This window comes from Schistocerca cancellata, chromosome 2, assembly GCF_023864275.1.
Source record: "Schistocerca cancellata isolate TAMUIC-IGC-003103 chromosome 2, iqSchCanc2.1, whole genome shotgun sequence".
NCBI classification, from domain to species: domain Eukaryota; kingdom Metazoa; phylum Arthropoda; class Insecta; order Orthoptera; family Acrididae; genus Schistocerca; species Schistocerca cancellata.
Window position 1 is genome coordinate 726,504,898 of NC_064627.1, and position 134,451 is coordinate 726,639,348.

The window sequence follows — 134,451 nt, forward strand, 5'->3', positions numbered from 1 at the left end:
ATTTTGCTCATAACTGTAATGTCGAGGATATTTGTGCTTTTGTTATTTTCGTGTTCTATTGTGGAACTGATAGGTTCATGGAGCTGGTTTGCAACGTTTTCTGTTTCATCACTTGCACCATTGCATAAAATGACTATCATTAACACATCACTTGTAATAGATAATTTTGTCACTAAGCTGATGATTTGTTGAGATAAACTGTTAATGTATATACTGGTTAATAGATCACTTGATTTAAGACACCAGAATTCTTTTGCTCAACAATCTGTTCAGTTTCTTCTTCTACAGGCTTGATTTTTCCTTCTGATTCTTGGTTTTGGATTTTATATTTCAGTGCTCAGCTGAGCTTTAACTCCTGCGATGGCCATCTCTACTCTGGCCAGCACAAATTTCTTCTTTGAGTTTGCTTTGATATGTTTCTATTTTATCTTCTAGCTTGCTTTGATTTGCTTCTGTTTTAGTTTGTCTTACTTTAGTTTCAGTTTTTGCTAACTCCAACCAGTTTTCTGTAGCATTTACTGTTCTTTTATCATACTGAATAACTGACTCAGCACAACATTTATTTCAATTTCTCCGGTCAGATCTGTTTCTGCTGCTGTCTCCACTTCTCTTCCATAACATTACCCTTAATTACACCCTGTATTGTTTCCTTTGTTGATGTCTTCTAGTCTATTAATTCAGTTCTTGTTCTTTAGTAGTCGTTCACTATGCTGAAATCCTGCTTCATACCATAACATTGCGCAAGTGAACTAAGACATCTGCTTTTGTTGTGGTAATAACTGCGTGCTGCTCCACGATCGCCAGATAAACACATAGCTAATTTTAAATTTCTCTGGTACAAGTGCTCAACTTCGTGCAGTACTCTGTTATTTCTGTCTAAATTCTGAATATTTGATAATTCATCAAACTACGCTAAAATCACCGCGTTCTTCTCTTTACTGAGTTGTGGTAAGGTCTTATGGGACCAAACTGCTGAGGTCATCAGTCCCTAAGATTACTCACCACTTGATCTAATTTAAACTTACTTATGCTACGGACAACACACACACACACCCATGCACGAGAGAGGACTCGAACCTCCGACGGGGGAATCCGAGTGGACCGTGACAAGGCGCCCTAGACCGCGCGGCTACCCCGCGCGGTGCAGAGACTTTACGAAACTCTCTTTCAACTATTAGACTGTATACATTCATTCTTTCAAACACACTATGAGTACATGCGATAAAACTGTAGTAAAATATAAGCGTATGGTGACTTAGGCAACGGCCGGCCTGTGTGGCCGAGCGCTTCTAGGCGCTTCAGTCTGGAACCGCGCGACCGCTGCAGTCGCAGGTTCGAATCCTGCCTCGGGCATGGATGTGTGTGATGTCCTTAGGTTTGTTAGGTTTAAGTAGGTCTAAGTTCTAGTGGACTGATGGTCTCAGATGTTAAGTCCCATAGTGCTCAGAGCCATTTGAACCATTTTTGAACTTAGGCAACAAATTTACGCATAAATTGAATATTAAAATTGTGTCCATAGTTTATGTTCCTTGAAGGAGTCTAATAATGACTGAAATCGTTTACTGATCCACTTCAAGAAGACACATTTAGTAAACCAACAAAACATTTAATATTTACTGTTACACATCATTACTCAAACCAGAATTTTACAAAATTCTGACGAATAAAATTCGTGTATTGTTTGTAAATCTAACTTCAAAAATTCTTCTCTAGTGTAAGAGTGAATTTCGTAACACTGGACCAGCAAAGTTTCGCCTGTGATGAAACTTCACACTATCGTGCTAAATGTGTTAGCATCTTAAAGTTGCAATATCTTACTTTGTTAAAACTCTTTACAATTATCCTATTGCGTTAAAGCATTTCTTTCAGCATGGATTTAACTCTAAGTTTTTTTATCATTTAAATAGGAACTCTCACTGTGATAAGTAACAGAAATGTGTGTTCGTACCACGAGTTTTTCAGTTCATCTGCAAACTTTCCGTTATTTTGATTCAGTGACCACCAATGTATCTTCTTACCTTACTGACGTCACCAGATGCTGTGGTGAGATGCTGCGTGATCTCTGATCAGGTCTCATCCGAGCACCTGATAGTGTTGTTACTGCAAATGGCGCCCAAAGGGCCCATAAAATCACAAGTTGTTGTAACGAATTTATTTTCATGGGGATATGCACACGTGTTTTGGAAGACAGTTCACTTAAATACTCTTATTACGCTCTCACAATTTATCTCATCGTTTGATTCAATTTTTAATTTTAATGTTTATGTAGTATAGTAAATAACAATATATAAATTGATCTGGTTGCCAAAGTTCGTTCACACTCTACTTCCTTTTCCCACAAGATTACTAACATCATGTCAAGTGTCTTTAATCAGTTCTTCGACCTGTATGTCTTGCTTCATCAGCTATGGACTTCTTCTAATTTCCCGTAGTTGCCATCCGCTATTGCTTTTTCTTCTGAAAATTTTCTGTTATATTTCATTCACTCACCACTTTCTTTGGGACGTGACCATTCAGCTCTGCTCTCAATCTCAACCTTCCTGTGTTGCTCCGCCATCTTCCATTTGCTGATAATCATCCTGTCATCTCCAGCAAGCTCGTCCATGGGGCTATGACCCTTCGATCTTCTTGTCATATATCTGACGGACTATTCTACTAGAATCCTTTCTAAGAACGTGATCTGTCAATTGCGATCTGGCTTTGGCGATGTTCACTATTGAGGGTTGGTCGGTTAGCTGAACTAATTCTTCATAGGCTCTCCAAAACCACTTACGTGTTGCTTGGTCAAATGTTGGCCTGAAGATGTTTCAGTACAGTTGACATTCGAAGAATGAGAGGTGGTGCTTGTTTCTTTTGGTCATCCTCCATGTTTCCGTTCCGTAAGGCAGTACAGCCTGTCGATTGTGCTGTAGAGTTTCAGCTTAGTTTTCATGCTCTAAAGTATGGAACACAAGTTTTCTTCTTTTTTGATCGTGAATCTTCACCACGATATTTCTGTACACTTCTCAGATCTCGTCTCTCTAGTCTGCCTTTCTTTAATATAATCGCTGTCCTTGTGCACAACAAAATAACCGAATTGCCCACGTAGTAGTCATCAAACAGTTCTGCATCGCCGTTATTACAGTTTCTCTTAGAGGCTACTTTCGTTTGTACATGTACATTCACTCTGTATAATACTCGTTTGTTCCGACATATTCTAAATTACTGCTCCTCCACGGTTTAAGTTTACTGGCATTCCCAAAAACTGCGAACTCTATCACCCTTCAATTTAAATGTCCAACTCGCCGCTCACCTCTCATTTGTTTCGCTATTTCTCTTAAACGCAGATTAGATTTAATCTTAACTGGCCATTGCTTCTAAAAATTAATTTACAATTGTTATAGAGTTTTAGAAATTTCCATGACAGGAAAATTTTTATAAACAACACTTTTGCACAATGAAAAGCATTCATAAGTTACCTCTGTATGAACAGATATAGGACAGTAAGTATGAAAAAGGATTTACACTAAAAACAATGACTACACTAATATAATCAAGCATGAACGAGATGCACTGTAGTTATGTTTTCACAGTGTGATAGTACCTCTGCGATTCTTAAAGAAACGCAATTCGGTAAAATACGTGGGTGGTGTTGTGCATTTAACTCGTGGATAGATTCCAGGAAAGCAGGTCGTTGTGTATTGGTGAGATCTCTCCATGTCTGTGTATAAGATATTACAATAATTTTGAGTTTTAGGCTTTTCGCATCGACAGAGTTGGAAAATGGTTTTCATGTTTAATTATGGAGGGCTCTTTCTTGCGTTTATTCAGATTTTACGTATGATGATGCTGTTTCAGTTTCGTTGTTTGCCTCTAGTAGGTCGTGCATATGGCTGATCTTATCCGACCAATACGTTCCGGATGGGATAGTAGCTTTCTTAAGCATCCGTCCTGAACTAGTTCTGAGGTAATAAAAAACTTCGAAAGCCACATTTTTCAGGGCGCAATGTAATTTTTCACACCGTCACTTTCGCCAATTTTTTCTGTGTTTTCCGTAAATATTGGCCAAATGTATCCTATTTAAACAGCCATTTGGTAACTTCTTTACTTAAATAATTGTCTTACCTTGGCGTGGACTTGATATCTACACACATTATGTTGTACACTCCTACATGTGGAATTTTATCGCGTCTTTCTTGAATGGCCATATGATTGGGGTGTTATACGATTGATTACATACGTATTTGCAACATCACTGGCTCAGTTGTATGTGTGAAATGCTACCTATCTGTCCATAATAATCACCAAATGAGTGGTTCAGTTCTTCTGTCTATAGTTAATAACTGAGAGAACGTGCAAGAAACTAAGAGAGGTATCAACTTCACTATGATTATGTCAATCCCGTTCCTGATTGGCAGCATGTACTGGCAGTATTCCACCTCTTAGTTATGAAATGTAAGTGTGTTGGTGCAGTGCAACCAGTCTACAGCCACCTGAAGCTTCTGCACATTCAGTTAATGTACTTTAGCCGTGTCATGCTGCACATAGAGTTACTGCATACATTATCAATATGCACGTTATCTTACAGGATTTTAGTTGAATTGTACGGGCAAAGTATATTCAAGCAGATAGGCATGCAGGAAGATTCACTTTGAGGTTGTTAGTGTTCTTAGAGATACAAACTGTGACGTGACTGTATCTTACATAGTCAAAGTGTTACATTTCCTTGTGTACTCAAATGTATCTGCATTGAGAAAGGAAATACAAACATATGGTTCAAATGGCTCTGATCACTATGGGACTCAACTTCTGAGGTCATTAGTCCCCTAGAACTTGGAACTAATTAAACCTAACTAACCTAAGGACATCACACACATCCATGCCCGACGCAGGATTCGAACCTGCGACCGTAGCGGTCTCGCGGTTCCGGACTGCAGCGCCTAGAACCGCACGGCCACTTCGGCCGGCACAAACATATGTGTTACTGCTATAAATAATAACTTCATTACATTACATTTTCTATTCAGATCTCCAGTTATTTACTACACTAAAAGTTTTGTACATTTATTTTGTTACACTCAGGTGTTTAATCGTTTCATTTCACAGACATGTTATTATTCACAATGTGTGACTAACACCGATGTAGCTATGAGATTAGACAGACGGACTTAGCAGCCACATTTCAAAATTGTCATTCGTCAGCAGTGTCATACAGTTCCTAGCGGATGAGTGCGTTTTCTGTGAGCTGATACGCAGGTAATGGAACAACTTTGGTCATCGTGGCGCTACCAGCGACAGGTAAGGACATTAAAGTGTAAACATTTTGTTTTGATAATTTTTGAGAACATCTCTGTTGGAGAACAGCCATTTTTCATTGCTCAGAAATGAGCATGAACAGTCACAACCGCAAGATACTTCTTTTTTTATGAGGCTACCGGTTTCGGGCTGTTTTAGACCATCTTCAGACCTCACACCACGATGGTAGATGGAGGCTCTGAACTGAGCAGGCGCTACGACTTCACAAACACTGTTTTTATAGATTTCCCTCTGGCACGGGCCATTTTGCACCACTGAATCTCACGCCACACGACCAGTTTCGTCTACGGATTATTGAGGCACCTGTGTATACTCGTTAAATGGGTATTACGTTGTTTGTCTACAACGACACAGCCAATGTTGGAAGACTGCCGATCCACTGTTTTGCTCTAACTCTTTCAGCTGCATTATCATGAAGAGCTTCATCCGTAGGACGTGGAAAACCAAGAGCTCTTTGAACAGGCTTCTGTGGCTACAGTTGAGTACATCCCACATTTTTACTAAACATTCTAAAATTATCACATTTAATTCCAAAATAATTATTCAGCTTCGTTTCAGCACAGAAATTAAATAACATGGAAGTGAAAATTTCGATTGTCATTTAACTGTAACACGCAATTTCTATAGATACTATAAAAGAAAAGAATACCATGTAGCATGTTCAGGTTTGCAGTCATGTTATTGAAAATTTGTATTAGTACTCTGAAATTACGAATGGAATTATCAGTGACAATGAAGTTGTGAGTCCGATCTAAAAGCGTCCTCAAATAACCCAATGCTTAAGATGTTTGCACTTAGAGGGTCGATTTCCGGTCTGGTCCAAATCTTCATTAGGCTGCACATATTCGTTCATTAATTGAAATTAAGGAAGATGCTACAATACTGCAGAGTGTGTGTTCCCGGTCTGGTAGAAATTCATCCACCCAAAGTTGACAAGGCACTTAAGAAACTCGTTGGTTTGTTAACAGATGTCTCAAACCAATGCCACTTCACAGGCGTGGCGCCACCACATATTCGTCGTGAAGCAGCTGCCAGTGAAGAAAGAGCATACCAAGCTTATCAGGAAAGCCATCCATTATATGGGCACATTCTAGCAGCCCAGAGTTTGAGGTCCAGAAGTAATGTCATTAATATTCAGCATTTGCATTAAGGTCACTTCAGTGTCGCAAACATCAGCTACAGCAAGCAAACAACTGTGGCTTTCACGGCTTTGACAATTATTCGACCTGGCCACACCTTCACAATTGTTGAATGAACGAAAATGGGTCACGTGGAGGTCACTCATACACATTCTATGTGGAGTTGGAAGTTCCAGGACTTACCTCCAGAAATGCCACTTCCTTGTGGATAGCACAAACTGTGAGTGCAGAGAAGAACACATCATGGAACCCCTATTGATTTGTCATCTATGCCCTGCGTCTAGCATAGGAGAAACTTCCTCAGACGATTCTGAGCGCAACTGATGCCGCAAATTTTTTTGCTGCAGCAGTGAAATTAATAAATCTTTCTTTTGTTCCTCACATATTTGCTTTTGATTCGAATAAATAGCTGACAAAATTGAGGTAAGGCATGTATTCTGACAGTACGTTTACAGGCTCTGTAACGTAGGTTGAAGCTGGTAACGCCTGTTTGTCTTTATTTAGGTCATCTGTACACCTTATTACCGTAGACGAATATAAGGTTTGCACAGCGAATGGAAGAGGAAGAGTGATAATCGAAGTGGACAGCAATGTTTTATAAAAATATTTATCTCTGGTCTATTACAAATATTGAACTATTATAGGTCAATAATTTGTCAACATGTCGGGCGCTCACATCAAACATTACATTCTGTAAATGGCCATAAAATTGGAGCATTCTCACCGTGTTGATTCATAGACTAACCATGTTGCCTCCTTCTAGATTTTTGGTAAAAACGTGATAATTGCAAGTAATATTTATTTTCATCTGCTCATAACTTTTCTATAATCATTGTTAAGAAACAATGATTATATCACTAACAAAAATATTTATTATGTAAATTTTCGTATTAATGAAATGCGCATAGGTGTGTATCAGCTGCTCGAAAATATATTTAACGCAATAGACCGTCTGAGTGGAATCCCCGTACTTATGGGCTTTTGGAAAGTCGAAGAAATTTTTTATGAGAATGATTCTTTTTTTCGCTAGGAATCTACTTCAAGTGGAAACCTGTCATTTCCATACTAAGCGTGAGTGTGTGACCTGACCTATATGTATTTTATAGTCATCAGAGATTCTCTGTTCTTCACGACATACATTCTGCAGTAAAATATGTAATGTATAATTGCTTACTGAGACATCTTCCTCCTTAATAAGTTACAATGTTTGATGTATCTGTCGCACTATGTAACTGAGGATACCGCGTATGTATGTACAATAATATATACGAGACACAGGCTTAAAGAAGTAAGGAACATGAGACTATATCCCGCTCAAAAGCGTGGTAAAGGAACTAGAGCTTTACGTCGATTATAACTAAACATGGTAACATCGCATTAAGAGAGTAAATGAACGGTACGAAGATCTCACCAATATCCTTCGGTTTGTGACGGGTTTCTGTTACGGAACAGACCCGAGAATTAGCAATAGCAAATAACGCCCTGTAATAAGACCTTATATGAACTACGAATGCATCTTCTACGGTCGAACTACACATATTGTGTAGAGAAATAAGACAAGATCCAGTACAGAGCCATCAGACTTTGTATTTTGGCTTTCAAATTGACTTGCTCTGCTGGTAGGAGCAAAGACAAGCCATTAGAAATCTCAGGAAATAGATCATAGCCAATTTTCTGGTCAAACGTTTCCACTTCTTACACGATATTTTATTGACAAAAATAGAGAATCCATTACAGATTTTTATCTCGATGGTTAATCTGTGCGTGAATATGCCGCCACTCTCCCAAACTTGAGCTGCTTCATCAGACCCTACGCTAACACTTTAGTCAAGATGAACATTAAGACGCATTTTATATCAAGGATACTTTGAATGAGAAAATTTTAGCTAATAATTTAGGAGCATGGCCACCTTCAAGATTTACACTGATAGGCCTAAACAGAAAGATTGTGTAGTAAGTGCATTCGTAGACGTAAGAGTGATAGACGGATCAGAATGAAACTCCATGAAGTAGTGTCCATACTACCTACAGAACCTAATTGCGATTTTAGAGGGCCTCGATCCGCAAAAGAAGGTCAAGAAGAATCGGTCATTATTTTAGCAGACTGACGCTCAGATTGATGCTTTTAAAATGATACAATGTTACCTACATCGAAAGTTATCTGGTATACCGCATTATGGAAGAAGTTCAGGAGCTTTGTCAGCTACATAAAACAGACATCAAGTTGTCAGTGAAGGCACTTAGCAGAATGAAGACAAATCAAGAAGTGACAGGGCAGGAAGCTGTGCACGCTGGTTCAGTGAAATTCAATGATATATCACCTAACCATCTCCTGAATACCATAAGTACTAGAATCAAGGACCGATCAAACGAAAACGCGCATCGTTTTTGCGAAGTTACAGAAGACGCTACGCCGCAGTAGTGCCCAATCTCCCATCACGTCCTTGGTGGCAAAATTGCAGATACAGCAGAACTCCTATAGTGGCAATGGTAGATATTCAACTTAATCTCTACCACCTCAGCACAATCACACCTTCTTTATGCGAATGCGGCGTTGAGGAAGATGTTAACTACAGCTTCTTCGACCACTACAGACGGTATCAAGAAATTACGGAACTAATGCAGCGTCCGATGTCCTCTGACAATGGTGTATATTTTGAAACTATTTAGGCAGCAGAAGATATAAAGGAATATAAACTCCTGTACGATCTTATAACAGAGGAGCAATTAAAAATAAGGAAAGCGATTTTTTATTTTCTAAATTTTTTTACATTGTAATATAGTAAACATGTTAATTTTCTTAGATCGCTGACAATTTCAGTTGAAACGGATGTAACGGAAAGTCGTTGCTTTGTACATTTCTGAGGCTAATTGCAGTGGAGGTCCCCAAAAGCCATTAATCAAATCAGGAAAAAACGGTAGTGTCATGAAGTAATAGTGCCTTCGTTCAAGTGAGGAGAAGCACCGGAATGCTGCCCTGTCACATTTCGTGCAGACGTACAGGCGACGGCTGCAGAGGGTGTCCACTAGCTGCTGGGCAGCGGTATCTCGCAGAAGAAGGGGTACCTGAGGCGGCAGTCGACGTCGTTGTAGGTGCCGGCCACGTACAGCGTGACGCAGTCCTCGCCGGCGGGCCCGGCGTTGTTCGGCTCTCCCGGATACCAGTTGGCGAACGACAGCCACGTCAACAGCTTGCCTGCAACACAAGGAGACAATGACTTCAGAATTGGTTTTTGACGCAATTTTGAGGAATAATAATTTTCTGGGGGAGCTTTTGGGGAAAGGGAAACCTTGAGGAAATTTTGGTGCTGGGGAACCTGAGGAAGTATTCCGTCTGCCTAATCTTGCTACTGCTGCCATCTGTGTTATTTTAGTTCAGACAGCACGTACTTAGTTTCGTAGATATTCACCAGATGTCACTCTCTATTGAATCGAAACATTTGGCTTTTGTGGGAGATGTTAGACTCACTGTGGTGATATCTTTCTACGATATCAAGTAAAAGTGCACATGACCAGCTTCCACCTTTCAGGATGTCCATCGACTTTCGTAGTCGTATCGAGTTCTGAGAGACGCCATATATGATTTCGTGGTTACAGTTGAACCTTGAATTCGATCTGTTTAATATTAAAACGTATGTCCTATGTACATTCGAGGCTTGGATTCCCTTACTTCCTTATCGAGGACTCGCACTACCTGGGCTATCCTCAGGGTGTATCTTCGACGTGGAAGAGCCCCAACCTTTCCTGCAGTGTTGTCTGCACGCTGTCTCTACTGCTAGCCGTCCGGTTCTCGCCGCCGCCGCCGCCTCCTGGTCGCCGCCTGCCGCTGCTCACCGTCGCCGCCGCCGCCGCCTCCTCCTCCCGGTGTTCGCCGCCTGGACGCCTCCGTCTTCACCCCCTCTCGCGCGCCGCCGCCATGTCCCACCCCACCACCACTATCATTTTCCCCTCTCCCTCCGCTGCTCCAACCACCATAACATGGAACTCATTCTCCACCACCCTTCCCGTCCTTCCTTCTCTCCCTGTCCACGCCATTCCTGCGCCATTTTCGGCTGTAACTACCCCCAACTCGCCCTCCCCTGTCACTGTCGCCCCATCGATATCTACAGACTTTCCACTGCTCCCTGCACCACCTCCGACAGGCTCAAAGCCAGCATGGATTTCGGCTCGCCGTTCCACAGTCTCTGTGATACCCACGCCCCCTCCCTCTGCGTCATCCGCTCCTCAGGGTCGTACTGCCCCCCGCCATCTCCCCCTGCAACACATCCCCCAGCCGCCTCTCCACCCTGTCGTGACCACGAAACCTTTCAACTGCCCAAATGTTGACAATTCCCCAGAAATCTCCTCCAAGAAAACCCCCGATCCCTGTGACCCAGCGAGGTGGCGCAGTGGTTAGACACTGGACTCACATTCGGGAGGACGACAGTTCAATCCCGCGTCTGGCCATCCTGATTTAGGTTTTCTGTGATTTCCCTAAATTGTTCCAGGCAATTGCCGGGATGGTTCCTTTGAAAGGGCATAGCCAACTTCCTTCTCCATCCTTCCCTAAACCGATGAGACCGATGATCTCACTGTCTGGTCTCCTTCCCCAAACAACCCAACCCTGTGACCCACCTACCCCCATGGACACGACCCCGACCCCCACCCCTGCCACGCCTGCCACCCACACCATTGTCCTGTCCAATGCTGACACTCAATTCCTTGATGCCCACTCCCTCACCCTAGCCATCTGGAAATACTATCCCAATGCCCCCATATACCTTCTGATTCCTCTCAAGGACTTGGTCCTCATTAAATCCCCCAATGCTTCCTTCCACACCGATCTCCTCTCCCGCATCCCACGTATCCAATTTGGCCAACATGCAACCCTCACCCACTACCACACCCCGTCCTCTCGCCATCAGCCTCAACCTCCCCGACGTCCGCCAACCTTCACTGCTGTGACCACGAAGCTAAGCCCCGTGGTCACGGAGGCTGAAGTGTTGGCAGAACTCAACTCCTGGCCCGACATCGAAATCCGCTCAGCCCGTTGCATCTTCTATGATGCCGGGCTGACTTATCTAATGCGGATATTCATCAAATCCTCCTCCTCTATTGACCGCCTCCTCACCGAGGGAGCCCTCATCTACAATCGCCATCATAAGGTGGACCACTCCCATTTCCCAGTCCAATCCTACCACTGCCAACGCTGCCACACATACAACGACCATGTTACCTCTGCCTGCAAGAACCCCCTACTTGTCCCCACTGCAAAGCTTCCCACTTCCTCAAGAACTGCCCCAATCTCACCTCTCCCCCCTCCTGCAACACCTGTAACGAACCACATCCTACTACTCCTCAAAGTGCAAAGTGAAACCTCCTCCAGTCACCCCTGAGCTCACCGTCCCTGTCCGTCCTGTTGATGACCGTATCCACCCCAACAACTCGCTCCGCCCTCTGCCTACTGCAGATGACATCATCCATTTCATCACCATTGTGCTCCAAAACATCCACCCCTTCCAGTGCTCCCACACCCTTTCCCATATCGCCCTCGCTGCCTGTTCCATCTTCCATCTTCCCATCTATGCCACATACTCCCACAACCAGGCCCACTTCACCCCCCTCACCACACTTGTCTAACTCTCCCCTCCCATGGTACAACAACCCTACCGTTTCCTCTGCCACAATATTCACTCCCTGCCCACCCACAAACTACTCTTCCGCCACACCCTCCGTCAGCACTGTGTGGATGCCTTCATCCTAAATGAAACCTTCCTTCAACCCCGTATCTCCATCTCCACAGTTCCTTACACCCTTTGCCGCACTGATAACCCGTACCCTCTGGTTCATGGCGGAGTTGCTATAGGCTAGCTCAAGCACCTCCCTGTCCAGCCCCAACCTCTCCTTAACAATCCTGCCGAGCATCTCACCTTCAGCCTCCTCTTCCCCACCCTTTACAGTCACCTGTGCCACCATTTATGTCTACCCTTGCACCCCCATCCCGTACGATTTCCTGGCCCACACTGACCGCACCTTCTCCACTGACCTCAACATCCACAGCCGTGATCCTGCCACCCTCAGTGGTGGCATCAGTTTATCACCACCCTCCAGGGAGACTTGGTTCCCCTCCCTCAGCACACCCGACCCGAATCCAACACCACTCCCGATGTGGGCCTTGCCTCCACCAACCTCCTTGGGCGCTTCACCGCAGATGTTCTTGATCTCATTAGCAGTCTCCATGCTCCTGTTCCCCTCACTATCTCTAGTGGTCGCCAACCCCACAACGCACATCGCCCCGACATCCCTCCTAAACTTGTCCATGATTACTCCCATGCCAACTGGGATGCCTACCACGACGCCATTCACACCCAGGTTGACGGCCATGACCTTAACCTCCAATCTCCTGATGACACCTCTTGCAGTGCTGCCTTCCTGCACCAGACCTTGTCTGACGCCGTCGCCACCCATATCCCCACCAAAGCCATCCACCCTCACTGCACTGCCCTGCCTCAACAGGCCGTCCTTCTCCTTCGAGAGTCCCGCCACCTCTACCGCTCTTTTCTCCACACTTGTGACCAGGATACACTCATGCGCCACCGACAGTTACAACAACACATCCACAACCTGCTTACTGCGAAGAAACGCCTTGCCTGGCGCCGGACATGTACACAACTCAACACCACGCTCCCCATAAACTCTTCCAAGTATTGGTCTGCTTTCCACCGCCTTACTGGGAACCACCCCACCCCCAGTACCCTCTCCTCCTTGATAACCGTCCCTTTCCTGACAACCTCAGTAAGGCCAACCACTTTGCCTCTCACCTCTCTGATGTTTTTTCCATCCTAGATGATCCCCACTTCGATTATTCCCTCTTCCCTGATGTCATGGACTGTACGACTACCTCTGATCCTCCCCTTGCTCCTAGCTTCCAGTACTTGGGCCACACACCACCATCTGAACGTAACATTCCAATCACTCCACAGGACATCAGCCTCACACTTCGCACTAAATGCAACACTGCTCCTGGCCACAACTGCATTACCTACTGCCACCTCAAACACTGCCCTCCCTCCTTCCTTTCAGTCCTTGCCGCCCTCTACAATGTCATCCTTGCCACTGGCTTCTATCCCGACCTGTGGAAAACCTCCCATATCCTGATGTTCTACAAACCCAACAAGCCTCCATCTGATGCCCCTTCCTATCGTCCTATCTGTCTCACATCGGTGTTCAGCAAGCTCTTGGAATCCTTCCTTATCCGGCACATCTATCACCACCTCCACCAAAACCACCTGCTCCCCGACACCCATTGTGGCTATTGACCTTCCTTCTCTGCCGATGCCCAACTCCTCCACCTCACTCATCTCCTCTCCCTCCAGCTGAACTACCATCGCTCCGCCATTTTTGTCTCCCTCAACCTCGAAAAGGCCTATGACTATGTCTGGCATCCCGGTCTCCTGTTTAAACTTCTCCTGCTTAAACTCCAAACCTACTCCCTTCCTGTGAACTACATGCGTCTGACAGCCTCCTTCCTCTCCCGCCGCCCCTCCTATGTTACCATCCATAATGCCACTTCCCACACCTTCCACCCCTCTGCAGGTGTGCCCCAGGGCTCTGTCCTCTCCCCTCTGCTCTACCTCCTGTACATGGCAGATATGTCCCAACCACCCCCTCCAGTACCTCTTGCAATATGCCGATGACACTGCATTCCTTGCCTTCGCTCCCGATTTCTCCCTTACCGTCTGCGCTCGTCCTGTCCGCCTCACCCCGACCCTCACCTACCTTGGCCTCCTTGGCCCCCTGGTTGCTCCTCTCATCTCCGCTCCATCCAATCCGAAGCCCACAACCGCCTCCGACTCCTCAAACTCCTCTCTGGCCGGACATGGGGGTTGCACCTCTCTACCATCCTCCACACCTACTAATCCTTAATCTGTCCCATCCTCTGTTATGCCTGTCCCACCTGGATATCTGCTCCCCCCCCCCCCCAAACTCTGTAAGTCCTTCCAGATCCCTGAACGTCATGCACTCTGCCTCACCTACCATATATGCCTCCTGTCCCCCACGCGGATCCTCTATGACCTCATTCCTTTCCCCCATCTGCTCCTATTCCCCAAACATATCTCACTATGATACTGCACGGGCGCTGAAGACCTTGCTGTCGTGCGCCCACAAAACCCTTCTAGTACTACTACTACTACTACCACCTATGCATACTCTACACCTCTCGCTGCCTTGATCCCCCTCACCCCCTAGTTGCTCCTCTCCTCTCCCATTACTGACACGTCTTCACTGTTTTGTCACGCCTACCCTCCATCTCTACTCCCTACATCTCCTTTCCCAAGGTGGCTTCCATCAACTCCCCCTCCTGGATGATGCCCTCTCTCCCTCCATTTAACCCTCCTATCAACTCTGATCCTCACTCCCCCCCTTTCCTCTGTCCTTTTCCCAGGCTTCCCCCTTCCATCCTCTTTTTATCTTACCTATCCTCTCTCTGTCCCCTTCTCTCCCCCGAATCCTTTTGCATTTCCCTCCTCTGCCTTTTCTCATTCCCTCTGGCATCTGCCCTGCAGCTCCCCCCTTATGAGTCCTCTCCCTCCTTTGGTCCCCCCTCTCCTCCCTCTTTGTATTCCCCCTCATCTGTCCAGGTCCCCCTGCCCCCCCCCCCCTCCATCTGCCCTTGGCTAGGGAGTGTCATCTTTGTGCCGACATTTTCGTGCAGTGTTTACAGTGAGTGTTCAGTGTGGTGTGTCTTTTCGCAAGTGTTGCGAATGGACATCATACTGTCGCTGGGTGTGATTTTTTATCTCTTGCGAACAGAAACCAGACTGTCGCCATCGTTTTTAATTGTATGTATACTATGTTACTTGTCTGATTCCTGTGTATTTTATTAGCATTGCCAACCCTTTGCTTTATGTTTTAACTTTCCACAATTTTCCGCCGTTTTACAATTTAAGTCACCGTTTTATCGCCTGCTTTTATTGTTTCTTCTCTTCTTCTTACGTTTTAAAAAGTCTGTAGACTGTAGAGCAGCGTACTAAACTGCTGCCAGCCCGCCCCCTTCGGGGGGAATCTAAATTCAATAAAGGAAAAAAAATATTAAGGATATCTCGAAACGAGTCGGTTTTGGTATGATTTGCTCTAAATAAATGTAATGATAGATTGATGGCTAAGAGTCTTCAGGAGGTGTAAGTAAAATACAAAGGCACACACTTTATGTGTTTACGGTAGCGTAGTGGATGGAGCTTTCGAGTTGCGAATTGAATTGTTGTGTCGTGCGCTAATGTTAAATCAAAAGAACAATGAAAACAGGATGAAGAAAGGAAGTGTAGTGGCCCTGGAGCATGTGTTTTTATTTTTCTATTCAGATTATGTGTTTTTATTTACAAATAAAATAAATTTGTTTACGTAATATTTTATATGTACGATTAATTTACGTCCCTGGACACATAATTCCACTTCTTCAAGTTGCGAACACTAACAGTAATACACTGATAACAGTTTAAAGGAATAGGTAGTAGTAAGAAAAATTTGGCGGAATGTTATAATTTTAGGGAGGTTTTTGTTTCGTATGGAGGAATTTCGAAACCTCAACGTGGAAACGCTGTAAGTGGAAGTGGGGGCGAATTCATGTTTCACGACCTCGTTTGTGAGAGTCGTGAGGTGGAGAAATTCTAGTTCCGTCATACTTACAGGCATACTTCGCGAACTTTAGAATTTTTAAATAAACCATAACCACATTTAGATACATGATTAAAATGCTGTAACAGACTGAACAATGTATGTGTGTAAAAACTTTAAATAATACTGAAAAATGGTTTAAATGGCTCTGAGCACTATCGGACTTAACTTTTGAGGTCATCAGTCCCCTATAACTTAGAACTACTTAAACTAACTAACCTAAGGACATCACACACATCCATGCTATGTTATACACGGCCGTAATCACAGACGTCAGTGCTCTAGATCAGACTTTTTGATACCTCCCTTGTATATTCTTGCTATTCGATGCTTTCAATTTCCGTACATTTTCTGATGCCTTCCAACATTAAGATACCGTATTACAAAAACTGTGCCAATGACCCTGCCTCAGTGGCAAGAGCCATCACCGAAATTAAGCGCTGTTGGGCTTGACTAACACTCAGATGGTTGACCTCTGCCGAGCGCTGTTTGCAGCTGGATTTTTTTTGTGGTTTTAGGGCGCAAAACTTCTATGGTCATTAGCGCCCAGCCCGTGACTTAAGACAGTAAAAAACCGAAATTGAAAACCAGCAGCAATAGGAACAAAGTCATAAAATTGGAGAAACTAAAAGTAGAAGGAATGCTTAAAAATCCACTACAGAAAGGGGGTGGTTGTCCCCAAAAAAAGCTTCAAATGAGTGACGTCATTTCACTGTCACTAATAAACTGGAGAACGCGGTCGGCTGAGCGCGTGTCATCTGCTAAAATCGACGATAGATCAGGCGATAGCTGTAGACGGGAGCGTAACGGATTAAAATAGGGGCATTCAATTAAAAGGTGTCTTACCGTCCACAGCTGAGAGCAGTGGGGACAGAGTGGGGGAGGTTCACCGCTTAAAAGATGTCGATGGCTAAAAAGACAGTGCCCTATCCGGAGTCTAGCTGAAATTACCTCCTCCCGACGACGCGTTCGGGAGGAAGAGGTCCAAGTGCAAGGAAGGGCTTTCACTTCCCGTAATTTATTACGGGGAAGTGTTGACCAATGCGCATGCCATAATTGAGCAACTTAGCGACATAAACCGCTCCGTAGATCGGTGAAGGGAAGCGACTGAATAGCTGGCCGAGGAAGAGAGACTGCAGCCTTGGCCGCTATATCGGCCGCCTCATTCCCACAGATACCAGCGTGTCCCGGGAGCCAGAGGAACGCCACCGAGACGCCACCCAGGTGGAGCAAGCGCAGACAGTCCTGAATCCGGTGGACCAGAGGGTGCACAGGATAAAGAGCTTGGAGACTGAGGAGAGAGCTGAGAGAATCTGAGCAGATAACGTACTGTATCCGCTGATGGCGGCGGATGTAGTGGACAGCCTGGAGAACAGCGTAAAGCTCCGCAGTATAAAGCGAACACTGGTCGGGAAGCCGAAAGCGATTTGGGGTGTCGCCAACAATATAGGCACTCCCTACACCTAACGATGTTTTCGAGCTGTCGGTGTAAATAAATGTGGCGTCCGTGATTTCTGCACATAGAGCAGCAAATGCCCGACGATAAACAAGTGTAGGGGTACCATCCTTGGGAAATTGACAAAGGTCACGGAGCAGGCAGATCCGGGGACGGAGCCAAGGCGGTGCTGTACCCCAAGTTGTCAAGAAGGTTTTAGGAAAGCGGCGGGAAAGAGAATGGAGGAGTTGACGGAAGCGGACTCCCGGGGGTAGTAGGGAGGAGGAGCGGCCTGCATACCCTACATCAAAGGAGGCGTCGAAAAAAAGGTCATGGGCTGGATTAGCAGGCATGGAAGACAGATGGCTAGCATAACGACTCAGGAGGACTGCTCGCCGATTGGACAGCGGAGGTTCAGCAGTCTCAGCATAAAGGCTTTCCACAGGGCTAGTGTAAAAAGCTCCAGACACTAAACGTAATCCACGGTGGTGGATAGAGTCGAGACGCCGAAGAATAGACGGCCGAGCAGAGGAGTAGACTATGCTTCCATAATCCAAATTCGAGCGCACTAAGGCGCGATAGAGGCGGAGAAGGACCACTCGGTCCGCTCCCCAGGAGGTACCATTCAGGACACGGAGGGTGTTAAGCGATCGCAGACAGCGAGCCGAAAGATAGGAAACGTGGGAGGACCAGCACAGTTTTCTGTCAAACATAGGACCCAAGAATTTAGCGACGTCTGAAAACGGAAGGTTGACAGGACCTAGATGTAAGGAGGGCGGAAGAAACTCCTTACGTCGCCAAAAATTGACACAAACGGTCTTACTGGGTGAGAAACGGAAGCCGGTTTCGATGCTCCACGAGTGGAGGCGATCGAGACATCCTTGAAGACGTCGTTCAAGAAGGCTGGTCCGTTGAGAGCTGTAGTAGATCGCAAAATCGTCCACAAAGAGGGAGCCCGAGACATCAGGAAGGAGACAATCCATAATTGGATTTATGGCGATGGCAAAGAGTACAACACTCAGCACGGATCCCTGGGGTACCCCGTTTTTTTGGGAGAAAGTACGGGAGAGAGTAGTGTTCACCCGCACCCTAAAAGTGCGCTCTGCCATAAATTCGCGAAGAAAAAGGGGCAGCCGGCCTCGAAAGCCCCAAGAGAACAGTGTGCGGAGGATGCCTGTCCTCCAACAGGTATCGTATGCTCTCTCCAGATCAAAAAATATTGCTACCGTTTGGCGTTTCCGGAGAAAATTGTTCATGATATAAGTGGAGAGAGCAACAAGATGGTCAACTGCAGAACGATACTTCCGAAATCCGCATTGGGCTGGTGTTAAAAGACTGCGGGATTCCAGCCACCAAGCTAAACGGTAATTCACCATACGCTCCAAAACTTTACAGACACTACTCGTGAGAGAAATGGGGCGATAGCTAGAGGGGAGATGTTTGTCCTTTCCAGGTTTCGGAACGGGAACGACAATAGCTTCCCGCCACCGTCTGGGAAAGGGACTGTCGGTCCAAATTCGATTATAAAGGCGAAGGAGGTAACGCAGACTATGGGTTGATAAATGCAGCAACATTTGGATGTTGATACCATCCGGTCCTGGGGCGGAGGAGCGAGAAGAAGAGAGGGCATGTTGGAGTTCCCGCATGGAGAAAACAGTATTGTAGCTTTCGTGATTTTGAGAGGAGAAAGCAAGATGTCGCACTTCTGCTGCACGTTTCTTCGGAAGAAACGCCGGCGGGTAATTTGAAGAGCTCGAAATCTCAGCAAAGCGCTGACCCATTGAGTTAGAAATGGCGACGGGGTCCACTAAGGTATCATGCGCGACAGTGAGCCCAGAGACCGGGGAGAAACTAGGCGCGCCTGAGAACCGTCGAAGCCGACTCCAAACTTCCGAGGAGGGAGTGAAGGTGTTAAATGAGATAATAAAGAATATCCAGCTTGCCTTCTTGCTATCGCGGATGACGCGACGGCATCGCGCACGGAGCTGCTTATAGCGGATACAGTTGGCCAAAGTAGGATAGTGACGGAAATGCGAAGAGCACGTCGCCGCTCACGTATTGCGTCACGGCATGCCTCGTTCCACCAAGGAACTGGGGGGGGGGGCGCCGGGGCAATTCGGAGGTGCGTGGTATTGAACGTTCCGCAGCTGTAAGAATAACGTCGGTAATATGTGTGACCTCATCGTCGACGCTGGGAAAGCGACGGTCATCGAATGTCGCTAGAGACGAAAAAAGTGTCCAATCGGCTTGGGCAAATTTCCAGCGTCGCGAGCGCATCATATATGTCAGTGGAGGCTGCAGTCTAAGGACACATGGAAAGTGGTCACTCGAGTGTGTATCATCAAGGGCGAACCATTCGAAGCGCCGAGCTAGCGGAACAGTACCGACCGCAAGGTCCAAATGAGATAAATTTGTCGTGGAGGCAGACAAAAATGTGGAGACCCCAGTGTTGAGGCAAACTAGGTCCGCTTGGTGGAAGACGTCTAGCAATAGAGAGCCACGTGGACAAGGATGTGGAGATCCCCAAAGCTGGTGGTGGGCATTGAAGTCCCCAACCAGCAAATAGGGGGGTGGAAGCTGACCAAGAAGATGAAGGAAATCAGCTCGTGCCATTGGTGTGGATGATGGAATGTATGCAGTACAAAGAGAGAACGTGTATCCAGAAAGGGAAAGACGGACGGCGACAGCTTGGAAGGAACTGTTTAAGGGGATTGGGTGATAATGGAGAGTATCATGGAGAAGAATCATGAGTCCTCCATGGGCTGGAGTGCCTTCAACAGAGGGGAGGTCATATCGGACGGACTGAAAATGAGGGAGAACAAAGCGGTCATGGGGACGCAGCTTTGTTTCCTGAAGACAGAAGATGACCGGCGAGTAGGATCGTAAGAGGATCGACAATTCATCCCTATTGGCTCGAATGCCGCGGGTATTCCAGTGGATAATGGACATGGGGTGAACAGAAAATGGAGGAATGTGACCAAGGTTGCTGTCAACTCAAAGACTGCTCGGAGCTAGCGACCGACAGCATGGAATGGCATTCAGCCGAAGGCAGAAGATCCTGATCCATAGGTTGGTCAGGAGCAGCTCCTGCCACCAGCGATCGGCCGGTTGACCGGCCACCAGCAGTGCGCCTCGGCGACACAGAAGACGGCCGAGGGCGATTTCCGCCAGGTGGTGCTGTAGATGGGACACGCCTTGGCGGAGAAGGAGAGGAACTGGGTTTCTTTGTAGCCTTCTTAGAAGTATGGTGTTGAGATGAAGGAGGAACCGATGGTTGGGAAGTTGCGGTACGTAAAAACTCTTCACGAGTATGCTCTTTTTTGGAAGGCTTGGCGTCTGACTTTTGGGCTCGAGATTTAGCAGAACCCGACGAAGGGTGAGCCATAGAGTGGGCAGGCGAAAGTGGTGAGGTTGAACGAGCGATCTTTGCGCTGGCCGATCTGACGACCGTGGCACTAAAGGTGAGGTCGCAAGTCTGCGTGGCCGCCTCCTTTGTTGGCCGAGGAGAAGCAAGGACAGTGCTGTATTTTCCTGTCTGAGGCACGGTGGGCTTGCGACTGGCGAGTAATTTTCGAGCAGCAAAGGTCGACACCTTTTCCTTCACTCTTATTTCCTGGATGAGCTTTTCGTCCTTAAAAACAGGGCAATCTCGAGAGGAAGCAGCGTGGTCACCCATACAGTTGATGCAGCGAGGGGATGGAGGTGGACAAGCACCCTCATGGGCATCCTTGCCACACGTAACACATTTGGCCGGATTGGAACAGGACTGGCTGGTGTGATTGAACCACTGACACCGATAGCAACGCGTAGGGTTTGGGACATAAGGGCGAACGGAAATTATCTCATAGCCTGCTTTGATTTTCGATGGGAGTTGAACTTTGTCAAATGTCAAGAAGACAGTGCGGGTTGGAATGATGTTCGTGTCAACCCTTTTCATAACTCTATGAACAGCCGTTACGCCCTGGTCAGACAGGTAGTGCTGAATTTCTTCGTCAGACAAACCATCGAGGGAGCGTGTATAAACGACTCCACGCGAGGAATTTAAGGTACGGTGCGGTTCCACCCGGACAGGGAAGGTGTGGAGCAGAGAAGTACGCAGCAATTTTTGTGCCTGGAGGGCACTGACTGTTTCTAACAGCACGGTGCCATTCTGTAATCTGGAACAAGACTTTACAGGACCTGCAATTGCGTCGACACCTTTCTGAATAATGAAAGGATTGACCGTGGAGAAGTCGTGACCTTCGTCAGACCGAGAAACAACAAGGAACTGTGGCAACGATGGAAGAATCGTCTGTGGCTGAGACTCAGTATACTTACGTTTGTGAGCAGACATAGTGGAAGGTGAGGAAACCATTGCGGAAGAATCCCCCATGATTACCAGCGTCTCCGATGGCGCGCTCCTCCCTTGTGGGGGCCCTCACTGAGGGCACTCTCGCCTTAGGTGATTGTTCACACCTCAGGTCACACCTCCCGACAAACGGACGGAGGGACCAATCGGCACTTTCGGAAGGTATCAGCTCAGGTAATCACCCCTCCCTGGGCCTGGCCGTTACCAGGGGGTACGTACGTGTCCTACCTGTCTACCCGGGGCGGGGAATTACGCGTTACCCCGTCACCGGCTACGCATGGAAGTGCGTGGGTCGGCCTTCAGACACGCACAGGGAGGAAAAAAGAGAAAGGGAAAGGAAAGAAGAGGGGTCTCAAACGCCGCAGCGGAGAAAAGTGCAGAGAGAAGCGGGAAGGAAAAGAGAAGGACAGAGGAAGGACGAAGACTTGCAAGTATAGAAAGCAAGGATTTTGTAATAGTTTAGAGCGTCCGTCTCCGGACGTAGGCACAAACCATACTCCCAGAGGGGGAGAAAGGGAAGGAAAGAGCCAGAGGTGAGGTGGGGGGGCGAAGATGGGGGAGGGGGAAGGATGAGGAAGGGGAAGGTATGCAGCCCAGAAAGGAAGGAGGGCCACATTAGCTCGGGGTCCCGTGCTCGCTACGCACGTATCCACAAAAGAGTTGTGGACCCCCTGGGGGGTTGCAGCTGGATGTTTTCAGTCTTGTGAAGAGAGTTGAGGAGCTACCTCATTGAGAAGCAGCGGTTCTGGTAACAGGAACTGCCGGGAGAAAAGGTGCACTGACCACATGACCCACCATAACCTCATCCAGTGACGCCTAACGGCCGAAGATGATACAGCAGTCCGTCGATAGCGTTGGGTCTTCCAAGGCCTGTTTGGACGGAATATTTCAAAATATGTAACTCTTAATGGATTTCACCACTACTGCTGACATATTTTTCGACAGAGAATTCAGCAGCTGTCTTGACATAAAAAGTGGTTTATTTTGCCCATTATTTTACGGTATGACATACCTCTGCTATGTAGCTCTTGTATAGAAACCACAAGTTGCTTACGCAACTACAAAAATCTGAAGATGATCACCTTTGACCGAAAGTAGTCATATCGTAAAAACGTTTCCTACTGAGATGTCAAAATAAACAATATAAAAAGGTTCTAGTGACGGATTTACTTAAATGGAACAAACCACGAATATCACACTTTAAAGTAATCAACGCAGCACTAGCACTACACTATGTACTTACTGATTTGTCCTGGCACAGCACGTCAGTCACTTTCTAACGGCTACAGTACACACAGGCACTCTATTGTTAGATCGATAGTGTTGGCAGGAGCCTGACTCGAATTCGGTCGAAGTAGGAAGCCATCGTTCAGGACGTTGTGAACACTTAGGTTATTTTGCGTTTTGTATAGGATGGGGCAACGTACGACAAAAGCGCAGTAGCCATTTTCATCTTAGAACGAAAACTAAAAAAATCAGACCACGGCAGCTTTCTTCCTTGTCGAAAGCACCATGTGGCCATTACAATCCTCTTCAAAGGGGTACCAACAACAATGTCGTTCTGCTCCTACTTCTACCACACTACAGTCACACGTTTTAGCTCCATACAGGCCCTTATTCAATGGTGGTAAAAATCACTTAGACTGTAAGCATCGACCGGGAGGTTCAAATTTGTATATTAACGCTTACGTCTTTTAGCCTGAATGGCATCTCCTTTTTTGTCGTTGGAAGTTCATTTCTTAATTTGTGCACCTCTAAGCTTTTCACAGTGCAAATTCTTCCAATCCATATGTGGCACACAGAAAACTAGTGCTTAACACTATTGGTTAAAAACAGTCATGGTTGCAATTTCGGTTTTTTATTTTTCAGCTATGCGTTTCGCCTTATTTAGGCATCTTCAGGTTATCTTAATTTGATATTTCGTAGAAGGATCCTTTAGTCCGTGTAGCCAAAGGGCATCGTCGAATATATCAGGCCAACATCGCCTTCTTTAACTCAGTAAAAACTTTTCTAGATGGACGCGAGTGACACCAAGACCTGCATAACGCTTTCCCGTTCACATGCATTTTGCTCACAACCTGAGCCCCATCTTATACTGTTACTCGCTCCTGTGAATGGGAACGTGTTATGCAAGTCTTGGTGTCACTCACGTCCATCTAGAAAAGTTTTTACTGAGTTTAACGGAGGCGATGTTGGCCTCATATATTGGACGATGCCATTTGGCTACACTGACTAAAGCATCCTTCTAAGAAATACCAAATTAAGATAACCTGAAGATGCCTAAATAAGGCGAAACGCTTAGTTGAAAAATAAAAAACTAAAATTGCAACCAAGACTGTTTTCAACCAATACTTCGCACAATGCTCATCGTGTTACATAGTCCAATAGAGGCCTCTCGGCACCCTAGGCCCGGTTCTACCTGGACTCTCAGTAAATACTGGAGTGATGTGTGGTTTACACACATCCCAGTGATAAGCGTTAAGAACAATCTGTTTTCCGTGTAATATACACTTTAGGACGGAAATTTATCTCGGTTTACGGGCTTAGATATCATGAAATAGAGCAGGAGGTCCTGATTTGAGTCGTGGCAACGAAAAGTAACGGAACCTACTGTTATGTATAAACACGAAATGAGTGTATCAACAGACGTCGGAAAGATTTTAAAAGTTATGTCGCGATTATAGGACAAAACAAAAAACAAAAAATAAAAAATAAAGAAGTGGTACTGTCCTCTTCTTGAGCGTGGTGAGTCATAGAAATACCTGGTAACAGACAGTGCGCGGTCAGTGCCCCAAGGATCGATAGCAGTATTATTTAATCGCCCCTTTTTAACAGATTACGTACACGTTACACTACCGATTATCCCGGCGGATGCTAGACCGCACGGATGAAAGAAGAGCACGAAAATTGGCATGCGCTTCAGCCAAGAGTTTTTTAACATCGCGTGGGCATGCACTTCCATTCCAGTTTAATTAGCATTCTAAATCTCTCCCGCTACAAAATTATTCTTTACGCAAGATGTAAATGAACAATTCATCGGAAAGAGCTTGAGATGCGCCTTTGTAAGAGCTACCTTTCTTGCCTTGAACAACGACATCTCAAAACCCGTACCAGTGTCTAAATAGTCAGCCATTAAATGAAGTGTTACATTTTCCTTCAGTCTTCCAAATTCCACCGAACGCTACGGTTCTATTAACAAATGCGTCAATACGGGAACTCCTCCGGCTCTCTTGTACTAGTACATATGCATTGCCTCACTTTTGAGAGTGTTGTTTAGACTTGGGTGTCAACTTTCGTTGTACAATTTAATTTTTCTTTATTTTGCTCAAGACTCTCTCATTGTTTACACCTATCCTGTAATCATGAGATAGTCCCTCTTCTGACATTCCTACAATGAGGAATGTGACGTAGGTTAAAGGTACAGTGTTGTTGAGATCTGACGGAACTTCTCCTGGCGATGTTGAACAGTGTGCTTTCATTTCCTATCAACATACAGTTGCGAGCTATAAAGGATATCATCCAAGAAGAAAACCGAAATAATTTTCTGATGATATTGGTTTAACTGAGAAGTGAGTTTGAAAGTATCGAAGTTTAACTCTTAAGGAAAAAAAAAAAGAATACAAAGAAGTAATCGGCCGCGGGCATACTACAAGTTTAGGGGCGCTGCGTTTACCTGAAGATGAAATTAGAAACAGCGGAATCACATTACAGCGGTGTCTGATGGTGGAATTGACACCCATATCATTTTCAGACTGTAGAACATGATTCACATGCATATTAGCACATTGTAAAACGTGTTTCTCGTTCTAATTAAAACCGAATAAATTTTTGGATGGTACTGAGCCACACTCATTCAGCTTTTGGGAGGTATACATCGACAGTTGACTCTATATTTTTATTTATTCCTGTGTACAATCTTGAATTCGGCTTTCACTCCATTATTGAGCACATAATCCTCAAATAGAATAATGTGCACGCGAATAATCGAAATTTTTTTGTATCTGATTTGAAAGAGGAATGTATGTAATTATAAAGGAATGTCTGTAAATGTAACTTACAATTGCTTCTTTCCAAAAATGCCCTAAATATACAACTAGCAGACAGTAACGCTGTAAAGCTGCAAGTATGCCTCACCTGTTTCGCTAACGAAGACACTTTCCTCTTCGATATCATTCAAGCCAACATACGATTCCGTGACGTCTTTGTTGATGTCGTAGTATTTTATCACCTCTTCCGCCTCTTCTTGTGTGTCCAGTACAGCCAGATGACCCCCATCGTCCAGACAGCGCTTCTTTGCTCGCTCATATGTTTCTGCAGCGGTGTAGTGTTTGTAGAAGCCCAGCTGTGGTACGTACCTGTGCAGAAAAATCAGTGGTATTACCCGGTGTTCTTACCTACCTATGCTGCAATGAACTGCGTTTCTTCCTCATCAGTACGGAAAATTTAATGAAGTTGATCATACAACGCATCCACCTGTGTTCTACGAACGTTGACCTTGTATTACTCTGCAGACTTGCATTCCTCAAGAAATCTCCCTGTCTTTGAATTAAATTCCTAACTGGAACTAAGGCGACAAAATTCTGTAAATAATCGTCTACTGGGCCATTAGAATACGTTTTTGAAAAAAAAATGTTACTGTAATTGGTGAAATAAAGGCAGAAAAGGTAACTGAAAATGCGTTCGCTTCTGAACATCCCATATTTCCTGCATTAAGAAATATTCGAAGTCCTTTTGAACTATGAGCGGTACATATGAATTACAGAATAATAGCAATAAGCTTGTCTAAGGAAAGAAACAAAGTATCCTGCTCCATTCACTCTGTGTGCTCCTCTGGGGGAGAAATTGTCACTGATAGTCGTAGAAGGAGCTGCACGCAAAAGGACGAGTTGGATAGCGATCGTTGCTGGCACTCAAGTAGATGATGCGCCACTAGGGTTGACAAATAAAATTGACAAAGTTACCGAACATCGCCTGACGAAAAGATTTGTTGAGCTGAGGGCTGAGGGCGAACACAATAAAACAGTTACTAAATAGTAGAAATTATGTTTGTTACAGCTTTTAACGAGTATTTTTACCTTCATTCTTGGTAGAACTTGTTGTCTACTGTGAACGTCAAATTACAACGAATCTATAATACTGTTTTTACCATATCGACAGTTTGTTTCAAGCGTCACACAATAAGTGATTAATGTGAATGGAGACTCTTCCATGTTGGCATTGCTGTATGCAGCCGCAATTACCTTTCTGATATTTTTATTGTGTGAAGCGTTTCTTCCCCTTATAAATACGTTTTCCATGGAAACGAGTTTGAGGACGTAGAAGCCTGACTTTGTAATTGTTCCAAAGCTTTTGAGTACACGCGTCTCTTCATATGAACTTCTTTAACAAGTTCTTCTTCAATACCCACGACCTTTTTTGTTTGTACATAAGTTTAAGTTACATATGGAAATAAACACTGCACATAATAGAATCAAAAAGCAACTTTTCAGCTTTGTGTTTCAACTGAATAACATGTGCGCGACGTAAGCTGGCGCTCGCGGGTGGTGGCACCCGTATTCAACTAAAGAAGGAGACTCTTCCGACTTGTTTTTGCAAATCAGTAAGTAAATTACTAAAATGAATAGAACTCTAAAAATACCGAACCAATCATATTTCGACATATCGACAGCAGTGGTAAGTGGCCTGTAGAGGTTTAGGATATGTTACGGACAGGAAGATTGGTCAGAGAGTGAGTTACATTGAATCAGTGATAGAATTGTTTTCTTCAGAATGGAAGGCAAACCTACGCTCACAACTATAGCTCAGCCACATGCACCGACGTCACAAGCAGAAAAAAAAAGAGATCGAAGACGTATATAAGGATACTGAACGGCTAATGTACCGCATGAAGAGAGATAATCTAATAATCGTAAGGGTTTTGAACGCTGTGGCAGGGGGAGTGTGTGTGTGTGCAAATAGAGTTACTAGAAAACATGGTCTCGGTTTTAGGAATGAAAGAGGAGAAAGAGTAACAGTTCTCCACTAAATTTTAGTCAGTAATAGCGAATACACTGTTCAGATACCACAAGAGGAGAAAGTTCACTTGGAAACGGTAGGCGACACAAGAAGATTCTAGTTGTATTACATCATGGTGGGACAGGTATTACCAAATTATATTGTGCACTGTAAAGCGTATGTAAGAACAGATATGAAATCAGATCGCAATTTTGTGATGATCTAGAATAGACTGAAGTATAAGAGATTGTCTGGAAGAATATGTGTGGGCAGAAGTTGGATACTGATATACTGAAGAATGATTAAGTGCGTTTGAAGTTCTCTGTAGATACTACTGTAATGAATTCTACAGCAAGAGCCTCGAGATGACTGGGTGTTTGTGTTGTCCTCATCATTTCATCATCATCCCGGAAAGTGGCGAAATTGGACTGAGCAAAGATTGGGTAATTGTACGGGCGCTGATAACCCCGCAGTTGAGCGCCCCACAAACCAAACATCATCATCATCATCATCTACAGCAAGATGTCCAATTTAATAGAATCGGACATTTCTCAAAAGGGCAATCACAGATGTCGTACGGACAAATACAGGAGCAAGGAAAGTAACTGTGGAGATACTTATTGTAACAGAAGAAATACTTCAGTTGATCGATGGGAGCTCCGGGAAAGGCAGGGATATACAAATATATGTGTATTGGGAATAATCTTAATTGAAACTGCAGTGAGTCTTAAGATAAATGTTTTCAGGACAAGTAAGAAGAACCGGAAATAGAACTGGTCGTTGGAAAGACATTCAGAGAGGGAAGCATTAAAGCAATATTCTATGAAATTTAAAGCAAACATTTCAACAACAAGAGATAAATATTGAGGATAGGTTGGCTAGGATGGTTCAAATGGCTCTGAGCACTATGGGACTTAACATCTATGGTCATCTGTCCCCTAGAACTTAGAACTACTTAAACCTAACTAACCTAAGGACATCACCCACATCCATGCTCGAGGCAGGATTCGAACCTGCGACCGTAGCTGTCACGCGGTTCCAGACTGAAGCGCCTAGAACCGCACGGCCACGCTGGCTAGGATGATATAGTACACTGAAGGCTTATCTGTTAACACGACAGAAGGGGAAATGCGAGCTAAATAAGGCAGAAAGTACAGATAACATTCTTTCGGAATTTTTAAAATCATTAGCGGAAGTGACAACCAAACGGCCATTCAATTTCGTTTGTAGACTGTGACAGTGGAGATACACTACCAGTTTGAGAAAATTATCATTCATATAATGATGGAGACAGTAAGACAGATGAAGGGTAACATATAATGAAATGTCCATAACAGCTCATACGTCAAAGATGCGGACAAGAGAGAAAGAAAATTGAGGCTGTGTTAGAGGAGGATAAGATGGTTTTAGCAAGGTAGGGCCACAAAAGAGGTGGCTCTGACGTTGAGCTCGACAATGGAAGGAAGACCTTAGGAAAATCAGAGCACTTTTATAGGTTTTGTCGTTCTAGAAAAAGTAGTCGACAATGTAATATGGTGCAAAATGTTCAAAATTCTTACGAAAATAAATAACTAACAATAAGATCGGAAGGGCAAGAACGATGTGTTCATTTAATCTATACAGTGAAGAAGAAATGACGCAAAAAAAAGAAAAGATTCAAGAATGTCGTTAGAGGTAGCTGAAGAGCGTAGAAACTGTAGGGGAAAACATATTTGAGTATATCCTACGTTAGCAGCACGTGCTAGTCTGAGAAGAGGAGGTTGGCGTAGTAGATGAAGTTGAGTCGGGTCGCCTCAAATCAGTCCTAAGATTCTTTTCGCACTGTCACTCTTAACAATAGCCCACGTGAGCTTCAAGTAGAAGACATTGTTTTGTGGACTGTATAAGAATAAAATTAACGATTAATATTAATCTTCTGCCAGCCGGTGTGGCCGAGCGGATCTAGGCGCTTCAGCCTGGAACCGCGCGACCAATACGGTCGCTGGTTAGAATCCTGCCTCGGGCATGGATGTGTGTGATGTCCTTAGGTTAGTTAGGTTTAAGTAGTTGTAAGTTTGATGACCTCAGAAGTTAAGTCCCACAGTGCCCATAGCCATTTGAACTATTAATATTCTGAATGGAAAGGCAGGGGCAAAATTTTGAAGGTATTAACATATTGTAAGTAGGCTGTTTATGTTTTTATGTTGGCAATGCCACGTAGCGCCCTGTATGAAAATCACTGACTGTGCTGTGTGCGGTCTGTGGCTGGTTTTCTTTGTTCGAATTTGCTATTTTAGTGTTGGGCAGTTGGCTGTTAACAGCGCGTGTAGCGTTGCGCAGTTGGAGGTGAGCCGCCAGCAGTGGTGGATGTGGGGACAGAGATGGTGGAGTTTTGAGAGCGGATGATCTGGACGTGCGTCCATCAGAGACAGTAAATTTGTAAGACTGGATATCATGAACTGATATATATACACTCCTGGAAATGGAAAAAAGAACACATTGACACCGGTGTGTCAAACCCACCATACTTGCTCCGGACACTGCGAGAGGGCTGTACAAGCAATGATCACACGCACGGCACAGCGGACACACCAGGAACCGCGGTGTTGGCCGTCGAATGGCGCTAGCTGCGCAGCATTTGTGCACCGCCGCCGTCAGTGTCAGCCAGTTTGCCGTGGTATACGGAGCTCCATCGCAGTCTTTAACACTGGTAGCATGCCGCGACAGCGTGGACGTGAACCGTATGTGCAGTTGACGGACTTTGAGCGAGGGCGTATAGTGGGCATGCGGGAGGCCGGGTGGACGTACCGCCGAATTGCTCAACACGTGGGGCGTGAGGTCTCCACAGTACATCGATGTTGTCGCCAGTGGTCGGCGGAAGGTACACGTGCCCGTCGACCTGGGACCGGACCGCAGCGACGCACGGATGCACGCCAAGACCGTAGGATCCTACGCAGTGCCGTAGGGGACCGCACCGCCACTTCCCAGCAAATTAGGGACACTGTTGCTCCTGGGGTATCGGCGAGGACCATTCGCAACCGTCTCCATGAAGCTGGGCTACGGCCCCGCACACCGTTAGGCCGTCTTCCGCTCACGCCCCAACATCGTGCAGCCCGCCTCCAGTGGTGTCGCAACAGGCGTGAATGGAGGGACGAATGGAGACGAGTCGTCTTCAGCGATGAGAGTCGCTTCTGCCTTGGTGCCAATGATGGTCGTATGCGTGTTTGGCGCCGTGCAGGTGAGCGCCACAATCAGGACTGCATACGACCGAGGCACACAGGGCCAACACCCGGCATCATGGTGTGGGGAGCGATCTCGTACACTGGCCGTACACCACTGGTGATCGTCGAGGGGACACTGAATAGTGCACGGTACATCCAAACCGTCATCGAACCCATCGTTCTACCATTTCTAGACCGGCAAGGGAACTTGCTGTTCCAACAGGACAATGCACGTCCGCATGTACCCCGTGCCACCCAACGTGCTCTAGAAGGTGTAAGTCAACTACCCTGGCCAGCAAGATCTCCGGATCTGTCCCCCATTGAGCATGTTTGGGACTGGATGAAGCGTCGTCTCACGCGGTCTGCACGTCCAGCAAGAACGCTGGTCCAACTGAGGCGCCAAGTGGAAATGGCATGGCAAGCCGTTCCACAGGACTACATCCAGCATCTCTACGATCGTCTCCATGGGAGAATAGCAGCCTGCATTGCTGCGAAAGGTGGATATTCACCGTACTAGTGCCGACATTGTGCATGCTCTGTTGCCTGTGTCTATGTGCCTGTGGTTCTGTCAGTGTGATCATGTGATGTATCTGACCCCAGGAATGTGTCAATAAAGTTTCCCCTTCCTGGGACAATGAATTCACGGTGTTCTTATTTCAATTTCCAGGAGTGTATATTATGACTTTTGAACACTATTAAGGTAAATACATTGTTTGTTCTCTATCAAAATCTTTCATTTGCTAACTATGCCTATCAGTTGTTAGTGACTTCAGTAGTTAGAATCTTTTATTTAGCTGGCAGTATTAGCGCTCGCTGTATTGCAGTAGTTCGAGTAATGAAGATTTTTGTGAGGTAAGTGATTCATGAAAGGTATAGGTTATTTTTAGTCAGGGCCATTGTTTTGTAGGGATTTTTGAAAGTCAGATTGCGTTGCACTAAAACTATTGTGTGTCAGTTTAGTGTTGATCAGAATAGGTAAAGAGCGAAATGTCTGAGTACGTTCAGTTCTGCTCAGCTGTTTGAAAATCAAATAACGTAAGGGGTTTATCAGCACAGTAATTCATTGATTTTTCTAAGAGGACGTTTCAAGATGAATTGTCTTGATACTGTAGCAAGGCTCACTAACACCCATTCACATCTAGTAGCTACACAATCGTATGATAACGCTCATGTTTTGCGAACAAGGAGATTTTTAGTGAAAAACGAACCTCAAGTTTTAGGACAATACCTAGAGGAGACCAGTGACCAACATAGGTATAGAGGTGCTCAGCGGTCATTTCTGGTATATAAACAAGAATAAACGACGAAGACTATAAATCTATTAGTACAGTTGTATATTCCACCGTAGAGACATGCCTGACTTTGTACTTCCCATTCAGCCGCTGCTACCATCACGAATATAAAATCTGTATATCGCAAGGTTTGCGTCATATTCGTATCCACACCTAGTTCTTTTCATATTTTTCGACCGTTGTTTTATGAAGATATTTTGCCTTTGGCGAAAAGATAAATCGTTTGCGCGCAAGGCGTTGAGGTATTTAGCACCTGTGCTGCCACATGATGAAACGAGTGTAATTAAAAAGGTTTAAAGTTTCAAAATTAAACTGATATAAAAATAAAATACGTTCTTCACAGGTATTTCGTGCAGATTTAACACACACACACACACACACACACACACACACACACACACACACACACACACTTGTAGCTGATGAGTGCGGCTGGCTAATTACTAGACAAAGTACGAGGGGCTTTCAATAAGTAATGCAAACATCTTTTTCTGAGCCAAATTGGGTTGAAAAAGTGCGGAACTTTGGTGTGGGACATCGCCTATAGTTTCGTGAAATTCCGATAGGTAGCGGCGCTATACGTATTCTCGCGTAACTTCGGCCGTCGTAATTTAATATATATATTATTATTGTGATTATTATTATTTGATTGTTGCCGACTTACGTGGTGGGCCTTAATAAAAATGATATTTCATTTAAATTTTGATTTTACGATTAAATGCGTTCCTGAAGTTCTCCTTTTTAACAATATTAATTTCAAATTATTCGTTACGTTAATGAATATTAGACTCGCTGCATTTTACAAACATGAGCATACAAGCTGAACAACGTAATAAACTTTGCATATTAATATCCTCGGCTAGTCAGTTCGCCTTAAAGCATAAGATCTTTAGTTATTAGTTACAATTGCGGCCCACACACGCGCGAGAGTTTTCTTACCTCCGTTAACCATTGTATTGTAGTCAGAGTCCTGGCTCTGGGTCTCGGCTATGGTACTGAAAATAAGAATCTTAAAGCTAAGTATTTTCTGCAACGTCGGGCGGCTGTGGAGAAAAATTAATATTATGCTAATAGCGGGCGAGTTTTCAGCTTCCGCTAATTCTTTTTATAAGTTAATATCGCGACGTAATGGCGTCGTTGGCTGCATCGGCCGCTGCAATTGTTGAGCTGTAAATTACTTGAATGCAGGTTAATTCAAGGAAGGCGGACATGAAATCGGGATCACCTCTTACAAATTAAAAGTGCACAATAATATTAAATCAGTATATTATATGCTTAACTCATACAAATATGCTTACATTTGTCAGCACACGCAAGATGTCCGTCGACACACCAGAAAAAAAAGAGAAGAAGTAATGAAGACGACTAAAAAATTAACAAAAGAGTGTATCTTGTCATAAATTATTTCTTTGCATTTGAAACTTGGACAGAGAAATTCTTATGTTACGGCTACATGAAAAAAAAATCTCTTACAAATTATGAATGTCTTCTTTATAAATATTGTCTTTTCGTAATATGGCACTGGGGACGCTATATTGCCCCCCGAAATGTTTATGTCATAAAAAATGTTCGTGTTTTTTGACATAAATATTTCCTCTTTCATGTCCACAGTGTCCACACGCAGATTTTTCTTTCACAGTTTACATATGTCACATCGTATATTTACACAGTAGTAATTACTGAGGTGTGTTGCACACAAGGTGTAATACAGATGAAATTCAAGGTGTAAAACCACGAGTTAGTCCGGAATATTTGAAGTCCCAGGGGTGTCAACTGTTCGCTCCCCATTTGGCGCGGCCGTAGGGAAACCTGGGGAAAACCTCGGCGGAGCGACAGACTAACTGCTTTGGTCACCTTCACTTAATTGTTTCTGGAATGTCATTGGGGTACAAGATGTGCATACAAATATTTTTGTTGCACTATGCAAAAAATGAGGTCATTATAACATTTGACTGCGGTGTCGTTGATGATCTACGCCGCGACGTTTGGCTCGCGACGGCGTCGGTTGGTGTGTTCGGTGCTCGGCGTTCGCGGCGGCTGCGGAGAGGTCAACGCCCGCCCGACGCCAGAGTGTGTCTCGCCGTCGCGGAACGTCAGAATCAGCTGATCGGCTGCACGGTTGGCGATGCGCTTCTGTCTCGGCCGGGCGTGGCGGAGTGGGATGATATTCGCCCCCCGCTCTTGTTGGCAGGAGTCAGCTCTGCTACGCATCTCCGACGTAGTACATGAAACATACACACAACCAACGTAATATTTGTTTCCCGCTGCAGATGGTTACGCTAGTGGGAAAGAAGAATTTATTAGTGCGGCAGTTGTTGTTTAGTTTTCGCCAGTTTCCGAGTGTCAAGCTAGCACTGTCTTGCAGAATACATGACATGGATCTTCTCCTGTGAATGAAGTTTTGATGCGCCACTGTTTCCATTACACGTCAGTTTTTGTCTTGATACAATTATTTATGTTTTCGCCGCACTCGCAGGCACTGGTGAGTGTCCCAGTACGAGCTTAGCACAAACATTCGCCGTTTCTGCGGTCGCTGTCTTGCAACAGTCCACGCATCGCATTCCAGTCTCGCATTGTTGTACTCACTGAAATTACAGCCTGTCCCAAAAATATTTACTGTGGGTTCACTACACGTTAACAGTTCACATTTATAAGCAAATTCACAGTTTTTCGTGCGTAATATTGGCGTTTGGCGTCTTTACCGCTGTTGAACGTTCAATACTAGCACTTCACTGTCCGTATCACAGTTTCACCTTCACAGTTTTTCACACTGCTTAAAGTAACTGTTTCGATTAGTTCACAAACGCTAATGTATTTCATTCAGTCTGAACTGGATTTTGGCTCGTGCTGGATTTTACCAGTCTCTCGCCCTAATTAACTCTTTTCATTTTCCACTTAGAGTCGTACTTGCCTTCAGATTTTTTGACTATACAATTGTATTTCCGTCTCATCTGAGGTAAGTCCCCATGTCATGTCTGCCCACTCATTGCGTACTTGCCCTCCAGAGCCAGGCTCGACTTTACAAAACTTTGCCTCTCGCATTATTGTACACATTTTATAATCTAGGCCTAGCGTGCAAGTTCCTAGATTAACGTTAGATTTGTGACTTTTGTTTACACTACAAATTCGTGCAAATCTCTGCCTTAGCAGATGGCAATATATTTTAACAGTGCTTAGCGGTAGTCGCGTTTACTGATTTGCTTTGTACCTTGTCCACAACACATGAGGTACCTTGGGTGATGTACACCCTGCACTGATGAGCATATTTCAAGATCGGTATAGACATAAATACATGGAACAACATATACACTATAATATTGAATTTCATAAGTTGCGTTACTACTACAGTTCAAAAATATTCATGACACACTAATGAAAAATTCTTTCATCATTACATGCTGTTGAATTTTTTTTTTGTTTTTTTTTTTCAAAGTTTTTTTAAAGTTTTTTTTCAACATGAAATTTTTAAAATATTCTTAAATCTACGTTCATTTTTTTTTCAAAATGCAATTGTTTAAAAATACTATTATTCCTTAACATCTACAAAATTGAATCGCACTAATCTTGTGTGCCCCATTGTCTTTAAATGTTACACTAAAATCTGAACATTTACACACAGAAAAAAAAATGCACTCTAAACTTAACCTACTACACACAAATGTAAACGTTGCTCTACTGAGCGAACTTCTTTAAGCCTTTGTATGGATAGAGTCCTTGTTTCCTTCGTAATTGCCTCCTTATTTGACCACAGGATGGTGTAGTTTGCGTGACAGAAAGTATCGTGAGGTACCACTTCGATGTCATAGGTGTAGCCCTCGATAACACCGGGTTTTTCCGAAAACACATTCTCATAATCTGTAAGTAGCTGAGTCAATTCGTTTTGTTGTGCTTCAGTCAAATGTTCTGACTCCCTAACTTTCATGGCTATCAGTTTCCTTTTTTCCTCTTTATCTTCACTAATAAATTCTTTATAATATGCTTGTCTTGTACTTAAGTCAGAATATAAATTCATTACCTGTATTCCTTCGAATCTCGACTGAAAGTTCCGGCAATATTTACCGTGCACTTCCCGTGTCCTCAACAATGGCAAAATTACACGTCTGTCCTCATTCATAAGGCTTACTTCACCGCACAAGAGGTCGATTTTTGCGTCCCTCTGGCGTAAAAATTCCATCCCCAGGATGCAAGCAACACCTAATCCCTTAACTACTAGGAACGAGCTTTTCATTGCTTCATTTCCTACCGTAAACTCGACTTGCACCTGGTGCTTTATGATATGAGATTGTGCACCTATTGCACCTGTAACACGACAATTCTTCACTGGCAATACTGGTATTCTATTATTTTGACTCAAGTACTTGTAAAAATTTGCACTCATGATATTGGTTGACGCACCGGTATCGACTATTATGTGTATTGGTGCTCCATACATATCTGCTTGCAATATAGCCTGCACAACACTTTTGTCGGTTCGGTTGCATTTCTGCGGTATGTCTACAAGTTCCTTTTCTATTTTTGTTCCTTCATTGTATCTCAGCATACAAAGTTTATGGCTGTCATCCGTGAATTTGCCCTCACTACACCATCCTGCAGCCAACAACGGAGAGCGTATTGTGGCTGTCTTTAGTTTAACGGATGAGCATTAGTGGGTTGTCAGTTGTCTGTCACTTCCACTAACCTCACATTGTGGTTCTGGTTGTTGTTGTTGCTACTGTTGGGTTGGCCGCCCTGCCTCCCCGATGGTGTATTTTGATATTGTGTATGGCTCTGGTTTTGCGGTGGTCGGTTGTAACTTCCTGACATGCTCTGTGATGGACCTGGGTTGGCGTTCCATTGTGGCGCTGTGTTCTGTTGCCACTGTGGTGTCGGTTCGTTACGACCACGCCACTGGTTTCGGTTATTCCGCCATTGCGGATCGCCGTTACCATTATATCCATTACTCATGCGTCCATCATGATGTCTCTTTCGATTTTGACGATTATAACCGTTGCCGTTATAACCATTGCCTCTGTTTGTGCCTCGATTCTGTTGCCGGTGCTCTTGCTTACTCCCGTTGTTACTACCATTACTGTGGCTGCTATTGTAATCGGCTTCTTGTTGATTACAGCCTGCATAGTTCCACTTGTTTTCGGTTTTCGTATCTTCGATCAATAAGTCAGCAGAATCCACTATTTCCATGAATTGTTCTATATCGTATTCCGGCACATTGATGAAATATCTTTTAATTTCACTGGGCAACTTCATTTTTATCAATCTGATTATGTCACGATCGGACATTGGCTCGTCCCAGTACCTGGTTTTGTTTATATACTTTTCGAAATATTTTCGTAACGTTCCCATCTTAGGATTGTACATTTCTGGACTGTACAACTCCTTTCGTAGTCTTTCTTGGACGCTATCGGACCAGAATTTTTGCAAGAATGCACCTTCAAACTGTTGCATCGTTAGACATTTTTCAGACACGTCGGTGGCCCACAGTGCCGCGTCACCTTGAATAAAGGAGACCACGAACTGTATTCTTTGTCTTTCCGTCCATGTCCTGGGAAACACATTCCTGAAGCTCTTAATAAATACAACAGGGTGGACATTTCGTTTTTCGCTATTGAAGGGTTGGAATGTCCTGTGTTTTATTACATTGTCCTCTTTTTTGCACGTCTGATTGCTACATTCTGGGACATTCATCACTTCGTGATGTGCGCTGCACGGTATCGCATGTTGTTCGTGCTCATAATTCGCATTAGGTTGCGGTTGCGCGCTCGTACCCTGCCTACCGTCAGCGTTATTATAGTAATCAGTGCGCGGAGTCGGATTCATGACCTGTCCGCCACTGTTTACATTGCTTTCCAACGCAGACAGTCTTCGCGCGACCTCCTGTTGCCAATTTGGTAACTCCACTGTCACACGCGACTTGATCTGTGCTAATTCGGCATGTAGTGCGGCAGCGCTAGCATCAATATTTACACTCGCGGCCGCAGTCGCTTGTTCTACAGCTGTTTTTACGTCGCTTTCAATCTTTGCAGATATCTCGCGATCCTTTACTTCTAGCCATTCATTTAATTCTTTTTCTACTTTTTGAGCTTGGACTTCCAAATATGCGTCAATACTTTTCCGTGCATCTATCTCCACATTATCCACGCGGTTGGTTAAAGTCTGGACATTATCTTCAAGCCTAGCCTGCGATATCTGTAATTTTTGCATCTCGCCGGCCAAGCTTTGCACAAGATCGGGTATTTCTTTGCACGCGTCCCGCATCGCGGCAAGTTCGCTTTGGATACTGTCTAGTTTTGCTTCACTGCGCTGCTCTTGCTCAATGAGCTTTTGCATTAATTTTTTCTCCTGCTCATGCATCATCTGAGCCAGTTTTTCGTCTCTTTGTTTTTCCCTCTGTTCTAACATTCTTTCTTTTTCCCTATCTCTTTCTTCTAACCTGCGCAGAAATTCTGCAAATGGGTCTGCAATCGGTGAGCATACTGGTGTCCCGCTTAATCTAGCACTCGATTGGCCCCCGTGCCCAGGCAGTGGAGTTGTTACTCTATTCCCATTCTCCTCGCCCCCCGCTCCGGAAATTATGTTATCCGAGGCGGTGGCTTGGGATTCGTTTACGTATTGCAAATGATCCTCACTTTCCATATTAACAGAATTTTGTTCTTCTGGTACGGATGCTTTAGGTTGCCCTATCTTACCCATACTAAATTCACTTTAAGCCACTGACAAATCTTTAACACTGATACACACAAAATTAATTATCCCCTCCAAAAATAAACATATAAATAAACAAAACACCGAAGGTATCTCATGTGCACATGGGTTCGATATTCCGCACAGAGCTACACAGGATGCTTGCACAATAGGCCTTACCTTACTTATTTTTCTTTCTCGCAATCCTTTTTCTTTTCTACTCTTTTTCCTCTCCAGATCTCCTCAGGGTGTGGTTTTGTTGTTGTACATGTAAAAGAATTCATACAAGCATTAATATTTTACAATAATTAGACACATACATAATTACATTCAGTACAATAGAATCATATTAATCGGGCCCCAAAGTTGCGGCGCCAATCTCGCGTAACTTCGGCCGTCGTAATTTAATATATATATTATTATTGTGATTATTATTATTTGATTGTTGCCGACTTACGTGGTGGGCCTTAATAAAAATGATATTTCATTTAAATTTTGATTTTACGATTAAATGCGTTCCTGAAGTTCTCCTTTTTAACAATATTAATTTCAAATTATTCGTTACGTTAATGAATATTAGACTCGCTGCATTTTACAAACATGAGCATACAAGCTGAACAACGTAATAAACTTTGCATATTAATATCCTCGGCTAGTCAGTTCGCCTTAAAGCATAAGATCTTTAGTTATTAGTTACAATTGCGGCCCACACACGCGCGAGAGTTTTCTTACCTCCGTTAACCATTGTATTGTAGTCAGAGTCCTGGCTCTGGGTCTCGGCTATGGTACTGAAAATAAGAATCTTAAAGCTAAGTATTTTCTGCAACGTCGGGCGGCTGTGGAGAAAAATTAATATTATGCTAATAGCGGGCGAGTTTTCAGCTTCCGCTAATTCTTTTTATAAGTTAATATCGCGACGTAATGGCGTCGTTGGCTGCATCGGCCGCTGCAATTGTTGAGCTGTAAATTACTTGAATGCAGGTTAATTCAAGGAAGGCGGACATGAAATCGGGATCACCTCTTACAAATTAAAAGTGCACAATAATATTAAATCAGTATATTATATGCTTAACTCATACAAATATGCTTACATTTGTCAGCACACGCAAGATGTCCGTCGACACACCAGAAAAAAAAGAGAAGAAGTAATGAAGACGACTAAAAAATTAACAAAAGAGTGTATCTTGTCATAAATTATTTCTTTGCATTTGAAACTTGGACAGAGAAATTCTTATGTTACGGCTACATGAAAAAAAAATCTCTTACAAATTATGAATGTCTTCTTTATAAATATTGTCTTTTCGTAATATGGCACTGGGGACGCTATAGTATCCTTCAAAATGGCATCTCTTGCGGTGGTGAGTCCCAAGCAGAGAGATGTCATTGACTTTCTTTTGGCGGAAAACCAGAGCATCGAAGATATTCGAAGCCTCTTGCAGAATACTCTCGGAGATCTGACAGTGAACAAAACCACTGTGAGTCGCTAGGCGGGGCGTCTGTAATCATCGCAACAGGTTCGCCCAAACCTGTGCGATCTCACGCGTGCCGACCTGTCGCACACCTGTGACTCCTGCAATGTTGAGTTGGGGTACTCGAAGGTGTCGCCCCCTGGGTTCCTCGTCCACCCCACAGCCCTGATCTCGTACCATCCATCTGTTTGGCCCAATTAAGGATGCACTCTACAGTAAGCAGTACGTGAATGATGGGGATGTAGCAAGACCAGTAGAGTTGTACATAAAACCTTTCGCTCCAACAAAGTTAAAGCAACACTAATTAAAACACAAATAACTAACAAAAGAAAGTTTAAAATAAACATAAGTAAATCATAAACAATCAATACTATATGTAGAAAAAATCTACATAAATGAATTCTAAATTGAAGAATAGATAAACTTTTCATTATTATATCATTGATTTATGTTTGTTGTTTTGATCTATAATTTAAGACTTTAAGATTAAGTTACCTTAGGGATAACAGCGTAATTTTTTTTGAGAGAAGTGTCAATATCATGTTGCTACTTCAAATCCAAAATGGTGTCTTGGTGAAAATTGATTTATTGAGGACATACAGGCCCTCTCAGTAAGGTGGCGAAAGGTCGTCGCATTCAACGGAGATTACGTCAGAACATGGGGTTTTCTAACCAAAAGAGTATGATATGATCTATTGGAATAAAACGAATCTACTTTCGGAATAACATGTGTCGCATTACTTACTGAACGATCCCCGTATGAGCCACACACTGCAGGATACAGTAAAACTTTCAGCATAAGGCCTGATCGACAAGAATATGTGCATAACGCATTAGGAGGACCGAGCTGACTTATATCTACTGCGATTGGACAAAAATATACAAACGCCGAGAGCGGTGTACGCTCGAACATAATGCTGCTGCTAGCCAATACAGGAGGTTGCACTGTTACATTTGGCCACGAATGAGACCTATGCAATGTAGTCAGTACATTGCAAATATCAGTCGTGTTGTGTGTAGTTTTGAGTACGCTATGGCGGAGATAAGTGAATTCCGACGTGGGGATCTTGTTGGTGCTCATACAATAGAAGCTTCTATAACCAAGATAGCCGAGTAAGCACCGTATCGAAGACTCAGACCGCATATAGAGAAAGCGGTGAAACGTTATCCACCACATCACAACGCGGACGAAAATGTATGCTGAGTGATGGTGGCGGTCGGTCGTTGAAGAGGACTCTGAAGAATAAATAGGAGGACAACAACCACGAAAATCGCTGCAGAACTGAATTTCGCAATTCGTGAATTCTGTCAACACGAAAACAACTCGAAGGGACGCCCACAAGCTGAGAATTAGGGAGCGAACTGGAATTCCAAAACAACGATTGGTGATGCAAATGCCAGTAACATGAGAACGTGGTGCCGAAGCCATAAGACAAGGACTATCGAACAGTGAGTCTCATTTCAGGTTATTTCTGATTTCTGGTCCGGTTCAGGTCCCAAGAGTGAAACATGGCGGGGGTCCGATGATGATTTTGGGAGCCATATCGAAATATTCCATGGGCCCCATGACTACTCTTCACGGTCGCATTACTGTCGAGGATTTTGTGAGCATGGTGATTTGATCAGTTCCATCCCGAGGTGCAATGTTTGTTCCCCAGTGTTTCATGACGATATGGCCCTTGTTCACAAAGCTCGCATCGTGGTGGACTAGTTTTGTGAACACGAAGATGCAATGTCGCATCTCCCACGGCCCACAGAGTCAGCTTTTGTTGTGTACTTTGGATAGAAGCGTTTGTGATCGCCATCCATCTCCATCATCGTTACCTGGACGTGCAACTGTTTTGCAGGAAATGTGCTGTAACATTACTTTGACAATTTTACAGCTCCTGTATTTACCCATGCCGACACCACTGGAAGTTGTTTGAAGGCCAAATGATTTCCTTTACCGCACTGCTCTTGGTAATATGTTTTGTTTTTGGTGTTTCCACATCCACCCACCGTACATTATTTCTGTAGGTAGCAGATGATGGGATATAACGCAATTAAGATGATTTTAACAATCTTCCTTGTAGCGAAACGCTGCACAATACAGGCTATGTGACGAGATGCAGATGATCTACTTACTTGTACCCAGCAGGCAGCACAAAGGGGAGCGTCCTCTGGCAGACGAAGGCGAACACCCAGTCACAGCGGTTGTCGTTGTAGAGGCCCTCGGCGTTGATAGTGACACACTGCTCGCCGAAGGGTCCGTTGTTGTCTGGCTGGCCGGGAGACCACTGGTGGTAGCCCAGCGAGTTTATAGGAGTTCCTGCAGTTTTACAAGTGCACGGGAGCCAGCGTTACTGAACAGGCTATTCAAATGGTTCAAATGGCTCTGAGCACTATGGGACTTAACTTCTGAGGTCATCAGTCCTCTATAACTTTGAACTGCTTAAACCTAACTAACCTAAGGACATCACACACACCCATGCCCAAGGCAGGATTCGAACCTACGACCGTAGCGGCCGTAGGAAGGGGGAAGCTGGGAGGGTGGTGCGGAGGAAAGGGGAGAGGGTGTCATGCACACACGCAAAGATTTAACGAGAGCAAGACCGTACTGAGAAAGAGTGAAAACTTTGTCATTGTGAAATCTGTTTCTGTCGAAGATTGTAAAATTATCTACGTTTGCACAAGTTTGTCTTCTGTTACATTTACGCTAGTAATAAATGGACTATATGTATATATAATCGCCATTTATAAGCAGCCACTGGGATAATGTACTGCCTTCAAACATCTATAACGTTGAATTTAGAAGACTGCCTACGTAAATAGAAGAGAGAAGAAAAAATGGTTCAAATGGCTCTGAGCACTATGGGACTTAACATCTGTGGTCATCAGTCCCCTAGAACTTGGAAATACTTAAACCTAACTAACTTAAGGACATCACACACAGCTACGGTCGCAGGTTCGAATCCTGCCTCGGGCATGGATGTGTGTGATGTCCTTAGGTTGGTTACGTTTAAGTGGTTCTAAGTTCTAGGGGACTGATGACCACAGATGATGAGTCCCATAGTGCTCAGAGCCATTTGATCCACATCACACACATCCATGCCCCAGGTAGGATTCGAACCTGCGACCATAGCGGTCACGCGGTTCCAAACTGAAGCGCCTAGAACCGCACGGCCACACCGGCCGGCCTTAGAGAAGAGAGATGCCAGACAGACATAGAAAGATTCCTACGACGTAACTCGCTTACGAGGAAGATAGCTTACAAGTCTCCCGTCCAACAGTTTCGTGTGTGTTGTTTGTCGGTTTGTGACCAATAGAAAGTCGTATTAACGGCAGAAACTGAAATGATTAAAAGTAGAGTTACGCGCTTCATCAAGGATTTATTTAGTTACTGTGAGAGCTTCTCTAAACTCAACGAACTGCAAAGCTGTCACCCTACAACGAAAAGGGCTCTGTGCAGCATAGCGGGCTTAGTCTCAGATTCCAAGAACCACCTTCTAATTGGAGCCGAGAAACGTTTTACGTCCTGTAAGTTACATCCTGAGTAATGGCCACGAACGCATAACTATAGAAATTCGAACACATACAGCGTCGTATAGTCAGTATGCATCATTTACGAGTGAAACGGAAAGTCGGAATATAATTTCGTACATGCCATACTGTAGAGGCTGGCTAGTAACGGAGTTATCCACTTGCGGCGGAAATATCAGTATCAACTTCGAAAGAGGGTTGTTATTTAACCCACGACATTTGCCTGCAGTTCGGTAGGCAGAAAGTTTTCGCTACCAACTCTCCACCACTTATTGGTCATGAAACTTCTGATAAAACTTTCTTCCAACATCTGTGTCGAGCGCTATCCGACCAACGTGTTAACCACTTCGCTTACCTATGCAGATGACATGATCACACAACTCAATAACGAATACAGTTAGGAATACAAAATCTGTAGGCAGTGGGCACCGACGTGCAATAGAAAAGCGGATCATTTTACCACTATTCCCCCGCAGCGTCGTAGTGACACCAGGACCTGAGAAAGATGGCACCTGTACGATACAGGACACAATCCGTCTGAGAAAGACAGACCATCTACATTAGCCAGAACTGTCACACTGACTACAACGCTCATTTCCTGAACACGGTGCTGACTGGCTCGGTATAGGTTTCAAACACCTCACCATTTACTCATAGTGTTGAAGTATGTTACGTTCGTTGAATTAATTTGACTAAATTGGTATAGAGGTTTCAGATGTTTGATACGTGTTATATCGGAGCCATTGTTTTCTCCAGACTCTACACACAAATGCACTTTAGAAGTAACCTCTGTTTATGAGAAACATTTATGACTGCCTTCTCACTGACGAATATAAAGGGAAAAGAAAGGCAACTGAAACCTAAGTTTTAGCAGCACACCGGTGTTTTTAAGCCTACTGCGAATGTACGGGGGCTGTTTGGAAAGTAAGTGCGATCGGTCGCGAGATAAAAACCGTAGTGAAAATAAAAAAAAATTCGCAGTAGCTTGCCACGCCTTCCAGATTCCTCTCTAAATAGTCACCGCTCCGACTTAGGCGTTTGTCATGGCGTTGTACAAACTTTCCAGTACCATTTTCACAGAAAGCAGCTCCATGTGCTTTTCGCCAATTCTCTATGCTGATCTGCCTTTCGTTGTTTGTGCCAAAATGTTGTCTTAGTAGCCAGCAGTTGATATGAGCAGAGAAGAACAACAGACGGATCCAATTAAGGGCTGTAGTGTGAGTGATGAAACACTTCCCATCGAAAACGCTGCAGGAGCTTCTTCATTGCCCCTGCAGAATGCGGCTGAAAATTGTCCCGAAGAAAGAAACGCATGTCAATCATGTTACGTGGGCTGCATAGCTTCGGGCGAAATCTCTCACCAGATCCACATACTTGGCGGGAGACGCTATTGTTTTCGGCATTTCTACGCGATTACATTGCACTCTGAACTGGAAAAAGCGACGTGAAGCGATCGATAGGCACACTGAAGACACTTCCCAACACATCTGTGTAAAGTTCTGTTGGATTTTCACAGTGATTTCCAAAAAAATGGTTCAAATGTCTCTGAGCAGTATGGGACTTAACTTCTGAGGTCATCAGTCCCCTAGAACGTAGAACTACTTTTAACTAACCTAAGGACATCACACACATCCATGCCAGAGGCAGGATTCGAACCTGCGACCGTAGGGGTCTCGCGGTTCCAGACTGTAGCCCCTAGAACCGCTCGGCCACTCTGGCCGTCAGTGGTTTCCATTTCTCACCTAATCGGACTTTGTTTTCCGAATACGCCTCGTATATGACGCAGAGAAAATGATGTCTGATGGTTGACATTCTGTTTCTTACTCAGGAATGTTATTACCAGCTTCTGTTGAGGCGACGAGTATCTGTAATATATGGTACCTTAAGGAATGCACTTACTTGAAACCTTGAATAGTTTTTAAATAGTTCAGAAAGGGAGTGAAATACAGATGTGATTTATACTGCTAGTTTCAAAGGGTAACCGTTCACTTTACACCTACAGGAGAATATTACGACGTCCAATATGTGTCTCTCGTTGAGAGAGACGTTTGGGTCACCCAACAGATCATGGTCTGCAGAAATTTAAATAACCATATAATGTAGAGGCGGGCGGCTTTTTTATGTACTCTCATGTGTTATAACCTCAGATATGTACTACAGAAGCTACGCCTCGCATGAGTTTGTACCACTGGTTGAAGAGACCACAACAACAACTTCCACAAATTCATTAATGTCTGCAAGGCTTAGTGACCAACAATAATGACCGATTATAAGAAACACCGCTCCCTGCGAACAGAGTTGTAACTAACAAGAAGATCACGCGGCAATTTTCTTTGTAATTTCGTGTAGTTATGGTACGTGGAATTCAGAATCCAAATATACCCCTCGAAAGCAGTTCGATGCAACTCCCAAAATTTATCCAGAAAATAGTCTTTGAAATTTTCCAACCTTTTTAATATGCTAAAATAAGACACAAAGTTTTCGATGAGCAGTGTAGCTGTTTGGCAGAGTGCTCGCTCGCTTTGTGGGGGGCCTGAGTTCGATTGAAGGTGTAATGAAATTTTTAAACAAATGTGCATGTTCTACGAGCATTTCTGTGAAGCAAAGAATACGTAAATCGCACAAGACTAGTAATCATTAGAACCAGTTTCGTTTCGGCCATTATTTTCTTTGTTCTTTTTCGTTCAGTTAGAATACCTGCATCGAAATACTTGGGAGAGATACGTTTCAGTTCTGAAGTTCACATACCATGACTACAAAAATTACAAAAATCCTACTGAGCCTGAGACGGCAATAAAATTCCCTTTACTTTTAACATTAGTCTAACGTGTGGAGTACGGTATGTGGTGCTAGTGGACGTTTTAGCTAAATGACACTGAAATGACTAACAGCAGCATATACTACGCTCATTCTGCCGAGGTGAAACAGTCATACGCCAAATTGTGAATGTTCCTTAAGTGGGATCCTGAAATGGGGTAAACATGCGTAGAAACCAGCAGTGCGTTTGTGGTCTTCCCCTAAGTATTCTCGGTTATATGCTCTATACAAGCTTCGTAATGAGAGCGTAAGATGTAGAAGTGTTAATTAGCTTTGATAAGTTACACACAACATAGCTCTCGTATGATTTTTATTGCGCCTTTCATCAGAATCAAGAGGAATTTGCAGCACTGGTCATCCGCTTTGACCAGTAACGTGAGAGTAACGGCTGATGTGATGTCTGTTTCTGCATATTTTGAATTTATAGCGTTGTTATTTGCCATATTTCCGTTGGTTTCGAGAAAAAATATTTTTATAATCTCTGTTGTGCATGAGACACACAATATTCTCTTCTTTTTTAGCGGGAATTCTAATAAGCCATCTATTTATCGGTCTTCCTCTACGATACACATTTTCAGTTTTTGAATTCTTATTGTTTATCGTGGTCTGCACTACAGCTATAGAAACATTTTTATTGCGAAACTTTATTCATCTATTTCTCGTAAAAGATTATCTTGCTAATCACTGATAGAGCATATTACATGAAACTCAGAAATATCTGTCTTCCAGATGCAGTAATCAAAACTGACTCATTTAAGTCTTAAAAGATGGCCAAGTATACGACGAAGCCAAGATTTTTTTTAATGTTGCCTAGCACATTTTCACTGTGTCACAGATCAGAGCGTACGACTAGTATCACCATTAACATTTTATGCGACAATTTTCTACCTCGTGTACTTAGGGGGATCTATTATAATGAAATTTCAACAAATGAAGCAACAGATGGATATTGAACTGTTTGTTTAGAGATGTTCTTTTCTCGTCTGTTAGCACAGATGTTTAATTGAAAGTTATGGGATTACATCATGTGTTTATACCAGAGTATACTACCTACGTAACGTAACGTGTCTGTATCTGGATGAGAAGATTGACAGCCGAGAATGGGAGGGGCAATGTACTCGTCACTGTCCGTGTGCGTGGTATGACCGATCTACCATAGGCTGTGACGTTCCTTGTTGAATGCTTTCACCTGTCCCTTATTTAAAGGGATTTGCGGTCTCGACGTTTCAAAAAATAGTTTTCTTTTCGAGTTTTTGACTTCTTTTAGTCTTAAGAAGGTAAAATTCGTAAGATTTTGTCGGGGAATTATTATTTGTACCTGAAAATCGTGTTTCAATGGCAGCGCGCATACGCCCACCTAAGCCGCTCTAGGCGACGGAGTCTATCGACATTTCTTTGTCTATAAAGCTATTTCTAACGTTCTACGTCGAAGAAAATATCTATATAGATGTTTTGCGTGCCCACCAGAAGTATCAAGTCTATACTTTCGAGAAAAAATTGATGAAAAGAACGATTATGGCAACACTACGTCACGGCAGTTCAACGAATGATAATTCGCAATTCGATTACTTTTCTGAAAGTTGGTGCAAACAAAAAAAGTTAAGATGAACGGGACACTGAATACTTCTGATCGTATGAAGTAATGGAGCAATGACTTCATTAATTGGGACTTACACTCCGACACACATGTTTTCGAGTGTAAAAGTTATCCAAATTGCTGTCAATCGGGCGTGCCTAATTTTTAACAACAGATGAAAGGATGCCCTGCGTTTTAAGAGAAAATCGTTCTGATACGTCTAACAGTGGAATAAACGCACCGGTACTGTATCTGCAAAGATTGAGGGGTAGATAACTCTCAGAGTTTCTAATATGCGCCAAAACAAGAAAAAATCTAATAAACATGGGTTCTAAAATACATGCCTTAACAGCTGTGAACACTTATTCATCTTTGATACTGCGAACCTCATGTCTTGTATGACGAGTTCTTTGGTTTCCATATTTTTGGAAGAAGTAGTAAGGACTAAAACAAACACAACATGTATAGTAAATAGACGCTGTAAAAGGCAAGCTTTAAGAGCTATGGGGACTTGCTCTGTAGCAGAGATGCGTTCCATAGGGTTCGCTTAAACTTTTGAGTTCTTAAATACCGCCATCCACAATCTTTACTGCTATATAAGGAAACTCATATTTCACTGTCGTAGAAAAAAAAATGCAGATGAATCTCTAGCTTCTGCTTGATGATGTCAACATTTTGCTGGAGCAAAGTAACCGTATGGTGGTGACGCCGATTCAAGATAAAAATAAGTTTTTGTGTAGAATAAAGCTTGATGCTTGTAGGGACGCGGGAGCGACAGTTCCAAACGGGACGCTGGTCTCTTGGGCCATGAGACATCAGTGGGTCCCGTGGCGGGACAGAGCAGCTAGCAGCTGCCCAACTAGCCTTTCGCGCATGCGCCACTCCGGCCCTCTTTGCAAGATTCCTGATGCTGTCATTATATCTACATGATGTTCTAGCAAGAGCATGCAAAAATTCAACAGGACTTACAGCATGCTTAACTGAACAATTTTAGATAGGAAACGTGGTGTCGGGGAAGCCATGTTAAGGAGATAATAGGAATAAAATAACATTACTGTCTACTTTTTTATTTCTTATTTACAGTTAATTGCAAGAAGCGTGACTGTCAAAGTGCAAGTACCATTGGTACTATGTCTTACAAAATGTGCTGCAACTGACGCCAGTCAACCTCAGCGCAAGCATGACATCGGCGAATAAGATGGTGACATACCCTGACAAATAACCCTGGTGTGTTTCGAACCACATTACAGGCAGCTACAATTCTGGCAAATAATTCCATCTCCGTACCCAATCGTGTCTCATACACAAGTGGCTTTAGTTATCCCCTAAGGAAATAATCAAGAGGATTCAGTCAGGTGACCTCGCAGGCCACAGAACAGGACCTCCCCTTCCAATCCAGCGACTAGGAAATACACCACTGAGATGGTTGCGGACATCCACATAGAAGTGAGGTGGTGCACCGACCTTTTGTACCCCATCCTCTCCCAACACTAAGGGTACGTTCTCTAACAACTCAGGTGGAACTCCTTGCACGAGTCTGAAGTACAGGCGGCCATTCAGACGGCCAGGTAGAAGAAGGATAATCACCTACAGTGGCGACCCAGATATTCACAGCGAAACGTACTTCATGGTGTGACTCAAGTACAGCGTGAGGGTTTCCCTCATCTCACACGTGGCTATTCCTGCTGTTCGAAATACCATGACGATCGAATGAGGCCTCGTCAGTAACCAACACCGTTTGGAGAAAATCTGGTCTATCTGGTAGGAGCAACCACTGACACAATGCGACACTTGGTGCAAACTCAGTCACAAGCATTTCATGGACTCGTTGCTGGTGATACGGGTGTAATGGTTCGTGGACTACTTGCCATACGATGGCACGTGCCACACCCACTGCACGCGCAATACGACGAGTCCTGGTATTGGGGTCCGTTGCAGCACGTTTCAACACCTGCTCTTTAAAATAGAGTTGTAAGTAGGCTGTTTAGGTTCTTATGTCGGTAAAGCCACGTAGCGCTCTGTATGAAAATCACTGTACTGTGTGCCGTCTGTGGTTGGTTGGACTCATTGTTGGAATATTCGCTTGTGTAGTGTTGGGCAGTTGGATGTGAACAGCGCTTAGCGTTGTGCAGTTGGAGGTGATCCGCCAGTAGTGGTGGATGCAGGGCCATTCTTTTGTGGGGATTATTGAAAGTCAGACTGCGTTGCGCTAAAAAAAATATTGTGTGTCAGTTTAGTGATAAGAATAAGTGAAGAGAGAATTGTATGAGTACGTCCAGTTTTGCTCAGCTGTTTGAAAATCAAATAACGTAAGAGGTTTACCAGCACAGTCATTCTTAATTTTTCTAAGGGGACATTTTAGAGTGTGCGATGGTGCTTATGTTGCCGGACCCTTGTTTCTGCTGCCACAGAACCAGTCTTGCCGTCCTTAATAGCCGAGCGGTTCTAGGCGCTTCAGTCTAGAACCGCGAGACCGCTACGGTCGCAAGTTCGAATCCTGCCTAGGGCATGACTGTGTGTGATGTCCTTAAGTTGGTTAGGTTTAAGTAGTTCTAAGTTCTAGGGGACTGATGACCTCAGATGTCAAGTTCCATAGTGCTCAGAGCCATTTGAACCATTATTCGAACCAGTCTTCCGCAATCGAGGGAAATATACACTCGTCGTGGCGGATGATGCCTGCTAGGATATTGTTCCGTGTACATCTTTCCAGCAGCGAGAGCATTGCAACGTACTTCCCGATACACAAAGTGCATGTCAGTGAGTTCAGTGCAGCTATACCGGTACCTGCTCCATCGTATTGTACTGTACGTCTCTGAATAGTACTGAGTAGTGAATGGATCTGAAGTTGCTTCATAGCACGTTCTGTCACGGAACAATGTAAATACATTACAAAACAGCCACATTGTGGACAAGTAACGTACATCTACATGGATTCTCTGCAAATCACATTTAAGTGCCTGGCAGAGGGTTCATAGAACCACCTTCACAATTCTCTATTATTCCACTCTCGCATAGCGCGCGGAAAGAACGTACAACTATATCTTTCGGTACGAGCTCTGATTTCCCTTATTTTATCTTGGTGATCGTTCCTCCCTATGTAGGTCGGTGTCAACAAAATATTTTCGCATTCGGAGGAGAAAGTTTGTGATTGGAATTTCGTGAGAAGATTCCGTCGCAACGACTAACGCCTTTCTTTTAATGATGTCCAGCCCAGATCCTGTATCATTTCTGTGACACTCTCTCCCATATTTCGCGATAATACAAAACGTGCTGCCTTTGTTTGCCCTTTTTCGATGTATTCCGTCAGTCCTATCTGGTAAGGATCCCACACCGCACAACAGTATTCTAAAAGAGGACGGACAAGATTAGTGTAGGCAGTCTCCTTAGTATGTCTGTTATATTTTCTAAGTGTCCTGCCAATGAAACGCAGTCTTTGGTTAGCCTTCCCCAAGCCTTCCCCACAACATTTTGTGTGTGTTCCTTCCAATTTACGTTGTTCGTAATTGTAATACCTAGGTATGTAGTTGAATTTACGGCTTTGAGATTAGACTGATTTATCGTGTAACCGAAGTTTAACGAGTTCCCTGTAGCACTCATATGGATGACGTGACACTTTTCGTTATTTTGGGTCAACTGCCACTTTTCGCACCATTCCGATATTTATTCTAAACCGTTTTGCAATTTGTTTTTGTCTTCTGATGACTTTATTAGTCGACAAACGACAGCGTCATCTGCAAACAACCGAAGACGGCTACTCAGATTGTCTCCAAAATCGTTTATAGAGATAACGAACAGCAAAGGGCCTATAACACTACCTTGGGGAACGCCAGAAATCACTTCTGTTTTTCTCTATGACTTTCCATCACTTACTACGAACGGTGACCTCTGACAGGAAATCAGATATCCAGTCACGTAACTGAGACGATATTCCATAAGCACGCAGTTTCAGTACGGGCCGCTTTTGTGGTACAGTGTCAAAAGAAGTCTTCCGGAAATCCAGAAATTCGGAATCGATCTGAAACGCCTTGCCAATAGCACTCAACACTTCATGTGAATAAAGAGCTAGTTGTGTTTCACAGGAACGATGTTTTCTAAACCCATGCTGACTGTGTGTGTCAATAGACCGTTTCCTTCGAGGTAATTCATAATGTTCGAACACAATATATGTTCTAAGATCCTGCTGCACATCGACGTTCACGATATGGGCCTGTAATTTACCGCCTTTCTTGAATATTGGTGTGATCTGTGCAACTTTCCAGTCTTTGGGAACCTGCATCATGACTTTCTGGTAATAAGGCTTGTGCAATTTTTTTCCTTGCACGAAATAAAGAATGTAAATGTGGATAAACAGGTCAGTACGTGTAAACTGGTTCTCATGTTAGTTGTAAATAAGCTGGAAAACAGTAATCGTAGTCAAAGCGGTAGACAGGTTATTTGCACCGACCGGTGTGGCCGAGCGGTTCTAGGCGCTTCACTCCGGAACCGAGCGACCGCTACAGGTTCGACTCCTGCCTCGGACATGGATGTGTGTGATGTCCTAAGGTTAGTTAGGATTAAGTACTAGGGGACTGATGACCTCAGAAGTTAAGTCCCATAGTGCTCAGAGCTATTTGAACAGGTCATTACCATATCTCAAGCTGGCTTCTCTGACCACAGTTTCTGTACCCCAAATTGCTCAGTGGAGCAATCTCTATGTCCTTTCACATTTTTGCACGTTCCAACGGAAACACACTGTATGTATGCAGAAACCGTACCAGCCCCGGAAATCAGTGATTTGAACTTCTAATGACAGTGGAAGACAGCTGTCGAAAGCACGATTGTTTAATTTAAAATAACGACGCCTGTAAGCAGAGCAGATTTTATTGTAACTAGCATATTCAGTTATACGAAAAGTTTTCCTGCGATGAAAGTGGATACAAGCGAGTTAATAAGCTTGAACGTTGATCGTAGAGCTGAAAATTACCTGTAATGGACTTGAACGTGCCAGTCTTTCGTAAGTCGTTGATGCCGACGAAGGCCTCCTTCACGGCGGGGTTCTTGCGCAGGATGTCGGCTACGGCGCGCGCCTCGGCTGCGGACCCGGGCACCGCCAGCTCGGCGCCGTCCTGCCGGCACCTGGCGAGCGCCCGCTCGTAGCTGCGGCCCGTCCGGAACAGCTTGTAGAGGCCGGCGCCGGGCACGTGCTCGTACCCGAGCGGCACGCGGCCCCGTATTTCTGTGGACAGTCACTGCTCGCTAATTGCACCGTGGAAGCGACGGGCACCCTTAATCACTCAAACATTGAGGGGGGTCTCATAGAACTGGGAGGAAAAATACAGTCAATGAGGAGGCAATGTGCTGTGCTGGATTGGCGATATATTTTGTCAAACTGTTCATAAGCCAAACATGAACGCACAATACTTGCCCAAAATACGACTAATGTAGGCACAGCTCAAGATATGAAACGTACACTACTGTCCATTAAAATTGCTACACCACGAAGATGACGTGCTACAGACGCGAAATTTAACCGACAGGAAGAAGATGCTGTGATATGCAAATGATCAGCTTTTCAGAGCATTCACACAAGGTTGGCGCCGTTGGCGACACCGACAACGTGCTGACATGAGGAAAGTTTCCAACCGATTTCTCATACCCAAACAGCAGTTGACCGGCGTTGCCTGGTGAAACGTTGTTGTGAAGCCTCGTGTAAATAGGAGAAATGCGTACCATCACGTTTCCGATTTTGGTTAAGGTCGCATTGTAGCCTAGCTAGATTGCGGTTTATCGTATCGCGAAATCGCTGCTCGCGTTGGTCGAGATCCAATGGGTTCAGGAGGGTAATACGGAACGCCGTGCTGGATCCCAACGGCCTCTTATCACTAGCAGTCGAGATGACAGGCATCTTATCCGCATGGCTGTAACAGATCGTGCACCCACGCCTCGATCCCTGACAACAGACGGGGACGTTTGCAAGACGACAACCATCTGCACGAACATTTCGACATTTGCAGCAGCATGGAATATCAGCTCTGAGACCATGGCTGCCGTTACCCTTCACGCTGCATTACAGACAGGAGCGCCTGCGATGGGGCACTCAACGACGAACCTGGCTGTACGAATCGCAAAACTTAATTTTTTTCGGATGAATCCAGGTTCTTTTTACAGCATCATGATGGTCGCATCCGCGTTTGGCGACATCGCGGTGAAAGCACGTTGGAAGCGTGTATTCGTTATCGCCATACTGGCGTATCACACGGCGTGATGGTATGGGGTGCCACTGGTTGCAGCTCACGGTCACCTCTTGTTCGCATTGACGGAACTTTGAACAGTGGACGTTACATTTCAGATGTATTACGACCCGTGGCTATACCCTCCATTTCATCCCTATGAAACTCTACATTTCAGCAGGATAATGCACGACCACATGTTGCAGGTTCTGTACGGGCCTTTCTGGGTACACACAATGTTGCACTGCTGCCCTGGCCAGCACATTGTCCACATCTCTAACCATTTGAAAACGTCTGGTCAATGGTGGCCGTGCAACTAGCTCGTCACAATACGCCAGTCACTACTCTTGATGAACTGTGGTATCGTGTTGAAGCTGAATGGACAGCTGTACCTGTACACGCCATCCAATATCTGTTTGGCTCAATGACCAGGCGTATCAAGGCCGTTATTACGACCAGAGGTGGTGGTTCTGGGTACTGAATTCTCACGATCTATGCATCCAAACTGGGTGAAAATGTAATCACATGTCAGTTCTAGTATAATATATTTCTCTCCAATGAATACCCGTTTATCATTTCTTCTTGGTATACTTGAAAAAAGAGACAGCATTGGTCGTATGTTTTTTACTATCGCAAAATCGCGATAGTAAAAAATATACGACTAATGCTGTCTCTTTTTTAAAGTATACCTGTTATCTGGTCGTAGTGCACAAGACAACATGGAGTCGCCAATCAATAAAATTTCTTCTTGGTGTAGCTATTTTAATGGCCAGTCCCCCCCATGAACCATGGACCTTGCCGCTGGTGGGGAGGCTTGCGTGCCTCAGCGATACAGATGGCCGTACCGTAGGTGCAACCACAACGGAGGGGTATCTGTTGAGAGGCCAGACAAACATGTGGTTCCTGAAGAGGGGCAGCAGCCTTTTCAGTAGTTGCAGGGGCAACAGTCTGGATGATTGACTGATCTGGCCTTGTAACATTAACCAAAACGGCCTTGCTGTGCTGGTACTGCGAACGGCTGAAAGCAAGGGGAAACTACAGCCGTAATTTTTCCCGGGGACATGCAGCTCTACTGTATGATTAAATGATGATGGCGTCCTCTTGGGTAAAATATTCCGGAGGTAAAATAGTCCCCCATTCGGATCTCCGGGCGGGGACTACTCAGGAGGACGTCGTTATCAGGAGAAAGAAAACTGGCGTTCTACGGATCGGAGCGTGGAATGTCAGATCCCTTAATCGGGCAGGTAGGTTAGAAAATTTAAAAAGGGAAATGGGTAGGTTAAAGTTAGATATAGTGGGAATTAGTGAAGTTCGGTGGCAGGAGGAACAAGACTTTTGGTCAGGTGATTACAGGGTTATAAATACAAAATCAAATAGAGGTAATGCAGGAGTAGGTTTAATAATGAATAAAAAAATAGGAGTGCGGGTTAGCTACTACAAACAGCATAGTGAACGCATTATTGTGGCCAAGGTAGACACAAAGCCCATGCCTACTACAGTAGTACAAGTTTATATGCCAACTACCTCTGCAGATGATGAAGAAATAGATGAAATGTATGACGAGATAAAAGAAATTATTCAGGTAGTGAAAGGAGATGAAAATTTAATAGTCATGGGTGACTGGAATTCGTCAGTAGGAAAAGGGAGAGAAGGAAACATAGTAGGTGAATATGGATTGGGGGGAAGGAATGAAAGAGGAAGCCGCCTTGTAGAATTTTGCACAGAGCATAACTTAATCATAGCCAACACTTGGTTCAAGAATCATAAAAGAAGGTTGTATACCTGGAAGAATCCTGGAGATACTAGTAGGTATCAGATAGATTATATAATGATAAGACAGAGATTTAGGAACCAGGTTTTAAATTGTAAGACATTTCCTGGGGCAGATGTGGATTCTGACCACAATCTATTGGTTATGAACTGCAGATTGAAACTGAAGAAACTGAAAAAAGGTGGGAATTTAAGGAGATGGGACCTGGATAAACTGAAAGAACCAGAGGTTGTAGAGAGTTTCAGGGCGAGCATAAGAGAACAATTGACAGGAATGGGGGAAAGAAATACAGTAGACGAAGAATGGGTAGCTCTGAGGGATGAAGTAGTGAAGGCAGCAGAGGATCAAGTAGGTAAAAAGACGAGGGCTAATAGAAATCCTTGGGTAACAGAAGAAATATTGAATTTAATTGATGAAAGGAGAAAATACAAAAATGCAGTAAATGAAGCAGGCAAAAAGGAATACAGACGTCTCAAAAATGATATCGACAGGAAGTGCAAAATGGCTAAGCAGGGATGGCTAGAGGACAAATGTAAGGATGTAGAGGCTTGTCTCACTAGGGGTAAGATAGATACTGCCTACAGGAAAATTAAAGAGACCTTTGGAGAGAAGAGAACCACTTGTATGAATATCAAGAGCTCAGATGGCAACCCAGTTCTAAGCAAAGAAGGGAAGGCAGAAAGGTGGAAGGAGTATATAGAGGGTTTATACAAGGGCGATGTACTTGAGGACAATATTATGGAAATGGAAGAGGATGTAGATGAAGACGAAATGGGAGATAAGATACTGCGTGAAGAGTTTGACAGAGCACTGAAAGACCTGAGTCGAAACAAGGCCCCGGGAGTAGACAACATTCCATTTGAACTACTGATGGCCTCGGGAGAGCCAGTCATGACAAAACTCTACCATCTGGTGAGCACGATGTATGAGACAGGCGAAATACCCTCAGACTTCAAGAAGAATATAATAATTCCAATCCCAAACAAAGCAGGTGTTGACAGATGTGAAAATTACCGAACTATCAGTTTAATAAGTCACAGCTGCAAAATACTAACGCGAATTCTTTACAGACGAACGGAAAAACTGGTAGAAGCCGACCTCGGGGAAGATCAGTTTGGATTCCGTAGAAATGTTGGAACACGTGAGGCAATACTGACCTTACGACTTATCTTAGAAGAAAGATTAAGAAAAGGCAAACCTACGTTTCTAGCATTTGTAGACTTAGAGAAAGCTTTTGACAACGTTATCTGGAATACTCTCTTTCAAATTCTGAAGGTGGCAGGGGTAAAATACAGGGAGCGAAAGGCTATTTACAGTTTGTACAGAAACCAGATGGCAGTTATAAGAGTTTAGGGGCATGAAAGGGAAGCAGTGGTTGGGAAAGGAGTAAGACAAGGTTGTAGCCTCTCCCCGATGTTATTCAATCTGTATATTGAGCAAGCAGTAAAGGAAACAAAAGAAAAATTCGGAGTAGGTATTAAAATCCATGGAGAAGAAATAAAAACCTTGAGGTTTGCCGATGACATTGTAATTCTGTCAGAGACAGCAAAGGACCTGGAAGAGCAGTTGAACGGAATGGACAGTGTCTTGAAAGGAGGATATAAGATGAACATCAACAAAAGCAAAACGAGGATAATGGAATGTAATCGAATTAAGTCGGGTGATGCTGAGGGAATTAGATTAGGAAATGAGACACTTAAAGTAGTAAAGGAGTTTCGCTATTTAGGGAGTAAAATAACCGATGATGGTCGAAGTAGAGAGGATATAAAATGTAGACTGGCAATGACAAGGAAAGCGTTTCTCAAGAAGAGGAATTTGTTAACATCGAGTATAGATTTAAGTGTCAGGAAGTCGTTTCTGAAAGTATTTGTATGGAGTGTAGCCATGTATGGAAGTGAAACATGGACAATAACTAGTTTGGACAAGAAGAGAATAGAAGCTTTCGAAATGTGGTGCTACAGAAGAATGCTGAAGATAAGGTGGGTAGATCACGTAACTAATGAGGAGGTATTGAATAGGATTGGGGAGAAGAGAAGTTTGTGGCACAACTTGACTAGAAGAAGGGATCGGTTGGTAGGACATGTTTTGAGGCATCAAGGGATCACAAATTTAGCATTGGAGGGCAGTGTGGAGGGTAAAAATCGTAGAGGGAGACCAAGAGATGAATACACTAAGCAGATTCAGAAGGATGTAGGTTGCAGTAGATACTGGGAGATGAAGAAGCTTGCACAGGATAGAGTAGCATGGAGAGCTGCATCAAACCAGTCTCAGGACTGAAGACCACAACAACAAGTGTATTCGCCTAAGACCTCAGTAACAGGACTTGTTATGAATGCAGTTGAGCCCACGTTCAGGTTTGTTTCAAATCTGAATTTACTGAGGAAGCGTCTCCATGAAAAAGACAGTGCGAGTGAAAGCCTAAAAATACAGGGTGTTTCAAAAAGAATATACGTATTAGGAAGTACTGCTTTCTCCAATCTATCAATTGCTGCAATTCGGCTCGCCTATTGGAGAAACGAATACAATCTAGTTTATGTTGATAGTTGCCAGATGTCAGTTGTCTTCAGTTTTGCTTGGTAACCTTATATGTTTAACATGGCTACTCCACAGCAGAAATCATTTTGTGTTCTCGAGTTTGCGAAGTGCAATTCCGTGATTACAGTGCAAAGACGTTTCAGGTTGAGGTACCAAGTTGATCCTCGGAATGGGTGGAACATTTTTATATGGTATCGAAAGTTTTTAGATGAGGGATGCGTATGTAAAGGAAACAGTGATGGCCGCCCTAGTGTTCCTGAAGAAAATGTTGCACGAATTCAAACTGCTTTCCAACGTAGTCCTTCAAAATCAACTCCTCGTGCCGTCAGGAGTTACAACTGTCTACCACAACAATTTGGCGTGTTTTGAGATGTCGGTTGATTATGAAGCCGTACAAGTTATAGCTGTTAAAAGCTGTGTGTCCTGATGACAAACGCAAAAGTGTGGTAATTTGTAACGAGATCCTTGATGCTATTAACAAAACTTTCGCACAGCGCATCGTGTTCAGTGATGAAACAACTTTCCATTTTCGTGGTCATGTAAACAAACAAAATGTTCGAATTTGGAGCCTACAGAATGCACATGCAGCCATTGAGCATGTACGAGATTCGCCCAAAGTCAATGTGTTTCTCGCGATATCCAGCATGTGCTTACGGCCCGTTCTTCTTTGATGGAAACACGGTTAACGGTCACCTGTATCTCGCTGTGTTACAAAACTAGTTGTTTCCGAGGCTGCACGAAAACAACTTTATTTTTCTGCTAGACGGGGCACTGCCTCACCGGAGACGCCAACTGCGTGAATATCTGAATGAAACTGTACCAAACCGTTGGATTGGTCATCAAGGAGCTGGCGACTTAGCATGTCTGAGCTGGGCTCCACGGTCACTAATTTGACGCCATCTGACTTCTTCCTGTGGGGTTTCGTTAAAGATAACGTTTATGTATCACCAGTCACACAGAGGATGAAAGAGTTGAAGAACCGGATCCGTACTCCCATAACATCAGTGACGAAGGACATGCTAGTATGGGAGGAATTTGAATATCGATGTGATATTGTTCGCGTCGCTGATGGAGGACATATTGAACATCAGAGGTTCGTCAATACGCGAGTAAAGTTTCATATTCTTATATCTTAAAGTTTAATAAATACATGCATTCTAAATACGTGTATTCTTTTTGAAACACCCTGTATAATTTTGTCAGACGGTCAAAAAATCATTCTCTAGATTTAATGAACTAAAAATATCTTTTTATTATGCAGTTTTGTATTTCAGTGAGAGTAATACGGCCAGGGTTAAACTGCTGAAGAGAGCTTATGTAAGTCCAGGTTTGTGTACTGCAGAAGCATTTTACATATTCCATCAGAGTGAATTCAACAAAGCTAAAAGAGCATTGTCTGACCTACAAATAGAGGCATATGAGGCAGAGAAGAACAGCCTGGAGAATGAAGAGATTCTGTGAAGAGAACTTTAAAATACGTATACGCCTGTTACATGTTCGAACTATATAAACTAAATCATTAAACTACGTTTCCTCGGTCTAATTTTTTTCCATTATTAGAAGCCTTTTATCAAAATATGTATGTGTTTTCTGTTCAAAACATATGCTGTCTCCCTGGAACTAAAAGCTATGCTATCCTTAAAATATGTTCTTATTGACCTTAGGAAAAAAAACTTAATTGTGATCGTACAAAGTTCAAAACTTTGTAAATAATACAATTTTCATCGTAAATAAATCATTGTAGTTCAGTGATCCCATAATAATTTCGGGATCCGACGATAGAATTTTCACATCAATTGCAATTTCCGTTATAGCTTTTTATAAAAAGGAAATAAAATCAAATGTTTGTCGCAGAATCCTAATCCTACTTCTTCTACTATATTTTCACAAAAAATACGGCTTCTTTTCTTTGCACTTACAGAACTTCAGATCTATACCCTTCTAACTGTGACTGTAAAATTTTTTAAATAAAAGTTTTGTTTTCGGTAGTTAAGTTACTACTTGGTCAGAATCGGCCAGACTCCAATAAGATATTCAAGTAACATGCCACAGTTATAAGGCAACAGATAAATAATGATTTGTGATGAGAGCTGTTAAACAAGTGTCATGCAAGCAAATAAAACTTAATTCTGGCACTTGCTTGTCTAATGACTCGTGAAACACACTACTGCAGGAAATAAGTCTTTATGGCAGTCATCTTCAGCAATACAAAACTACTTGATGAACATTAACTGTTTTCTGTTCTGTTTTAGTATTCTCTATGAAATAATAAATGGTATTTCAGTGCAGTTGAAATTCAATTGATTGGCAAATGCTGTTACCGAGGAGTCAATGAAAGTCTTCGCTATCTTTGTATTAAATGTTTACATTACGTAACCTTCAACAGTATCTGTCATTTCTTATTTTAAATATAAATGAGTTATTTCGAAAAGGAAGTAACATTTTTACTTTTTTACTAGTTTTAATCTTGGTTCTACTTTAGTATCACTAAATCATATTCTCCTACATAAACATTGAGGTACTACATTCTCAGCGTCTTTCCCTGTCACCGTCTGATTCGAGAAAGAAGTCAGAGGAAACATACTTTGGGATGATGTAGCCTCGTTGGTTCTGCGATACAATAATGAACCGCCGCTGCTCCAACACGAAATGGACAATCTTGGGAATTGTGTGTCTGCAATGTTTAATATCCACAACCAACAACCTAATAATCAGCGTCACAGTGTTTTGTGCTGGGATTCCACAGTCTGCGATGTGCTGAAAATCTTAAAAATACGGGGTGGATGCTAGGATGCGAATTGGATGCAGAACACAGTCAGTGCAGTTAGAACTACATGATATTTCCAAATTTATTTTATAAGAGCGTGCACATTTATTTTACTCCATCCCCACAACACGACTCTAGGTGAATGGCCCTGTCAGTCGGTCAGCTTTTGTCTGATTAAAGTTGTGTAGATAACTTCAGATATTAGTTTCTCATTCATACTGTCCTGAAGAACAAATCAAAATTCGATGCACTAAAGCATCTAATCAACACAGTTCACAGTTCTTATCAGAAATTCGCACTTAATAACGCTGTTCAAACCCGTAATTCAATTTCGAATTTATCACATCAGGAACTCACACATAGTAATGCGCCGAGCAAAATTGCTATTCCACAGCCTTCACATCGCCTTTATATAGCCAAGTTCAACCAAAAGTGTCCATGTTCAAATCCGCCACTAAATGTCTGACGATCGAATTAAAATGTCCACATATCGCACGTCCTATAGCCGAGAAAGCAACATTTAACAACAAAATTTTCTCAATTGTGACAAAATTTTGCACAGATAAAATGTATTCTGAACAGGGCCGTCGTAATACCTCACAAACTGGATAAGATTTTCACATCACATAATAATTACAACTTCGACAATATTTACACATGTGAAAACAGAATACAATTTTAGTTTGTAAGAAGGCATACCCTAACAAGAAAAGACAAATTTTACAGAATAAAATGGGGTAATGTGTATACAAAACAACGCATACACGTTAGTAAAAGAAAAAATATCCTTTCTACACTGCATTTAACCCACTCCTATCAAATGATGAACTGCAGCAGCATGTAGTTGCTATAGCATCGATAAATGGTGTCTTTATGATAACAAAAAGAAAAGAAAGGAATGGTTGAGCCCAGACAAAGCAGCACCTTCCCATTCAAAGACATTTGCGCATCCACAAAAGACAATGTTTTGCATCTGGCGGAACAGCGACGATGTCGTGTACTACGAATTGGTTCCCCGAAGTGTAACCATCACTGCCGACATTTACTGTCGACAAATGAACGTCTTGCAGACGCAATACAAGAACAACGGCCAGGAAGGGTGCGTAGAGTGATGCTCCACGATAACTCCCGCCCGCATTTCGCTAGAATGACAAAATCACTGTACAGGAGTTGGGATGTGAAGACAGTCCACGTCTACCTTATTCACCTGACCTCGCACCCTTAGATGTTCACTTTTTCCGCTCTGTATCGAACAAGCTTTATACGGAACTTCCTTTCAGGATGAAAATGTTCTCCGAATAGGGCTCGACGAGTTCTTCGTCTCAAAACCACTTTATTTCCACAGTCGTGAAATCGAATGGTTACCCCCGCGTTGGTAGACTGTTGTAAATAGATAAGGAGAATATATTATTGACTAAATTCTCTTCTGCAACTGTTGTGTTTATTAAACTTACAGAACGCTACGAATTATGCACCAACCTGATATTTAGGGGAGTATCATAAAGAACAATCATAACAGGTAATATGTAAAACAATAATACTAGCTGGTGTGTGTTAATTCTGATTTCACAGAAGCCAGTAGGGTATTTAAATGCGATCTCGTAGGGCTAAGGACACTTGGCTGAAAACTCTAGTTGCAGTGCCACATTAAAATGAAATGAAATGATCGTACGGCAGAACTGGCCGGGAGAACCCATCTAGAGTAGTTGGGCAGCCTGGCTCATGTATTTCTACTTGACGCCACTTCTGCGACTTATACGTCCTTGTGATGCAGATCAGGTGCAGTGTTAACAACAAAAGAAATATCCAGTCCCCGAGTGCAGGAAACCTGCAACTGTGCCAGGAACTGAACCTGCGATCTCACAATACAGGGGCAGCGACGCTAACCACTAGGCCACGAGTTGCAGACCGTGTAGAAATGAGTGTCTCTTACGAATAGCGCCTGATGCGAGGTTAGCAGCGTAATGTAATTTCTTCTTGGAAAAGGAAACACGCTATTCCAGATTTTTAAGTAAAAAAAAACTATCTATGGGGATGGTGTGATGATTCGCATTCATGTCTTCAAGTTGTGTTCTGAGTTTAAAGCTATCAGAACGAACGTTCTTACTGGTAATGGTGGATAAGATCAAAGAAATGATTCGCGGCCACTGTCGATAGACCTTGCACAAGGTGAAAATGGAAATTTTTCATTAACATGTCATTCCTTCAGTCCCAGTGTTATTTTATTGTTAATGTATGTCTTGGGACAAACTGTAAAATTGTACTCTGGGTTTAAAATATGTAAATATTGTCAACGGTGGCTATTTTATTTTCATCACCCCACCAATTGCGAAATCGAAACGTCAATGAAAATAAAAAATGTCTTATTTGCAACATTTGGCTACACTTTCTAACTACTTCCGTATCTGGTCGCCGCTCCGACTCCGACATTCTTCGTAGCGAGGTTTCGACTTTCCACTGTCCTCTCTATAGAAGGCACCCCATCTTTGATTTCCAACAGCTCCCTACTATGGTATGCAGTTCGTCGTCTGTGCCAAAATTCTTTCCTCCTACCCAGCGATTCACGTGAGCGAAGAGATGAAAATAAGAGGTAGCCAAATCCTGGCTGTGTGGTGAGTAATCAAACACTTCCCACGGAAAACGCTGCAAATTCGTCTTTGTTGCATCTGCATTATGCAGTCAAGAATTGTCATGAAGAAGGGAACGCTTGACATTTATGTGGGCTGCATGAAAGCAAGCGAAACGCTTCCGCAGGACTTCACGCTTGGCGGGAGACTATTTTCTAGGCATCTTTATTTGCCCGTTATGCACTCAGAACTGAAAACTGACTTGGCGCGATAGACGGGTATACTAGAGACACTGTACAACACATCTGCTCAAAGCTTCATAGGATTACCGGATTTTCCCTGTTGTTTTACGTTAGTGACTGATCAGAGGTTAAAAAATTGCCATCTTAGACTGTAATTATAACAGATCTGATAATGTCGTTCTCTATGAAGGGTAATGCTATGACCCAGTGAGGGATATATTTTATCTACGTGGAATTCAGTTAAATTTTATCAAGCCCACATCTGACGGGTGCTGGAAGGTGGGCACCATCCCAGAGACCCTGCTGGTGAAGCAATGACGTGAAAATGCCTGCAGGTGCGACGCTCCGTGTAGCCCTGCTGGCAGACAAGCAACAGTGGGAGCTGTTGCTATGGGTGATGAGAGCATAGGTGTATGGGGAGCGAATCCGTCTGGTGTCTGGATAGCGGCATCTGACGCTGACAGACGCACAATGAGTCAGTGCTAGGAGGACGTCAGATCGACCCTGAGCTCATCAATGTTGCTGTTGTGCTCTGTGGAAGACGGTCCGATCAGAATGAAGATGGAATGGTAATAACTTCATGGCAGAAGACAACTCAGTGATTCGCGGCTCGAACTGATGACCAACGCAGATAGACGGTCAGTATTTATACGGTACATACTAAAGTGAGTTTGTTGGAATGTTTCTTCTACGTCATGCACGCACATGTCGGGAGCGTATTTTACGTAATTGAGAAGAAGTGTTTAAGCATGGAAATTAAAAACTAACCGCCCATAATATCTTCATCAAACTTATGGAACTGCCTGTGACAAAAGAAACACTGTGTAATACATTCATACCAAAACTGTTGCACAGACACAAGTGCGAATCATGTGCTTACCTTTAGAACAATCTATTCTTGGTTGCTGCCCAGAATGCTGGGAACTTGTCTGGAACAAGAAAAATTTATTACTCTTTCATGTGGATCTTAAGCATAGACAGTGGTTCAGTTACCTTCTGACAATAATATTCTGATAGCTACTTAAAATTCTTGAACATTAGGAAACTTAACAGATTAAACAGATAAATTTCTTATTCTGTACCTAGATCTGAATTATGAAGGTGGCAGGGGTATAATACAGGGAGCGAAAGGCTATTTACAATTTGTACAGAAACCAGATGGCAGTTATAAGAGTCGAGTGGTATGAAAGGAAAGCAGTGGTTGAGAAGGGAATGAGACAGGGTTGTAGCCTATCCCCGATGTTATCCAGTCTGTACATTGAGCAAGAAATAAAGGAAACAAAAGAAAAGTTCGGAATAGGTATTAAAATCCATGGAGGAGAAATAAAAACTTTGAGGTTCGCCGATGAATTGTAATTCTGTCAGAGACAGCAAAGGACTTCAAAGAGCAGTTGAACGGAATGGACAGTGTCTTGAAAGGAGGATGTAAGATGAACATCAACAAAAGCAAAACGATGATAATGGAATGTAGTCGAATTAAGTCGGGTGATGCTGAGGGAATTAGATTAGGAAATGAGACACTCAAAGTAGTAAAGGAGTTTTGCTGTCTGGGGAGCAAAATAACTGATGATGGTCGATGTAGAGAGGATATAAAACGTTGACTGGCAATGGCAAGGAAAGCGTTTCTGAAGAAGAGAGATTTGTTAACATCGAGTATAGATTTAAATGTCAGGAAGTTGTTTCTGAAAGTATTTGTATGGATTGTAGCCATGTATGGAAGTGAAACATGGACGATAACTAGTTTAGACAAGATGAGAATAGAAGCTTTCGAAATGTGGTGCTACAGAAGAATGCTGAAGATTAGATGGGTAGACCACATAACTAATGAGGAGGTATTGAATAGAATTGGGGAGAAGAGGAGCTTGTGGCACAACTTGAGTAGAAGAAGGGATCGGTTGTTAGGACATGTTCTGAGATGTCGAGGGATCACCAAATTACTATTGGAGGGCAGCGTGGAGGGTAAAAATCGTAGAGGGAGACCAAGAGATGAATACACTAAGCAGATTCAGAAGCATGTAGGTTGCAGTAGGTACTGAGAGATGAAGAAGCTTGCACAGGATAGATTAGCATGGAGAGCTGCATCAAACCAGTCTCAGGACTGAAGACCACAACAACAACAGATAGGAATATAGAAATATTGCCATGTCATAACCAAAGTCAAGTCCAAACTCGAAACCAGGATCATCAGTGTGATACAACAGTCACTGAAAGCACGTTTATTACGAACACCAACGTACAGCCAGAACAGAACTGTCTGGAGAGTGAAGATGTTTATATATACTTCAAATGATCCAGAATTCTGATATTTATACACATATCGAATGTTCAAGAATACACGAACATCACAAACGGAACATGTATCCAGAGCCTTTCAGAATAGCCAAATACCAAAAAACATGTAATGTATAGTGGTCGGGTTTGAATTGGCGACCTGCAGTACGGAAGCAAGCGACGTTAACTACTACAACATACTAGGTGCACCACAGGTCGTAGTAGTGGTCTATCCCGCTGTTCTCATTGGAGTCGACTGCACTACTCTGCGTCTACATTTTGTCCGTGGTGTTCTGTTTGCCGGCGCTGGAGGATCATCGCATTCTGGTAGCGTTTTTACACCTTATGCAATATGACGAGCATCGAAGACGGCTCCTCCCACCGTTTCTTCGTAATCTTCCAGTGTTTGCTCAGTTTCCTTCAACCTTCATGATCGAACCGCACCTCTACACAATAGTGTGGCTCAATGTAGGAGATGGGGATGGTGTGTGTGTCTTTTTGTTGTCTTGATGGAGGTCATAATCCCTTACTTCATATATGACAACCGACAAGCGACTAAGGATTCGGCGACTAAGGATATGGTCCAAGGTAGTGCTTTGGTAACTTTTGCAGTAATCCCACTTTCCTCAGAGGCCGAAAAATCTGCACCAAATATCCCAAGCTGTATTTCACTAGGCGGTGCTTGGCGTTACAGTGCTCTCGCTGTTCCTCCTGGGTGTCCAAAGTCCGTATGCGACTCACCTATCTTCCTTCTTCGGCCCGTAATGAAGTGTTCCACATAATCATCATGAGTATCGTCTGGTTTAAACATAAACAGTGTATCCATTGTCCTTTCGGTTCCGCAACGCTGGAGCAGAAAGAATGGTGTGAAACCGGCAGTGTCTTTCTTCATTGTGTTCTATACAAATGTCAATATCATACTCCAATCAGTCTTTTCATATGAACGTACGTCGGGAGCACGTCTGCTAGTGTCTGACTAAGGCGATTTTTGAGGCCTTTCGTCTGTGGATGGAAGGCACTTGTCATCCTGTGGGCGATGTCACAATCCGAAATTAACGCCGAACAGAAAATTTTTTCCACAATCTGAAATCATTAAACGGTGTGCGCTCTGCGTGAAAGCGGTGTCTTCTACATAGAATTTGCAATTTTCAATGATAGCTTTAGTGAAACCATAGCAGTTGAGGCACTCTAAGTTTGTTGACTTCGGGAATCTTCCGAAGAACTCGATTTCAAACTGGTGGAATGGTGACACTGCTGATAGTATTGGCGCAGAATGAACCGCAGATAATTGTGGTACGTTTTACGGTTATTGCCGTTCCTTACACAGATTCACATACTGCCTAATGGATCGTTAGAAACTTGGCCCGTGATACCTGATTCTGTCTAGAGACTTCACGAACTTCAGGTGATCATATGCTGGAGAGTCACGGAAAAGCCTCTGGATATCTATCGGTAGGTGAGGTGGGATGATACGCAACCTTTTCAGCCTCGTTGTACCACCGTTCCACTTATACAGTGCCTATTAATTTAACTGGAATTCTCCTTTGGGTGAGCCCTCCTTCTTCAAGGTTTTCAGCAGTGCTGGATATTCCCTCTGCAAGGCAGCAATGTCATTTAATGAATCGGTGGCTGAGATTTCACCTATGCCCCTGTTATCCATCAAAGGATTCGTTGTGGACGTCCTTGGTTTTAGTCTGATTTTGTACACCACTGTGGTACGCTCCTGAAACTAGTGCCTGTGTCGCCAGTGAACCCGACGGATCCTTCAGGCTAGTTAGCCTGAATGGTTTGTCAAGCAAATTCTTTTTATGGCCCAATCAACTGCAAGGCACTCTTTCTCGATTGCAGATCAGTTCACCTCGGACAAGGGAAGTACTCTGGAAGCGTAAGCTCTCGCTTTATCAGCATCTTCACGAATTTCCACTGTAACTGCCTCTATCGTATAACCACTAGCATCTGCGTGAAATTTTCTCTTATCATTAACATCCTACAATGCTGGAAGTGGAGATGATGTTAATGCGTCCTTACGAATAAGGAAAGACTTTTTGTGCATCTTGTTCCAGAAAACTTTGATGTCGCCCTGCAGTAGTCCTTGAAAGTCATGGTACAAAAATCCTTTATGAATCGCGGTAGTATGAGTTATTCCGGAGAAAACTCCTCACATCACGAATGTGGAGAATCTGTAGCTGTTCGTATTTTCTCGGGATAAGATTGAACTCCATCTCATTCATTAGATGTCCCAAGATTTTTATTTTATTTCTTAGGCGGAGAAGAGGCACTTTACGGATTCAGACAGAGTCCTAAAGTCTGAGAACACACCAGCACGATTGTCAGGTAGCTAACAGGTTCTTTAAATGTCTTAGAAGAAACTACAGTATCATCCATATAGCGAAGACAAGTCATCCAGTCGCCCGTTGTGGCCGTGCGATTCTAGGCGCGTCAGTCTGGAACCGCGAGACCGCTACGGTCGCAGGTTCGAATCCTGCCTCGGGCATGGACGTGTGTGATGTCCTTAGGTTAGTTAGGTTTAAGTAGTTCTAAGTTCTAGAGGACTGATGACCTCAGAGATGTCAAGTCCCATAGTGCTCAGAGCCATTTGAACCACAAGTCATCCACTTAAGGTGTCGAAGCAGGTTGTCCACCACACATTAGAAACCGGCCAAAACGATACACACTCTAGCCAGCACACCTTTAAGCCCACTAAAACCAACAGGAGATATGAAGGCAGTCTTTTAATTAATCTCGATTTTGTTTGTCTACGTGTCCTTAGCTGAAAATACTTTGCTCCTTTAGAGCAGTCTAAGGTGTCGTAAATGTGTTGTAGTGGATAAAACATGGCAGTGGAGAAAAAAAATTTTCCTCGTGATTTTCTTCAGTTTTCAGTAGTTGTCACAGAAACATCGCATGTCGTTACTTATTACAAGGAGAGGACAAGAACTATAAAGGTATGTTGATGTCAAGTTGTTGCATCTGCTGCTCATGCTTCCGGATCATCCATTCGTCAAGTTGGCAATACTCTAAATGACCGCTGGCTAATTCACGGACGATGTTCCTTTCAGCACCATCGCTTTAGTACCGTCGGACATGGCCGTCTCTAGTTGGTGACTATAAGTGTTCGACTTCACAGAAAAAGAGACAGCGAGTCGACTAACGCCCGGACAAATCAGCCGTCAGTGAAAACGTTTTTGAGGTTATCTGTCATCCCTGCAACTGTCGTCCACGGAGGATTTTCATCTGAGGCAGCCTCACTTGTATTGTCACCTCGTTTAGTTTTCCTGATCTGGATGGCTAGGCGAGCGGTTGGTACCTCAGTATAGCGATATCAAGCGGCTGCGATGTGTTAAGAAACTGCCTCGTCTAGGTACGGCGATGAACTTCGTCCCGAAGATCGACTATAATCGTCTGCAGTTGAGTGGCGCGAATAAACCGTTGTGAAGGCTGATATCTTTCGGAGTAATAGTCGTCTAACACTTGCCTTCTTTCTCTGCAGCACCGGATGCCAGATTAACGTTTGAAAACGGTGGCCCATTTCAATATTCACGGCCTGTTCGATAGATGTGGAAATTGGTGCCTAAGATCTATGTAACTATTCTTCAACATTCTCCATTACCTCCTGACGCACAGGGTCAACGTTCAAGTCCACTACTTCTTATGTACTAGGTCTTACAGTTCACGCTGCCTTAAAATGCTGTATCTGTTGCCTTACAACCTGGTGCTTGAGATAAGGTAGATCATGATTCTCTTCCACAGTTGACAGAGACCACATTCAGAAGACAATCATACCTCTTTCGTACAGCTCACGAGCGCTCTGACTCTCTCTCTCTCTCTCTCTCTCTCTCTCATTTTCCTGTTACATCGATGCGCTGGCAGCGCTTGATAAATTCTTCAGTCGTTTATGACTCTCTTCAGCAGAAGAGCTTCGCGCATGCCTCCTGCGACTCCTTTCATCAAACATGAGATTTGGTTACCTTCAGTTGTATTTGGATTCACAATGTTGCAAAGGGACGAAACATTTTGTATGTAAGATTGTGTCGTTTCGCCGTTACGTTTTGCCCTGTTCTTCAGTTGTCCTTCCGATAAGCGGTCTTGCTGTTGACTATCGTCATTGTTTTCTTCAGTTGTGGTTTGAATTTGTCCCAGCTTTTGAGCTTCTCCTTCACGTCCTGGAAAAATTGCTGGGCTGTGCCGTGCAAGTAATATTACACATTTGCCAAGCACACCATATCCTCCCAACGCTTGTATTAGGTAGCTCGGTGGAATCCTTTAAGCCATTTCATCGGGTCCCGACCAGTGTCTCTGAAAATCACTAACGGATGCCTGGATCTGCAGCTGACATCCTGTTGGCTTGGAATCTGTTGGTCTCTTAACTATACGGACCTTAGGGACGATGTACTGCTTGTATTCCAGTTCCTGCCTGTGTAGTCGGCTAGTTGGCATATTGGAAGCATGATGATGTAGATGCTGGCTTCTCCACCAAAGAATGTCACGCGATAACCAGAGTCAAGTCCGTCCAAATCATGGAGCAGGGTTGTGAACGACCTACCACATTTACCACTGAAAGCACGAATACCAATGTAGAACCAGAACGGGACTGACCTCGAGTAAAGCTATTTATACGAACTTAGAATATCCCAGAATGCTGGTATTTATACAGACATTGAATATTCAAGATTGTAAAAATGTTACAAACATGGGATACATCAAGCACATTCCATAACTGATAAATATGGAAAAAAATTGCTGGCGGTCGGGCCTGAATTGGCGACCTGCAGCGCTCTGGCCAACGACGCTAACAACCATACATCACAGCTCACGCCAGCACATATCAACAACCTTAGGAAAGAGGTGAAAGTGATAGAATGTGTGAGGCCAGATTACCCACTCCTATCCCTCCCTCCCTACCAGATCCCTACATATTTAATTTATAAAATGAAATAATAAGTATTTTATAAAATTAAAGAAGTAGGGTTCCAGGGTGGTGGAGATGGGAGCAGGAGATAAGGAAAACGACAAAAAATACCGAACAAAGATTAAAAATTAAACATTACGGAATCCATTACATTAGTAAATAACGAATGAAGAATTACGATATTCATAAAGTGATGTTAAAAATAAAATCTAAAGAAATCTATAGCCAGCCATAAACTTCTAACACAGAAAGCAATCACATAAACTAATGGAATTAATTCAGTTATTACGGAAGTGCAGCACTAAAAGGCAAATAAAAGAAAAAAATGTAATGGCTATTTAAACTGGAACGGGGAATAAGCGCTAGAAATGGACATAAACGTGTACTAACTACTTCGATTAAATATGACAACAGTGATTTTGAATGCGCTTTAATCGTGACTGGGAATTAGGTAAAAAGAAAGAAATTTTAACAAAAAAGAGTTCGGATATGAAAAACAAAACCGAATGAAAGTTTTGCTGGGAAAAGTCTGATGGCGGAATAGGTGTGGACAATATTTGGTATTCATGTAAAGCATAAATGACAAAATTATTTCAATTTAACTAACACAGCTTCAACTTCTTATGTGTGGTTGACTTCTGCATGGAATCATTGAACCTTCTCGGCAGCAAAGATTGCTAGAGAAGCATTTAAAATATGACCCATACAATTACTGATACTCATAGTACATTTCGGTATTAGATTAAAGCGCTCTGTTGCCTTTATGATTAGGTTACTGCAACGAAACAGAGTAGCAATGTTTATATTTATTGTTCTGTGGTTATGGAAAAACTTTTCTGTTCAATGAAACACATGAATGTTCTGCTTTAGACTTCTTCTAATTTTACGGCATGAACTTCTCAAACAGCAAACCCTCTCTTAGGCGTTAACTTGTTCTGTACCCTTACGTACAATCTGTAGAGGAAATATGATCTAATAAACTAATGACGCTTAAGTGCTTGACTGTAGTATGCTTGACTACAAATAAAGGAACTTGACACTGTGTCGTTGATATCCGTTATTCCTATACTTACTGCGTTGTAGCCACAGGTTAAATCGATCTGGTGGTAGTTAACTTGGTTGAGGTGACAGTCACATCTCAGACGCCGGTCGTCGTGCAGCGAAGTTACCACACTGGCAGCGGTCACCAGCGTCAGGAACAGCGGCCTCATCGCAGTGCTGTGTGTGGGCGTGTAGTTCCGCTCACAGCAGAGCTATTCTTCGCCCAGATCTTTATGTTCACCTACGGCAAAACAATGAGTACCTCGTGTATGCAGTTCATGTGTTCCCCTAGTCCTGGTTCTCAGCTTTTCAGTAACAGTCACACATCTCCTTAGAAACTGTAGTCTACGAGGGCGTGATGAAAAGCGATGTCACCCAATTTTTAATTCTGCTCTTAATTCCGGTTGACATATTATATGTCATGCATTTTCCTTCGTCGACTTTACCGTTACCTTGACTCAGGTTGCAACCCTCTGCCGTTAGAGGTCTCCGAACTGTAGAGAGTAACATGGCTGTGTGTGACGTAACTGTGGTGTGTAAGGTAACCATGTTGGTGTGTGAAAGAGAGACCCTCAGATAACTGAAAAAGCCAATTTGACTCGTGTGTCTACACAAGGAGCATGCTCTCCTTCAGCATGACAATGCTAGACCACACACGAGCGTTACAACATTTGCAACAATCCGATGCCTTCGGTTCACTGTTACCGATCTTCATCAATACGGTCCCTACTTGGCCACATCCGATTTTCAGCTGTTTCCAAAACTAAAAGAACACCTTCGGGAACTTCACTTTGATAATGATGAAGCGGTGCAAACAGATATGAGGTTGTCAGATTGCCGTAAAAGTCAAACATGCGACAGCGACATTACCAACAAACCGGTCTCTCGTTGGGAGGAATGTGTTCGCCAGGGTGACTGTGTTGGAGAGTAAGTATGTGGACATGAAGAATAAAGAAGTACAATATTAATATAGTTTGTTTTTATTTTAAAAGCGTTGAGACTTTCAATACAAAAAGTTAGAAGGCATTACTTTTCAGTACACTCACGTAGTATTTGTTAGATTTCACTAACACTAGCCAACTAATTCTGGCGATCACAACAAATGGTTATCAGAGCAGACATTCATCAGAAAAATCCTATCTTGCATTTTAAGTGTTCTCATACATTTAACATTATGCAGATGATAACTGTGACTTTCTGTATCATTATCGCTTGTACCATGAAACGAGCTGGCATAGATTCGAATAATAATGCTCGGTAATGATGCCTTCTACAACGTACGTGAAATCTGTGAGTAATTGACGTTTCCTTAATTCTTGTCTGTCGTAACAATAGCTTTGAATATCCAATGTCAGAGAGTCTGAAGTGTACTGCAACAACCGACAGATTGTGATTATGTCTCAGCATAGCATGCCAACAGTATTTAGCTTATAAGGTACATTGATTCAAAGCTAACGTAGTAGGTTTACAAAGGTACAGTGTAAGTGTAAGGGAGTAGATACTAGTCTAAAAATAAAGTTACACAACCAATTAAAAAAAAAGAAGAGACAGTTGTCAGTGTAAATACAGAATACACAAGGAACTTATGCAACATCAATAAGATAAACATAAATTAATAAATGCAGGAAAATTGAGGTGTTTGAGGGAACCTACAGTTTGAGAGTGTGATGGTACTGCATTTTAACATTAATATTATAATCAAAGCAGTGGCTGTGTACAAGTTTTCATTAAATAAATGAGCAAAGTAAAATATGAACTTTATTTGATGGGACAACTACAAGGGGAGTTAAACATGGACAGTAATACAAGTACAAGTTAAAAGGAAACCCTTAACTATTGAAACTACAGCCTATGTGGAATACAAAGACAACTGCAACAAATAAAACAACTTAATGACTACAGGAAAATGGGAATATGTAGGAAAAGAGAGTGTGGGAAGTAATGAACAACAAAGATGATTATATGAAGTTTAGGAGAGGGGAAGTGTTGAGTTGTGTCTGGTCAATTAGGATGAGATCTGGACTGTGAGCAAAATGTTTGTTGATTTCCAGGGCTTCCAGCAGGTTGCGTTTATGGCCTTTGTTTGCTAAGTGAAATACATGGGACACTGGCTGGTAGTTGTGACCCTCACTGAGTACATGCTCAGCAAATGCAGAGTCTGAATTCTGAAGCCTCCTGCAGCGTTCATGTTCAGCCAGCCTAGTTGATATGTCTCTGCCTGACTGACCAATGTAAAATTTGTCACAATCAGAACAGGTGATTTTGTACACCCCACTGTTGGCTAATAACTGGATCTTGTCTTTGGTATTAAAAACACACTGGACTGTAGTGTTCCTGACATAGTAAGAAACCCTATACTTGCACGATTTCAGTGCTTTGGCTACAGTCTGTGATACCTGACCTAGAAATGGTAGTGTACACCATTTCTTGCAGACAGTGGATGGGGAAGCAGGTGGGGCATAGAGGAGGGGTATAATTTTCCGTTTTTGTTTCCTGTGCAAGATGTGGTCAATAAGAACTGGATTGTAGCCATTGACTGTGGCAATAAATAATATTGTATCTAACTCTGCTTTAAAATCATCTGTGGACATGGGGATAGATATGAGACGGTGTACCATTTAGTGGAAAGCTGCATGTCTGTAAGCTATGGGGTGTTGTGAGCAAGAAGGTATTACTGTGTCTGTAGTTGTTTTTCTGTACATTTTGAAACAATGTGTGTGTGTGTGTGTGTGTGTGTGTGTGTGTGCACTGATGTCAATGGTGAGATCTAAGAAGTTTATGGACGTTTTATGTCAGTAGGGAGTTTGAATTTCTGGTGTCGTAGACGTTTCGTCGGCCAATTGCCTCACGTGGAAGAATCTACGTCCATGTTTATGTATTGTAGAAAACTGAAGTTTTGTCGAAAATGTGGACTAATACTGGATGACGAAAGGAGGGACTGTGTAGACGGCGGTTGAGAAGACTATAAAAGTTCGTAAGAGTAGTTCTGATAGTTAAATACCTGTACAATTTCATTGTGAAAATTGTGGTACGAAGAATACTTACTTTCGAAATTATCGATCCAGGCCGGTATAATTCTTGTATCTTGCTGGATTAGGTATTACACCCTGCAAGCAACAGCATCGGAAACTGTCTTACCTACGAATACCTATTTCGGGTTTTGCAGAGAAGTGAGTTATGCCAAGAATGACAGTGTAGGACGAGTCGCACATAGCAAGAACGGAAAACCAGATAGGACGACCTTTAAAGAATGAAATCGAACATAACTGCGTATTCGGTGGTAGAGAACGAGAGTCCCGGAAGTGCTTTTTTGTATGAATGTTCTCCAGAGATAGAGCACTTTGTACTGATCGGTGGCAAAGTGATTACTGACGGCTTTCAGTCCTACACGACACTGAAAGCAGAAGGATTCAACGACGAGTTCGTGAACCATAGTGCAGAGTTCGTGTCTTCCGAAGATCCCAGGTGCACACACAGAATATCGAGAGGCTGTGAAAATCTGTGATATTTTCCGTTAAAAGAGAAGGACGCCCAGGCGATAGAGACCAACTCTACTTGTTTCAGTATCTGTATTTCCATAACTTGCGGTTGCAAGGAAAAGTTGACGCATGTGACACTCTACCCATATTTTTGCGTGACATAGGCAGAGTCTACCCAGGTTACGGCAAAAAGGGAATGCTTCCCGTAGTATACACATCAAATGGAACTTCTCATGACGACAACGTCGACGACCAGTGTAATTACAATTTTCTCTTCTTTTATCCTTGCTGTATTGACCCCTGTAAACATGATCATAACGCCCGCCACCACAGTCGCGTGATCGATTTAGAACTGCAGGTTTGATATCTATCGTTTGGAGGCCCCGGCTAGGCAAACATTCTTGGAAATTGTTTTTCTAACGTTAGATTATTTAATATACTAATCACTGAAAGCAAAAGCAAAAATGCTAATTTATGTGACATTAGATAAAACTAATTGGCATTTATAATGTCATCAGCAGTGGTAATCCTTCTACACCTATCAAATGTGTGGTAATTGTTATTTTTGCAAATAGTGAGTCTAGATAGTTAATGGTATCGTCTTTCTGCATTTTCATAGTGAAATAAATTTGAAGGAGTAATTTGAGTTTTTCGTGGATGCTTTGCATTTCTGCGTGGCTGCCACTTACCGAAATGAGGTTATCGTCTGCATACCCAAAACAGCGTACAATTTGGATAACAGTAGGTCAGTTTGAGTTAAAAATATTCTCTTCCAGAGAATTTCGGAAAATATAGGCTAATATTCCTGCTGCACTTTTAACCACGGTACTCCATTTGATTGGGGATAAATTTTGTTCCGAAAATCAAATAATTTTGTGACAGAGCAATTCCCAAAATTTAATAAAACCTATCAAAAACTTTCAATGCCAGCAATATTCTCAATATCTCCACAGCGTAAAATAGTTACTGTAAGCCATCCATTGCCACAACTAAATTTGTCAACCTATATAAGGGAAAAATTAAAAACACCACCGCAAAAACACAAGGAAAGCGTGGGAAGCAATGCCTTTCATCTTCAGTTTATTTTTCTCCCTGGCTCAAGTTCTGATTTCAGTATTATCAATGGCCTTTTCAACAGTCATGAGTGATTGGGGAACAAACACATGCTAGTAAAGGGCAGCCACCCAGATATGCAAAATATCCACCAAGTAGTCAACTAGTAACCCTAAACTAATTTCGCTATGGAAGTGGATAGAGACAAAATCATTAACTATCTAGACTTCACAGTTGGAAAAATAATAATTACTACACATTTTCTAACTATAGAAAGAATACCACTTGTGACAACAGTAAAAAAAAACTAATGTCTGTCGTCCAATGTCGTATAAACACGCATTTTTGATTCTAGTGATTAATAGGTTAAATAACCTCCCCTTATAAAAGCCAACAGCTAAAAAGAACTTAACACATTTTGTTATACAGCCCGTAGTCATGAATTTGATCCAAACATAATCACAATATTATACTACAAATGTAAAAGAGCAAAGCAGAAAAAATTACAGAACGATACTGACTGTCACTTTAGAAACATTCCCTAAACCAAATGTTAGTTACGTACCAACAGTCTGCCTTGGTAGAATTTCCAACGAAGCGAATGCACTTTTTAAAGCCACAAATATTCAATTGGCCTTTAGAAACAATAAGAAGCTTTCAATGAAATTACGTTCCGCCGTCACTAGAACATCTATTACAACCGAGGCATATATAAAATCGGATATAGCAACTGTAATAACTTTTACACTGGCCAAACCCAAAGACATTTTAAAGTCAGATAAAAGAGAACACATTAGAAACAGCTATAATAATCAGTCGAGCTTCTTTCTACATTTTAAAAATCTGTTGATAAAACCGAAAGCCCATTCCGGATCCTGAACAGAATACCAAAAGGTCTTGCAATGAGCCTTCTTGAAGAATTATAAATCTATATACGCACACGAGCTAAGATCCAAAAGAAATTTGAGTATGTAGAATTCAGACACAAATACAGTTTCAAATTCCTTATTGGACTTTTAGAACATGAAGAAGAGTGACTCGGCTGTAACATATGAAAAAACGAAAGACAATCATGACAAAAATTTGTTAGTAGAATAACACTGCTGTTCATCTGTATGCCGGCTGGAGTGGCAGAGCGGTTCTAGGCGCTACAGCCTGGAACCGCGCGACCGCTACGGTCGCAGGTTCGAATCCTGCTTCGGACATGGATGTGTGTATCGTCCTTAGGTTAGTTAGGTTTACGTAGTTCTAAGTTCTAGGGGACTGATGACCTTAGCAGTTAAGTCGCATAGTGCTCAGAGCCATTTGAACCATTTGTTCACTTGTATAAAGATCGTAAACATATAACGTGGTAAGAGTAGAACTGTCGAACATTGCTGTTTATCTGTATAATATTTGTAAACATACAACTTCGTAAGAGTAGAAGTGTCAGACTACTGTCAAACCATAATTAACGTATTATTTTCAATATACTTACGTCATTTACGATCTAATCTAAACACTGACACCAGTAAGACAGTTAGCTAACGACGTAAATCATTCTAGACTTGAGTACAGTATAGTCACTTTAATACAAACGACATTCACAGTTATTAACGGGCTCACCAAAACTGTATTATTAGGTACCTGACAACGGCGATAAATGCCGAAACAGTAGCAATTAATAAAGATTAAATACTATAAGCAGCTATTCGGGTGCATCTTTCTAATAATTCTGTTTTAGGTCTATGACACCGCGAAGCTTCCAGAGCATTAAGCATTTACAAAATATGAACTACTTAGATAGATACAGAATTCACTGAAGTTAACTTCAACAAACTGCACGAGCGGTGTGTTGCTGCTACATGGAGCAATGTCTGCAGCTTGGTCTCTTTCGTTCTTTGCTGATTTGGAAACCGCAGTTCGCCTTAGTCGGTTAACGTTATTTTTTATAGAATTATTAACGTAGAGGCTGTTTGTAACGTTCAGAACTTTCATAAATATTACTAAAATACCAACGCCTGTATAATGACATTGGGATCATTCTTAAAAAGCGATCGTCAGCTGTAAATTATATACACTCCTGGAAATGGAAAAAAGAACACATTGACACCGGTGTGTCAGACCCACCATACTTGCTCCGGACACTGCGAGAGGGCTGTACAAGCAATGATCACACGCACGGCACAGCGGACACACCAGGAACCGCGGTGTTGGCCGTCGAATGGCGCTAGCTGCGCAGCATTTGTGCACCGCCGCCGCCAGTGTCAGCCAGTTTGCCGTGGCATACGGAGCTCCATCGCAGTCTTTAACACTGGTAGCATGCCGCGACAGCGTGGACGTGAACCGTATGTGCAGTTGACGGACTTTGAGCGAGGGCGTATAGTGGGCACCACGCCGGGTGGACGTACCGCCGAATTGCTCAACACGTGGGGCGTGAGGTCTCCACAGTACATCGATGTTGTAGCCAGTGGTCGGCGGAAGGTGCACGTGCCCGTCGACCTGGGACCGGACCGCAGCGACGCACGGATGCACGCCAAGACCGTAGGATCCTACACAGTGCCGTAGGGGACCGCACCGCCACTTCCCAGCAAATTAGGGACACTGTTGCTCCTGGGGTATCGGCGAGGACCATTCGCAACCGTCTCCATGAAGCTGGGCTACGGTCCCGCACACCGTTAGGCCGTCTTCCGCTCACGCCCCAACATCGTGCAGCCCGCCTCCAGTGGTGTCGCGACAGGCGTGAATGGAGGGACGAATGGAGACGTGTCGTCTTCAGCGATGTGAGTCGCTTCTGCCTTGGTGCCAATGATGGTCGTGTGCGTGTTTGGCGCCGTGGAGGTGAGCGCCACAATCAGGACTGCATACGACCGAGGCACACAGGGCCAACACCCGGCATCATGGTGTGGGGAGCGATCTCCTACACTGGCCGTACACCACTGGTGATCGTCGAGGGGACACTGAATAGTGCACGGTACATCCAAACCGTCATCGAACCCATCGTTCTACCATTCCTAGACCGGCAAGGGAACTTGCTGTTCCAACAGGACAATGCACGTCCGCATGTATCCCGTGCCACCCAACGTGCTCTAGAAGGTGTAAGTCAACTACCCTGGCCAGCAAGATCTCCGGATCTGTCCCCCATTGAGCATGTTTGGGACTGGATGAAGCGTCGTCTCACGTGGTCTGCACGTCCAGCACGAACGCTGGTCCAACTGAGGCGCCAGGTGGAAATGGCATGGCAAGCCGTTCCACAGGACTACATCCAGCATCTCTACGATCGTCTCCATGGGAGAATAGCAGCCTGCATTGCTGCGAAAGGTGGATATACACTGTACTAGTGCCGACATTGTGCATGCTCTGTTGCCTGTGTCTATGTGCCTGAGGTTCTGTCAGTGTGATCATGTGGTGTATCTGACCCCAGGAATGTGTCAATAAAGTTACCCCTTCCTGGGACAATGAATTCACGGTGTTCTTATTTCAATTTCCAGGAGTGTACAAACAGTTGACGATTGCACAGCTCGGAAATCAGTGACAAGTGACACATTCGTTTACGAAGTAATTTCGTGGTGCAAGTGCTAAAGCTGACTATACATGGAAAAAAAGGAGAAAATTATTCGTAGTAAGGAGTTGTTGGGTGGCATAAAACAAACTTTTTATATGTTATGGATGATTTTCAGCGTCTAACTAAGAGATGTTGAAGGTGAATTGTTTTAAGGTGAACGACCGAATAGTATTCGTGGTCTTTCGTCAGACACTTCTTTAACAGAAACTAGAACCTCCCTGAAATATTTTTAAATATCATTTTCATTACTTTAGGTAACACGTTTTTCATAATAATTGTACGGATTTGATGGGCCTCCCGCCACGGAACAATGACACCAATCGGCCTACTCAAAGATCTGATGTGCCCCACTTACAAGAAAGTAGGTGATGGACTAATAAAGGTAAAAAAAAGGTAAAAAATTCAATCAAACTACAGATTTACCAGTGTGCTGCACCTGGACGGCGACCTTAAAAAGAGAGAGTTTTCCATCATCTGTGTGGGTAGTCTTCTTGTCGCCACGATTAACTTATTTAAAGTCATATATTTCATCCTGATGTTTCCTTATGAGAAACTTTTAATTAAATATCTCACTGCGAGATAGAAGGCAACGCTAGAGTCTCAGTGCTACCGTGTTAAAATGGTTCAAATGGCTCTGAGCACTATGGGACTTAACTTCTAAGGTCATCAGTACCCTAGGACATAGAACTACTTAAACCTAACTAACCTAAGGACATCACACACATCTATGCCCGAGGCAGGATTCGAACCTGCGACAGTAGCAGTCACGCGGTTCGAGACTGTAGCGCCTAGAACCGCTCGGCCACGCCGGCCGGCCTACCATGTTAAAACACGGCAGATGTGGTGATTTAGGGACAGTTCCTCAATATCACCACGAGTTGCTAGTCCAATCAATTAAAATGAAGCAAAAATGTTGTTCATTCTCCATGAAACTAAGCACATGAATTGTAATGCACAGAAAAATGAGGCTTTTCTGATGGAGCAAGAGTCTGGAAATACGGTGAAACTATTTAAACTTATGGAAGAGAATGTTTGCTGCCGGAAACAGTCAACTTAGCCAGTCAGAGGGAATCCATAATGGTTTGTTTTGAAAGTAACTGCAAGCTGTAAGCTCTACAATGAACAATAAAATTCGTACAGATATGACACAAACATTATAAAAACTGATAATCTGCCCTCACGAGAACCTTAGATCAGGTATTTAATTTAACTATCGTAAGCTACTTTATAAACACATCAAATAAAAGCGTTTGAAGCCTTCTAAAAATAATAAACAATCCATCAGACTGTAGTGACTAAAGCATACTTACTTACTGTTGAATACAAAACACCCACACGAAGCGCGAGAGAACGGTGAGACAGGACGGCAGAGCAGACCAGTGCGTGGCGGCTGCTGGCCGAACTTCCTGCTATATGTGAGGCAGAGGACACGGCAATTTTCTCAGTAACGGAGGTCACGTGACCGCTCATCCCCCTCCATTCGTCGCTTGCAAGTCCGCTTTCCTGAGACATGTCAGACAGTCGCTGGAGCCCTCAGCACGTTACCTGCACTTCGCCACGTATATAAATACAAACATTGTGCCACCAGCTATGTATATACTGTTGCTATGTGTGTTCATCCCATTTATTTTCTACCGTAAGGTGCAGATTAAATTTCCCAGCAGATGTGTACCGTAAATTGCAAATCCAAAGTGTTAAGTGACTTTTCTTCACGTCATTCTGGCGATAGAAAATCAGAGCGGTTGTGTCAAGAAATTCGAAATTTTCTCGATACATTTCTCGCAAAGCATGCCTCAAGAGACTAGGGAATATAACCACTCTTGTGATGCCACAGTTTCTAGGACAACAACAGGCTCCAACATCTTGAGGACTAGGTCACAAGACCGACTCATAAGCAGAGGTGTGGCCTTATATTCACAGTGAAGAGTGTACACTAGCTGGCCAAGAGTATCCTGGCAGATAGTATCCACCATTCGCCCATATGACAGCTTGAAGTCTGCTGGGGACACTTCCATGAGGTATCTGATTGTCCGTGAAGAAATGACAGACCATTCTTCCTCAAGAGCCAAAACGAGAAGTAGTAAATTTTAGAAGATGGGGTTCGGAGCGAAGTCGACTTTTTCATCCTACAGGTTTTCCATTGGGTTCAGGTTGGGATTCTGGGCAGCCCAGTCTACTTAGGAATGTTACCACCCACAAACTATAGCGTCACAGATGCTGCTCTATGACAGGGTGTACCGTCATAATGATACAGTCACCGCCTCCGAACTGTTCTTCTACTGTAAGCAGCATACAGTGCTGTAAAATGGATTCATACCCTTCGAAATTTGATGTTTTCTTAAGCGCAATAGGGGAACATGCCCCAAAAACATCACCATACCGTAATACCACCGGGCGGCCGAAGTGGCCGTGCGGTTCTAGGCGCTGCAGTCTGGAACCGCGAGACCGCTACGGTCGCAGGTTCGAATCCTGCCTCGGGCATGGATGTGTGTGATGTCCTTAGGTTAGTTAGGTTTAACTAGTTCTAAGTTCTAGGGGACTCATGACCTCAGAAGTTGAGGCCCCTAGTGCTCAGAGCCATTTGAACCAGAGCCCGTAATACCACCTCCCCCATACTTAACTGTTGCGCTAGAAATGAGGGCATATAATGTTCTCGAGATATTCGTCAAATACAAACCATTCCATTGGATTGTTGATGGTTATAGCGTGATTAATCGCTACAGGTCACTATTTTCTAGGCATCCCTTATCCAGTGCTGTCACTGTTTACCTCAGGCGTCACTTGGTAGTGATTACAGAAACGTGTGGCTTACGGAAATGTATAGCTTATGAGGAGCAGATCGACCACTGTAACCCATTATTTGTCACTCCCTACGCAGAGTCATTGTGCTTGCTGGACTGCAAGTCACAAGTGACTGCTTCTGCTGCTTTCATGCAGTTTATTAATACATCGATCCGCGATGCTCTACGGTCACTATCCGTCATCACACGAGAAGGCATAGTTTTGGTTTAGCTGTGGTTATTTCTTCTGGTTTCCACTTGACAGCCAACTGTCGACTTGGACAACTCTTTTCTTCTGGTGTAAGAATTTTTTGTTACGCACACCTGTCGCAAAATTTCTTGTAAAAATGTTATTCTATAGGCCTAGTACTCTTACCTTTACAGAAACGTTAGCCACATGTGTCAACACTGTTCCCATTTGTTTATTTACGGTTTTAGCAACGCACTGCTGCCGGTGCGAACGAGGCACAACTTACTCAACTCTTCCTGCTTCTGACGTCACCGTAGTTTCGTTATCTGTAGCCTTTGCAGCTCGATCGCTTCGTTCTTCCCCGCGCCTCTTGTTGCTGTGATTTCCGTGTCTACGTTAATACGTTGTCTTCACACGTCGGCCAACCCGTGGATGAAGGGTCTTGCATCTGAACAACCTGCAGCAGTTTCTTGCCCTCCTTTTTTCACACTAAATAAGTAAGACATTTGCAACGATTAGTCAGGATGGAACATCTTATGTGCTAAGGCATATAAATAACTAAACCGGTAGGTTTTCTCCAGCACATTTGCAGATAATAATGATGATGCTGATGACTGAGCAATTATCCCTAACGCTGGTTTTCATACGAAGAGATGAAACATTTAAAATATAGTGGTGAACTCCTCACAAGGACTCTTGATCAGTAATTAAATTGATTGCATGAATGCAAGGAGTTTATCAGAAACATAATCTTCAGTGAGTTATCTACTTTGTACCTGCTTCGTGAACATACTAAATACAACTTTTTCACGAGAATACAGTCAATGACTCAGAGCACCACAACAAGTCGAAAATATGTTGATTCCCCAAAGTGATGCGTATGATCAAGAACTTCCCGAATTCTTCCAGCAAGATGGCGCTCCACGCATCTTTCATAAAGACGTGTTGCATATTTTTAGTGACCCATTTCCAAGTCAGTGCATAAATCGAAGCGTGCAGAGGCGTAAACTAATAACCTGAAAAGCAACGCTGAGCCCCCAGCCATAAAGAAAAGCTTTTCTTAAAATGCAAATATGTTAACATCTAGTATAAATATAAGTACTGTATTAAGATTTTTTGGGCTAGAACCGTCTCTTTGCAATTGGATAAAGGCAACGTTGTTTTGCAAGAGTCGTTTCACCTCCGTTTATTAGATCATCAGCAGATGCCTGAAGTACATATACAATACATTTTCAGGTATATGCAACGCTTTCAACTTACAAATTCTGCTATTGTACGTGTAAGTTACAAACATATCTGAGCTAGCCACCCTTTTTGTAATATGTTTTATTACTTTCTGCGTATGTCGACGTTGTTCCACAGGAAATCTTGCAATATAAAAGTTAGAAGTTCTTACCTGAAAGCACTGTTGTGGAGAGTATATCGCAAACATGGTCGATAAAGAAAGGAAATAGACTGAAATGTGTTTCTGCAGTAAATGTAGATAATATGAGTAGGTTTGACAACTAGTGAGGAGGCCTTGAATCTAATTGGAGAAAAGCAATATAGCACAATATGACAAAAGAAAGTGTAGCTTGACAGGAAAAAAGCGTGACGAATTAAGGAACTGTTAATGGATTAATGGAGGACAACGTAAGAGGTGAAAATTGTAAACTAACCTGACTGCAGTAAACAAGTTCAAGTACGTGTAGGTCACATCGATTGGGCGAAAAGGAAAGACTTACCACAGAACAGACTAGCTACGAAAAACGAATGAAACTATTTTTCGGACTGAAGACCTCTCTCTCTCTATCCCCCCCCCCCTTCATCCCTTCAACCCCACCTCTCTGTCTCTCTCTCTCTCTCTCTATCTATCTATCTCTCTCTATCTCTCTCTCTTCCTCCAGAGATGTATAGATCTCAGACCTAGCATTTCATACGAAGCATACACAGACCAGATTCTACAACTAAGTAATCAAGCCTGAAATATTGTATGCAAGCGAGACACTATCACACCATACGAGAAGCGACATGGAAGGCATGCTGAAGACAGAACGCGAAATCATGAGAAAAATTCTCAGTTCAAAGCTGATAGAGGACAACATTCTAGGAAAACCACAGATAATATGTCAAATTTAGCAGCAGGTAAGAAGAAAGTAAGGTTAAATTTCTATGTGCACGTCAATAGAGTTCTACCATACATACGAAGGGTTAAGTCTGCAACGCAGTGGGTCACTCAAGTCAAACTTGACCTTGAGGAATCGCATATCGTTCTAACGGAAATTGAAGATAGAAACATATACTAAATCAAGATACACAAGTGCAATGTGAGGTCAGAGAACGAAGTCGCAAAGAAACCAGTGACAAAGTGGACTGAAAATAGGATAAGACTCCGCGGATGAACAGTAATTGAAAGACAAATAATTATGAAATGGGACGGATAACCTGTGAATCTATGTTACAAATAGTGCGGCCATTTTGGAATCCTCCATCTTGAACGTAACTCGTAATTTTGCAATATAAAGTGAACTTGTAATACATCAGACAGGTAGAGAATTACGCAAGAAAAACAATGATGCCTGTCATTTGAGCAAAGCTTTATTCATATTTGTGTAACTTCGCATTTTATACGGAAGGAGACAAATTCTGCTGATAATACATAAAGATTATAGGATGTTATCGGTGCATTGTCCAGCACGTTGTAGGATTATTGTTATTCGCTTCAGCCATTCGTCGTGGACTCTGATCAACCCATGTACCATAATGCGAGCACAGCCATCAACAATGACTAAAGTATGGCCGATCCCAGTTTTCTCTGAGATACAGTTCGTGTTTGAAAGATGCTAGAAGAACGGCTGACGTTTCTTCATCGTAGCAGTCGCCAGTCCCGTTTTCGGTCGGTGACAGCGCCAGTTTCACGGAATTTCACGATCAGTTTGAGCACCACACTGTGATGTTGGGTAATCTGTCTCGGTGGAGTTGGTTGAAATGCTCCGTAATAATGCGGGTACCATTCCCTCCAGATATGAGGATGATCTCAACGCGTTCGCCTTGTGTTAATGCCAACAACTTTCACATCACCTGTAAACATCTGTCAAAAGCTGAGATTGAATAAAGCTATGCTCAAATGACAGATCCCTTTATTTTCTCCTCGTGTATTTCTCTGTTCGTTTGACATATCACATGGTCCCTTACCCATCCGAAAATTATGAGTTTTATGCAAGATAGTGGCTTTCAAAATGGCCTCCATATTGGTTATTTAATTATCATTTGATTGAAACCCTTGGAAAAATGCGGAACATTGTGTATAAAAATTACTCCAATAGAGTAACTTAAAAAAAGTACATCAAGTTTTAAGCGTATTTGCTATAAAATACATACAAAATATGCAATAAATAGAACATTAAAATGTACACTGCAATGGACTGTAAAGTGACTAGTAAAAATAAGCCGTAAAAAGGAACAATAAAAGTAAGGTAGGATGAGCAGTTGAATGAACATTAAAATCAGCGATATAAAGAACATTAATATGAACAATGCCCCCCCAGTTAAGCGTGCGGTCTAACGCACTGCTTTTCTGGCACGAAGGCGTGCCGGTCCCCGGCACGAATCCGCCCGGCGGATTAGTGTCGAGGTCCTGTGTGCCTGCTTGTCTGTGGATGGTTTTAAGGCGGTTTTCCACCTCCCTCGGCTAATACAGGCTGGTTCCACTTGTTCCGCCTCAGTTACACAATGTCGGCGACTGCTGCACAAACACTTTCACTACTTACGCGTACACCATAATTACTCTACCAAGCAAACACTGGGGTTACACTCGTGGTGGGTGGACTGCTGTGGGGTTGTAAATCACTGAGGGCTACGGCGGGGACGAAGCCTCTCCGTCGTTTCTAGGTCCCCAGTTGAATACAACACAAGACAAGATGAACAATAAGATAAGTATTAAAAAGGACAATAAAACGAGCAATAAATTTCCACTAAATAGTTGACAGCGAATTAGGGGAGGACAGCATGCATAATGCTTTAATGTTAATGTATAGTTAGGTGCTTATAGCATCCTTCAGATCTTATAGATATGATTCTGGTCGTGGGTACACTCTCATATAGCACTCACTCACAATACGGTCCACCGTCCGGCGCAGAGCACCACAGTCACACTCAGAATTTAGCTTTTGCAGCTTTTCATACACATGGTCCCTGTAAACTCCGTGTAGGCCTAGTGTTCAAATCATGCTAAGAGCTTTCCGTTGGGAGCAGGAACTTGGAACCCAGTACGTGCTCGAGTGGGGTCGGTAATGTGTCATCGAATCGAGAGAATGAATTAATCAAGAAATTTAAGCCTTTTTTCTGCATCTGTTTTGTAAGTAGGTGGATATACCTAATTTTAGGGTGCGAGATTCCTGGTACAATCAGTTTTCTCTATTAAGTCACGCAGCAGAATAAGAAACGGTGGTGGCGATCATTGACAGAATTAAAACAAACAAGAAATACATATTTAGCACTTTAGAACCAACACTACACACACCAAAAAAAAGTTTTTCATCACTGCAGTGGATCACCGCTACCTACATATTATGGCTCGAAGGAACCCTAACAGCAACGCCACCATGTTGAATAATGCTTTTCGTGCATTCACAGGACGTGGTGTTGCGACTTAAACTCTGCGCAATAGGCTGCATGATGCATAACTTTACTCACGACGTCCATGTCGAGGACCATCTTTGCAACCACTACACCATGCAGGGAGGTACAGATGGGCCCAACAACATGCCGAATAGACCGCTCAGGATTGGCATCACGTTCTCTTCACCGATGAGTGTCGCATATGCCTTCGATCAGACGTTCGTCGGCGACTTTTTGGAGGCAAACCGCTCAGGGTGAACGCTTTAGACACACTGTACAGCGAGTGCTGCAAGGTGGAGGTTCGCTGATGTTTTTGGGTGGCATTGTGTGCTGCCGACGTACGCCGCTGGTGGTCATGGAGGGCACCGTAACAGCTGTACGATACGTGAATGCCATCGTCCGACCGACAGTGCAACCATATCGGCAGCGTACTGGCGATGCATTCATCTTCATGAGCGACAATTTGCGCCACCATCGTGCACATCTTGTGAATGACTTCCTTCAGGTTAACGACATCGCTCGGCTAGAGTGGCCAGCATGTTCTCCAGACATGAACCTTATCGAACATGCCTGGAATATATTGAAAAGGGCTGTTTATGGACGACGTGACCCACCAACGACTCTGAGGGATCTACACCAAATAGCCATTGAGGAGTGGGACAACATGCAATGTGTTCATGAGTAATAAAAAGGGCGGAAATGATGTTTGTGTTGATCTCTATTCCAGTTTTCCGTACAGATTCCGGAACTCTCTGAACCGAGGTGATGCAAAACTTTTGTTGATGTGTGTATTTAATATGTGTGTATGGGCATGACGCCAATAGAAGCTGTAAATTAGTTCACAACATATTTTCAACTTAATTCTTCTTCGGTATTCGAAGACGGTGACAACGGTAGTCTCCTTTTGTTTGCCATTTCTTTATCATAGGCCTACCTGCCATCTAGAGACGATTTGTAGATCTTGAAGCACGTATGAAAAAAAGAAAACTGACCTCTTAAAAAATAATTGTGAACATCAAAATATTGAAAATAGACAATAAAAGCTTTCTCACGTGCTCGAAAATTTTGAAATGTACATTCGGGTTCTACATACCCAAAGAAATATCAAATGATGTATCACATCCCAGATGCAAAATGGCTGTTGGGTAGTGCTTTTTTTAGGAGCTACATTCCGTCCGCATCCCTCACTGACATTAATGGCTCCGCTAACACTAGTGGCGGTTTTCTGAACCTGAACCTTCTCTGATATATGAGGTCTGGCAATTCTGGATCAGTTCGAATTGACTTCAGTCGACGTACCATGAAGCTCTTTTGCGGAACGGAGGTGGAGTAATGTTGCTTAGAATGGGTAATCATTGCAGGGCTGCACTTTTGATGCATCCACTGATGAAACACTTCGTGTTGTGCAGTTTGACGTCTAGTTTCCAAGAGTGGTTGCTATTCAACCACACAGAGGAGCAGTATTGCAGAACATACTGTTAGGGTAGAGACTCTCAGTGTGGAAACATACGCCCCGTTTCGTAAAGGACAGGGTGCGATGACCCAGTATGGCGCCATATTACTTAGGAAAATGATAATGGGGAAGCATTTTATTGTTGAAGTATACATTCGGAGATTCTGTGTTTCTGTTGTGCTTGCGTTGACCTCAGTCTTTTCCAAAACTTTAAGATATTGGGAAAGGAGAATGACGGCCCTGTCTGAACGTTTGGTATGGGCAGCTATGACCAGATGTTCGGCGTAACGAAATTTACGTCCCTTTGTTTCTAGAAGTCTGATATGTAGTGATTGTAAATCGCAGGAGCCAGCACCCATCCTTGACTTGTTGGTAACATAGCCTCACGAGTTTTCTCCTCTCACATGTCGTATTAATTAACATTACATTTCTTTTATCGATTTGTTTTTGTTTTAGAAGCGTGGACCCATATACATGAACAGCTCTGAACATTCTCTACCACTCCGTACGAAAATTATGCTTTCATACGAATTTGCCTCTGTTTGTAAGTCTGTTCGCATGGTCTTATTAGTATAGTTTTCTCTTCGTAGTGCTTACACTATTTACTTGTACTTAAAGGAGCTGATAAATATATTTGCCTTCCTATCGGTCTGGAAAGCTATAGACTATTTTCAGCAACATTCTGAGTAAATGAGAGGATGCGTTTATACTTTTCATTGGAGTTACACAAAGACAATCACTTGGGGTGTTTTAAAATTGTGCACTCGATTCAGAATCGTAATTTTTTCTGATATTGCGCCATAAATTCACCTATTCGGACACGGCACACTTTCACTTAGTTACATCCATGCCTCACAGGTATTTTCCCGCTTTGCTTCTGTCCTGACTCCTCTGGAACAAAGATATTTAGAAAGTAATAGTAGAAGCTTTGGACCATAAGTCGTGCTTGGCTAAGGCATCAGATATTGCGCTGCCACTGTACACGGAGAAGCGCATTCGATGTTGTGACTCAGTGCCCTTGGCACTAACATTTACCCGCCTGAAACGGAGGAAGGTGTGTTCTCAGTAAAATTCCCGAGGCTGCAGGTAACTAGAACTTCGCCGCTGCATTCTTTTTCTCAGAATTGCTAGTAAGAGCAGCGTAATGGGAGAACTTTGGCGAAAGTATGGAGGAACCGGTAGTCGGGTACTTTGAATGGGTTGGTAAAACGTTTTATACAGGGTGGTCAGAAACAGTCTGTAAAGCTTGTAAGTGTGTCGCAGAGGAGATTGTACTGAGAAATAACTGGAAAGAAAAAATTCTATTCATTCCAAAAAAAATAGTTCAAATGGCTCTGAGCACTATGGGACTCAACTGCTGTGGTCATAAGTCCCCTAGAACTTAGAACTACTTAAACCTTACTAACCTAAGGACAGCACACAACACCCAGCCATCACGAGGCAGAGAAAATCCCTGACCCCGCCGGGAATCGAGCCCGGGAACCCGGGCGTGGGAAGCGAGAACGCTACCGCACGACCACGAGATGCGGGCTATATTCATTACACCGTTTCCCAGTTAACTGGCAATGAAGTCTCCCAATCAGGGCATTCAGCGTGCATGTTCAAGACGCCTGACAGATACAATTAGTCCCAGTTGTTCTCATAGCGTACACGATGGCGTAGGAGACTGCTCAGCCTTCGACACGGATTCAATCCTTATTATCGTCCCATGTCCAATATTTGTATCGAACTCGTGTCCGGTTTTAGGAAACTAAATTTAGAACACTTCTTCGGTTGGCAACTTGAATATCATGCTCAATGGCCTGATTATCTACTTTTTAAGGCTAAATACCTTAAAAACAGCGCTAGCTATCGAATTTTTTCTTAACAGTTATTTCTCAGCACAGCGTACCTTGCTACACCCTTATAGGATATTCAGACTCTTTCTGCCCACCCTGTATAGGACAAGTATCGAGGCAGGTGCAGCTCACAAATTTAACATGTCACAGCTGTAACCTACAGCATTAAACATACTGACTTACTGTAGCTGGTGATCATCTGCTTGAGGTGACTGACCTTGCTAATGCTTTGTGGCTGTCTATATGGCCATTTTCAGAGTTCTCAACGCTATCGACTGGAGTGATGGTGATCACGTGACATTGTTTCTGCTATCTTCTGATGGAGCCTGACGAGAGATGGGGGTAGAGGGGCGTAAAGCGTCTCAAGGGTCGGATTCCCCAGGGTGCTAAGTCGGCAGATATGAGACTGATATTGTAAACTAAATTTTATATCGTACAATACAAAAAAGAACATTAGCCCAGCACCAGCATAACCAATCTAGCTCTTCCATTCCAGTTCAGTTCTTCAGTGTAAGAGTCATACAGGCCAAATGTATACAAATCTATTTTGTGTTTAATCTTAAATTTTTTTTAGTCATCGTGCACTAAAAACACATTGTGATAGAGTCAAATATGCGCTTTCTTCAGGTGTTGGAAGTCGTACCAAAATATTTCCTCAAGAATTGCGCACTGCAACAGCTATCAAAGTTCGTTTTAATTTGGTAGATTTGCCAACAACATTCAAAGACAAGGCACTTATGATTTCATCACAAGGTGCTGAACGAATGCGCTGAACATATTATCCATTCAAGAGTAAATACAAAATAAAATATTTCCATTCGTATATAGTTGTCCTGGAAAAATTGTAAACGTGAAGAAATGAAGTGATTTGAAAGAGATACACTACTGGCCATTAAAATTGCTACACCACGAAGATGACGTGGTACAGACGCGAAATTTAACCGACAGGACGAAGTTGCTGTGATATGCAAGTGATTAGCTATTCATAGCATTCCTACAAGGTTGGCGCCGGCGGCGACACTTACAACGTGCTGACATGAGGAACGTTTCCGACCGATTTCTCATACACAAACGGCAACTGACCGGCGTGGCCTGGTGAAACGTTATTGTGATGCCTTGTGTAAGGAGGCGAAATGCGTAACATCACAACTTTGATAAAGGTCGGATTGTAGCCTATCGCGATTGCGGTTTATCGTATCGCCACATTGCTGCTAGCGTTGGTCGAGATCCAATGACTGTTAGCAGAATATGGAATTGGTGGGTTCAGGAGAGTAATACGGATCGCCGTGCTGGATCCCAACGGCCTCGTATCACTAGCAGTCGAGATGACAGGCATCTTACCCGCATGACTGTAACGGATCGTGCAGCCACGTCTCGATCTCTGAGTCAACACATGGGGACGTTTGCAAGACAACAACCATCTGCACGAACAGTTCGACGACGTTTGCAGCAGCATGGACTATCAGGTCGGAGACCATGGCTGCGGTAACCCTTGACGCTGCATCACACACAGGAGCGCCTGCGATGGCGTACTCAACGACGAACCTGGGTGCACGAATGGCGAAACGTCATTTTTCGGATGAATCCAGGTTATGTTTACAGCATCATGATGGTCGCATCCGTGTTTGGCGACATCGTGGTGAACGCACATTAGAAGCGTGTATTCGTCATCGCCATACTGGCGTATCACCCGGCGTGATGGTATGGGGTGCCATTTGTTACACGTCTCGGTCACCTCTTGTTCGCGTTGATGGCACTTTGAACAGTGGACGTTACATTTCAGATGTGTTACGACCCCTGTCTCTGCCATTCATTCGATCCCTGCGAAACCCTACATTTCAGCAGGATAATGCACGACCATTCGTTGCAGGTCCTGTAAGGGCCTTTCTGGATACAGAAATTGTTCGACTGCTGCCCTGGCCAGCTGATTCTCCAGATCTCTCACCAACTGAAAAAGTCTGGTCAATGGTGGCCGAGCAACTGCTTCGTCACAATACGCCAGTCACTACTCTTGATGATGTATGGTATCGTGTTGAAGCTGCATGGGCAGCTGTACCTGTACACGCCATCCAAGCTCTGTTTGACTCAATTCCCAGGCGTATCAAGGCCGTAATTACGGCCAGAGGTGGTTGTTCTAAGTACTGATTTCTCAGGATCTCGGCACCCAAATTGCTTGAAAATGTAATCACATGTCAGTTCTAGTATATTTGTCCAATGATTACCCGTTTATCATCAGCATTTCTTCTAGATGTAGGAATTGTAATGGCCAGTAGTGTACAATGGTCATGTTGAGCTAGGAAGTAAAGAGTTAATCATCTTCTTTTGTTCGTCTCTAGAGTAGCCAATATACATGGGAACTCTCATGTTACATGATGTCATTTCTTGGTCAAAGGGGCTTGGCCTTCAGAGGTTCAGCTCAGAAAACTGGAGATCCAAATAACGGAAATTTCCATAGAATATTGAAGCTCTTGAGTATCTATGACCCATTTCTTGCAAAACACATTAGCAAAGTTAGAGACCGACGAGAAACTGGAAAGTGTTTAGAAGGACATTATCTGCCAAGTGATACTCAGAATGAACTTATTTCTAGTTGTGCTCATCATGTCAAGAATGTCATTTTAGAACAGGAGGAAAGTGAGAAATACTATCTAGTTCTTGTTGATGCAACTCCTGATTCATATTATGTTGAACAAATAACATTTAAAAAATGGTTCAAATGGCTCTGAGCACTATGGGACTTAATATCTGAGATCATCAGTCTCCTAGACTACTTAAACCTAACTAACCTAAGGACATCACACACATCCATGCCCCGAGGTAGGATTCGAACCTAAGACCGTAGCGGTCACGTGGTTCCAGACTGAAGCCCCTAGAACCGCTCGGCAAACAAATTCAGCACATGTTATGTTATTTAAAAAAGGAAGTTGATAAACATGAAACAAATGAACGGTTTTTAGAATGCGTAGATTTTGTGTTGCACATTCAATTCAATTAACACTTGTGAAACACTCTGATCCTATCAGTGCTACCTCGGAGTAGGTTATGATAGAGGAGGTAATGAGGGTGTATAAATGAGTTCTGACAAATTTTCTTCAGTGAAATACTCTTGCCAAATTTTCTCCGTGTGCATGTCATAACATTACATGGAATACATGCAGCTGAGAGTTGTCATGCAGCAGATACTTTTTCGGAGTGATTCAGCTTCTTGACAATCTGTTCAGCAGCAGTTCACAACGTCGAGAAATTCTGTGTTGGAAGGTCTTTCTGTTCTATGTCTTTACCCATATAAAATGCACAATATTAAATTTCGATTACACGAAAAATCACTCAAATTTAAAGCCTGTAGATGCAATAATACCTACTCATGAATTACAGTTACAAACAAACTGGAACCAGAATGTTGTGGGTAATGCGAATGAAAGACTGCGTTTTATTGGCAGCAGATGCAACAAAGCTATACTTGTCCGTTGTTGTTTCTGGAGTACTGCTGTGCGGTATGGAATTCCTACCAAATGGGAAGGGCAAAGGACATCTAAAATGTTCAAAGGAGATCGTTTTGTCTTATCACAAACCATGTAAAAGTGTGTCATACATCATAAACAAGTTGGGATGTCAATCACTAAAAGAAAAGTGTTCTTTCGTTGCGGCGAGATCTTTCACAAAATTGCAGACTCTCTCCTCACATTGACAAATTATTTTACTAGTTCGAACGTACATAGGTAGAAATGCCAATCATGAAAAAGTAAGCGAAATCAGAGTTCGTACGTGAAAATTTAGATGTCAATCCTCCCCGTGCTTTTATAGGGGGGGAGATATAAATTGTAGAGTAATCAAGTCCTTTGAGGTTTTCAACATTTACATAAATTTTAAATTATTTTTTGTTGTGATCGCGCGTATGGTGTTATTATGAGGTAACTCTTCCGTCACTGTTGCAAGTGCCATCAATCAGTGTACTGAATGCTCTTGCTGCAATGCTGAAATGCTCCGTCACTCAACTAATATCACGTACACTGATGATGGCCGTCTGCAAGGCATTCTTTAACCGATTTAAAGTAAGGCGCGGACAACCATCCAGAGTATTGTTAAAGAAATATCCCTTTCCCGCGACGCATAGAATCATCGATTCATTCTCTCCGCCTAAATAACAGCCGTAACTGACAACAATAAAACTTTGATTGTGAAAATGTTTTATTGATTAATATTTATTCCACTAAATATCTGGAACGACTTCTATACAAATCGTCATAATTATGTGGACAAATTAAAGTACATACCCAATTATCATGTTCCATTTTTCTGAACAGATAGGGATATGAGCTGATACACTATTATCGTGTGGACTAACTGTTTATTTTAAAATTAATTCCGACTAGCTGTTTCTGATGACCTCTATTTACTACCACCGATTTGGAAGCTCTGATGGCTTCATCATCTGGTATGTGCCTTGACAAACGATTTGCTGCACAACCGCAAGCGTACACGTACATAGTTAAGAGACGCTGTCACGTATAGTATCATCTTAACTGGTGACATCAATCAAAATACTGAGACGAACCTTACCATGGATAGTAATATGCTAAACTTACACTTATATATGTGTAGCTACAAGTTAACTGGCAACATTAACCCCTGGTAATTATTTTCTGCGGGTCAATTATTGACATATACTCGCATTTTAAGAGCTCAAGTAATTTTGTGATCCAACATACGGGGTGCACATTGGTCGTTTTATTTCATTACATACGCTTCCAAAGCTCGTTACACAACCGCTTATGTCCTGCGTCACTCAAGAAGTTTTGAATAAAAACCAGATGACAGTTTTTCCCCATTCGCCGTAGCAGACTAGCTTCTCCAGGATGAAAATCTGGTTGAAGAGGTCAAGATTTTATGCAGTTCAAGAGATTCAAAAGGAATTGCAAAGGTTCCTAAACACCTTAACACAGAAACACTTACAGGATACATTAGAAAAGTGGCAGAAACGTTTCTATCGGTATATTCGTTAAGATGACGACGAAGAATAAGATCTACGTAAGACGTAGTGACTTTAGTTAACGTGATTTGGAAACCTTAGGATATCATCTGCTGGTAGCATCCCTTGAACCATATTCCGTTACCGCCACTACCATGTTTCACTATACACTCTATACCTTCGTTGTTTGATCATCTCTTCACTGGTTCTTTTCATTCAAACGGGAAAATTAGTTTAACTCTCTGTAAACACGAGTAGGATTCTGTTCCAGACGCCGTACTCTCGTCTACGTGATACCTGACAAGTAGTAGTCTTTTACCATGTTAATTTTAGTGAACTGCGGTTAACGTTTTATCCATTTGGTTCGGGTACCTTTCGGGAAGTGGTAGATGAGACTTCTGAGCTGTAGTACTCCAGCAGTACGCAACAGGTTCATGAGAAGCAGTATTTTAATACCAATTTTGCCTGTGAATAACTCTGTTGTGTAGAATTAAGTTTTCTCCGTGAGTGGAGTTCTCTCCTTTTTAACGTGATCAAAAACCTGCATGATCTTATTTTGCAATTATATGATTTCTGACGTTTTATTTATGCAAAGTATATTCCGCGCTCGTCTAGGCGTCTCTGCATGTAAGTGAATCTGTTAGTAGCTGTGTTAACACCTATGAGATTTAGCCCAACCAAGAAAGATTAACCCTAATGGACCAAAATTCGAAGGATACAATGGCGTACCAGTAGTAGGATATCAATGTAATCTAGACATAATGTGTAGCCAAGCACCAACGTTCTCCCATATGCGGGCAGAGGTCAGTTAAGCACCAAGTTCAGGCAATGAAGTGTCATTTAGAACGAAGGCGAAAAATGAAAGCAAACTGAAGTAAAAGGATGTCGTATTAGCCTGCTTGTCAGATTTATCGTTCTTCAGAACAGCGTTTCGTCGTACGGTAACGTCTAGAGTATCATAGCACATAATGACAGTGTTGTCTTTGGAACACAGGATAGAGACTGGCTACATGGAATGCGAAACCCAATTTCGAAAGGCTATAACAGTGTCGGTGGCGAACACGTTCCAATAGTACGACAACTACTTATATTCTCAGTGATATGGCTGGTTGACAGCAACTACTGCCTATGCTTGCAGACTCGCTAAGAAGACACGAGTACATGGTATCACCTACAAGAATTTCAACCTTCACTCCATTTTACATTTACCAAGATATTTAGACACGTTGATGACAGCACATGGGGACTAACACCACATTGAATCCTAATAGTAAATGGCCTTATACAGATCTACAGGGTGGTCCACTGATCGTGACCGGGCCAAATACCTCACGAAATAAGCGTGAAACGAAAAACTACAAAGAACCAAACTTGTCTAGCTTGAAGGGGGAAACCAGATGGCGCTATGGAACCCCAATTTTTTATTATATATTCGTGTAGTACGTAAAGAAACATGAATGTTTTAGTTGGACCACTTTTTTCGCTTTGTGATAGATGGCGCTGTAATAGTCACAAACATATGGCTCACAATTTTATACGTACAGTTGGTAACAAGTAGGTTTTTTTAAATTAAAATACAGAACGTAGGTATGTTTGAACATTTTATTTCGTTTGTTCCAATGTGATACATGTACCTTTGTGAACTTATCATTTCTGAGAATGCATGCTGTTACAGCGTGATTACCTGTATATACCACATTAATGCAATAAATGCTCAAAATGATGTCCGTCAACCTCAATGCATTTGGCAATACGTGTAACCACATTCCTCTCAACAGCGGGTAGTTCGCCTTCCGTAATGTTTGCACATGTATTGACAATGCGCTGAAGCGTGTTGTCAGGCGTTGTCGGTGGATCACGATGGCAAATATCCTTCAACTTTCCCCACAGAAAGAAATCCGGGGACGTCAGATCTGGTGAACGTGTGCTTCGACTACAATCCACCTGTCATGAAATATACTATTCAATACCGCTTCAACCCCACGCGAGCTATGTGCCGGACATCCATTATGTTGGATGTACATCGCCATTCTGTCATGCACTGAAACATCTTGTAGTAACATCTGTAGAACATTACGTAGGTAATCAGCATGGATCGCACCATTTAAATTGAAATCGATTAAATGGGAGCCAATTATCGTTCCTCCCATAAGGCCGCACCGTACATTAACCCACCAAGGTCGCTGATGTTCCACTTGTCGCAGCCATCGTAGATTTTCCGTTGCCCAATAGTGCATATTATGCCGGTTTACGTTACCGCTGTTGGTGAATGACGCTTCGTCGCTAAATAGAACGCGCGCAAATAATCTGTCATCATCGCGCAATTTCTCTTGTGCCCAGTCTCAGAACTGTACAGGACGTTCAATGTCTTCGCCATGCAATTCCTGGTGCATAGAAATATGGTACGGGTGCAATCGATGTTGATGTAGCATTCTCATCACCGTCGTTTTTGGGATTCCCGATTCTCGCCCAATTTATTTGCCACTGATGTGCGGATTAGCCGTGACAGCAGCTAAAACACCTACTTGGGCATCATCATTTGTTGCAGATCGTGGTTTACGTTTCACATGTGGCGGAACACTTCCTGTTTCCTTAAATAACGTAACTATCCGGCGAACGGTCCGGACACTTGGATGATGTCCAGGATTCCGAGCAGCATACATAGCACATACCCGTTGGGCATTTTGATCACAATAGCCATACATCAACACGACATGGACCTTTTCCGCAATTGGTAAACGGTCCATTTTAACATGGGTAATGTATCACGATGCAAATACCGTCCGCACTGGCGGAATGTTACGTGATACCACGTACTTATACGTTGGTGACTATTACAGCGCCATCTTTCACAAAGCAAAATAAGTGGTCCAATTGAATATTTCTTTACGTACTACACGAATATGAAATAAAAAATGGGGGTTCCTATTTAAAAAAAAACGTAGTTGATATCCGTTTGACCTATGGCATCGCCATTTAGCGGGCCAACGATAGCGCCATCCGGTTTGCCCCTTCAAGCTAGACGAGTTTCATTCTTTGTAGTTTTTTCGTTTGAAGCTTATTTCGTGAGATATTTGGCCCGGTCACTATCAATGGACCACCCTGTGTAATCGTCAGTATTTGAACGTTGGTGTATACGTAATCTGGGATTCGAAATTAATTTCAATAGCTTGTGCGACCAAGTAGAGCTTACTGGAATATAGCTAACCGAATTCGCAATGCCAAAATTAGCCTGGCTGCTAAGACATATGCATAGTACGCGTAAGATAAAAAGCATGTGTGAAATTAATATAATAAATTTCTGCAGTGACGTACTTTTGGGTCAAAGAGGCCACAATTTTTATTGCCAGGCCATTTGAACAGGTCGTAATTAGGATAAACCATATACGTTACTGACATAACTGATTCAAATACATCTACATTTAGGTCCCTCACAAATCAATTCCGTAACACTATGGATAGCACTATTAAAACGTTCATGCGCTAAGAATGCACAAAAAATCTTATTCAGTGGTCAGTATTGGTTACAACGCCGTATATATAACTGTGTTGAAATCGCTTCGAAATGAGCCCACAACAACTATAAATCTGGCCTCATCCACTCATGAAGCCGTTTTAGCGCAGTTATTCACGTTTGAAAATTACATATACGTAAGAGTTATATACCAGAATTTTGATACATGTACTTCAGCAAAAATTATTAGCGGAAATAGTGCAATTCCATACACAATGCAAAAGCACTGTATGTACTGCAATGTACAAGTCTTTTATTTCGACACTAACAAGAAACTCTGTTTTGGTGCTTAAACTCCATATTTGCTGTAGTCTGATCATGTTTATTTACTGGAACAGTTTGTAAGATTCTTTTGTTTCAAACTTGAGTGGTGTCTGAGAGCTACACGATCGCGTAGACGTTTCAGTGATGAAAGTTCGGTTGGAGTTGTTTCCGGCTGAAGTTCTGAGTAATCCATTAGTTCCTGCAGGTGCGGCATTCCCTCCGCATGACGGATGATTTCTTCCCCTGAAACGTCATTTTCCCTAGTCCACATCGCCATCAATGTCGTCCTCTGTAGTAAAATAGGCGACAACAAAATTTCGTCCTCGATCGTCATACCATAACCAGCATTATTTTTATTCTGATGCCACGGATGTACGAGTACATCACTATCGTCTGTCCGTACAACAATAAATTTTTGATAATATTTAGGAGAAATTAGTGGTGTTGACAACTTCGCAAATTTCAGCTGTGGAATACAAATAGCCGTCCATATTGTTTCTCATTACTTCAGAATCGACCGTAATAACGGAAGCGGGAAGGAAGGACGGAAGAAAGAAAGGAAGGAAGATTAGGTTTAAACGTCTCGTCGACAATGGGGTCATTAGAAACAGGTGGTAGCTGAAAGCGTGGGACGAGCGAACTCTGAGCTACCTACGGTGCCAATATAACAGCTATAGATATACCGTACCAACCACATACCACACAGTTTCTGTTTAAAAAAAAGGGAGCAAGAAAAACGAATTAGTCCGGTTAATCCCAAAATTCGGATTGATGAGGCCGTGTAAAACAGTGTCTTGTGTAATTACTTTTACTACCTAATTGGCTGATGAGTACAGTCATTTCAAAATATTTTTCCCACACTTATGAATTTTGCTGATTTTTTTCTACCAGCAGTGAATGTTAGAACCATTGGGAACTATTTGTTATAATTGGCAAAACATTGTGCTCGGAGCCAAGAGTAAGATTTTTAATAATTATCCTTTATTATTTTTAATAATTATGAATGAAATAGCTCCCAAGTTTAAAACTGAAGGTTAATCCTAATCTTGAAAACAGTACGGACGCTGAAAATTACCGGAAACGTTGCAGTTGTGAAGCAGTTCTCGCATTCAGACACTCTGCTGTGACCGTTCTGCTGAACACTCGCATCTCGGAGGAGTCATGTGAGCCCATCGCAGATTCTATTGACGCACAGTTACAGGACGGCTGGCGCCAGGTGTGCCCACTGTAGCTCTCTTTCATCGCGACTGTGCCGTATAGTTGTGCCAGCAGACTACCAATACTTATAAGTACAACACTAACACTTCACGTACACATTTAATTGTTTAATTAGAAGCCAAAAATTGTTCATTAGAGAACAAGAGGAAGAAGATTGTTAACGAAGAAACAGTAAACCTATCACTAGATTAATAAGAGACAGTATTAATGTATGTATGCAGCTCTTGTGTTGCAGATAGGCCCTTTACAGTATTGCAAGGAGGTGGTATCAACTGACTACGGAAAAAAAAAATTATGCGTGTATCGGTAGACGAAGAGTGTGTCAAGATCCAAAAAAACTTTGCTGTACAACTGATTAGTTAAGTCAGGTTATTACCTAGAAAATAATTATTCATTTCTCCAGAAAACCTACAACTTTCCAGGATTTTCCATCTGAGTTAGTATCATTCACAACTGAGTAAAATACTCTTTCTCTTGATGTGTTCTTCATTTTCTGCTCCATTTCATCGCTGCTATACCCAACTCGTTAAACAGAGAGAGTGGGGGCAGTTGTGAGACACTGGGCTCGTATTCGAGAGGGCTGCATTTCAAATCCCAGCCCGGCTGTCCAGGTTTAGTTTTTCCTCAGTTTTCCTTAATCGTTTAAGGTGAATGGTGGAATGATTTCTTTCAAAGGGCACAGACCAATTTCTTATTGATGTATATAAGAATGAAAATTTGTACCAAGGCTGGGATTCGGAGCCAGATCTCCTATTCACTAGGCAGATAAACTAACCACAGACGGCCGCTGTGGCCGAGCGGTTCTAGGCCCTTCAGTCCGGAACTGCGCTGCTGCTACGGTCGCAGGTTCGAATCCTGCCTAGGGCATGGCTGTGTGTGATGTTCTTAGGTTAGTTAGGTTCCAGTAGTTCTAAGTCTAGGGGACTGGTGACCTCAGATGTTAAGTCCCATAGGGCTTAGAGCCATTTGAACCATTTGAACCCTAACCACTACGCCATAGTGGCTTTGCACAGCTGCACGAACTACCATAGCACACACCGTTCCTCAATGTAAACTCCCATTCATGCCTCAGTCAACCTGGAATTTACTTTAAACTCGAACTGCATTGCTGAAGATTTCCAATTGCATTGCAATAGCATCTCAGCGTCGGACAATGTGGGGGTCCTGCCTGAAACCGATGCATAGGTACTTTAATCAAATGAAACTGTATTGTTCCAATAGTCCACGTACTTGTACAAAGCCTCTCTCGTTGGTCAGCACATTTGTCTTGTGAGCAGAGCAGTATTGGTATAAATTTTCATTCGTCGCTTCATCTGCATACACACTGATGAGCCAAAACGTTATAACCACCTGCTTAATAGCTTGGAACGAAATATATAATTCATTCTGCATATCAGGGATCCTACACTCTGTTGGTAGGTTTGTGGAGGTATGCGGCATTAGATGTCTATGCCCAAGTCAAGTAATTAGATAATTCGCACAAATAACGTGTACGCGGTGATGGCGTTCGATAGCGATCTATATGGGTTCCTTGGGGTTTACTTGAGGCGAATATGGTTACCGAGCCACCAACGTGAGTTCACTATAATGCTCCTCAAACCACTGTAGTACGGTTCGGAAGCAGAGACACGGACAATTATACTGCTGAGACCGCCGTCGGCGTAGACATCGAGCGTGAGGGGTTGCAGGTGGTTCGCAGCGGTCAGCGTCTCTTCGATTACTACCACAGGTCGCATGCAAGCGAAGGAGCATATCTCCCACAGCGTAATACTGGACCCACCAGCCTACGTTCGTGACGCGGTGCACGTTTCGAGCTGCCGCTCACCTCGATAATGGCGTTTGTGTAGACGACCATCAATCTAGTGGAGCAAAAATCTGATGCACCCCAATAGCCGACACTGACGAGGTCGTTGACTCAACAAGTGAACACGTAGATGTGATCTGGTGCGGAGATCCATGTTGAACAATGTACTAGGAACGGTGCGCTCCGAAACGCTTGTGCATGCAGCAGCATTGTGCGCATTCGGCAGAGATGTCCCAGATCAGCATTTATCCTACTTTACAGAGCGGAGAAGCCTCCGAGCCCCACGTTCCGTAAAGAGTCGTAGATGTCCAACTATTTAGCGTCTAGTGGTCATTTCACTGTTCTTCTACCTCATTCCGTAGGTGCTCACGGAAGTATCACGTGAACTTTTGACCAGCTTTGTCGTTTTCACGATACTTGTTAACAGGCTCTTTGCCAGAGTCGCTCATCTCAATGGGCTTCCCCATTTGCAGACCATATCTTTGCTAGGGTGATTCCCCGTCCGTATATGCTCCGCTTACATACTTTTGTTAGCTTGTCACGTGACCGCAACGCCACCATGCTTCATCCAACGTCGCGGTGGGCAGGGGTCATAATCTTTTGGCTTATCAGCGTATGCAGCGTAGATGTCTCAGACTTGGCAAGGTGTCTGGAACCATACAGTTTCATTGTTTCACTTTCCTTGATTGCACTTAATGCGTTCTGTAAAGTTAACCCATGTTCTTGACAACTCGTATCTAAACAATCGATTTCCCTTGGCTCACTTTAGTACTTCTTCGATGTTTATCTGATATGCCCATCTAATCTTCTCCAATACCGGCTTTTACCCCACTCTAATGACTTTGTCGTCGACTAGACGCTAAACCCTTAATTTTACTTTCATTCTCCCTTCGAAACTGAAAAGCAAAATAAACTGTGATTGTGTAGCTTTTTCTTTCATTTTCTGTTCTGACGTATTGACTGTACCGAATGAACATGTGCATCTTCTTTGTGGATTGACACATTCTGGCCGGCCGCGGTGGTCTAGCGGTTCAGGCGCTCAGTCCGGAACCGCGCGACTACTGCGGTCGCAGGTTCGAATCCTGCCTCGGGCATGGATGTGTGTGATGTCCTTAGGTTAGTTAGGTTTAAGTAGTTCTAAGTTCTAGGGGACTGATGACCACAGATGTTAAGTCCCATAGTGCTCAGAGCCATTTGAACCATTTGACACATTCTGTTTGATGTAGAGAATGTAAAAGAGGAAAAATAGTCAGTTTCAGCGTGTTATTCACCTTCAGCGTAAACCCTGAAATCTCTACCGAGTCAGAATTGCTGTGCTGTAATTTTATTAAGTGCACATTTGATGTATTCACTGCGATACAGGGAGCCGCATGCATACTCTTGATCATGTACAGACACAAAAGCATGGCTGTCCAGTCGTTGGTTCATGGTTGATATTGTTTGAAAGCAGCACTCAAGCTGACTGACATAAAATATATGTCTAACACATTGTTGCAGGAGTGCAAACCCGCGCCAAGCACAACAGCACAACGTATCTTCGTTAAATGCCGTTCTGGAACTAGATCCATAGTAATGATAATGGACCTGAAATACAATTTATACACTGAGTTATCTATCATATATTGTAAGATTAATATACGGAAAACCAAGATTTTTCGTGTTTATACGATAATGTTTGTGGTATTCAATACGATGAGAATACTGTAGATTGGTTTACAACAATGATACTCTGTCTTACTGAATATGAAGCTGCTGATTGGTCTTCAATACGGTCTGATCTATTCTGTACAACTCTCTGCATCCTTTGCATAATTCCTGCAACTTGCATTCTCTACAAGCTTATTGCAGTCGATCCTTCGCCTTCATATTCAGGTTTTACCCGCAAACTTCTCTCTATTACCAAATTAACTCTTCCTTGATTGCACTTAATGCGTCCTGTAAAGTTAACCCGTGTTCTTGACAACTCGTATCCATACAATCGATTTCCCTTGGCTCACTTTAGTACTTCTTCGATGATTATCTGATATACCCATCTAATCTTCAGCTTTCTTCCGTCCTATCACTTGTTAATAACTTCAGTTCTCTGCTTGTCTATAATTTTAATCGGTCATGTAAGTCTACTCTCTAGAAAAAAATATTTTCGGATAAGCTTTCGCAACACTTAATTTTCTATTTTTTTTGCATCTTCTTAAAAGAGCTTTTCTTGCTGTTGGTAGTCTGCATTTTTTATCCTCTTTACTTATGCCATGGTCAGTTATTTTGATGGCAAAACCTATTAACCACGATTAGTTTTTTATCTAATATAATATCCTCAGCTATGTCTGATTCAATATGGGAATAATCTGTTGCCTTTCTTTTTTTATTGATGTTTTTATTATAACTTGTTGCCAATATACTGTACATTCCGTCGAACTGATTTTCCAAGTCCTTTTCAATTTAATCGGCAAACCTTCTTCGGGTTTTGAAGTTCCTCTCCGACATCATCTTTTGTTTCATTTATTGTGTGCTCAGTATACGGGTTCAGTGGCATGTGGGATACGCTAAAACCCCTTCTCTCTCCTTTTCAGCTATTGCCTCCCTCTCATTTCCTTTGGTTTCTACAGATGTTGTACACAATGTTTCGTTTTCTGTTTTGTACAGTATACAGAAAAGCTTTCAACAATTTGCCGTTTATCATTCCTTCGCCTGACGTTTCTCTGGTAGGCTTGACTCCGTAAAAGCTACTCTAATGGTGTCGAGCTAACTATAGAACCATGTGGCATGGTTCTTATCGATACAAGCACTGATTCCTTCATTCTTTCTATTTATTTAGCCTTCGGAATTATTAATCCTTTGCAGAGGTAGATATATTGATTCAGATATTACAGATAACTTAAAAATAACACGTTAAAATGGTACTTAGCTTGATGTGTTGGTATATTGCTTTACATGTTATGATACTGTTTAATTTATTGACACCATATGAGCTCGCTTCCCGAGCACGGGGTTCCGGGTTCGATTCCCGGCGGGGTCAGGGATTTTCACCTGCCTCGAGATGACTGGGTGTTTGTGTTGTCCTCATCATTTCATCATCATCCAGGAAAGTGGCGAAATTGGACTGAGCAAAGGTTGGGAAAGTGTACGGGCGCTGATAACCACGCAGTTGAGCGCCCCACAAACCAAACATCATCATCATCATCGACACCATATGAGAACATAAACAAATAAGTCTACAACTGACATTTTGTTTTTGTAAACAAATATATATTTATAGAAAAAATCTAAAACCAGATGTAGATTGACGCGCTCTGTAACGTATATAGAGCTGCTGATTTTAAAGATGTAATTACAGTGCTATAGACAGAGACTTGAGATACTTCAAGTTTACCTCATTGTATGCACATACACGTAATGACGCTGGTGTAGTCCCCAGTGACGCTTTACAACAGAAATAGATAGACAGCTTGTTAAAATTAGACATCATCTAGTAACTAGTGGTTCCTCAGCAAGAACAATAATGCTAAACTCTAATTTCAGGCGACGAAACGCACTACTTTCTGTTTGTCAAATTTAAGTTATTAATTTATCGTACAAGTCGACACCATATTGATATTTCACTGTCACATACGCTATTCAGATGTGACGGATGAATTGATAGATGTCATTCGTAGTGCAAAGGCTCTTCCAACCTTCAAATTGTGTCCATACTATTTTTTTTTTACTTTTTAATATTCATTCATTCATTAGAACATTGTTTCCCTAAACTATTCTTAGCCGTATTTCACCTTTCAGTAACTAGTTTCCACATAATTTCATGGGCATGACATTGCAGTCTCCTTGGGCAATTCAAATGTTCATTTACAAAGTTTTCTTCTTTTTTACAGGTGAGTAGTACGCACCTTACGTTTTGGAACACCGTGGAATTAGTGGGCAGTAGCGAGACTGCGCCCGTCTCGACAATAGCACTATGTAAGTATGAATCTTCGTTAACGACGTTATGTTAAATTCCAGTGGATACATCGACATAATACTCTAGCATGATAGCGTTACACCTTTAAGTTATCTGATATCTTCTCGCACCTTTGTTTCAAATCATTCCCTTTCGGTCAGGTTCTGGAAACTGATGAACTCTAAATCAAAGTAATCCATACGTTGTAAAACACGACGTTATCAACTTCAGTACAAAAATTTGGCACAGTATCGAAATGCTACTTTAGTATTATCACAACTGTACTATTTTATTTGTTTTAAGAAGTATTTTCTCTCTCGTTTATAATGTAACTGTAGCATTTCAGTCATGAGGTATTTATCGAAATTTGTAGATACATGTAACTGCAGCCTTGAGCTCTTACAAGTCTTGCGACGATCTTTTGCTTTTGTTATGTAGAAACTGTCCAACATTTTTCGAAGTTTGTAAAATCATATAGTTGCAGCACTGCAGAATTGCTTCCCATTTGACTTTTCTCCTTTACGAGGTGCAAAATAGATTTGGGATAAATCCTGAGACTATAAAAATTTGAAGGTCTTAAAAAAAAAAAAAAAAAAAACAATATTATCCTAATCTGCGACAAACAGCGTAAAAATTATAGTTGTGGTTGCAACCATAGACATATATAAAGTAAGAAAAGCTGATTTCAGATGCTTCTGCCTGTTTCTTAGTTTCTTTATGAAAATTGATCATACGATGGTGCATTACTGTGAATGGACGGATAACATCAACGAATCTGTTGCTTCGGTAAGTGAAACTTCTTTGCAAATATTTTGCTGGAAGTGGTCTACCCATGTTATTCTCTCTGTAGACAAATTCGGCAAATATTACTTTTGCAACTTTTAACTATGAACCAGTTTTGTTGATTTAACATACGCCTAGAATTAAATGTGTTTTGCAAGTGGAGAATATTAAAATCTAGAGAAATTCCGGAATGTATCAGTGGAGGAATGGTGAAAAATATACACACGGAAATGGTAGAACACATAACGTCGTAAGAACTCAGCCATGCCGCCGTGGCGTTGTGTGTGCGAGAATGAGGTGCAACTCCTTACATCGTTCAGAAATATTTCCAAGAGAACCTTATTCCACTAGATGGTGCGGTGAAATTACGTCTTTACCGTTTTTCTCCTTTTCTTGCCGCGAGCTTTCCCGGTGTGCTATGAACAGTGTTTTATGACGATGTAAGTTGTCTTCTTTTTCAGCTTGTTCGCCTGTGAGACCCCCACCTCCACACTCTATTCTTTTTCTCTCTCCCTCTCTCCCCGTCTGTCTTTCTCTGTTCATCGGCTTCCTTCGCGCCTCGTTACTTTTAGAAGTAGCTTTGCGACATGCCTTTATTCAGACGCTTCCAACGCATTCCAGTTCATGTACCTTTTAATCTTAGTTTTCTGTGTCACAATCACTTCTTTCACAGGTGATCGTAACTCATGTGCTGACATCTTAATTATCAGTTTCATGAATTAATCCAGAGGGCTATTCACAAAGAAGGAACAAATTTCAAACATTTATTGCTTCTAAACTACAAAAGATAGAAACGCAATTCTAACGTTCCTGAAAAGAGAAAAGCTCAAATTTTAATGCATGTAATAAGAGCACCATGTGATCTACGTAAAATATCAAAATGGTGGGTCATTTTTTGCACACAAGAGGCAGCTGGTCTCTCGTTATCGAGTTCACAGCTACAGCAATGTGATGTCGCAGACTTTTAAGAGTGTCAGGCATAGGGGGGATAAAAACGCGGTCTCTTACTTAGCCCCACAGATAAAAGTCACAGGTCTGGGGACTTGGGAGGCCACCGGCGATGAAGTTCATCTTCTGCGCTTCCTCTCTCAATCCAACGTTCTGGAATTATGTCATTCAAGTTACGTAGGACGTCCTTGGAGAAATTCTCGTATGTTGCACGAAATGAGCCACCATCTTGATATTTGTCGTGAAACACTTGGTGCTTATACTGAATGCATAAAAATTTGAACTTTTCTCTTTCCAGGCCCTTTGGAATTGTGTTCCTCTCTTTTGTAACAGCCCTGGGTTTTCGAAACATCGTTAAGGTTCACTTACGCTGAAACTCAACTAACTATTGTTTTGTACGTTTTCACTTTATTCACAGTAACATAAAAAAGCGTCGACATGCTGATACATACAGGAGTCAGGCAGACGCCTCAGCGGTCGAGATTCTTACTGTACGTCATTCCAGAAAAAGCTCCCGAAGACACTCCGTTCCTCACTGTTGACGGTACTATGCTAATAACAAGCTACTTAGAAAAATCAGAATGGGGTCTAGCGACTTCTGCTAATGACATGGTAATCACAAACCAGTCAGCAAGTAACAAATCTACACAGTTATATATTACTTGTGATTAGTCAGGTGTCTCATTGACACTATTTCCGTAACCCCGTGGTGTCTGTACTCATTATGGAACATGAGGATTGATGTTTTCCAACGGCTGCACTTGTACATCGATGGGCATTAAATCTGACGCACATTTGTCACTAACTGTCACTTAACGCCTTCAGCGCATCCGAAACCGCGCTCGGAAGTCGACTTTGCAAGTACCCCGGGCCTTTTCCTTCTAGTAGAGGTCAAGCAGCCCACAGAGAGTTTCCAGACCACCACGTGAGCCTTCTAAAACAGGACTCAGTGGTAGCTAGGCCCAAAAATCAAGGTGTTGGAGCAGAGGGTGCATCGAATGAAGATTGTACGCTGGCCTGGTATACCGCGTCAATATTTCACACCTGGATCTACAAGAACATCCACAGACACATTCTGCAGTCCGTCACATACTAAGTGGAGGAGGTACCTTGTAGCACTGCGTGTCACATCCAGTTCTATTCCACTCACAAATGAACTATCTTTAAGATTCCGTGCGAGCCCATCCCTGATTTCCCTTACCTTGTCTACGTGGTCGATATGCGAGATACAGGAGGTAGACAAAAGTAGGGAAACGCCTAAAACACAACAAATTACCATGGCTACAACGGTGTAGGAAAAGCAAAGGCACTGAAAAGGACTGCTAGTCGTTTCGGAATGGATCAATACATATGCTGTATTATTTTCAGCTGAATCTTATACCATTCTTCTTGCAAATACTAGCAAGTTGAGGTGATGACGACGGAGATAGATAGCGGTCACAGATCCTTCTCTCTAAAGTTAACCACGGCGGCTAAATAATACTGACATCTGGTGACTGGCGGGATGAGACGCGACAATTCATCCTCTTGCTCACTAAACAAATGATAGACGACGCGAGCTGTGTGAACACGAGTTCTGTCGTCTTGGAACACAGCATCACGATTTCTGAGCAAACATTGTACGTACAATGGGATGGACATGATCGCAAGAGTTGTCACATAATTCTTGGCAGTAGTGCGATATTGCAGAGTAACAATGGAGCACATGGGTTATCACCATATGGCTGCCCAGATCAGCATGGATAACCCCTCCAGGTTTCATTCCTTTAGACATAAACTTGGCCAGAGGTTGTAAACAATGGCAACAACACTCATTGAACCAGGTGAATTTCTTTCATTGCACAATAGTACAGGATTTATGGATTCGGCACCATGTTTTCCTATTATGGGCATTTCCATCACTGATGGGTAGTTTTGGAATTACATCTCGTCCTGCAGTTCCCTGTTTACGGAGCTCTCTTGTTTTTTTCATACTGTCAGGGTTCGTGAGCGCAAAAAAAAAAAAGAAAGAAAGGTTCAAGTGGCTATGAGCATTTTGGGACTTAGCTTCTGAGGTCATCAGTCCCCTAGAACTTACAACTACTTAAATCTAACTAACCTAAGGACATCACACACATCCATGCCCATGGCAGGAATCGAACCTGCGACCGTAGCGGTCGTACGATTCCAGACTGTAGCGCCTAGAACCGCTCGGCCATTTCGGCCGGCTCGTGAGTGCAACATTCAGTTCTCCAGTGACCTTTGCAACTGTCGTCCTTCAATGACCGTCTGTCATGACCACTCAGAACACACTTCCGTGGCTTAGTGGACGATGTTTTTCCGCTTTCCCTGTAGGCGGTAGAAATCTTGGATACGGTGCCTCCTCGATTGCGGAAGCACCCACTATATGGCCACCAACACTTTGTTCGCGTTCGAATTCACTTACATACTTAAATGTTTATTTAACACTGCAATAGTGAAGTCATAGTCACAGTACATAATTGTTTTCTTTAAAAAAAGGGATTACATTACCGCTTTCAACCAATTACCTCTTTATTTTCAAATATAAAACGTCATTTGGAGAAACTGGTAACGTAACCAATCTTTTTAAAGAAAAAGTTTTATGTACTGTGACTATAGCTTCACTATTGTAATGTCAGACCAATATTTAAGCTATATTTTGGTCACACTCCTTACGACAATTATGTCGAAATATAGAATCACTTAGATCCAACATAATGCCCCTAAATCTATACAAAATACCGTTCTGACCGCGACTGATAGTAGCAGCGTGTTGACGACAGTGGGCAAGTGCCCTTCGTGGCCAAATAAAACATGAGAACTGCAGGCTTCACTAGGATTGGCATTTATGTTCTAGCATGTATTTCTTACGGTGTTTCCGTATGTTTGTTCAACTCCTCTACATGTTAGATGCCGTAGGATCACTCTGCAGTCTGTCGAAAATGCCGGTTCTCTAAACTTTCACAGTATCGTTTCATGAAAAGAACGACTTCCTCTCTCCAAGGGTTACCACTTGAATCACATAGCATTTCCCAAATACTATCGTGTTGATCTAACGTAACGGTAATATGGAGCCCGACAGTGATTGTTTCAGTGCCTTTCCTTAATCTGACCTGTAGAGGACTCAACGATCACGAGCAGTACGCAGGCATGGGTAGTACAAATATTCTGTACGCTGTCTCCTTTAGAGACAAGCGACACTTTCCTAGAAGCCTCCCAATAAACCAAAGTCGACCATTCGGCTTTCCTAGTATCGACCTCCTGCTCCAATTTCTCTCGCTTTGCAACGTTAAACCTAAATATTTAATCGAAAGCACTGAAATCACTGGCTCAAGCAGCACTACATTAGTAGTGTTCTCGAACATTACAGGATTTTTTTCGTACTCCTTTGCATTAACTTCCATTTTTCCACATTTACAGCACTCTACCATTCATTACACCCAGTAGAATTTCTGTCGAAGTCACCCTAAATTCTCCTAAGGCATTCAAAGACGACACTTTCTGTACACTACAGAGTCATCGGCAAATACTTGAAAATTACTGGTCACCCTATTCATCAGACGGTTTATCTGTACAGAGAATAAGAGCAGTCCCATCACACTTCCCTTGCGCGCTCTTGGTGAAAATTAAAATGTTTTCAAGCCGCTCATATAGCAGACTTCTCCGTACGCTTGGTCCTTCGTTAACAGTCTATGTCAAACGCTTGCCCGAAATCTAGAAATACAGAATTTTTCTGCTGCCCTTCATTCATGGTTCGCTGTATGTCGTGCGAGAAGAGGATAAGCTGAGTTTCAAGCGAGCGATGCTTTCTAAATCTGTTTCGACTTGTGGATAAAAGATTTTCTCTAAATGAAATTTGTTGTATGCGAACATAGAATCTGCTCAAGAATTCTTGAGCAAAACGACGTTAATTTTGAGGTGTGCTCTATTTACTCTTCCTATATACAGGACTCACCTGAGCTTTTTTCTAGTCTGTTGTGCGACGTACCCGTGGTTGCTTTCTTAACCTAATTCCCGGGTACAAAGACATCTAAGACTTACCTATGGATCGGTACTTTGGGTATGTACGACTCTATTAAATATGGCTCGATATAGTCATAGATTCGAGCCGTAAGCGTCTGCTTTCAAGTGCAGCAGTAGATTTCAATGCAATATTATAGTTTACTTATGACCTGCAGTCGAATTACCCAAGCATTGGAAAGTAACACGAATTATTAAGTAACACAGTTTGAAAGATTAATAATAACAGTAAACGAAAAGGTTGAATTCCAGTGAATAAATTATGCAGGTGGCAGTGAAATATTTAAGCAGCGTATACTGATTTATTCAGTCAGACAAAACATCGAAACTGTGAAACTGATAGTACTACAGACTTTCATTTAAATATCCAACAAAAGTGTTAATGATTTCCCAGTGCATTAAAATTTACATAAAAGTGTACACTGAATGGTAGCAGAATCTCCATAGTCTAACGAAACATCAGTGGTCCGTAAAATAGAGTCTCCAAGTCCCACATCACTAAGACAATTCAAAATTATCGGCAAAAGTTAAAGTAATTGCGCCCAATTGCTACTCAGAACTCAACATTTCACCTCATCCGAATCATCCACACACACCTCAGTGTCCATCAAAAAGTCCGCTTGTAACACTATTATCGATGTTACCTTTAATGGTCTTACCGAGCGTCTTTGTCTGTTTTTTACTAATAATGGTCTTATCGAATATCTTTCTCCGTTTTTTACTTAATTTTACTTCTGTATGCTCATGCTATTTGATGTAACATAAATGTAAATATTTTATTCTTTATTTATGGTATTTTATGTAATTGTAATTAATCTATGAAAGTAATTTCGAAAGTGATGTAAAAGAATGTAAAAGTTAACACTTTAGTTGCAGTACCGGTTCATGAATAGGTAAAGTATGTTTGTAATCGTGTAAAACTTGGAGGGAAGTCCCTCAGAAACTGAAGTAGGTAGGTGGGAATAGAAAAGATGGGTCCTGCTGTCGAACTGCAAGACTCCTTTATGGCATGAGTCATGCGGTGGCTAGCAGGCAAAGGGTGCGCGTCTTGTGAACTGAAAGAGGAGAGGAAAACTGCAGTAGTATGTGATATAGCCTCGGATGCGGAAGTAACGCGGCTTATTATTGATGGCATACTTTGGTTAGCTCTGAGTTCAGTAAACTTTGTACTGAGCGGCCTTATTTTATCCTTAGTCGTTTACAGTCTCCTATTCCAAGTACTACGATAAATCCTAGTATAGTAATTCACTGAACTCAAAAGCGATTACCTTCATAAACTTAATGGAGTTGTAAAGCACACAATTATTTAATTAACATAAGTTTTGAAATACTCCACGTAGTTTTCGTATATGGACAATCAAAGGTTCATCAACGTACAAGCACTAAGAGAGGATTTAATGTTTTCAGTTCAAAGATTTTTCTAATTAAAATAATAGTGTTTACAGTTTCATGTGTTATGTAGTTCACATTGTTTCCTACATTGTGTTACGACCAAAGTGTTCAACTGCGATCTGAATCCACCGATAGATTATAGTATTTTCTGGGTGCATATGCTAGCAGTTGAGTCTATATCATATTACAATAACACTAATCAACAATAAGCAACTGGCTTCACGTATTCATACTATACTACATTCAGGTGTCATATGTTCCACCTGAGCTAAGAAATACATGGTTACGAATGTTCCTTTCGAGTGCAAATAAACCAATACAAAAAGAAAGAAAACTTCACAACTTTATATCTTTTTCAGTAGTAGTAATTTTCTATAATTAAACTGAAAAAAAAACTCTTATCCAAAGCAATAGTGCTCTACCAATAGTAATCATTTACCTACAATTATCATTTTCTTACTGTACTGTAGATATAGTAAGTGTTATTGAGAGCCAGTTGTTGCCTAAACGCATGAATTCTCCTCCCGTGTAGTTCAAGTCAAATTACTGGTATTGTACTAGCTAAATTGTGCTACTGTCGTGTATCTTATCATCAAAACAGAAGTTCAGTATCAAGTAAAGTCAACCCCAATACTTAACTTTCTTTATGAATCATACTAGTACAGGGTACAATTTTGACTGATTAGGATGGTCAGTGTTTCCTTCTATGTAATTACAGTTATTTGATTACTAATACACTGAAGAGCCGAAGAACCTGGTACACCTGCCTAATATCATCTAGGGTCCCAGCGAGCGCGCAGAAGTGCTGCAACGCGACGTGGCATGTACTCGACTAATGTCTGAAGTAGTGCTGGAGGGAACTGACTACATGAATCCGGCAGGGCCGTCGGTAAATCCGTAAGAGTACAAGGGGTCCAGATCTCCTCTGAACAACACGTGGCAAGGCATCCCAGATATGCTCAATAATGTTCACGTCTGGGGAGTTTGGTGGCCACCAGCTAGAACAGTCTTCTGCTGACATGCAGGATCCACGGATTCATGATGTCTCCATACCCCTAAACATCCATCGACTCGTCCGACCAGCTTTGAGTCGTACAGTCATCAAGGGTACACCAGTGGGCCTTCGGCTCCGAAAGGCCATATGGATGATGTTTCATTGAATGATTCATACGCTGACGCTTGTTGATGGCCGAGCATAGTTTTTTTGACAATGGAGAGATCATCATGATACATTTTCAATTACAGGCCACATGTCGCATTACCGGTCTCCATTGCCATTTGCATCATCGTGCCGTTGATCATTGCTGATTCTGCCTCTTTTAGAAGCAGTTTCCCATCCCAAGGGCAGATAGTGCCTTGAACCTCTGCCTGTTTCTCCTTGCTGGCAGAATGAGGGTGACTTCTTTTGCCGGAAGTCTTAGGTCGCCAGAGCCGACGACTTTTATTCAGAATTTAAGCGGTGGGGAGCTTCGAACCTGTGACAGCGGACGTTTTGATTTGTAGTCAAAGGCGCTACCCTAAGCCACGGGTTCGGCGTGATTTATAATTATTTTAGCTTTGTCTATAGTTCCTCTACGCCCATCGTATTGGAATTGACTGATGTTCTTTCATTGTCTAAGTACGATAATTTGCTCTTTGCAGCATTAAAACTATTCTACGCTACTTGACGAATTTTAACCATCGTGACCATGATGATATTGTGATACGTAATCCCTCTCTCTGTACTGTCTCTGTCGATAATACCAGGCTCGTATGTACCTGCTGGATATAAAATAATTACATTTCCTGTGGGTTGGCGAACTAGCTGCCCAGGGTACTTTTCGGAGGAAGTATTTTGAAGTCCTTCACAAGTCTGCCAATACCACTCGCAACGAACACATAGACGTCCTAGTCTTGTTAGATTGTTGTTGCTTCCACTAATATATCATATCTGAGTACTTTCGTACTACTGAATGTAGCGATTCAAAGAATTGACGCAGCGGAATTGGGTGGCAGGTAAGAGCATCCACAGATTAAACTGATTTCATGTCGACCGGATGACCCTTCAGGATAATTTTTCAGTCAGACTCCGTATTACTTTTGAAGTTAGTAGAGGTCTACAGTAAATTTGTATCTTATTGCGTTCTCGTTTTAGCATCTTTTATCAGGTGAAGTGTAGTGACTATAATGAATAATATTACACACACAAACGGCATACCAGTTCCTGTAATATACACGATCTCGAACGATCATCAGGCAGAAGTGCGTTGTGGATTGAAGTGCTTCACTAATACAGGTAGACAGGTTCCTTGCCATTGTCTTCATTGCAGCCAGTGGTTTAGCTAAAGAAAAGAGACAAGAAGGGTCTAACAATATAGGAAAAGAAACCAAGTCATAATTTAAGTTCCGTGCCAATCCTTGCCTTTAAAGTGTTGGCATTCTACGTTTTTTCTTTCCTTGAAGCTTACATCCTGCGTTATCGTTTGAGCTATGAGTAAACTTTGTAAATGTTACTGTGAGCAAAATTGTCATTCTGTTTCAGAGTACGCCGACATAACATTCGTTTTGTCCTGTTCTGCTGCAACGCTAGACTACGTCTTTGCTTTTTTTTCTGGACTGACGCAGAAGTATTTCGTGGCTTTAGGGTTATATCATGATTAAATTTACATGAATTAAAATACTATTTGTGCTAGAAAAGAGCTGTCTAATTGAAGATTGTAGTTCTTCTGATACTGTGCCTAATGTGTAGATCATAATTCAGAAGATTATTCCAAGAAGGTCACAGTGTTTATTAGTGACAATGTACAAGTAATACCTTAGAAGGATTAGTGGTATGCAGCCCCTATAAGGGATGTAGCCTCGACTGCAGGGCGAAGTCTCTCTAGGGAAGCTGGCTACCGTATTTCAGATTCCAGGGAAGGACATCTGCTGTCAAAGTATGAGCAGGGGAGAATTCGCGTAGGGGTTAGAAGGATCGTAGCATCTACATTCACTCAGACTACAAAGACGTTCTGACACCCCTGTCAGCCAATGGAACGATATCAAAGATAGTTTCAGAATTCTATGCAACTCTTGTGACGGCAGTAGATAGTGGAGGGTGAACATACAGCGAGTCCCTGGCCTCGCAGGAGTTTGAGATAGCGAGCGAAGTGATAGTTTGGGTCAGGGCTTGGGCGATGACTTGTAATACACAATTAAGTCAAGACATCAACGCACATTTAAAAGGTACACTTTCGAAACATGATGGCAAAGCATGATTTTCGTTTGTACATCTGTTAGTATCAGCTAATAATTCAGACGGAGGTATTTTGATGAATGGGCCAGTGTTCTGCGAATGTAGCGAGTAAGGACATCCATTACAGCATAGAAAACTGTTTGCGTAAATGTTGTTATTTTCCTGTCAGAGCAAGCTAGTAGTTACAGATATCATTAGTCTTCTAATCAATTCTCTCAAAAGTTACGCAACACAAAACAGTAGACTATGTAAAAAAAGAATGTTCATTAGGTAAAATATTTTATTATGGCTTTAAGAGAACTCCTCTGATTAGGAATAGACTTCATTTATGATAACAGCAACAGGAGCAGTAGTCTGTGACCGCATTGCGATGTGGCGATATGTTTCTTTAGCTACAGTGGAATGAAAAGGTATCCTCAGGTGAAAGAGTGGCTTGTCATATTTGTGGAGGGAGTATATTAAGGAGGAAGAAGAAATTCGTTGTCCTGGATGATGAAATTAAGTGGGCCACGGAGATGCCATTAAAATACGCAACGTCCACTTAAGTTCGACATTCTTGTAAAGAGCAGTTTCTCGATGACTCTTTTCGTTTATGTTTTGAAATTTGAAAATTATATACGATCTACTGAACTTGCTTCTTTTATTGACTGTTTTACAACCCATCGTCATTATTTACACTACCGATTGCGGAAATTGCAACGCCAAGAAGGAAACATATGAATTCAATTTATTTAATACCACAGGTTAGCTACATGGCAAGTCCGTACATGTCCTTTGAGGTCTACTACTCAGTATGTTGTGTGGCCACTATGAGTGGCAGTTAGAACAGCTGTACGCCGTGGCATTGAATCAATAAGTTTCTGAATAAGTTCTTGACGGATTTCCCTCCACGCAATTTGTATCCGAGCCCACAAATCCATGACACCAGTTACTGGAGGACCGTGAAGCACCAGGTGCCGACCAGCCATATCCCAGACACGTTCGATGGGTGACGTCTGGCGAACGTGCAGGACGGGAAAACAATGGTACCCGTTACTTTTCGAAGAAGGCATGTACATTACTCGCAATATATGGCCGAGCATTGCCCTGTTGAAATGTGGCCTGTTGAGACGCCTGAAGCGAGGGGAGTACCTCAGGCTCCACACCCTCTGTTTGGTACCGGTTGCTGTTCATTGTGCCCGCAATACGTACAAGGCGAGACTGGTTGTCGTAACCAGTGGCGCCCCAAACCATCACACCTGGTGTTTGTCCGCTATGCTGTTCCACATTGCAGCCCTCCAGTTGCGCTCACCACTGTACCAGCAGACACGTATGCGCCATCACTGTAGGACACATTGAAGCGGACTCATCCGGAAAGATTACATGTTGCCACTCAGCACCCCAGTGACTGTGTTCACGTGCCCATTGCAGTCGGAGGACCTTGTGGTTTCAGGAGAACGGAAGCCGACGTAATGGAATGCGTGCAACCAGCCCAACCTGCAGCAGACGGCGACGAACCGTCGATGCAGAAAAGTTCACACCTATTGCAGTGCTGCAGCGACGAGTCAACACTGTGGACGGCGCTGTACGGTCCTTAATGGCCATGAGGACTAGGTGACGGTCATCTCGTGCTGTGGTCATGTTCCGTGGTCCAGTTCCTGCTCGTCGCTGCGTACGACCTTCCTCTATCCACTGCTTCCACATACGTATCACTGTCGTTGCAGCATGCCCTGTGCGAGCCGAAATGTCACGGCATGACAACCGCGTTTCCCGGAGACCGATCATTCTGTCCCGTTCTAACTCGCCCACATGCCGATATGGCTCCCTTTGATGTCGACGACGCATACTTACACTCACTGTATTGTTTTCACCTTGTGTGACAGCTCTGTACCGACTACACTGGGCGCAACATCGACCCTGTCGGATCGACAAGAGAGGGCTCTACTCGGCCTTCGTGTACCCCTTCTCGCTACAAAACGTATCACGTATTGCTTGCACACTCGTCGCCATTTCCAAGTGTGGCGCTATTCGGGTAATTCCTTTTCGGTGTTGCACTCTTACAAATGGCAGTGTATTTATACCCCATTGTCATAAATTACATTGGTTATTAGTTGAGGTTTGCCACTACGTAAACAACTTTTTCAGTCATTTTTATAAACTAAAATGTTTATCAACTGCGCATTATGATCTGTAATAATATCAGTGTTTAGTGTATGATTAGCAGAGTAGTTTAGTGTGTGGTTAGCAGGGTAGTAGCATGGATGCATTTGAGTGGCTTTTATCATTATTATTACGATGCCATATTATTATGTGATTCAATGCTACAGCATATTACATTAGATTACATCATTAGCAGTGCCTACTAGTACATCAGCCTTTCAACTGTCGAGAATGTTTTCTTTCTTTCTAACTTAAGGTTAACATTTAGTGGACACAATAGTTAAATTTTTTTGTCATGTGTTCCTATAAATTTGTTCTAGTACGACGATGTGTAGTCCGATGAATTCATGCTCACATTTTTTAATAAAGCAGAATAATTTACTAGCAAATCCCGACTACCACGTTATAGACCCTATCACCAAGGCGGCGCGAAAATCTAAACTACATAGCTGGATCAGGAGGCAGCATGTAGAACACTGGAGTAAAACCCAGAAAGAAAATCACGGTAGATTAATGGGCTAATGGTGCCGAAACCATGTTTAAAGAGGAGTTACTCAATTCTGGGCTTGAACAGGAAGCAGGTTAAACTTATGGCAGGCCTACAGACTGGCCATGGAAACTTCAACGCGACAGAAATAGTGTAAATGCAGACCATGTGGTACGGGAGATGTAATGACACCATATTTAAACTTGCGAGGCGGAGCACTGGAGGCCAAAGGACGCAAAATATTTGGGTAACTAATAGTCTACCCTGTAAGGAAACCTGGCAGGATACACGAACTTGCGGTTTTGGACATAAATCTCATTCCACTTAAAATTCTCCCTTCAATAAATATTGTGATACACATAGTGTATATCTCATGCAACACTTCGCATACAGAATATAAAAATAATTAGTTAATATATATTAATTTTTGAGATAAAAAATATAGTCCTCTTTACGTACCATTTTCTGAAAAAGTATAAATGCTATTTATATGAAAATGTGGTTGGTGTATGTTATATCCTTGAGAAGCCTGGAAAGAATAATGTTTCCAGCACAAATTGTTCATCGTTATAATACTTTTGTTTGATAAATTATTTGATGTATTTTATTGTTTCGCTCACACAAAGCATCATACAATCCTTAAGTTGGGGGACATATAGTGTGAATTGACTAAAGTAATTTTGCCAAATATCATAGTTGTTTTTGAGAATATCGTTCCTAAGCAACAACAAAATGTAGATTTCAGCAATACTCATTTAAAGAAATATTCTTATTGCTGTAGGTAACAAAAACAATCAGATCACTGCAGTTCAATAATTATTTTGATTTGGACCTAGACGCGCGGTGTGGCCGCGCCGTTTCAGGCGCCATGTCACGGATTGCGCGGCCCCTTCCGCCGGAGGTTCGAGTCCTCACTCGGGCACGGATGTGTGCGTTGTTCGTAGCATAAGTTAGCTCTAACGGCATCAAATTATGTGGCAGCAACAACACCAACATCTTTGACTCCATCATTTCTTGACACGCCTTCTTATGCAGCAATTCTTATAGAACCTTCAATTATCTTTCAATTTCTTAAAATTATATCACCGTAATCAGAAAACTTGAATCATCGTGATGGGAAATCCAGCATTCTACACAGCAGTTCCGCACTACGCTGTCCTTTGTTAAAGCACCTCATGTCACAAACCATTCTTAAATTTAAATCACAGTATCTGTGTCTTGTAGGCTCTGAAGTTCTTATTGAATTAGATGAACTGAAAATTTTACAATTAATCAGCAGCTTGCTACAAAATCCTAACTTAACACTTTTATTCTCTATTATGTCCCAAGAATTTGCAGCTGAACAGTATTTACAACTAGTGTTATTATTTACAAATGTAGAATGAAGATTAATACTATTAATGACATTACTACTATTTACTGACTGGGGTTCAACGATAGCCCTATTTACGTTTTCATTCAAATTACGAAGCTTGTTTTTCCACGTGCTAGGTAGCGAAGCAAGATCTTGTGAACCTAGTATTTCTGATAACACAGTAGTATTTTTATTTCAATTACCTTGACTAGATGCTGCCTGTTCTTTAGTTCTCGGGTGCGTATAACCTGACATTTTTCGTTTTGGAAGCACTTTCTTAGCCGTGGCACTATGAAAGACAAAATAAGGCCACACGGAAAACATAGATCACAGCACTACTTCAAATACAAACTTCTCTTTACAAGCTGGAAAAGAAGTTGCAGATTGCACACTGAAAGCCCCACGTCTCACATATGAACTCAATTTCCACCATTTATTGCCGGTAATCTTCCACTTTAAAGGAAGAGTCCTGGAAAATAGGTAATGAAAAAGGGACGCCTTCGTATTTAAATTATTGTTTTCGTGATAAAGATTTTAGCATACGACCTCTAATACACTCCTGGCCATTAATATTGCTACACCACTTAGATGACGTGCTACAGACGCGATATTTAACTGACAGGAAGAAGATGCTGTGATATGCAAATGATTAGCTTTTCAGAGCATTCACACAAGGTTGGCGCCAGTGGCGACACCTACAACGTGCTGATATGAGGAAAGTTTAAAAACCGATTTCTCATACACAAACAGCGGTTGACCGGCGTTGCCTGGTGAAACGTTGTTGTGATGCCTCGTGTAAGGAGGAGAAATGCCTACCATCACGTTTCCGACTTTGATAAATGTCGGATTGTAGCCTATCACGATTGCGGATTATCGTATCGCGACATTGCTGCTCGCGTTGGTCGAGATCCAATGACTGTTAGCAGAATATGGAATCGGTGGGTTCCGGAACGTAATACGGAACGCTGTGCTGGATCCCAACGGCCTCGTATCACTAGCAGTCGAGATGACAGGCATCTTATCCGCATGGCTGTAACGGATCGTGCAGCCACGCCTGGATCCCTGAGTCAACAGATGGGGACGTTTACAAGACAACAACTATCTGCACGAACAGTTCGACGACGTTTGCAGCAGCATGGACTATCAGCTCGGAGACCATGGCTGCGGTTATCCTCGACGCTGCATCACAGACAGGAGCGCCTGCGATGGTGTACTCAACGACGAACCTGGGTGCACGAATGGCAAAACGTCATTTTTTCGGATGAATCCATGTTCTGTTTACAGCATCAGGATGGTCGCATCCGTGTTTGGCGACATCACGGTGAACGCACATTGGAAGCGTGTATTCGTCATCGCTATACATTGAAAACGTCTGGTCAATGGTGGCCGAGCAACTGGCTCGTCTCAATACGCCAGTTACTACTCTTGATGAACTGTGGTATCGTGTTGAAGCTGCATGGGCAGTTGTACCTGTACACGCCATCCAAGCTCTGTTTGACTCAATGCCCAGGCGTATCAAGGCCGTTATTGCGGTCTGAGGAGGTTATTCTCGGTAATGATTTCTCAGGATCTATGCACTCAAATTGCTTAAAAATGTAATCACATGTCAGTTCCAGTATAATTTATTTGTCCAATGAATACTCGTTTATCATCTGCATTTCTTCTTGGTGTAGCAACTTTAGTGGCCAGTAGGTGTATTAGGAACAGGGATTATGTTCCTGATATTAGTGATTGTATGTTAAAATATTTATAACGACACCTCTCTTCCTTAAGATGCACAACAATAAAAATTATGTTGTTTGTTATGAAAATAGGCGCAATTAAGTGGACATTATCTAGCACAGAAAAGAATTGAGATTTTTTTACGCTGGAATCTCAGAACGCTATTTTTCATCACGTGTTACCGATGTTAAGGGTATATTTGATTTTTATTGAATGATACGGAGAAATACAGCACTATAAACTTAGTTTCGGCGAGGGGAACGTGGGGCTACGACCACTGTTGTTTTGTGGCTGGCTTTGAGCACTATGGGACTTAACATCTGAGGTCATCAGTCCCCTAGAACTTAGAACTACTTAAACCTAACTAACCTAAGGACAACACACACATCCATGCCCGAGGCAGGATTCGAACCTGCGACCGTTGCGGTCGTGCGGCTCCAGACTGAAGCGTCTAGAACCCCTCGGCTACACCGGCCGGCCTGTTGTTTTGTCTCCCTTGGTTAATATATCAAAGAAAATAAAATCAGTGCAATATGTGAGTATCGAATTACGAAGGAGCTATGAAAACATCAAAGTGATTCAGCAAAAACATTTTTATGAGCGTTGCATCTTATTCAAGTGCTAAAATACCTAAATTTCTTTGTAATGAAATGCAGTTGGATTGTTTCCCCCAAGAAAGTTGATGTCATAAATAATTTTAGGAGCTCTATAGCTCGGTAGCATTCAATAACTTGACTAAGATCCACGTTAGGTTCATATAGAACACTTTTAATGCTTTGTTCAATTAGATATCACAATTTTCATGCATATTTCACACGCCTCTGTACAGTGCTTTATAGAGGAATCTTTATAGCAATATTAGCAATCTTTATTCCTTTCCTGTACTGATATTGAGCGAGGGAAAATTACTTTATATCCCTGTGTATAATTCCGCAATCTCCTTCATTGCATCTATATATTAAACGTTGTTATTCCTTTGTATTAGGCCATGAAGTAACTTTCGAGTTTTAGTATATCCCATATAGCAACTAACAATGAGTTAAAGAAGTATCTCTTAATGGCATACAGCTAGTTAAACTAACCAGAATGGTTGAAATATACAGCAAGACTGAAAATAATCCGCAGTATATTTCCAACTCTACAATTATTCCGTCAAGAACCGTGGGACAATACATCAAGCTCACTACATTATAATACCTTTCAAACATATGTCTGGTATGTTTTCCCTCCTGAACTAAATATAAAAGCATCTCCACAATTTTTGGTGGGCAAGGAAAATAACCAAAATGGTAAAGTACATGTGAATGGCAAAATGCACGTTAAGAGAATCTGGATCCTTGGTTTGGGAATGTTATCAGTAACACTCTTGTACTGACTGAAATATGATTTGGTTCAGAAAACTTGTATATGATCGTTTTGTTGTTATGACAGCTCTGTAATCAGAAGTACAGGTTTCTTCAATGTAACTTTAATTTATATAAACTGAGGAAATATGTAAGCACCTAGTGTTGGATGTGACATTTAGATATTACCGAAAACATCAACCGTTGCCGCTACAAGGTACACTGATGGTCATCAGTAATCAATTAGTAATACCGGGTGACGTTCTATGTTATGGCCACTCAATTAATCTAATATTTACTCTTGTTTATAGCTCTCCTTTCACGGAATCGAAGTGGTTTATGTTACAGCTTATTCTCCGGAACCCCACTGCCATTTCGAATGGTACTTTTGGACTCTGACCATTTCTTCTACCTGTAATTGCATCCTTGTGTCCTCACTTCTGTTTTATTCCTTAGTCAGGCAACTGAACTAACGTTATTTATTTTTGCTTTGTTCATTGAGGCTGAGATGCCACATTTACTCCAAGTTGAAAACTTCTTTTGCTCTGATAATCCCTGCTTCACTAATATACGACTTGCAGAAATAGTATCAAATGGTCTTGCCGTACACCGAAGATTCTACATGCTCATTCGCTTCATTGCAACGCTGCTGTACACTATTGTCGCTGAAGTTATCGTCAGAGCCCGGAACTGGGGAACTGTTGCATCACCGTTATTCAGTGCATTTTAGATTGTATCATCGATGGACGTTCAGTTCGTCAGTAGAGGCAACGAGCGGGCCATTCAAGTCGTTATCACAGCAATGACGGAGCCATTTGGGCAGCTTAGCGTGATGGCGAATGGTTTATTGGCTATTGAAGCTCCCGGTAATGGGTTTCCTGTATCGCCGCTGCACTTTTCCCACTGCCAGATACGGGATATGTCGCAGCGTCACTTGGCGCCGATAGCGGGATTTATTCCCTTTGTGTCGCCCTCGAGTTCTGCGATCAGTGCTGTAGCAGTCACGCACCAAGCTCTCCTTGTACTTCTAGCTCAAATGTGGACATCCCAATTTCAGCGTGGTCGTATGCATATTTCCTTACAATTTTCCAATTTTTACAATCAGCACAAAGACGGGAAGTTATGACTTCAAAACTTCTGAGTGGCGAAATTTATGTTGGAGCCATGGTGACGCATTACTGGAAGGAACGAATAATCAACTGACAGAACTTTGACCGTATTTCGTCCCTCTGCCACAATGAATCCGTGTGGCAAACCGGAATTCGAGTCCAGTTCTTTGTCTTTATCGATATATCGTTTTTGTTTCGTTCCTAGCTAGTGGCAGTCTTTCTCTCATTCTCTGCGAACACAACCCTATCCTCCAACTCCTGTTCAAAAAGTGTTTAAGCGGTGTAAATATTTCTTGTCATAACTGCATTTCCTACATACCGGGTGATCAAAAAGTCAGTATAAATTTGAAAACTGAATAAACCACGGAATAATGTAGATAGAGAGGTACAAATTGACACACATGCTTGTAATGACATGGGGTTTTATTAGAACCAAAAAAATAGAAACGTTCAAAAAATGTCCGACAGATGGCGCTTCATCGGATTAGAATAGCAATAATTAGCATAACAAAGTAAGACAAAGCAAAGATTATGTTCTTTATAGTAAATGCTCTATGTCCACCATCATTCCTCAACAATAGCTGTAGTCGAGGAATAATGTTGTGAACAGCACTGTAAAGCATGTCCGGAGTTATGGTGAGGCATTGGCGTCGGATGTTGTCTTTCAGCATCCCTAGAGATGTCGGTCGATCACTATACACTTGCGACTTCAGGTAACCCAAAAGCCAATAATCGCACAGACTGAGGTCTGGGGACCTGGCAGGCCAAGCATGATGAAAGTGGCGGCTGAGGACACGATCATCACCAAACGACGCGCGCAAGAGGTCTTTCACGCGTCTAGCATGTTTTTTTTTCTAATAAAACCCCATCTCATTACAAGTATGTGTGTCAATTTTTACCTCTCAATCTACATTATTCCGTGGTTTATTAAGTTTTCAAATTTATACTGACTTTTTGGTCACCCAGTATACCAGACAATTTTATGTCTGTAAATTATCATTCGGAAGCTATGCTGTTATTCAAAGGTTCGCACTCTCACGATTATCGTCCACCATTGTTAACACGTTTCCTAACCCATGAGTATGTGTCTCAGAAGCTCTTTTATATATTTTTGTGGTGGCGTGTTTACCTAGCCGTAAAGCTAACTGGTAAAAAATTAGGTTTCAGAGAAAACCGCAACAATGTAGTGCTGTATACTTAGGTGCTCATAATTGGCAAAGAAGTAAGGAAAGCTAAAATTAATAGTACAAAAACGCAGCAATACCGAACAGGGCCCCGAGAGCAAGAATTGGATTTAAGAAACTGTAAACACTGCGTACCATATGCTGTAGAACTCTATCCAAAAATTCACATTCATTTTCGTAAAATGAAATTAGTAATCGTTAGCTTGGACAGTCAGTTCTCACTCCAGTTACAATGTGGTAAGTGATACGAATTTCTGAACATATTATACTGAAAAATAAACTCGGCGGCTTTGAAAAATTAGACGTTATTTTAACTGCTGCTTAGAAAAAATTGAGTGATAGATTTATGATTCCGTAACTGACCTGGAGCGAAGCCTCACAAAGTCTACTTCCATAACGAGTGGACATTTTTCCGGCTAGCTCAGGGAAACTACCCACAGTCCCAAAGTGCAAAACCACCAACAGGACAGACAGTTGTGGCCGGAGGATTCCTTAATACAGCTCAGTCATGGGTGTCGAAAGGCTAATGACTTGCAACGGAAGCAGTTTTACATAGGCGGGAGGTTTACATTTCTGAAACATGATTATAGATTTACTCCATTTACTGTCTCTCGACCAGTATGTTCACGTTATTCATATACGGAGTGGGTTGCCGATAATATCCTTTACTAAAAATTTTATCAACCATGTTAAACGGCGTCAGGTACGTTACGTTGTGTTACAGATTCTCTAGTACTGTCACGACACTGAGTTCTATAATACTATGTATTCGTAACTCTTGTAAAGAGAAAATGGAAGGGACAACTGGGACCTGGAGAAATGCCCTGGAAAAGTGTATCGAGACGGTACCAGTAGCGGAAACAATTCAAACACTGGCATATTAAACGGGTCCAATTCCACCGAAATTAAAATTACAAGGGAACCTTGTTGATATGAAAATAAGGAATCATGAGTGTCAGACTGAAACAAAGCCACATAGGTAGACTATCTGATCGGAAGTATCCGGGGACCATGTAATGCAGAACTGACCAGTACATGTCAGGAGTGGTGAACGCCCCGGTATAAAAGAGGTGGGGAATTTAGCGTTGTCAACAGAGAAGTAGCAAGTGCAGAATGGGTCGATCAAGAGAGGACAGCGACTTGGAACGTGGACTGGTTATTCGACGCCACTGGCAGTGGATGACTGGAAATGAGTGATTCGGAGCGATGAATGAATCTGTACACTGTGGCAATCCTGTGGAGGGGTTTGGGTCAGCGAATGCATGGAGAACTTTACACGCATCATATGCAATGCCAGCCCTGAAGTACACGGAATTTGGTGTTAGACTATAAGGGTATCTTTAGTGGTTCGGTTGTGGCGCCCTTATTGAGCTTAAGAAAACACTAAACGTGGAATAATGAAAACAGTTTACAGCATTTTGGGCTGTGTACAACAGTCGAACAGTTCGGAGGCGCTGATGGTTTTTATAGGCATGACAATGCACACGGTCATGAAGCAGCATCTGACAGGCGATCGTTTGTGGGCAGTAACATTCGTGAAGTGTAGTCGCCTGCCCAGAGTCAGACCCGAATCCAATGGAACACATTTGTCGTGCGTTAGATCATGGACGTCGCTCGACAACCCACCGCTCTACTTCACTGTCTTCTGTGGTTTCGTCTTTTGAGGAGGAATGGCTGCATTCCTCCTCAGATATTCAGTCACCTCGTTGAAAGTGCCCGCAGCGCAGTTCATGCCGTAAGAAAGGTGAAGGCTGGGCGCCCCCAAATTAATGTCCACTAACAGGTCTCTGGATACTTTTGATCAGATGTATGCTTCACGTTTAGTGGCAGTCACATCGTTTGTGAAGTACTGATACCTGGACAAACATTTACATAAATCATGCCTCCTAAGAGCTGATCTGGATATAAAAATCCAACTGAAATGGAAGTTGTTCTCTGAGTTACGTGACTTGTAACATTCCATAGTGGTTCCTGCCTGTACAGGGTAGTCAGAAACCATCTTGGGAGGTTGCGCTGGAAATGATTACTAATAAAAAACTTTGATACGTTGCGCCATTTCCGAGTTACGAGGGTGAGTCAAATGGAAACCTTGAATTTGTAATAACAAATCGAAAATTCGCGCCCTTATCTTGTAAGCTGTTAAGCGTGCAACAAACAGCGTGCAGAATGGCCTCTAGGTGGCAGCATAGTGCAGATGCACATCTAGCGTCGCAGTAACAGTACAAAGATGGCCGCCCCACTTGCGACTTGCATCAGGGAAGAACAGCGTTCCGTTATTCGGTTTTTGCGTAGTGAGGGTTTGAAACCTATTGAAATTCATCGAAGAATGAACGTTCAGTACGGTGATGCATGTTTGTCACAGAAGCAAGTCTACGAATGGAGTAGGAAGTTAGCAAATGGTGTGACTTCAGTGGAAGATGCTCCTCGTCCAGGTCAGGCACAACGAGTTGTGACTCCACAGAACATTGCAGCAGTTGAAGCCATAGTGAAGGAAAACTGCCGAGTGACACTGAATGACACTGCAGCATGTTTATGCAGGTTGCTGTCAGCAGGTGTCCTTTTGCAACATGACAATGCAAGGCCCCACACTGCCGGTACAAGAGTTGCAACAACCACAGACCTGCATTTTGAGTGTCTTCCTCATCCACCATACTCACCAGATTTTGCCCCAAGTGATTTCCATATGTTTGGACCACTCAAAGACACAATGGGAGGAAACATGTTCCGTTTTGATGCAGAGGTACGCCACTCGGTGCATGAGTGGTTGTGCGGTCTACCAAAAGAATTTTTTTCTAAAGGAATTTATGCACTTTGTAAGCGCTGGAGGACCTGCATTTTGCGTGGGGGAGATTATGTTGAAAAGTGAAAAGGCTTTGTACCACTTCTGCACAATAAACAATATTTGAAAAAATATTTGAGGTTTTAATTTGACTCACCCTCGTATTTATCAGTAGAGTTATCCAATCGAGTCGTCGTGTGCGCAATTTCAAGCACTTGCGCGCACTAAAATGCGGTAATGCACAGACATCTATAAATTCGTGAGTTATTACTTGTTCTATGAAGAGTACTAGTTAAAAATGTGCTTTTTTCGGAAGTGATAAATTTACTCTAGGTGAGCAAAAAATAGTTCAAATGGCTCTAAGCACAATGGCACTTAACATCTGAGGTCACCAGTCTCCTAGACTTAGAACTACTTAAACCTACCTAACCAACCTAAGCTTTTGTATCTCCATCCATTTAGCAGGACGTCTCTGGGACGACGGCCGTTTACTATCGTGACAAAAAATAAAAACACCTACAGCCATCCTTATGATTTTATTTTATTTTGTCCCTACCAGTTTCGACGCTTCATTGCATAATCTTCAAAAATGGATCAAATGGCTCTGAGCACTATGGGACTTAACTTCTGTGGTCATCAGTCCCCTAGAACTTAGAACTACTTGAACCTAACTAACCTAAGGACATCACACACATCCATGCTCGTGGCAGGATTCGAACCTGCGACCGTAGCAGTCCCGCGGTTCCGGACTGCGCGCCTAGAACCACTAGACCACCGCGGCCGGCGCATAATCTTCAGGCTGTTTTGGTGCGGTACATGTTGATGTTTAAATGTGTGTGAAATCTTATTGGACCTAACTGCTAAGGTATTCAGTCCCTGAGCTTACACACTACTTAACGTAAATTATCCTAAGGACAAACACACACCCTTGCCCGAGGGAGGACTCGAACCTCCGCCGGGATCAGCCGCACAGTCCATGACTGCAGCGCATCAGACCACTCTGCTAATCCCGCGCGGCATTACAGGTTGATACGATCCCCATGCACAACCCATCAGTTGCTAGCATTACTGCATTCTCAGAAAATGTGTCAGCACTCCAACCATCAAGTTGGTAGGTTGACAGTTGATTGTTGGAGTGCTGACACATTATCTGCGAATCCAGTAATGCTGGCAACTGATGGGTTATGCACGGGGATCGTATCAACCTGTACCGCATAAAAACAGCCTGAAGATGACGCAATGAAGCGTCGAAACGGGTAGCGACAAAATAAAATAAAATCATAAGGACGGCTGTAGGTGTTTCTATTTTTTGTCACGATAACTACCCTAAGGACATCACACACATCCATGCCCGAGGCAGGATTCGAACCTGCGACCGTAGCAGCAGCGCGGTTCCGGACTGATGCGCCTAGAACCGCTCTGCCCGCGGCGAGCAAAAGCTACGTTTGTTCGGAGTGAAACCAAGAAAATGTCCGGCGACACTGTTTGCGGCAGGCTGCTTGAAACTGCACGCCCGACGATCTGATTGGCTAACTTCAAAGTTAAATAACTCGGAAAAGGCGCATCGTGTCGAATTTTTTTCTCAACAAGTGTTTCTCAGTCCAACCTCCCCTTCAACCCCATCACAGGCTTTTCAAAATGTTTCTGACCTCCTTTCGTGTCGGTGTGTGAGCTGCAGTAAAGAGAACCTAATATGGTGAGAATCACCATTTTGTGGCCGAGTGGACTCCCTCCTCCGCGCTCGCATGTCATTAGGTCGGCGCTTGCAGGACACACGCCGGCGCGGGGTCAGGCCGGTGCGGCGGACGCGGCTGTAGGGGCGGGCTGCGCCGCAGACGCAGGCTGCACCGGCCGCGCGCGCCCTAATGAGAATGTAACGACGCTAATCGGAGGGGCCGCTGCGCTCGTTGGCGCCACGGCCGGCTCTGGAACAGCCGCACTGCTAATGTGGCCGGCCGCCGCGGCTCCGGCCCTCGGGTGGGCAGAGTGCAGACCTGACTGCATCCCACAGGCTGCCTGCCAGCATCGCGTGACTAGGCCCTGGGCACTTCCATTACCAGCTGGCTTCTCATTTAATGACGTGAACTTCGACAGTCTACTTATTGCAAAACAGATAAACCGAATTTATAAAGGTGTCCAATTTCCTCTTTCACTTTTCACGGTTGGTATTAACGAATTCTGGCTCAGAGGTTGATTTGAAGTGGAATGATCATAGAAAATTAATTGCTGGTAAGGCGGGTACCAGGTTGAGATTCATTGGGAGAGTCCTTAGAAAATGTAGTCCGTCAACAAAGGAGGTGGCTTACAAAACACTCGTTCGACCTATACTTGAGTATTGCTCATCAGTGTGGGATCCGTACCAGATCGGGTTGACGGAGGAGATAGAGAAGATCCAAAGAAGGGCGGCGCGTTTCGTCACAGGGTTATTTGGTAAGCGTGATAGCGTTACGGAGATGTTTAGCAAAGTCAAGTGGCAGACTCTGCAAGAGAAGCGTTCTTCCCGCGAACCATACGCGACTGGAACAGGAAAGCGAGGTAACGATAGTGGCACATAAAGTGCCCTCCGCCACACACCGTTAGGTGGCTTACAGAGTATAAATGTAGATGTAGATGTACCTGTGATTCACAGTAACTCTCTTCCTGCTGTTTCATATTCAACTCTTTTTCTTTTCCGATTCTCATTCGGGATGACGACGGTCCAGATTGCCAGCCGTAGTTTTTATAAATCGCTTAAGGTAAACGGTTCAAATGGCTCTGAGCACTATGGGAGTTAACATCTGACGTCATCAGTCGCCTAGAACTTAGAACTACCTAAACCTAACCAACCTAAGGACATCACACACAGCCATGCCCGAGGCAGGATTCGAACCTGCGACCGTTGAGGTCGCGCGGTTCCAGACTGAAGCGCCTATATCCACTCGGCCACCGCGGCCGGCTTAAGGAAAATACTAGGATTGTTTGTATGAAAGGCAAGGCATATTTCCTTCGCCAGCCGTAGACTATGCTCCAACTTTAATGATCCGTTCGTCCGTGCGATAGCAAAGACTAATCAACGTTAATTTCCTTATTTACTATCTCTGAAGTGAAAGTGATGTTTTGTTTGTGTCTTACCTCTTTGCGACTAAGACAAGCAACGAATCCTGAACTTGTCCGATAAACGACGTACATAACTTTGCCAAATGCGTGAGACGTCATTGTCAATACGCCGCATACAAACTGCAAACTCTCTGACTGGTCAGATACACGATACACAACAAGAAGAGCTCTATGATCAACTTTGATAACAAGAAATGATAAATAAACTGCCACTCATCAATGGAGATACTATCGAAGATAGTGCTGCCAAAGCAGAGTTACTAAACACATCCTTCCGAAATGCCTTCACAAGAAAAAGATGAAATAAATATTCCAGAATTCGAATCGAGAACAGCTGCCAACATGAGTAACGTAGTAGTAAATATCCTGGGAGTAGTGAAGCAACTTAAATCACGTAATAAAAGCAAGTATTCAGGTCCAGACTGTACCAATTAGGGTCCTTTCGGAGTATGCTGCTGCGTTAGCTCCATAGTTAAGAATCATATACAACCATTCGCTCGACGAAAGATCCGTACCAAAAGACTGGAAAGTTGCACAGGTCACACCAATATTCAAGAAAGGTAGTAGAAGTAATCCACTAATTGCGGGCCCATATAGTTAACGTCGTATGCATCAGGAATTTGGATCATTTATTGTATTCGAACATAATGAATTACCTCTAAAAAAAAGGCCTATTGACACACAGTCAACATGGGTTTAGAATACATCTTTCCTCTGAAACACAACTAGCTCTTTATTCGCATGAAATGTTGAGTGATATGGGCAAGAGATTTCAGACCGATTCCGTATTTCTGGATTTCCTGAAGGCTTTTGACACTGTACCACACAAGCGGCTCGTAGTGAAATGGCATTCTTATGGAATATCGTCTCAGTTATGTGACTGGATTTGTGTTTCCTGTCAGAGAGTCACGGTTCGTAGTAATTGACGAAAAGTTATCGAGTAAAACAGAAGTGATTCCTGGCGTTCCCCAAGGTAGTGTTATACGCTCTTTCCTGTTCCTTATCTATATAAACAATTTGGGAGACAATCTGAGCAGCCATCTTCGATTCTTTGCAGATTAATCTATTGTTTATCGACTAATAAAGTCATTAATTCAACTAAATACCTAGGTATCGCAATTACGAACAACTAAAAGTGGAAGGAACACATAGAAAATGTTGTGGCCAAGGCTAACCAAAGACTGCGTTTTATTGGCAGGACACTTAAAAAATTTAACAGACCTACCAAGGAGGCTGCCTACAGTACACTTGTCCGTCCTCTTTTAGAATACTGCTGCGTGATGTGTGATCCTTAGCAGATAGGACTGTTCGGAGTACATCAAAATATTTCAAAGAAAGGCAGCACGTTTTGTATTGTCACGAAATATCGGAGAGAGTGTCACAAAAATGATACAGGATTTGGGCTGGACATCATTAAAGAAAGGAGGATTCATTGCGACGGAATCTTCTCACGAAATTTCAATCACTAACTTTCTTCTCCGAATGCGAAAATATTTTCTTGACACGGACCTTTATAGGGA

General features: G+C 42.8%; 1 protein-coding gene across 2 annotated transcripts; it reads right to left on the bottom strand.

Annotated features, from left to right (window-relative positions):
• Positions 1–9,326: 9,326 nt before the first annotated feature.
• LOC126148089 (C-type mannose receptor 2-like) lies at positions 9,327–82,211 on the bottom strand. Of its 2 annotated transcripts, none has more exons than XM_049915734.1 (7): positions 82,119–82,211; positions 72,761–72,969; positions 65,388–65,436; positions 53,380–53,631; positions 42,629–42,812; positions 26,006–26,226; positions 9,327–9,630 (listed from the first exon to the last, which is right to left on the bottom strand). In XM_049915734.1, the coding sequence occupies exons 2-7, from the start codon at positions 72,896–72,898 to the stop codon at positions 9,461–9,463; spliced, it is 1,014 nt and encodes a 337-aa protein (XP_049771691.1). In that variant the 5' UTR covers positions 72,899–72,969; positions 82,119–82,211; the 3' UTR covers positions 9,327–9,460. The 2 variants fall into 2 exon arrangements, with proteins under 2 accessions (XP_049771691.1, XP_049771690.1); XM_049915733.1 differs by having other exon boundaries at positions 82,115–82,211.
• Positions 82,212–134,451: the final 52,240 nt, after the last annotated feature.

What these genes read in the sequence shown, in the direction of transcription:
- LOC126148089 (XM_049915734.1), bottom strand. Translation starts at nt 72,898, where the DNA reads ATGAGGCCGCTGTTCCTGACGCTGGTGACCGCTGCCAGTGTGGTAACT. An exon ending in TAACCTGTGGCTACAACGCA is followed by an intron (nt 65,437 to 72,760) that starts GTAAGTATAGGA and finishes TTCTTGTTCCAG; the next exon opens with ACAAGTTCCCAGCATTCTGG. An exon ending in AAGAATAGATTGTTCTAAAG is followed by an intron (nt 53,632 to 65,387) that starts GTAAGCACATGA and finishes GACTGTCCACAG; the next exon opens with AAATACGGGGCCGCGTGCCG.